This window comes from Malania oleifera, chromosome 2, assembly GCF_029873635.1.
Source record: "Malania oleifera isolate guangnan ecotype guangnan chromosome 2, ASM2987363v1, whole genome shotgun sequence".
NCBI lineage: Eukaryota > Viridiplantae > Streptophyta > Magnoliopsida > Santalales > Ximeniaceae > Malania > Malania oleifera.
In genome coordinates this window covers 98,389,059-98,533,237 of record NC_080418.1, presented here as the reverse complement: position 1 = coordinate 98,533,237, position 144,179 = coordinate 98,389,059, and the positions used below count along the sequence as shown (strand labels likewise).

The 144,179-nt window shown below is 35.4% G+C and overlaps 2 protein-coding genes across 12 annotated transcripts; both read right to left on the bottom strand.

Annotated features, from left to right (window-relative positions):
• Positions 1–68,529: 68,529 nt before the first annotated feature.
• LOC131149597 (putative pentatricopeptide repeat-containing protein At5g09950) lies at positions 68,530–106,805 on the bottom strand. 11 transcript variants are annotated; one of them, XM_058100187.1, is made up of 7 exons: positions 103,326–106,805; positions 94,889–95,018; positions 80,935–81,021; positions 80,736–80,838; positions 72,376–72,486; positions 70,934–72,107; positions 68,530–68,850 (listed from the first exon to the last, which is right to left on the bottom strand). In XM_058100187.1, the coding sequence occupies exon 1, from the start codon at positions 106,791–106,793 to the stop codon at positions 103,548–103,550; it is 3,246 nt and encodes a 1,081-aa protein (XP_057956170.1). In that variant the 5' UTR covers positions 106,794–106,805; the 3' UTR covers positions 68,530–68,850; positions 70,934–72,107; positions 72,376–72,486; positions 80,736–80,838; positions 80,935–81,021; positions 94,889–95,018; positions 103,326–103,547. The 11 variants fall into 11 exon arrangements, with proteins under 11 accessions (XP_057956170.1, XP_057956168.1, XP_057956169.1 ...); XM_058100185.1 differs by lacking the exon at positions 94,889–95,018 and having other exon boundaries at positions 72,376–72,529; positions 103,326–106,802; XM_058100193.1 differs by lacking the exon at positions 68,530–68,850 and having other exon boundaries at positions 70,940–71,090; positions 72,376–72,529; positions 103,326–106,802.
• An 11,697-nt stretch (positions 106,806–118,502) lies between these two features.
• On the bottom strand, positions 118,503–120,932 carry LOC131149168 (alpha-1,6-mannosyl-glycoprotein 2-beta-N-acetylglucosaminyltransferase). Its single transcript, XM_058099343.1, has one exon. The coding sequence runs from the start codon at positions 120,056–120,058 to the stop codon at positions 118,784–118,786; it is 1,275 nt and encodes a 424-aa protein (XP_057955326.1). The 5' UTR covers positions 120,059–120,932; the 3' UTR covers positions 118,503–118,783.
• Between the last annotated feature and the right edge of the window lie 23,247 nt (positions 120,933–144,179).

Here is a 144,179-nt window from a genome sequence, read left to right as displayed (position 1 = left end):
ACAATCCATATCTATTCATAGACCTTTAAGCACTGGATATGATGTTCAAGATTTTCCGAAAAGCCTCAATATTGAAGAATGTGAATTGAATATTCAATTATTTTAGGATGAAATTTAATATTCACTTATTTTCACTCATCCTTTCAAAAATATTTTAACATTAATTTAATCATATTCATCTATGTAAAAGGTTTTACTTTTGGGAAAATTCCTATCGAAATTTCAGCAGCATGCTGTTTATAAATCAGACATTTTTTCATAAAACCTGTACTTGATATCTGGTTGTTTTCAATAGAATATTCATATAAATCATGCAACAACCTAAAATCCACTACTAGTATGCAATTCACATCAACAACATCCGTCATGCAGGAGGCATTCTAGGCTACACATACAATCAAGTAGTAATCAATGGTTCATATAAAAATAAGTTATCCAAAAAAAAATATTTAACTAATCAGTATATCATGAACAACAACTTTCAACGCTATTCATAAAGGCATACAAACATGTAGTATAATTATGAGAGCATTTTAGTTAATATAGCAATCAAAGAAAGATGCTCCCCCTGAGTTATGCACTTAATCATTTTATGTCTTTTCTTATTATTCAAGTTCTTTAGCCAAGTACCCTATGATTTTTCAATGATATTGACTTGGCTTTACATATTTAGGCTTAGAGGACCAAAAAGTCACAATGAAGGTTTCTTTCAATGTCATAAGCCTAAAATGCCTCTTCTCTTATGAATTTCAATATGTAAGAGGCTCAAGTTCAAATGGCATTTCAAATTTAAAAATAATTCATAGGTTTCTCAGTCATTTGCGTTTCCATATATGTTGAAACCTATAGCAATTATATTAGCCATTTAACTTAGTTCACAAAGATGAAGCTCTAAATTATTTGATTTAAAGTTTAAGAGCTTGTGAAGATGATTTAAATATTCTCAGAAAATAAAATTATTATTTGGTTCAGGAGAGTATTTATTATGAGTGGACATGATTCAAAATATTTTAATGCAAGTGAATATGTCCAAACCACTTAGGCAAAGAACATTAAGGAGTATGTGAATATATTGACCAATGCTCTTATGTGAATATATTGACCAATGCTCTTTGGAGGATGGAAGCTATCCTTTAAATGTGATCATGATTTGTAGCAAGGATACAAAATGATGGATAGGTATAATATTTACCAAATATGATCATGGTTTGGTAAAGAGTCCTATGGATGGGATGGTGAACCAAAATAGAGGATTTCTATATTTTAAGCTCAGGGAATATTTTGATTTACTTTGACGAGGAGCTTGATTCTCTTAGTGGATGCCTCTAATTTTGATTACAAGGAGGATGACTTTTAATTTGCACTTGTATTATAGGCATTTATGATCATTAGAGCTTAAACCTGGAATGATGACTGAATTTTGATCAAGGCTTTTATGACAATTAAGTGAGTTTAGGATTAAATGATATATTGTGAGAGGTGGATCCCCTAAACTGCAAACTTGTGTGATGGACAAAATGTGCTTAACTTAAGATATCCTTATTTAGATATTGGTTAATCATTAAGAGTTATTCACCTAACAAAGATGTTGTGTCCATTTAGAAGTGGATGTGTATACTAAGTTTTTACATTTTAAACCTGAACCACTTCCTACGCCTTTTAATCACCACAAACCCCAACCCCAAGAACTAAGGAAGAATTTAAAAACATTTATTAAATTCCTACAGAGATTCGATCTTTCTTTGCTTCTACGAGATTCGCCATCATGACAACCTACATCATTTCTTTATCTAAACCTCTAACTATTCTAGATAGATAAGTGAATTGGATGTGCCACATCAATTTACAAAATAAGCAAATTTTGTATATACGTGAAGGGTTTTGCTTATTCGTTATATTTTTACAAAAAGAGGAAGATGAATGACTATGAGATTTATGAATCAAGCCTGAACCCTTTTTGAAAAGAATTTTCTTTTTGATTCCAAAGGGTTTATTATGATTATTCTTTTTATTTTCAATTTTGAATATAGTTCTAGAATAATCATCTATTTCCTCCTCTAAGCATATAATTTTCAATATCTTTTTAATCTTTCCCTTTTCTAGTTTGGCATGATGATCTTTTAGATTGCCTAATTGTGTTGCTACCCTTTTATTTTCTTTCGTCATGATTGTTTTCTGCTTAGACATCCAAACTAGAAGCTTATGCATTTTAAGTAAATCCTTTTCTAGTTCTTCATAAAATGGCATGCTTTCATTTATCAAATTAGCACATGATTCAACATAGGAATTATTACAATCATTATCATATGAATCATTGCATGCATCATTCATAGTACAATTACTAGGATTAACAGGATTTCCACATGAGGCATTAGATGATTCATCACATGATATACTACAAAAATTAGCACAAGAATCATTAATAGATATAAAGTTGGACTCATATACCTCAACTTCTATTAATGCAATCACCTCGTGATTTAGCACTTCTAGTTCCTTTGAGCTTGACATTTCCGAAGGGGTGGTCTTCTTTTCCTAGGTCTCTCCATACTTCTTTTCGAGTTCAACCCAGATCTCTCTCGCATTTTTACATGTCATAATTTTATGAAAAATATGAGAATCTAAAGCACAATATAATAAATCCATGGCATATGAATTTGCATGCATTAAACTATTATCATTTTCAACTGGCATACAAATTTCTTTATCAATCACCTACTAGGCCCTCTAGTCCATAGATTTTATAAAAATTCTCATTCGAATTTTACAGTGGGTGTAGTTAACACCACAAAACAATGGAGGACTGGGAGGTGATCATCCCTCGTCGAATGGTGATACACCAATGAGAGTCATCCCGACCTTTAGCAAAAACATTTAACTTAATGCTATGAGGCTCTGATACCGATTATTGTCCTTGGTGTATTCCCAAAAGGGGGGATGAATTGAATTAAAAGATTTCTTCCTAGGTTAAACCAGATTAGCAGTATTACGCAACCTAGGGTCTGTCTATGCAATTATAAACCCAATCATTCACAATAAAACATACATGTGCAGTAAATAAATTGTGGAAATGTAAAGTACACACACGATATGTTATCGAGGTTCGGCTAATACTGCCTACATCCCAGCCTCTAGATTGCACACTCGAGGATTTCACTAATGCTCACTTAATGGGTGGAGCGACACCGATTACAATGAGGTCAATTAACTGGGCAAACCTCAACCTACAATCGCATCTTACCAGGTTGGTGCACCTAGCTTTCCTAACTGGGTCTAAGCCAATCCGGAGCTATTCAACAGGGTTAGTCTCCTCGTCAAGTCCACGCCTAGAATACAATGAATATAAAATTTTACATACAAACAAATGCTTCTTACCCAAACAGATATGTACCAACATAATCAACACACTACCGAATAACAGAATATGATAAGCTCGGTGTAGTCTTAATGTCTACTCTTAAAGATTAATGTAAATATGACAATCAGTTCGTGAGAGTGTATGTGAAAAGATCTTTGTGTCAAAATAAAAGTATCAATCACAATGCAACAACAAAGATCTCAAGCACACTTCAAATATCCTTAAAAAATATTTTTCTCAAAATAAATCACAAGAGATATTTGAAATTGGTTTGTGAAATAGTATTTATCTTCAAGCACACTTCAAATACCTTCAACAAATATTTTTCTCAAAATAAACGACACAAGATATTTGAAATCGGTTTGTAAAATAGTATTTCACAAACAAAAAGCAATATGAAGTCTCGAGTATTGCAATGAATATGCAAAACTCAAAAGCTCTAAGAAGTTTTCCTACAAAAGGCTTATTTACGAAGCCCCCTAGAAAATCTTGAAGTGTACTCTCAAAGAAAAAATTAATCTCAATTAAAACGATTAAGTGAGAGTTTAAGCTTCATGAGATGAACACAAGAGCACTTTTACTAAGTGGTATTTGCAAAATGGATGAGTAAGAATGGGAGTATGAAGCTTGAATATGAGAAATAGGTTTTTTGAAGTTCATAGAGTATTTGCTAATTATGTTTGCTAATCTCCCACTAATCTTTGCAAATGAGGGGGTATATAAAGAAACCCCTGAAATTATAATTGTTTGGGACCTATATGTCATTTTTGAAAAAGTTTAATTAAGGTTAATAATATTTAACATCATTTTAACCTCGGTAAATTCTAAGCAACTCGAGAAGGTCGGTTGACCATCTTGATGGTACGGTCGACCGTGGAGCTCAATTTGGTCGACCAGGGACAATTTGAACTGAGTGTTTGGTCGATCGTATTAGGTTTGGTTGACCAAACTTTACAAACTTCAGTCGACCAGCATGAGAATGAACTGGTTTGGTCAATCGACCAAAGCATTGAGATTTCCCACGTAGGGATTCGGTCGACCAGGGTGTTGCTTTATTTTCTGGTTGGTCGGCCGAAGGGTCAAAATGTTGACCTGGTGGAGGTTTGGTCAACCGAAGGTCCCTATGCATTAAAATTTGGTTGACCGAACATGCCCTTTTAGTGCATTTCGGTCCTATTCTTTTTATAACATTGTCCCTATACAAATAATGATTAATTTGAAAATAATAGGGTACATTTTTATGCAAACATTAGGGTCCTAAGGTCAATCTAAGACCTTTAAGCTTATCTACCCTATCATGCATGTAATGCATTAATTATTATAGACTATTGAGCTTTAATTATTACATATCCGGATAACAACTTAATTAAATTACAATGAATAAACATTCTAGGTCTTTGTCTTCTTTAAGTCTATGTGCACCAAAAATTAAACCTCTATTTGATCCTGCACACAAACTTATCAAACATTAAAATAACACAGTATTTGTCATTATCAAAACTGGGTATGACCTATAAGGTCAACAGTGAAATACAATGAAGTTCAAGTAATAATTCACCAAATTCTTTCTATATGAGAATTAGCAACTCAGAACTCAATAGTAGGATGTTCAGTACTTTGGTTGCACAAAGAGTTTAGCAAGAGAGAGCAGCAAGATAGCAAGATGTGCTTTCAGCTTTTCAAATAGATTTTTCAATTCTTTTTATTCTATTTTTTATTTGATTTGCAAAACCATGTATTTATAAGCTTAGAAAAGTAATTTTGTGTTGCCCAAGATTACTTGCAGTATCTCCCAAGTTTTCATTAATTTTGGGGCACAAGAAACCTTTGTTTGAAATTAAAAACATTTAAAATTGTTTAGCCATTAACAGTGTTTAGACGACTGAAGTATCTTCTGATGCTCCTTAATACACTGAAATATATAAAATGGACACAAGGTCAGACGACTAAACTATAGGTTCAGATTTCGGAAGTCCCAGCTCAGAAAACTAAACTGAGGGGTCAGTCTTCTAAGGGTGTACTGCCTTTTCAGGATTTCTCCAAAAAATTCTTCAGTAGACTGAACTTATTCTTTAGTCTTCTAAGTAATTCTTCAGTAGACTGAATGAAATCTTCAGTCTTCTGAGGGTGCACCTTAGTCATCTAGGTAGTCACTTTTCAAATTTTTCATTTTAGTTTTCAAAAATTCTTTTTGCTCTCATGCTTTGATTTCTTATAAAACATTTTTCAGGGTTTTAAATGTGGTCTCTAAGTCCATAATTACCCCTAGAAGAGCTTTCAACGTATTTTACAAGATATTTAAATACGAAGTACTTACATAAAGACTTCTTAAGACTTTTGACACTCTAAGCACTTAAGTCTTCATGCTTGTCTTTCTTTATCTCCATCTTGTCTTCAAGCTTCAATATACTTTAAGCTTTTAGAAAATCCTTTTTAACATTCATGCTCTCATGATCTTCAAGTTTTATTAGATCATCTTTGAATTCATGTCTTGACTTTTTAAGTTTCATTTGCTCATCTTTCTTTGGAATATAAGCTTTGCATGATCTTTATGAGCGCTTGACCTTGTATCCTCTGTCTTAAAGTACTGTCACAGCATAACTTAACAAAATATGTTAAGTTCATCTGATTTTTATCATCAAAACAAGATTTTAAGTCTTGTAAGGCCAACAATCTCCCCCTTTTTTATGATGACAAAGAAGAAGTAAAAAATTGAGGAAGTCTTTAAAAACTCCCCCTTACAATAAGCATTAACTTAACAATATTTGCAATATCAAGATCAAGTTCAATATCATGCTCATATATCAAAATATCATCATTCACGCACATCATTCAAGATCAAGATACCAATATATCAACTTAAGTATGCAGTATTATACTCAAATTTTGCCCAAAATTTCTCCCCCTTTTGACATCAATCAAAAAGAGTTAGATATTAAGAAAAATGTATAAATACTAAGGCATTGAGCAACCATAAGCAAAAATTTTCATTCATCATGCATAAAAAGATAGATAACATGTTCCAAAGTAACATAGGAAAATACAAAAGATTTATCATAATTTTGAATGATTTCCATAAATCATGATATCATTATTTATTAAGTCAAACTCCCCTTGAATGAAATGTATTTCATATTCAATAAATTCAGACTTTCATTTGAAGTATTATGAAGATACAAATTATGCTTTTGAATTTTATCATGCCATGCTTCAAATATTAATTATTTCAAGTAAGTGCTCATGGATACCAATATCAAGAATAATACCAATATTATATCATTATCATAACAAGCTCATGGATACAAGTATGTTGTCATGCTCCAAGTATCAATAAACATACACATGGATACCAATATATTTAGAGGTTGTGCCTTGGTGCAATGGCAAGTGCCTCCGCCTCAGTACGAGTGGTCTCAAGTTCGAGACTTGGGAGCAGCCTCTCCAAAAATAAGGGTAAGTTAAGCATGTCAATTATTAGAACACATTTATAATTATCACTTTATTTCTTTTAGGATTGGCTAACTTAAATTCTATAGGCTGTTGAGTCATTACTAATCCATTTCATTTCAACATCATTTTAGCTTTCGTAACTCCTAATAAGAGAATACTTATACCTAAAATCTATGGTTTATGAACTAGTCTTTTATCTTGGTACCCATATTTTCTTAGGTCCAGATGGTTTAACAAGAGATATTTCTTTTACTTTCCAAACTTGTCTAATTTTCATATCTTTGCTCTTTAATGGACATTCAAACTTTATATGCCCCTTCTTTTTACATAGGAAGCATGTAGTGTGAGTATATGCACTAGATAAGGTGCTAGCATAGTTTTTGAAGGCCTTTGTAAAGTACCCCATATGGAGGTTCTTTTTCTTTGTTTTTTCAATTCCATTGAACCCTATGCCCTCTTTATTTAAAGTCATTCTTTGTGCACCAACCATTCTATCAAAGTTCACTTTTCCTCTTGTGAAATTTTAGATTATTTTAGCTTGATCTTCAATTTTTCCTTTAAGAACACTAATTTCTATGTCTTAAGTATTTTTATCCTTTTCTTGCACCTTTTCTTGGTTTTGAGACACCGTACTGATTTTACTTTCTAATTCAGAAATATATGTCTTTCTTATGATTTTGAGATCTTAGGTCTTCTAGTTCTTTTATCACCTTTTCATTCTTGCTTTCTAGTTTATTGATTTTGAATCCTTTTCTCTTTCAGCAAGTTTTAAAGATTATAATTCTTTTATTACACCTTCATTCTTGTTTTTCAATGATGTGTATCTTTTAGTCACATTAACTAAGATCTTATGCACCTTGAATGATTCATTTGAAGTTCTTAATAAGAAGACATACTTTCCATCATCGAAATCATTAGATGAATTACTACAAGACTTATTAATTGATTTGGATGAGGAGATTTCCTCATCGTCCCATGTCATATAGCAAATAACCTCTTGGTCACTTGATTCGTTATCGAAACTACTTGTACTCATATTGCCCCAAGTAGTAGCTTTCATTGCCTTTTTCTTTTTCTTTTTGGAATCTTTCTTAAGTTTTGTACAATCTGATTTTAGGTGTCCAACATTCTTGCAATTATAACATGTAGGGATTTTATTCCTTGATTCCTTTTTATTGTTTTCTTCTTCATCTGATTCTGAGTCCCTAAATTTTATAGTAAATTTATTCTTTTTCCTAAGAATTTTTGCAAGTCTTTTCAATATGAAGGCTACTTCATCTTCATCCATCTCTTCTTCACTACTAGAGTTTTTGTTTGAGGCTTTAAATGCAATCGATTGTTGGGCTTTAGTTTTTCCACTTCTTTCATTCATCGCCATCTCATAGTTGAGAAGAGATCCTATGAGTTCATCTACGGATGTATTTTTAAGATTTCTTCCTTCCGTAATTGCTGTACCTTTAGGTTCCCATATTGGAGGAAGTCCTCTCAGTATTTTCCGGATTATTTCATAAGTTGAGTATGTTTTTCCTAAAACATTGAGGGAATTTATTATGTAAGTGAACCTAGTATACATATTTGTTATAGTTTCATCCGAATTCATCTTGAAAGCTTCACACTCGCTTGTGAGCATGTCTATTCTATTATCTCTAACATCTATGGTGCCTTCATAAGTTACTTCTAGTTTGTCCAAAATTTCTTTAACTGATTTACATGTCATGACCCTATTAAATTCATTAACATCTAAGGCACAATATAGTGCATTCATGGCACTAGAGTTTACTTGCATCATCTTTTAATTAACTCACTCGAAAAATGAGCAACTCGGAAGCTACCCCAAATATAGAAGTTCTGTCATGTAATATTCAACCCAAAGGCCAGATCGTCTCCTTAGGGATTGCACTTTAATCTCAAATTTTATGTAATTCTGTTGACTTAACTGGACTTTTCAATCCTGTTTTGATAATAACAAAATGAAGAGCACTTTAACATATAATGTTAAGCGATGCGTTTTAGGTAAAAGAACTCTCAAGGTTGATAAATTGAAACTCAATGTTAATCTAGTGAAAGCGCATCAGAATATTGAAGGCAATGAATAACAAATGAAGAAGCTTAAGGGCAAGCAAACTCAAAGTCAAAAGTGAACCTCAAAAGGCTGAAGGAGGCTGAGGATTTAAGAAGACCATAATTAGAAGAACTGTTGTAAGTACTTCAAAACCAAATGTCATTTAGATATGTGAAGCTCTTATAAAAACAAAAGAAACTAAGAAACACTTTGTTTTTAAAGAGCTTAAAACATGTTTTTGAAATTAAAGTAACAAAGGTCTTAAAGGAAGGAAAGTGTTCAAAATAAAAATTGAATTTCTGATAAGCAGTGCACCTGACAGATGACTGTCTGTCTATGGACAGACGACTGGCAAGTTAAAGGGTTTAATAAAAGTATTTTGGGTTTAAATTTTAACTATGACAGATGACTGCCATGTCAATAAAAGTATTTTAGGTTTAAATTTTAACTATGACAGATGACTGCCATGTCATGACAGACGACTGCCACGTGGAGCAAATTTTAAATCTCAAAGGGAAGCTTCTTTTAAAATTTTGAATTTCAAAATTTAATCAACAATTTAATGTTTTTTCAAAGTTTACCTAATTTGAAAGATGTTGTCCATATCAAATTAGGTAAACTTTGAAAAAACATTAAATTGTTGATTAAATTTTGAAATTCAAAATTTTAAAAGAAGCTTTCCTTTGAGATTTAAAATTTGCTCCACGTGGCAGTCGTCTGCCATGACATGGCAGTCATCTGTCATAGTTAAAATTTAAACCCAAAATACTTTTATTGACATGGCAGTCATCTGTCATAGTTAAAATTTAAACCCAAAATACTTTTATTAAACCCTTTAACTTGCCAGTCGTCTGTCCATAGACAGACAGTCATCTGTCAGGTGCACTGCTTATCAGAAATTCAATTTTTATTTTGAACACTTTCCTTCCTTTAAGACCTTTGTTACTTTAATTTCAAAAACATGTTTTAAGCTCTTTAAAAACAAAGTGTTTCTTAGTTTCTTTTGTTTTTATAAGAGCTTCACATATCTAAATGACATTTGGTTTTGAAGTACTTACAACAGTTCTTCTAATTATGGTCTTCTTAAATCCTTCAGCCTTTTGAGGTTCACTTTTGACTTTGAGTTTGCTTGCCCTTAAGCTTCTTCATTTGTTATTCATTGCCTTCAATATTCTGATGCGCTTTCACTAGATTAACATTGAGCTTCAATTTATCAACCTTGAGAGTTCTTTTACCTAAAACGCATCACTTAACATTATATGTTAAAGTGCTCTTTATTTTGTTATCATCAAAACAGGAATTCCAATCAGAAAGTAAAAACCAAGAAGGCACTAAACTTAGTTTAGATTCGGTTTTTCTAGATTATTTGAGATTTCTTTTGATCAATTAAATAAACATGCAATTTAAATCCTAATCCCTAACACGCACTGAATTTAATAATGAGAACGAAAAACCTACATTAACTACCGAGTAAGAATTGAAACATGTGTTTGAACGTCGGAATAGAAACTAAAGACGATAACTTTCCTACGTAAATTAAAACATGCAATTCTAAAAAAAAACTCAATTGAACACAAAAATAAATAAGCTTTAACACTATCACAAAAATTTAACTTCCTTAAGAACTTAAGCAATAAACAAAAAATAAAAAATAAATAAGAACTCAAACTTTAATTAAATTGAAATTAAAATAATTAGATCCCAACAAAATTAAATCCTAAAGAATTAACTTCTAACAATAAATGAGAAAAGAAAGTAAATAAATAAAATTTAGCAATAATAATCCAACAAAAAAAATTAAAAGTTCAAAACTTGAATAGAAAATTTACTGAAAATCAACAATAAACATTTAAATATTTAAGAGCAACAATAGAGAGAGAGAAAGAGAGAGAAAGAGAGAAAAGGTCATAGGATGGTGGTCTGGAACAGAGCAGCAGCTACGACATAGCGGAAGGGGAGCTGGGAGCTCGGCTGGCTTCTCGGGTTGGTGGTCTGGAGCAGCAGGAGAGTTCTCGGCAAGAAGCAATAGAGGTTTCGTTAGGCTAGCCTTCTCCAGCACAGTAGCAGCGGCGGCAAAGAGCAGCAGATGGGCTCGGGTCTCTCGGTTGGGGTGTTCCACGGCAGCAAGAGTTAGCAGGGACCTTTGGGTTATGGCTTCCAGTAGCAGCAGCAGAGCAAGGAGGATAAGGGAGATAAGGGGGAGAGAGAGAAGGAGAAGGAGAAGAAAGATAAAGGGAAGGAGAGGGCGGCTGGTAGTTTGGGTTGAAGGAGCCGCAGCCAGACTACTATGAGCTTCTCAGCTACTGGCTCACAACAGCAAGGAAAAGGAAGAGCAAGGGAGAGAAGAGGGAATAGGGATGAAAGAAAATAAGAGAGCCGAGATTGAAAGAGAGAGAAGAGAAGGGAAGGAAAAGGAGAGGAGGAAGAAGGGTTGCTGGAGTGTGAGGTCGAGAGAAGGAAGAGGGAAAGAAGAGAAGAGGAGGGTTGGGGTTGCCATCTGGAAGGAAAGAAAAAAAACTATATAAGGAGAGAATCCCTTTATCCCTACGCCCAGCACACCAAGATCCAGACCCGGCTGCATGGCCGAGTCACATCATTTTTTTTTTTAATTTTTTTTTCTTTACGCTTCCCTTTCTTTTTTCCTCATCGTTTTATCCTTAGCGAATGAGGATGATTTTGGCCATTCTAGAGCATGTTTCTCTTGAAATTCAAAACACGGAAGTTGTAAATAATCTTCTCATTTTTCTCCAAGATTTTGAATCATCTTGATCAGAGCTCGGATGGGAAAATTATGTGCAAATTACGAACTGGTACTAGTTTTAGCTCCCGATAATTTTCCTGCAATAAAAAATGCCAAAAATTCATAAATTACTCAATAAAACAAAAATATTATAAATAGGACATCGTGTTAAAATATTGAGAGTAATTAGGTATTTAATTAAAAATATAAATCCCAATGCATGAATTAAACTACCTAATTACGAAGTCTAAACGCGTAATCACACCCCCCCCCCCCAACTAACATTTTGCTAGTCTCTAACAAATAACGTGAATGAATTTCAAGGCTGTATCCATAATTACTAATTCCAAAAAAATGAATGCACATGCGACACAATCATACCGTTTCACATACAGGAATATAACCAAATTTCACACCAGCTCGTTCATATTCAATGCACACAACTCTAAAGCACGTCACTCATGCAAGTTTCATCATTATATAATAATTAAGATTAGTATGCTCACCTAGAGTTAACCAGTGGTACAATTCAGAGCTAATGCAGTTATATAAGTTCGAGTATAAACAGGTGAAATCTCGATGAATGTGTGATGTGTGTGACTCATTATACCTAGGATACCAGTGGACACCTACAGAACATTCGTTTTGACTCGGCCTAACTGGTATACTCTCAAAAACACTCAAAAATAATAAGTTCACTCATCATATGTGAGGAGTGTCGCAATCAAATATCTCACATATTGCAAGGAACAACACTAAATGTATGGAGTGGACTAGTCTGAAAAGGATCCAGCCTATTTGTGAGGTGTCGGGTCCTTCACCCTAGCATCTTCTCACCTACTCGCCATATCCAACCAAGACCACCTTAGATCAACTTATTCACAAACTTGGCGTGAATACATCTGAGGCATTAAGCGGTAGAAGAATCTTCATATGTGAAGAGCATATGTCGTGTCCTTGACTTTTTGTGGTATTTATGTAGAGTATGCATTAGCATTTCATTTCATATGCATTTCTATTTTTCTTATTCTTTCTTCTGCTCATTCTTCCATTTCTGTCTTTTCTTGGTCAATTAGGACAATCATTACACTTCGTTTATTGTCTTCATACCACCAATAGGAATTAAGCTCGAATAGTAGTCCATAAACTAAGTATATTTCTAGGGGTGCTCAGCCTTCACATCTTGAGTAGGCTACAAGACCTAGGTTTCTATCTCCCCACAAGATGTCACTTCTTGGCTAGCAACTCAAAAACAGAGACTAGTGTACAAAGAATTGTCTAGAAGAAAGAAGAATCGAGTTTCATGAACTTTGATTTGATGTTAACACTCAAAAGGACGATAAATAGTTCAAGGATACCTCACAAGGTGTCATAGTTGTCACGGGTGTTCTCTCAGTGCTCACAAGGAACCCTAAGTGCAATGAATCACGTGAATGTATCTATTCAGTCTTATGAGATACCATGTAAATACAAGAGTTTATATAGCCAAATTAACACGAGTGTACTACCAATCAATTTGTTCATGGAGTTATAAAATCATATAAAGAGAAACTACACATAAATGACTCAAGTGTGTAATTCTTAGGTTATATGCAAATATATGAAGGGTATAAGTCAGTGTTCATCATGACATAAATCATCTTTATTTCTTCTTCTTCCTTTTTTTTTAATTATATAAAACCCAGGAAGTATACATACACAATGTCACATGCAAGTTCTCACCCCCCCCCCCCAACTAAAGTGGAACATTGTTCTCAATATGAAAGCATAGGGGAAATAGAAAAACTATGCATGCGTGAACAACTAATAGAAAAAATACAGAAAATCACTACCAACTAATGCGACAAAAAAAGAAAATAAGATGCAAACAAAAACAAATAACATGAAAAGAAAAAAAAATGAAAAAGAAAAACAGTAAGATAGAAAGGTCAGAGGACTCCCTTAGGGTCTTGCAAAAACAAGACCTCTTTATTTGGATCGAATGGAGTCATGAAGGGTTTTAGACGCTGTCCATTGACTGTGAAGTGATTGCCACTCTTTGGATCTACAATCTCTACTATGCCATGAGAATGAACTTTTTCAATGACATATAGGCCACCCCATTGGGACTTCAGTTTCCCAAGAAACAAATGCAATCTGGAGTCATAGAGAAGCACTTGCTAAGAAGACAAAAGTTGTTTGTCTTTGATTTTCCTATCATGTTGCAACTTCATCCACTCCTTGGTTTAGTGGGCATTGTCATAAGCTTCCCTTCTAGATTCTTTAAGTTTACATACCTGCAATTTCCTTAAACCCTTGGCATCATCAAGTGAAAAGTCAATCTATTTTATAGCCCATAAAGCACGATGTTGAATTTTAATAGGTAAATGACATGCCTTACCATAAACTAACCTATAGGGAGACATCCATAAGTTTGTCTTGAAATCAGTTCGATAGGCTCAGAGTGCATCAACAAGTTTTTCTGGCCAAACTTTTCGATTAGGACGCATTGTTTTCTCAAGTATGATTTTTATCTCTCTTTTAGCCAACTCAGCTTGACCATTAGTTTGAGGGTGGTATGGAGTAGAGACATTATGGGTCATGCCATACTTTTGCATGAGTTTTTCAAAAGGTTTGTTACAAAAAGGCAACCCTCCATGACTATGATCGCCTTGGACATGCCAAAACGTGCAAATAACTCCTTGAGAAAACGGATAACAACCATGTAGTCATTAGTTCTACAAGGTATAGCTTCCACCCATTTTGAAACATAATCTACAACAACTAAAATGTAATAATGCCCAAAAGAGTTTGGGAATGGTCCCACAAATTCAATGCCCCAATAGTCAAAAATTTCAAGAGTTAAAATGTGAGACATAGGCATTTCATTCTTTGATGTAATTTTCTCTAAATTCTAACAAGTCTCACAGGTTTTACAAAAATTTTCAATATCTTTGAACATAGTAGGCTAGTAAAGTCATTTTTGCAAAATTTTTGAAACAATTTTCTTTGCAGCAAAGTGACCTTCATATGCTCCACTATGAAAAAATTGCATCACAAAAATGAATTCATCATCGGGCACACATCTATAAACCAACTAGTCAGAGTAGTATTTAAACAGATATGGATTGTCAAAATAATAATGTCGCACCTTCGCAAGAAACTTATGCTTATCCTAAGTTAACCAATATTCTGGCATTCGGTCGGTGACAAGGTAATTCACAATATCGGCAAACCATGGAGTGCGTCACACTGCAAAAATACGTTCATCGGGAAAATCATCATTTAAGGGAGAGGGAGATATAGACACATTAGGTAGCTGCAAACGAGAGAGATGGTTAGCTAAAACATTTTCCACACTCTTTTTATCTCGAAAAGTGATGTCAAATTCCTAGAGAAGTAGAATCTATCTGATAAACCTAGGTTTAGCATCCTTCTTTGCTAACAAATATTTCAAAGCCGAGTGATCAGTAAAAATAATAACAGGCGATCCAATGACATAAGAGCGAAATTTTTTTAAGGCAAATACAACAACTAACAATTCCTTCTTAGTGGTGGTATAATTTTTCTAAGCATCATTCAAAGTTCGACTCACATAATAAATGACAGATGACTTGTTATCAATTCTTTGACCCAGAACGGCACCAAAGGCGTAATCCCTAGCATCAGTCATGATTTCAAATGGCAAGTCCCACCAAGGAGGTTGCATGATGGGCACAATAGTCAAATGTTTCTTTAGCGTTTCAAAAGCCCATTTGCTGTTGAAGATCGAGTAGATGATATCAACAGCTAATAATTTCAGTACTTTGTTCTCTACCACCTCCTTCATGGTTTGATTCAGTCTTCGTTGTGCATCTCAAACTGGTTTAGCGTCTCCTTCAAGGAAGATGTTGTGAGTGCAAATTGAAGGGTCGATACCCCTAATGTCTACAATGGTCCATCTTATTGCTCTGAGATGCTTCCTTAGTAGCTACAATAACTCAGCTTCTTGTTTAAGAGTATGGTGAGAAGAAATTATCACAGGGAATGTGTCGTCTGCTGGACCCAGGAAAACATATTTCAGCTCTTCAAGAAATGGTTTCAGCTCAAGTGACGTAAATTCTTCTTCTTATGACTTCATAATTTCAAGCAGGTCAATAGCCTCAAATGTTGGCCAACGCCAACTACTTGTGCAACTTGCATCCAATAGGTGAGGGGAACCATATATCTTTAGAAACCGCCCCTCCAATCCTGGAAATTTTTCATCAAATACCTCAAACTATTCAGAAAAGTCATTTTCAAATGCACCATCAACATCGAGTACTGACAATAGCTCTAAAATATCCAAATTATCTGTTGCATCAATTGCATGTGTTTATACGTCATCGCACCCACTTGACATCTTGTGAGCATTGAACACATTCATTTCCAATGTCATGTTTCCAAACGTGAGCTTAAGTACTTTGCTTCAACAATTAATTAGGGCATTAGAAGTAGCAAGGAACGGTCACCCAAAAATAACTGGGACCCGATATATGGTGGAGACATGCTGCTGCATGTCTAAAACAACGAAGTCCACGGGGTAGTAAAATTTGTCAACTTGAACCAATACATCCTCAACAACACCTTGTGGAGCTTTTACAGATATGTCTGCCAATTGTAGCATCATAGTAGTTTGCTTAACTCACCTAAACTTAGCTGCTCATATATCGAATATGAGAGCAAGTTCACACTCCTCCCCAAATCAAGTAAAGCTCTCTCAATACAACATTCACCAATCATGATAGAAATAGTGAGAGAACCAAGATCTCTAACTTTTTGCGGAGTCTGACTTAGTATCAATGCACAAATTTGCTCAATCAAGAAGGTTTTTTTCTTCACGTTCAATTTCCTTTTCACTCTGCATAGATCTTTTAGAAATTTTGCATATATAAGGATTTTCTGTATGGCCTCCAAAAGTGGAATGTTGATCTTTACTTCTTTGAATATTTTTTGAATCTCAGTGTGATACTCATTTTTTTGACCAAGTGTCAATCGCTGAGGATAGGGTACCAAAGGTTGATACTCCTTAATCGGCTCATCCTCCTTATTATCTGACTTTTTTGAACTTGAGCTTGCTTCATCTGATTTTTCTTTCCCTCATCTATCTCAGTTGTCACTTCAGGAGTTGGAGTAAATGTTTGTTGAATAGTGGGCATTTCAGGACAGGCAGCTCCTTTTCCGCTTCTTAAGGTAATAACCGCCTTTGCCATTTCAATAGAATCCCCTGAAATAGTATGCACTGGTTGTGATTGTTGTCAATATACCTAGGGATTAAGCTGAGGTTGCGTAGGAAATTTCCATTTTTCCAGGGTATTCAGTTGTGCACTTATCTTATTCATGGTATCTCTCAATTCTCCAGTGGTCATGGCATGAAGTTGTATGAATTTCTAGAACTTGTTATCCATTTGCGTCATGCTATCATTAGGAGATTTCTTTACTGGAATAGGATCTAGAGTTGGTTGGAATCCCGGTGGTGCATAGCTCTGAGAAATTTGTTGCACTTGATACTGCTGTTGAGGAGCTGCAACTAGGTGATATATCGGTTGCAAAGGTGGTGCATAAGATTGAGGGACTTACTAATACCGTGAGGTTGATGGACTGAGCTTATCGATCCTCCATTAGAGGTTTGAAAGATTCCTTCATCCTAGATTATAAGTGTTCGAGAACGACTGATTCTGAGTTTTGTTGACCCAATTCGCTGATGGCACCCGATCAGATCTACTCTCCTACCGTACTCGTAGTAAATGACAATCCTAAAGTCTACGGTATGAGGTCTCACAGATAGAGCAATCCTTAGCTTTCACTTTTTCTGATTCCATAACCTCCAGTTTCTTAGACAATGCAACAACAAGAGCCTATAAACTAGGGTCCTCTTTGACCTTGTATCTACCGTCACTACTGATCGCTTTAAGAGGTTGTGCTGCTATTGGTGCCCATTTATGATGTGTGTTCCATTGTTGGGCACTCTCAGCTAAATAATAGAAGAAAGATAGAGTCTTATCTGGTTCCTTTCTAAAGAACTTCTCGTTACACATAGTCTGGACAAATTGTTTACATGCACGGGTTAAAGTAGTATTAAAATAATTCACTAACCTCCATAATTTGAATATGTGGTGTGGGCATATATTCATCGGATCCTTGAATCTCTCCCAGCAAGCTTGGAATGTCTCATCACCTCTCTGCTTGAACTGACTGATCTGCTCCTACAGGTACCGAGATCTCTGAAAAGGAAAGAACTTATGTAAGAACTCACACTACATTTCAGCCCAGCTAGTAATAGAGTTAGGCCACAAAGAATTAAACTAGATTTTTGTCTTATCATTCAAAGAAAAGGGAAACAAGCAAAGTTTGATATATTCATCAGTTCTAGCCCTATTAATGAAAGTGGTGCAGACCAACTCAAAATCTGTCAAGTGTTAGAATGGACTCTCGGAATCCATCCCGTGAAACTGGGGTATCACAGAAAATATGTCATGCTTAATGTTGAAGTTTGGTGCAGCTTGTGGTAAAAAAATACAGGAAGGTGTAGATGTGCATGTAGGCTGTAGAAAATCCTGAAGTGTATGTGGTGCAAGTGCAGCCATGACTTCCTTAAAGAATTCTTCAAACAGATTGCTCAAATCAATTTAGGAATCACTTATAAAATTAATAGGGGAACAGTTAGATTCTGTACTTTGTGTGTCCCTACTGATGTTAGGTGAAATTTTAGATAGTTTATTCGAATTATCTAAGACCCAGGGCATCAAACAAAATTTAAATTTTGTTTGTTGAAATTCGAATTAGTGTGTTGATACTAAGTCAGACTCTGTAGAAACTTAGAGATCCTAGTTCTCCCACTATTTCTATCATGATTGGTAAATCTCGTATCGGGAGAGCTTTACTTGATTTAGGGAGCAGTGTGAACTTGCTCCCATATTCAATATATGAGCAGCTGGGTTTAGGTGAGTTGAAGCAAACTACTATGATGCTACAGTTGGCAGACATATTTGTAAAAGCCTCGCGATGCGTTGTTGAGGATGTATTAGTTCAAGTTGACAAATTTTACTACCTCACGGATTTTATTGTTCTAGACATGCAGTAGCCTGTCTCCACCATATATTAGGCCCCAGTTATTCTTGGATGACCATTCTTTGCTACTTCTAATGCCCTAATTAATTGTCAAAATGGAGCACTTAAGCTCACGTTTGGAAACATGACATTGGAAATGATCGTGTTCAACGTGTTCAATGCTCACAAGATATCAAGTGGGTGCGATGACATAGAAACACATGCAGTTGATGTAATAGAAAATATAGATATTTCAAAGCTACTATCAATACTTGATGTTGATGGTGCATTTGAAAATGACTCTTCTTAACAGCTTGAGGTATTTGATGAAAATTTTCCAAGATCGGAGGGGCAGTTACCAGAGATAGATGGTTCCCCTCACCTATTGGATCCAAGTTACACGAGTAGTTGGCATAAGCCAACGTTTAAGGCTATTGACCTGCCCGAAATTATGAAGTCATCAGAAGAAGAAATTTCGACACTTAAGCTGAAACCATTGCCTGAAGAGTTGAAATATGTTTTCCTGAGTCTAGCAGAAGGCACATTCTCTATGGTAATTTCTTCTCACCTTACTCTTAAATAAGACACTGAGTTATTGCAAGTACTAAGGAAGTATCGCAGAGCGATAGGATGGACTATTGCAGACATCAAGGTATCAACCCTTTGATTTGCACTCACAACATCTTCCTGAAGGAGATACTAAACCAGTTCGATATGCACAGTGGAGGCTAAAACCAACCATGAAGGAGGTGGTAAAGAACGAAGTGCTAAAATTATTAGCTGCCGATATCATCTACCTAATCTCCAACAGCAAATGGGCCTTTGAAACGCTAAAGAAACATTTGACTATTGCGCCCATCATGCAACCTCCTCGGTGGGACTTGCTATTTGAAATCATGACTGTTGCTAGTGATTACGCCCTTGGTGCCGTTCTGGGTCAAAGAATTGATAACAAGCCATTTTTCATTTATTATGCAAGTCAAACTTTGAATGATGCTCAAAAAGATTATACCACCACTAAGAAGGAATAGTTAGCTAATGTATTTGCCTAAGAAAAATTTCGCTTTTATGTCATTGGATCGTCTGTTATTATTTTTACTGATCACTCTGCTCTAAAAAATTTGTTAGTAAAGAAGGATGTTAAACTCAAGTTGATCAGATGGATTCTACTTCTCCAGGAATTTAACATCACTATTCGAGATAAAAGGGGCATGGAAAATGTTGTAACTGACTATCTCTCTCGTTTACAGCAACCTGATGTGTCTATATCTCCCTTTCCCTTAAATGATGATTTTCCTTATGAGCGTCTTTTGGCAATGTCACGTGCTCGTGGTTTGCCGATATTATGAATTACCTTGTCACCGACCGAATGCCAGAACATTGGTTAACTTAGGATAATCATAAGATTCTTGCGGAGGTACGACATTATTATTTTAACAATCCATATATGTTTAAATACTGCTCTAACTATTTGGTTAGTAGATGTGTGTTTGATGATGAATTTACTTATGTGATGCAATTTTTTCATAGTGGAGCATGAGGAGGTCACTTTGCTACAAAGAAAACCATTTCAAAAATTTTACGAAGTGGAGTCTACTGGCGTATTATGTTCAAAGATGTTGAGAATTTTTGTAAAACCTATGAGGCTTGTCAAAAACTAGGGAAAATTACAGCATAGGATGAAATACCTATGTCTCCCATTTGACTCTTGAAATTTTTTACTATTGGGGAATTGACTTTATGGGACCATTCCGAAATTCGTTTGGTCACTCTTTCATTTTAGTTGTTATGGACTATGTTTCAAAATGGGTGGAAGTTATACCTTCTAGAACAAATTACCATAGGGTTGTCATCCATTTTCTCAAAGAGTTATTTGCACGTTTTGGCATGCCCAATGCGATCATTAGTGATGGAGGGTTGCATTTTTGTAAAAAACCATTTAAAAAACTCATGCAAAAGTATGGTGTGACCCATAAGATCTCTGCTCCATATCACCCTTAGACTAATGGTCAAGCTGAGTTGGCCAATAGAGAGATCAAAATCATACTTGAGAAAATTGTGTGTCCTAATCGAAAGAACTGGTCAGACAAACTTGTTGATGCACTCTGGGCCTACCGAATGGCTTTCAAGACAAACTTAGGGATTTCTCCCTACGGGTTAGTTTACGGTAAGACATGTCATTTACTTATTGAAATTCAGCATCATATTTTATGGGCTATAAAACTAATTAACTTTTCACTTGATGATGCCAAAGGTTTAAGGAAATTGCAGGTTTGTGAGCTTAAAAAGTCTAGGACGAAAGCTTACGACAATGCCCACTTAGCCAACAAGCGGATGAAGTTGCTACATGACAGGAAAATCAAAGACAAACAACTTTTCCCTTCTCGACAAGTGCTTCTCTATGACTCTAGATTGCATTTGTTTTCAGGTAAATTGAAGTCCCGATGGGGTGACCCATACGTCATTGAAAAAGTTCATTCTCATGGCGCAGTAGAGATTGTAGATCCAAAAGAGTGGCAACTGCTTCACAATCAATGGACAGTGTCTAAAGCCCTTCATGACTCCATTCAATCCAAACAAAGAGGTCTTACTTCTGCAAGACCCTATGGGAGTCCTCTGACCTTTCTATCTTACTGTTTTTATTTTTCATTTTTTTTTTCTTTTCGTGTTATTTGTTTTTATTTGCATCTTTCTTTTTTTTTTTTTCTATTGCATTAGTTGGTAGTGATTTTCTATTAGTTTGTTCATCCATGCACAATTTTTCTAATTACCCTATGGTTTCACATTAAGGACAATGTTCCACTTTAGCTAGGGGGTGGGGGGGGTGAGAATTTGCATCTAACACTTTGCACGTATACTTACTGGATTTTATATATTAATTTGAAAAAAAAAAGAAAAAAAAAAAAGAAGAAAGAAAGAAAGAGTATTGAGGAATTACACGATTATGCCATGATGAACATTGACTTATACCCTTCACATACTTGCATATAACCTAAGAATTACCCGCTCGAGTCATTTATACGTAGTTTCTCTTTATATGATTTTGTAACTCCATGAAGAATTTGAAAACTAAGGTGTAGTCTCAAGAGGGAGGGGGTGAATTGGATTTAAAAATTTATTTTACTTCTTTTTAATGTATTCTTTACTTCTTGTTTGATTTACCAAATGCACAAGAACTTAGTTCTTTTCAAACAATCAACAACACTATTGCTTAACCAAACAAGTAATCAATTATTCAACCAAACCAATCAATCAAGCACAATATCCAAACCAATCAATCATAAAACATTCAATCAAAATATATTGTAACGACCTCAAATTTTAATCTTTTTTTTTTACACATATGCACTACTCTCATACCCCTGCTATGAAATCTCAGGCCTCAAGGGCACTGGGGTATTCCTATATGCAATAAACATACCTACGCAGCAAAAACATAAATCATGCAACCACAAATACCATATAATACCAGAAATCAGTATTTCCAGACCATGGTTATATAATACCTCTCTCACGAGTCCCATCTACCCCAAAATACAACTCTCTGTACAAACTTACCCTATAAACAGGACAACATCGTAATCACGCTATCTGCGAGCCTGGTTTACTCGCCTAGATGGCTCACCTAAAAAATGTTAAAGTAATGAGGTGAGTCGATGCCTAGTAAGTGGAAATATGCTATTACTAGTGTGTGATTACTAAGTTGCATACTATTTTAATAACATCTGAACTGTATGAAACAATAAATTTATCAAGCATATCGTACATTTTCACAATTTAAAATATAAATGTATCATCTGTATTTTCTACTTTTTATATTATTAGTATCATACTATATTTATCAAATACTGTAAAATTGTATACATATACATAACTGTTTTTTATCCCTGGAACTTTGTTTGTCATGATTTGACCCCTCATGATAAGGTTGTGCGGCCCATATGTGGAACTTAACGCTGGTCGGCCCTCTAGGTAAGTCACTATACTCTACGCTACCTCAACTCGGTAAAACTGCATCCACTCCTAGGCACGGAACTAGACTGCTGCCTCGTCAAACCGACCCCCTCAACCCAATGAACTGGGGAGCTGCATCCTCTCCGAGCACGGTTTGAAGGTACCCACACACTGTCTAAGATATGTGGTTGCACTCTATCTGTATTAGCAATGGTACCGTGCTCTGTATTCTGTATCTATCTGAAGTCTTTTCACAGGGATCTAATATCATATTTATATATATATATATATATATATATATATATATATATAATACTAGAATCTTTCTACTATTTTCATCATGTTTCCAAAATAACCATAACACTGTAATTTTGTACTATAAATACTGTAATATCTTAATAATTCAACTGTAGCATCTTGATGCTATATCTGTATATCTAACTTTATAATCTGTCTGTATAATCTATATGTATAATCTGTTTGTATACTCTGAGTGTTATGGTATTAGGAAACATGTCATACTGTAAATATTGTATATGCTAATCTATATAAAAACTGTAACATATTGATTCTGAATAAAACTATAATATACTAATATGAATAAACATTTGTTTATGTATACTGATCTAGATAATTATATATATAAGTTGTATAACATGATATGCGGGTGAAAAACTATATAAGTTCTGTATCAAATAAATATCTACTCAGGCCACACAAATATTAAAACTCTTATTCTGTAAAAACTATATAATAAACTGGTATATATATATATATCTATGAAATCTCTATTAACATTTTTAAAACTCCTAGCATAGCATATTTCCCTTACTTGAATTCTGAAAAGCCCTTATTGTACTCTGACCCTATACTCGCAAGGTTCCCCGCTTAACATCCTGAAATCAACATCCTCCAGAACAAAATATCATTATTTCTTTGTATACTATGTTTTGTATAACTGTAGGGAAAGCAAATTCTGAATAAAATGTCTTACCCTAAGATTGGGATGAAATTCGAACCACTCCCACCAACGATCACTCCGGCAAACTTGTAGAGAACTTTCCCAGAAGCGTCGTGGTGGTCTCAAATCGTCGATCCGGTAAGAAATGGGGTCAGGATCGAAGAGAGAAGGAGAATGAGACATTTAGAGAGAGAGAGAGAGAGAGAGCGAGTCTTGCGCCAAAATACACTGAAAAATCCGAGTTTTAACTATTTATAGCCCTGGGTTCGTTAACGAGACACGTCATCTCGTCGACGAGTCCCTAAAGAATTTCGTCGACGAACCTTCATTTCTCGTCAACGAATTTCAGACTGCCTTAAAACCCCCCTTGGTATTTTCTCGCCAACAAGACGTTTCTTCGTCGACAAGACCCTTATGTACCCTCATCGATGAATCCCCAATGTTCGTCGATGAGACCCTGATTAATTTCTTGGGTTATTACATATACGTTACAACTTAATAAAAATTCTCAACTTTTTAACTTTGTGTGTAGCCCCGTTGTTAATTCAATCCCTTTGATAATGAATTAGCTTTCTCAATCCATACAATATTCACACTCTTCCCAAAATTAAGAATTCAAATAAACTCTTAGTTAATTTATCTTTGGGCGTTTAACCAAGTAACGTACTCCCATATGGTTTCCGCAAATATGGTTTAACCAATGTACTCCCTTTTTGTTTCCGCAATCCCAAATCAAAAATGAACCTTAAGTTTATTTAACTTCCAAATTACGTAGTTTGTATGATTACCAATTAAACCATCCACGCAGTTTAAATGTGCTAAAAATAAAGAGTAAGGGAAAGAGAGAGTGAGACCAGGATTTTTATGAGGTTCGGCTTATATCCAGCCTACGTCCTCGTCTTTGGAAAACCACCAAAGGATTCACTAGAACAGTTCCTTTACCGGGCGGAACAACACCTTTACACACTCCTTCAGTAGGCTAGAGCCCGCCTCTCCAAATCATGTACCCTCCTTTGGTCACTCCTTCAAATAGGTTAGAGTCTGCCTCTCTAAGCAATATCCCCTTACTTAACCAACGATCCAAAAAATCCTTGGAATCGTCAATCTACAAGATACAAATCAAATAGATGTACAAAGAATAAGTGTTGATTAGTACAGTTCAAAACTATATACTTCAATAAAATTCACAATATGAAATTCATATTGAAACTCTAGAAATTTTTCATTGTATGATTATTTCAATGGATGAAAGAGTTGATAATTGAAGCACAATATCAATGAGAAAATCACCAAGACTTCAGTATATTTCGTGCAAGATGTGACCAATAGAGAGCTTTTAGAATTTCAGGATGCTTGAGAGAGATTTTGAATGGTGAATTGAATTCTTGGTATTGAATCAATGTAACTTGGGTGTATTTATAGATGTAGAAGTGTATCTAACTTGTTCCCCAAATTTACTTGGAGTAGGGTCCAAGTTTTAAATAAATTCGAGTCTCAAGCAATTTTAAAATTTAAAAATATGACCCTTGGTTCTTCAAAGTTACTGCGTGACAAACGACTGGGATAACTCTGGCAGTCGGCTGACAATGTTTTTCACGTTTAAAATGCATAACCAGAAAGGTGGCAGTTGCCTGTCACCAACCAGTTAGGCGTCCATCATTGATCAACTCGGTTTTTTAAAACATACAGAAAGGTGGCAGACGACTGGAAAAACACACACAGTCGTATCAGTTTAACTTGACAGTCGCCTATCAACATTAGACGGTGGACTATCATGCTTCTGTCTTCTTTCTTAAAGCTCTTTAATATGGTAGATGACTGTCCAATGGCATTCAGTCGCCTATCAATCAGTTGTTTCTTCTTTAAAAAACATTTTTGATTTCTCACTTCTTTGCTTAATTTATCTTGGAATATTAACTTGTTTAACTTTGAAAAATATGTTCCAAGACTTTAAAACTAAGGTCTCTAAGTCCCTTTGCCTAATGAGCTTCAAAATGAAAAAATCGTACTTGAATCATATTTGAAGTACTTACAAAGTTTGTCCTAAAAACTGATTTGACTCCTCTTTGCTTTGAGTTCACTTTGTGACAAATGTTTGATCTTTCAACCTTCTTTGATGTTTTCAATATGAATCACTTTCTTTTATGTAAGGCCTTTCATGTTCCTTGATCCTTGTGAGCTTTCAAGATATGTCATTTGAAGTCTATACTGAATGAGCTTTTTGGAATTTTCCCTTTTTATCATCTGAAATCATCTTTGCCTTCAATAACTAAAATAGCATCACTTGGAAGCAAATTAGATATCCTTACTTTGTTATCATCAAAATCAAGAGTCGTAAGCCTAGTTAGGCCAACAGAATTGTTTGGTAGTACACTCGTGTTAATTTGGCTATATAAACTCTTGTATTTACATGGTATCTCATAAAGCTGAAAATGCACGTTCACATGACTTGTAGCACTTAGGGTTCCTTATAAGCACTGAGAGAGTGCTTGTGGCGACTATGACACCTTGTGAGGTATTATTGATCCTTTTATCGTTCTTTTGAGTTTTTGACGTCAACTTAGAGTTCATGAAACTCAACTTTCCTTTTTTTATGGATATTCTTTGTACACTAGTCTCAGTTTTTGACTTGCTAGCCTAGAGGTGACATCTAGTGGGGAGATAGAAACCTAGGTCTTGTAGCCTACTCAAGATGTGAAGGCTAAACCACCCCTAGAGATAGACTTAGTTCATGGACGACTTAGTTCATGGACTACTGTTTGAGCTTATTTCCCATTGGTGGTATGAAGACAACAAAAGAAATGTAATGATTATCCTAATTGACCAAGAAAAGACAAAAATTGAAGAATGAACAAAAGTGTCACGCCCCGAACCCGCAGATGGGTCCTAGGTGTGAATATAGTAACCTAACCTGTATCTATATCAATTAAAACGTACATGATACAATCCCAAATGAGGGTTTGACCCCGTGGGGTATACGGATGCCCTTAAAACATAAACATACGCATCCATACTCATCAAATACATAATAAAATATGGTCCTTCTATACATGTACAGTACCATACCAAAGTCTATACAAAGTTAGGATATACATTCCCATAATTACAAAACATACCCCTGATGTCTACAAAAACCATCACGACAACCCAGTTAAAAAAACTTTTACCTAAACAGGCACTAACAGCAGCTAACGACACCCCCGCTTCCGAATGTTAGGATGCTAATTACGGCTACCTGAAGGACCTGAAAACATTTGTACGTACATTTGGGGTGAGACACCTCTCAGTAAAGAAGAAAACAGGTTATATCAGTGTGTGGCATACTAGTGTTGTTTTACGTAAAACATAACACCATACAATATGATACAGTTCGAAAACATTTCCATACAGTTCTGGTATTTTCACAAATCCATTTCAGTACATACGATACCCAAACGTACGGTCAGTGCCGTCACACTAATATGCAACTACTCTATGAAACCTGAAGCTTCACAGTGATTATGTTGCCAATACAACCACCTAATACCATATGGAAACCGAAGCCCCACAGCGATATCGTTGCCACTACAGTGTAGTGCACACCCATCGGTGACTAGTTGGAACACACAGGCCATATTTCACACTCTCTGATATAGAGTCGGACACTCTCGCCCACTGTTTTGACACCGGTACATGGCGCAGCGTATGGTAATTAGCTGCCACATAGCTGTTTCAACGTACGGTATTTAGCTGCCACTAGCTGATTTCACAAAACCTAGAATCATTTTGGAACTCACGTTCCTGTACTCATCAGCGTACGATAATTAGCCGCCACATAAATGTTTTACAAAATACCTGGAACAATTACATACAACCATACATTCCACACTTATTTGGTTTATGGAAAATCATATCGTTTTCCAATTCAAGCATACAATTTTATACAAATATGGATAATAGTCATCTCAATAATACAGTTTAAACAAAACAAACGGTTTTACAAACAAAGCAGAGATGATACCCAAAATCCCCAAATTTTCCAAAAACTATAACCCAAAAATCCCGTATTTTACTCGATAAATTTCCCTAACTAAGTTACCAAAACATACATACGATCGTAACCTATAGGTTTACCAATCCTGATTTCAAAAAGTAACTGATATAAATTGAATCCCCTTACCTTAACTCGAATTCCAATTACAAACTCTACGGTCCCCAAAATTACGTACCAACACTCCAAAACCTATAAACCACAGTACAATACATGCTTACAACTCATACTACTACACATATTTTGAATCTGAAAAGAAAACTGTGCGTTACCTCGATTTTGGCCCGAAACCCAAAACTACTCGAAAGAAGATTCCGATCTGCTAAAAATGTAGAGAATCCTCCCCTGATCTACGCGGTAACGTCGGATTTACAAATCAGACGATGAACAATGAAGAAACCTAGAGACAGAGAGTTCTTCAAGTTCTAGAGAGAGAGGGAGAGGATATTTTGAGATTACTTAGCTCCAAAGTAATGGAAACTGATTTTTATAGCCCTTGACTTGACCACCCTCGTTGACGAAATAGCACCCTCATCGACGAGCCACTGAAGACTCCTCGTCGACGAGATGGTGATCTCATCGACGAGCTTGAGATTCCCAATTTCCCAAAATCTCTTGGCTTCTCCTCATCGATGAGCCTCTCAATTTCATCATCGAGAATAGAAGGGACTTCGTCAACGAACTCTGACCTCATCGAAGAACTCAACTTAATTACCAATTTACCCTTCTTTCACATAATTAATCCATATACTACGGTTCGGTTTCTTGCAACCTCCCCTCCTTACAAAAATTTCATCCTCGAAATTTGCAATCTCTTATTACAAACTATATTATACTACTGAATACATACATACTCTAAGAAGAACTGACGGCCATTTATACGCAGCCCCATTACAATACATACATACATACATACATACATTTCCTCACTTATGGCAAAGGAATACCGTGGTCACATACATACACGGCCTCGGGAACTCACAATGAAAACAAGACTCTCCCAGAGACTTACCACACAATACTAATACAATAACAGAGTACTACATACATAGACTTTGGCGTATTTCCATTTTTAACTCCCAAGAAGCTTCCTCAACCACGTGATTCCGCCACAAAACCTTTACTAACGATATTTCCTTGGTACACAACTTCTGAACCTTCTAGTCTAGAATCTGAACAGGTACCTCCTCATATGCCAAAGTATCCCCAATCACCAAAGACTCGTAATTAATAACATGCAATGGATCCGACACGTAGCTCCTCAACATGGATACGTGAAATACATCATGGATCCTTAAGAGCGCAGGGGGAAGTGCAATCTGGTAGGCTACTAGACCTACTTGTTCAAGAATATCAAACAGTCTGATATACCTCGGGTTCATCTTGCCCTTCTTCCTGAATCTCATCACTCCCTTCATAGGAGCGATTCTAAGGAATACCTTACCCCCCACCTCAAACTCCAACTCATGGTGGCAAACATCTGCATAACTCTTCTGCCGACTCTGAGCTGATTTAATCCTATCCCAGATCAAACCCACCTTCTCAGATGCCTGCTGTACGAGTTCAGGTCCTAACACCTAACGTTCACCAACCTCATCCCAATACAAAGGAGATCGACACCTCCGACCATACAGAACCTTGAATGGTGCCATCCAAATACTAGCTTGGAAGCTATTGTTATAGGCAAACTCCACCAATGGTAGAAACTGAATCCAACTACCACCGAAGTCTAGTACACAAGCCTGTAACATATCCTCCAAGATCTGTATCGTCCTCTCTAACTATCCATCAGTCTGGGGGTAGAATGTTGTACTAAACATAAGCTTCGTACCCAATGCTTCCTGCAAGCTCTTCCAAAATTGAGAAGTAAACCTCGGATCTCAATCTAAAACAATGGACACTGGTACTCCGTGCATTCTCACTATCTCATGCACACACAGGTCTGCTAGCCTACTCAAAGGGTAGCTAACCTTCATTGGTACAAAGTGAGCAGATTTCATCAACCTGTCCATGATTACCCAAATGGCATTCTGCCTATGAAGCACTGGCGGCAATCCGGTAACAAAGTCCATGGAAATGTGCTCCCATTTCCACACCAGAATAGGTAAAGGCAGCAAGGGCCCTGTCGGTCTCTGATGTTCAGCTTTCACCTGCTGACACGTCAGACACTGCTTCACGAACTGGACAATGTCCCTCTTCATACCACTCCACCAAAAAGACCCACGCAAATCCTGATACATCTTCGTACTTCCTGGATGTACCATATACAAAGAACGGTGCGCTTCCTCTAGAATCATCCTTCTGATCTCATCGTCATTTGGAACACACAGCCTTGTCCCAAACCTCAACACACCTCCCTTGGAGATGTTAAAATCCACAGCCAATCCCTGCTGCACTTTCTCCACAATCTCAGCTAACTCCGCATCACTAGCTTGAGTGGCTTTAATATACTTAAACAGAGTCGGCTGGATTTCCAAGTTAGCAATGAGAGCTTGATGATCACCAAACACTAACTCTATGCCAAGGCTTTCCAGATCCCGTATGACATGATGCTGAGCTACAATTGCAGATACTGGTGCATGCTCTGACCTTCGACTCAATGCATCTGCTACCACATTAGCCTTCCCCGGGTGATAACTGATTGTGCAATCGTAGTCCTTGATTAACTCTAGCCACCACCTTTGCCCCATATTCAGCTTCTTCTGCATGAAAAAGTACCCGAGGCTTTTGTGGTCAGTGTAAATCTCACACTAAACACCGTACAGGTAGCATCTCCAGATCTTCAGGGCATAAACAACCGCAGCTAACTCGAGATCGTGCGTAAGGTAATTCTTCTCATACTCCTTAAGTTACCGAGAAGCATAGGCTACTACCTTACTCTGTTGCATAAGCACACATCCTAAACCCTTCAAAGATGCGTCGCTATAGATCACAAAACCACCATCCCCCAAAGGAATGGTCAATACTGGAGCAATAACCAACTGATGCTTCAACTCAAGAAAGCACTGCTCGCAATCACTAGTCCAATCAAACTTCACCCCCTTCCTGGTCAATCGTTTCAGAGGTCCAGACAATTTAGAGAAACCCTCCACGAACCAACGATAGTAACCCGCCCGTCCTAGAAAACTCCGAACCTCCTACACACTCTTCGATTTTGTCCAGTCAACCACATCTTCAATCTTGCTAGGATCAACTAAAATACTGCCCTTAGACACCACATGACCTAAGAATGCAACCTGATTTAACCAAAAGTCACACTTCTTCAGCTTGGCATACAGCTTCCTCTCTCACAGAATCTATAGTACCAACCTCAAATGGTTTTCATGCTTTTCCGGACTCCTTGAGTATACCAGAATGTCATCGATGAACACCACTATGAACTAATCCAGGTACTCATGGAAAACCTTGTTCATCAAATCCATGAACACTATCGGCGCATTGGTCAAACCAAACGACATAACCAAGAACTCAGAGTGGTCGTATCTGGTTCGGAAAGAAGACTTCGCTACATCCTCATATCTAACCCTCACCTGATGATACCCTGACTGTACGTCGATCTTACAAAAGACCTGTGTTCCTTGCAACGGGTCAAAGAGATCATCAATACAAGGCAACGGGTAACGGTTCTGCACAGTCACCTCGTTAATCTCACGGTAATCAATGCACGTATGCATCGACTTGTCCTTCTTATTTACAAACAAAACTGGAGCTCCCCAGGGAAAAACACTCGGTCGAATAAAACCCTGGTCCAGTAATTCCTGAAAATGCTCCTTTAACTCTCGAAGTTCTGCTGGATCCATCCGATAAAGAGCTTTAGAGATCAGTGCCTTTCCAGGCAGCAACTCTATCGCAAACTCCACCTCATAATCTGGAGGTAAACCGGGTAAATATTTAGGAAACACATCTGGAAATTCATTGACCACTCGAATATCCTCGAGCCTCAACTCCTCTCACGGCATTTCTTTCATGCAAGCTAGGTATCCTTGACATTCGTCCAAAAGTAGCCTCCTCTCCTGTAATGCTGATAGAACCTGTGGCGTCGAACGCACACACGATCCTACGAACTCGTACTCCTGGTCCCCAGGAGGTCTAAACACTACTACCTTCCTACGACAATCAATCACCGCAAAACTGGAGAATAGCCGATCCATCCCAAGTATGACGTCAAAACCATACATGTCGTATACTACAAGATTCACTGGTAGCAGTCTCTCCTGAATTACAACTTGGCAGTTTCCTAACATCTTACTACATATCATTACACTCCCAATTGGCATAGCCACAAACAACCTCTCATCCATCGCTCGGGTTTCAACCCCGCACAACTTCACAAAATTAGTAGATATAAACGAATGGGTTGCTCCTGAATCAAATAAAGCAATAGCTCTATTCGAAAGCAATAACGTGGTACCTGTCACTACATTCCCAACGTGTTCTGCATCTACTGGAGTAAGTGAATATACTCTCATCGGAGCCGTGTTTTCTTGGTAATTCCCCCGAGGCATCTGATTACTCCCATGGTTCTAACTCTATGCAGGCATACCTCTCCTCGGTGCCTAATAGTTTCGAGACAGGTGGCTTAATTTGCCATAGTTGTAGCAGTTACCCCAGAATGGCTGACATTCGCCATCGTGCCATTTACGAAACTTGGAACACAGTGCAGAGGATGGATCCCCCTAATAACTCTGTCGCTTGGTGTTCTACCGATAACCTGAGTTGTAGTTCTTCTTCTTCTTCCACTGTCCCTGCTGAGGACCACTCTGAGAACTAGAAGATACCGACCCCTTCCTTTGATCCTACACCACCTCATCTCTCTAAAAGTCGGTCTTAATTATGGTGGATTTATCCACCAAAACAGAGAACTCGTGGATCTACACCATCCCCACAAGTCGACAGATGTCTTTCCTCAGACCCCTCTCAAACCTCCGAGCCTTCTCATACACGTTCGGGACCAAGTACGGTGCAAAATCTAGACAATTCGATGAACCTAGCTGCATATCGCTGCACCATCAGGGTGCCCTGCATCAGGCTCGAGAACTCATCGACCTTCGTATCACGAGTGGAAACTGAAAAGTATCTCTCGAAGAATACCTCCTTGAAGAGGCCCCACGTCATACCCGATGGACCAGCTCTCTGCTTCTTAAGCAGGCTCACCGCAGTGCACCAACGCCCGGCCTCTCCTGACTACTAGAAAGTAACGTAAAGGACTCTCTGCCTATCAGTGAGGTGGAGGACTTCCAGAATCCTCTCAGTCTTCTCGACCCAGTCGTCCGCTATAATCTGATAGGGTCCTCCAGTGAATGTCGGAGGGTGCATGCGTGTGAACCTCTTGATGGTACACCCCGTATCCGTAGGAGAGCTCTCGCGTCTCCTAACACTCTGCTCGATCTCTCGCATAACCTGTCATGTCAACCCACAAGGTATAAAAGGAGTCTCATCACTCGCAGTTCCCTCGGAACCCCTTTCCAAGTTATTATCCTTGGGCTCTATTTTGAAAATACAATAGGAATCGGTTAGAATTCTTATATCATACACAGTTAACACAATCAATCACCTAATCATGTTAACTACCAATCCCATGGGTCTAGGCATGTCCTGCCACACTGACACAAATCCATCAATGGTTTGCTGTGATCTTTCTGAAATCGTCATTCCAGGAAGGACGCAGAACATCGCCAATGAGTCCCTGTCTAGCAACAACACAATCCTCGACCTACACTACCTATTTCCTACATCCTATACTCTGTTATGTACACATCAATACACCTAACCAAGTCTATAAGACCTAACAACTTGGTTAGCTCTGATACCAAGCTGTCACGCCCCGAACCCGCAGATGGGTCCCAAGTGTGAATATTGTAACCTAACCCGTCTCTGTATCAATTAAAACATACATGATACAATACCAAATAATGGTCCGACCCCGTCGGGTACACGGATGCCCTTAAAACATAAACATACATATCCATACTCATCAAATACATAGCGAAATATGATCTTTCTATACATGTATAGTACCATACCAGAGTCTATGCAAAGTTAGGATATACATTCCCATAATTACAAAACATACCTCGGGTGTCTACAAAAACCATCACGACAACTCGGTTACAAAAACTCATACTTTAACAGGCACGAACAGCAGCTAACGACACCCCGCTTCCCAATGCTAGGATGCTAATTACGGCTACCTGAAGGACTTGAAAAAATTTGTACGTATATTCGGGGTGAGACACCTCTCAGTATGGAAGAAAATAGGTTATATCAGTGTGTGGCATACCTGTGTTATTTTACATAAAACATAACACCATACAATACGATACAGTTCGAAAACATTTCCATATAGTTCCACACAGTTCTAGTATTTTCACAAATCCATTCCAGTACATATGATACCCAAAAGTACGGTCAGTGTCATCACACTAATACGCAACTACTCTATGAAACCCAAAGCTTCACAGCGATTACGTTGCCAATACGAGCACCCAATACCCTATGGAAACCGAAGTCCCACAGCGATACCATTGTCACTACAGTGTAGCGCACACCCATCGATGATCAGCCAGAACACACAGGCAATATTTCACACCCTCGGATATATAGTCGAACACTTTCGCCCACGGTTTTGACACTAGTACATGGCGCAGCGTATGGTAATTAGTCGCCATATAGCTATTTCAGCGTATGGTATTTAGCCGTCACTAACTAATTTCACAAAACCTGGAATCATTTTGAAACTCACGTTCCTATACTCATCAGCATATGGTAATTAGCTGCCACATAGCGATTTTACAAAATACCTAGAACAATTACAGACAACCATACATTCCACACTTATATTTGGTTTACGGAAAATCATATTATTTTCCAATTCAAGCATACAATTTTATACAAATATGGATAACATTCATCTCAATAATACAATTTAAACAAAATAAATAGTTTTCCAAACAAAGCAGAGATGATACCCGAAATCCCCAAATTTTCTCGAAAACTATAACTCAAAAAGTCCGTATTTTACCTGATAGATTTCCCCAAATAAGTTACCAAAATATACATATGATCGTAACCTATAGGTTTACCGATCTCGATTTCAAAAAGTAACTGATATAAGCTAAATCCCCTTACCTTAACACGAATTTCAACTATGAACTCTACAGTCCTCAAAATTATGCAGCAAGACTCCAAAACCTATAAACTACAGTACAATACATGCTTACAACTCATACTACCACACATATTTTGAATCAGAAAAGAAAACCGAGCCTTACCTCGATTTTGGCCTGAAACCCGAAACTACTCAAGACGAGATTTCGATCCACTAAAAACGTAGAGAATCCTCCCCTGATCTATGCAGTAACATCGGATTTACGAATCAGGCAACGAACGGCAAATAAACCTAGAGAGAGAGAGTTCTTCAAGTTCTAGAGAGAGAGGGAGAGGATATTTTGAGATTACTTAGCTCCAAAGTAATGGAAACTGATATTTATAGCCTTTGACTCAGCCGCCCTCATCAAGGAAATGGCACCCTCGTCAATGAGCCACTGAAGACACCTCATCAACGAGACGGTGATCTCGTTGACGAGCCTGAGATTCCTGATTTTTTGAAATCTCTCGGCTTCTCCTCATCGACGAGCCTCTGAATTTCATCATCGAGAATAGAAAGGACTTCATCAATGAACTCTGGCCTCGTCGATGAAGTCTACTCAATTACCAATTTACCCTTATTTTACATAATTAATCCATATACCACGGTTTGGGTTCTTGCAAGAATAAAGAATAAGAAAATTAGAAATGCACATGAAATGAAACATTAATACCTGCTCCATAGAAATGCATAAAAAGTCATGGACACGACACATGTTCTCCACATATGAAGACTCTTCAATCGCTTAATGCTTCAAATGTATTCATGCCTAGTTTGTGAATAAATTGATCTAGGGTGGTCTCGGTTGGATATGACGAGTAGGTAAGAAGATTTTAGGGTGAAGGACCTGACACCTCATAAATAGGCTGGATCCTTTTCAGACTAGTCCACTCCATACATTTAGTGTTTGTTCCTTGAAATATGTGGGATATTTGATCGCGACACTCCTCCTCACATATGATGAGAGAACCCATTCCTTTTGAGTGTTTTTTAGGGTATACCAGTTAGACCGAGTCAAAATGACCATTCTATAGGTGTTCACTGGTATCCTAGGTATAACGAGTCACACACATCACACATTCCTTGAGATTTCACCTGTTTATACTCGAACTTATATGACCGCATTAATTCTGAATTATACCACTAGCTAACTTCATAAGAGTATATTGTTCTTAATTGCTATATAATGATGAAACTTGCATGAGTGACGTGCTTCGTAGTTGTATGCATTGAATATGAACAAGTTGGTGTGAAATTTGGTTATATTCCTATATGTGACATGATATAGTTGTGTCGCATGTGCATTCTTTTTTGTTGGAGTTAGTATTTGTGGATACCGTCCTAGAATTCATTCACATTATTTTCTAGAGACTAGAAAAACATTAGTTAGGGGTGTGATTATGCGCTTAAACTGCGTAATTAAGTGGTTTAATTCATGCATTGGGGTTTATATTTTTAATTAAATAACTAATTACTCTCAATATTTTAACACGGTGTCATATTTGTAATATTTGCATTTTATTGAGCAATTTATGAATTTTTGGTATTTTTTATTGCAGGGAAATTATCAGAAGCTAAAACTGACACCAGTTTGTAATTCGCACATAATATTTCCGTCTGACCTTCGATTGAGATGATTCAAAATTCTAGAAAAAAAAAAAAGATGAGAAGATTATCTACAACTTATGTGCTTTAAGCTTCGAGCAATACAGGCTTTAAGACAGTCAAACTCGAGCTTGTTTGCCAGGAAACAAAAAAAAAAAAAAAATTAAACCTCACCTTCATGTGACTTGGCCATGCAGCCAGGTCCAGATCCTAGGTCTTTACTGGGTTGGCACTGTATGGCTTTCTATCCCTTCCCCTATATATGTTCTTCTTTCTTTCTCTTTGAGTGTTGGAGCCCCCTCTCTTCTCCTTCCTTTCCCTTTCTTTTCTTCTCCTTACTCTCCCTCTTCTCCCTTTCTCTTGTTTGTTCCTTTGTCTTTCTCTTCACTCTCCTCTCTTCTCTCCCTTATCCAAACTCCCCTATCTCTCTTTCCCCCTTCTGTGGCTTCAGCTCCCTCTCTCCTTACTTCTCTCCCTCTTCTTTCTCCCTTCTTTCTTCCCTTTCTCCTGTTCCCTTTCTCTCCCTGCTGCCTCTAGTCATCCCAGCCGAGCAACCTGCCCCTGTTGCATCTCCTGCTGCCAGTGAGCCAACCTACAACAGTTCCCTATTGCCTCAACAGCTGCTGCTCAAAGTCCCATGGTGCTGCTGTGCTCCACCTGAAGCATCCCGTTGCTATCGTTGTAGTGAAGGAACAAAAGACTTGAGAGCCTTGTTGTTCCCCTACCGTAGCTAAGTCCAAGAACCACCACCGTTGTTGCATGAGGTCCCTGATGTTGCTGTCATTTGCTGAACCCTAGCCAACTTCTCCTGCTGAACTGCAGCCACAACCAGCTCCTACTAGCTGCTGCTGCAACCTGTGAACCCAAAGCCCTTGTGTGCTAGAGTTGTCCTCAACTCTCTCTCTCTCTCTCTCTCTCTCTCTATCTCTCTCTCTCTCTCTCTCTCTCTCTCTCTCTCTCTCTTTTTCTTTCCTTTCCTTTTTCCTTAGTTTTGTTTTATTCTTCTTTTGAATATTTAAATGAGTATTGTTATTTTTAAATTGAGTTTAGTTAAAGTTTTTAAATTTGTGAATTTTTGTTTGGGTTTTACAATTATTAAAGCTTATTTATTTTTTCTCTTAATTAAATTTAGCATTAGATTTAAATATTACTCGAATTATTTAGTTAATTGATTAAAGTCTGATTTGGTTCTTGAAAAAAAAAAAGAATAAAATAAAAAAATAAAATAAAATAATTTTTTAGAAGTTAAATTAGTAGTTTTCCTTAAAATTTAAATTTTGTTTGTTGAAATTCGATATAGTTTAGGGTTAATCTTATTAAAGTTCCCATTTTTATCATGTTTAGTTATTGTTTAAGTTGTTAAAGCTTTAATTTTTTTTCAAGTTCTTGTTTGCATTTAAATTTTGATCGTGATTCAAGTTCTTGATTTTAGTAAAAGTTCGGTTTTGCTTGATCACATTTGTGTTGGATTGAGTTTTTTTAAATTGCATGTTTTAATTTATGTAGGAAAATTAGCGTCTTTAATTTTTGTTCCGAAGTTCAACACGTGTTTCAATTTTTCCCTGGTTAATTATAGGATTCTTGTTCTCGTTATTAAATTTAGTGCATGTTAGGAATTAGGACTTAAATTGCATGTTCGTTAAATTTATCAAAAAAATTCTCAAATATCTCAAAAAACCCGAATCTGAACTGTGTTCAATACCTTTTATTTCTTATTTTTTGATTGGAATCATGTAAAATTTGTGATTAAACTGCATTCCCTAAGGAGTCGATCTGGCCTTTGGGCTAAATATTACACGACACAACTCCTATACTTGGGATAGCTTCCGAGCTACTCATTTGTTAAGTGAGTCAAGTTTTTTTTTTTAGATTTCTTTTGATCAATTATATGAACATGCAATTTAAATCTTAATCCCTAACATGCACTGAATTTAATAATGAGAACGGAAAACCTACGTTAACTACTGAGCAAGAATTGAAACACGCGTTTGAACGTCAGAATAGAAACTAAAGATGATAACTTTCCTACATATATTAAAACACGCAATTCTAAAAAAAAAATAACTTCCTTAAGAACTTAAGCAATAAACAAAAAAAAACACAAAATAAGAACTCAAACTTTAATTAAATTGAAATTAAATAATTAGATACCAAAAAAATTAAATCCTAAAGAATTAACTTCTAACAATAAATGAGAAAAGAAAGTAAATAAATAAACTTTAGCAGTAATAATCCAACAAAAAAAATTAAAGTTCAAAACTTGAATAGAAAATTTACTGAAAATCAACAATAAACATTTAAATACTTAAGAGCAACAATAAAAAGAGAGAGAGAGAGAGAGAGAGAGAGAGAGAGAGAGAGAGAGAGAGAGAGAAATGGTCGTAGGGTGGTGGTATGGAATAGAGTAGTAGTTGCGGCACAATGGAAGGGGAGAGTTCTCAGCAAGCAGAAGCAGAGGTTTCCCCAGGCTGGCCTTCTCCAGCACAGTAGAAGCAACGGCAAAGAGCAGTAGATGGGCTCAGGTCTAGAGAGAGAGAGAGAGAGAGAGAGAGAGAGGGAGTAGGAGAAGAAAGAGAAAGGGAAGGAGAGGGTGGCTGGTAGTTTGGGTTGAAGGAGCAGCAGCTAGACTGCTATGAGCTTCTCAACTACTGGTTCACGGAAGCAAGGAAAAGGAAGAGCAAAGGGGAGAAGAGGTAAGAGGGAAGAAAGAAAAGAAGAGAGCCGAGATTGAAAGAGAGAGAAGAGAAGGGAAGGAAAAGGAGAGGAGGAAAAAGGGTTGCTAGAGTGTGAGGCCAAGAGAAGGAAGAAAGAAAGAAAAGAAGAGGAGGGTTGGGGCTGCCGTCTGGAAGGAAAGAAAAAAAAATTATATAAGGAGAGAGTCCCCTTAGCCCTACGCTCAGTGCACCAAGAGTCATCCAAACTCGACTACATGGCCGGCTCACATCAAATTTTTATTTTATTTTTTTTCTTTTTGCTTCCCTTTCTTCTTTCCTCTTCATTTTATCCTTAGCGAACGAGGATAATTTTGGCCATCTTAGAGCACATTTCTCTCAAAACTCAAAACATAGAAGTCGTAAATAATCTTCTCGTTTTTCTCTTGAATTTCAAATCGCCTCAATTGGAGCTCAGATAGAAAAATTATGTGCAAATTACGAACTAGTACCGATTTTAGTTCCTAATAATTTTCCTACAATAAAAAATGCCAAAAATTCATAAATTGCTCAATAAAACCCAAATATTATAAATAGGACACCGTGTTAAACTATTGAAAGTAATTAGGTATTTAATTAAAAATATAAACTTCAATGCATGAATTAAACCACCTAATTACGCAGTTTAAGCGCGTAATCAGAAATCAATGTCGGTTAAGTCCTTTTCTTCTTTAGGAATTTCTTTGCTTTCTACTAGTTTTGTAGTAATGTAGTCATAATGTGTGACAACCTTCCATGATTTCCAATCCATGGTTTGAATATAAATTCTCATCCTTTGTTTTCAAAATGTATAATTTAAACCACAAAAGATGGGAGGCCTTATTGAGGATTGACCCTCTCCAAAGGGAGCTACTCCTAAGTGTGCCATATAGATCTTTATGTAGCTACTAGTTAGGATTTTCTACAACCCCACTCTGATACCAATTGAAAGTTAAGGAGTTGTCCCAATAGGGGGGTGAATTGGATTATTAAAATTTCTTTTAATTCCTTTTGTGAATTCTTAACCTCTTGTTAATCTATCAATCACACAACCAAACCTTATTTGGACAATCAATCCACAAACCAATACTTCAACACAACACAAACAAAATTGGTTTATAATCACAAATTCAGTAGAAAATTAATTAAGTTATAAATCTTTATAAATAAGTGTAAGTATGGTAACTTGAATACTTTGTAGATTTTCAGATATTCTTCTAACAATTCAATTCAACCAAAATGATCAAAACAAGATACACAAGTTAGATTGATTCCAGCAATGCTTTCAAGATTCAGCACTTTAATAACTCAAAGTAATCAATCACAAAATACAATATGCAACACTTTGGCAATTTTCAGCTTTGTTTGTAGCCCTGTGTATATGATTGATTTATGCCCTGTATTGATGGATTTAATTTCTCAATATGATGCTCAATATGTAATCCAACACTCTTTCCAAAAACTTAGAATTTAAATAAACTTTTAGTTTATAAGTCTTGGGTGTTGAACTAATCAATGTACTCCCTTATGGTTTCCATAATTTGTATTGATCAACTAAAGTACTTCCTTTCGGTTTCCACAAATTCCCAAAAACAAATTAAGCTTTAGTTTATTTAATTTCTAATCCACGTAGTGTATATGATTAGAAATTAAAACACAACCATGTAGTTAATATTTGCAGGAAATTAAAGAGAATAAGGAAAGAGAGTGACACCACGTTTTTTACAAGGTTTGGCTTATCCTTAGACTACGTCCTCGCCTTTGGCCAATACCACCAAAGGATTCCACTATACTATTTCTTTCCATGCGGAACAGACCTTTTACAAGTGATACCCCATGCTTAAACACTTCTTAAGTAGGCTAGAGCAATGCCTCTCCAAGTGATATGGTAAATGCAATCGTGTTTCCCACGAAAGAGGAGGTAGCTAGTAATTTGTTTATATTTTGTAGGTTTTTCTTTACCTGAGGACTAGCAGAGTGTAAGTTGGGGCTTGTGATGTGTTCCTAAAATGTGTTATTTTAGTCCCCCATTTACCTATACTTTTTTTTCATTTTCATTGTAATTATCCTTTTTTATCCTTGTTTAGAGTTACTCGTGGTTTATTTCAAGTTTCAATAAATTGGAGCTTAAGCTGAGGAGTTAAGCAATGCATGAAGCCAAGGAACCAATTGGGTAGCACAAGTCTCAACCAAGCGCTCGACCGGGTCTCTAAGGCCTCATTCCATCCAAAGTAACATGACCCTACTCAACTATGTGGTGCGACCAGGTAATCACAAAGGGTGACTAGGCCATGAAATAAAGACTCCAAAGTGCTGACTAGAGCAGAAATACTGAGAGCTTCGACCAAAGGAGCGACTAAGAGGCCTTGTGTGTGCGACTAGGTCAAGGAATCCTTCAACTGAAACCTAGATTTTCCAGAGTATATCAACCAAGGCGACACCAAGGGAAGACTAGGGTGCAACTAGGTTGACGACTATTGTGTTCAAAAATCTGGTGAGATTTTGGGTGAAAGTTTCCTAATTTGAAATTGATCATGTGTAAACCCTAATTTTTATAAAATCAAGCTTTGAACTATTGATTTGTGGTCTCCTGTAGTTCCTCTTTGGTTAGTGACAACCTAGAGTGCTGCTAAATTTCCAAGTAGATTAGATTGGTTCCCTTTGGCTCCTCCTTTGTTAGTGATAGACCTTGAGTTTCGATTGGAGCCATTTAGATTAGTTTTATTGCTTTCTTCAATTTCAAGTTGTAATCTACAAAGGTGGTTGCCTATAGTTCTTCTTTGGTTCGTGACAAACCCCAAAATGTTGTTGGGTTGCTATTAAAGTAGTGGCAGTGTAGTTTGGTTTTCCTTTGATTTCTCTTTGGTTAGTGATGGACCTTGAGGGTCGTTGGATGCCATTAACATAGATTTACTGCTTTGTTTACATTCAATTGCAATTTCAATAAAAGTCATGTTTGTAATTATGTCTTTCAATACCCTATTTTTACTTTCATGCACCATGAGTGGCTAATTTAGTTTGATTCGTTGGTTGTGATGAAACCCTAGGCTAAGAACGGCATAGCAAGGATTCAAAAAATAGTGCATAATAGGTTTGGTGCTATAAAGTAATCGATTCTCACTGGATAGCGTATATTCCGTCTCTCGATCGTGCTCCAGACGATTGGTGTGACCTTACTACCCTATGCCACTTAAGTGGATTACACTAGAAAGGAATTCATGTTCACTAGACAGGGTATACTCCATTCTCCCGATCACGCTCCGAACGATTGGTAAGAACCTTGCTACCATATGCCACTCAAGTGAATGACTTATGTTTGACACCCTATTAAAAAATAATTCATCAAACCTAGTTATAGCTCAATAAAGACTAGGGTGGATTCATAACCAAGGAATCACTTTTCCATAAGTACTTTAATTCATTTTCATTGCTTTCATATTTTAACGAACAAACCAAAATCTCATCTTTCCATTCTTGTTCAAAGTGTGGTTAATTATATTAGAATTGGTGCACCGCTGCACTAGAGTCCCTGAGATCGACACTCGATTTACTCATTGTTCTACTGAACTTGGGGTTAGTTAGGTTCTATAAATTTTATCTTTTCTAGTTAAGGACCCCAAGCCTTGGAAAACCTGCCAATTGGCTAGCTCCTGGCTTTGCTCAAAAATGAAAGAAGGGGGGATCAAAGAGGAAACAAGTTTAGATTTATTTCATATTCCAATTTCCGATTCAATAAGATCTTTTCTATAAAAACCATTTTGTTTCAATTTTTAAATGATTGTTAAGTCTTTCAATAAGATTCCAAACTTTGTTTCTTTCAAATTGAATTAGCTCCTCTTGTATAGCATTACCCAACTTTTATCAATTATAGCATCATTTACACGTTTTAGTTTAATTTGAGATTAAAAAGTCATGTTATTCACAAGGTCATGCAAGTTTGATCTAGATTTAATTGCTAATGATGGATGTCCAATTATTTGATCTTTAGGGTGATTTGAGGCATATTTCCAAGCTTTTAAACAATCAATTTAAGTTGAAGTTTCATTAGATGGTTCATTACTATTCTTCGAAGGTTCATTGGAGTTTGCTTGTTCTCTTTCAATTCCTTCTTTATCATCAAAATTAGTAGAAATTATGGGTGAATTTTCATCATTGTCAACACATATTGATTCTTTAACTAATAAGGTCCTTTTGTTAAACATTGTATGTTTTACTCGTTGATGAATAGCCTAGGAAGACTCATTCATCCAGCTCCATATCAAACTTACCAAGATTGTCTTTAGTATTTAGGATAAAACATTTGCATCTAAATACTATAGAGTATTTTATGGTGGGCTTTGTATCATATCAAAGTTCATTAGGTGTTTTATTTTTATTTTTATGATTGGTGTAATTAGCACTTTGTTCAAGATATGAAGAGACGTGTTAACAATTTCATCTAAAAATACTAATCTAAATTATACTCATTTAGCATTAATTCTTGTCATTTCTTGAAGTGTTATATTTTTATTTTCAACTACTCTATTTTGTTGAGGTGATCTAGGTGCTATTTTATTACAAAAATCTTCGAACTCAATATTATCAAATTTACCTCATAATCACTTCTTATATTAATAATTTGAAGACTTTGTTTTTTTTTTTTTTTTTCATTTTAAACAAATTTACAAAATTTCTTAAAAACCAATATTTCCCTAACCAAATTCCCTAAGTGTTTCTTTGATGTGCTAATGTGTTCCTAAAATGCACTATTTTAGGCCCCCTCTCATTTATCTTGTATTTACCCTTTCTTATCATAGTTTGGAGTTATGCGTGATTTGTTCATGTTTCAAGAAAAATGAATTCAATGTCGAGAAGCTAAGCAATGCAAGAAGCCAAGGGAGAAAGTGGGAAGCACAAGGCTCAACCAAGTCCCCAAAGCCTTAGTTCATCAAGGAAAACAACACCTTGTTCGACCATGTGGTGCAACCAGCAAACACAAGGGGCAACCAAGTCAAAAAATGAAGACTCTAGAGTGTGGACTGAAGTGGAGATGCCAAGAGGTTTGACCAATGGCACAACCAATAGACCATAAGGGGTGACCAGGTCGGCTGAACATTAGTCTGATTGAAGCAAAGATCCCAAGAGTCTCCACCAGAGCACGACCAGGAGATCCAAAAGGCATGACCAAGTCGAGGAAGCTTGCAGATTGAACCTTAGAATTCTTGAGAGTCTCGACCAGGGCGTGACTAGGAGAAGACTAGGGTGCGACCTGGTTGACTATGTTCGAACTCAAAACCTATTTCACGAGATTTCTGCCAAAGCTTTCCTGATTTGAATTCAAACGCTTGTAAACCTTTTGGGTATAAAACCAAACTTTGAATATGTGATTAGGGTTCCCCTTTGGCCCCTCTTTGGTTAGTGACAAACTTAGAGTGTCTTTGGGTTCCACTTAGATTATATTTACATCTTTCTTTCAATTCCATGTCTGGTTTGTATCCAGATTCTTCGAAGGCCTATGACAACCTTCGAGTTATGAGTACTACCACGTAGATTAGTTGGTTCTTGATTGTAATCCTGATTGCTAGTCATAGGCCTTCAAGCTACAATTGATGGCTCACTTGACCGTCTAACCTAGTATAGAGAGCTTACCAGACATAGTTATCGCGAATGACGATCTAAGTTGGATTCATAATTTGAGACTTACTTTCTAGGATTAGCTTTAATTACAATTTACTTTCATTACTTGTGTAGTTTATAAAACAACCCAAAAATCTCATCTTTTTCCTTTTATGCAAAGTGTAGTAAACTAAGCTAAAATTGGTAAACAACTGCACTGAGTCGCTAAAGATCGACACCCGACTCACTCCTTGTTCTACTGAACTTGGGCTTAGTTTTGTTATAAATATTATTTTTGGTAGTTAAGGACCCAAGCCTTAGAGAACCTACCACGTGCCTATATCGCACACGTTCCCCACTATCATTTTTGTCCTCATAAATTAAGTCTTGCACGATGGGTAATAGCCTGTTAGGACTGCCTCACTCCATTACTAGAAGATTCTAACAATGGAACTATGGGTTAAGATAAATTACCTTCCGAATAATAGATGTAACAACTCGAAAAAGATTGGTATTTGAATAATAAAGAGAGAAAAAAATGGAAACAGGAACAAAACAACGCAGTAGGCTTCGTCGACGAACGCAACATTGCATTTTAAGGATTATAACCCGAGATTTTTGCATAGGGTCTCGTCAATGAGAAAATACCGAGAGAGGTTTTGGGACAACCTGAAATTTGTCCACAAGGGAGGAAGTTCGTCGACGAAATTATTGAAGAACTCATCGACGAGGTGACATGTCTCGTCAACGAATCTGACCCTATATATAGTGAAAAACTCAAATTTTTATCTAATTTCAGGGTTTCTCTCTCTCTCCTCTCTCACTCATACAGTCTCTCTCACTTCTCTCTTCGTTTCCAGGCCTATTTCGTACTGGATCGAAGATTTGAGGCTACCACGACGCTCCCGGCAAAGTTCTCTGCAAGTCTGCCGAAGTAGATCGTGGGGAGAGTCGATTTGAAATTCATCCCAAATCTAGGGTAAGGTATTTTATTCAGATTATGCCTTCCTTGTCGTTGTAAGAAATTTTGTAGGTAAAGAAATACTGATATTTTGTTCTGGGGGATATTGTTTTTAGGATGTTGAGCTAGGGACCTTGCGGGTATAGGGCCAGAATTTAATAGGGGTTTTTCAGAATTAAGGTAAAGGAAATATGCTATGCTAGCAATTTTTATTATGTATACAGAAGATTATGAATGAGTGTTTCAAGCATGTATATTAGATTATTTTGTAGAGAATTATGAATATTATTTTATAGCAGAAATGATAGAAATTGAGCATGAGACTACGTTTGTTCAAATGTGTGGCATGAGTTGTATAGTACCCTACATATATAGATTTTACAGTATTTCAAATATATAGATATTCAGATATTTTAGAATATTAGAAATGAATGAGACTTACAGTATTTTCAGAGAAAAACATGATTTCTAGACCATAACACTTGGACAAATTACACAGTAATAGCATCAAGATGCTACAGCAGATATACAAAGTATAGAGATTATATACAGAGCATACAGATATTATATATAGAGCACACATATATCATACACAAAATATTCAAATATTATATACAGATATTTTATACAAATATTACAGATAGTTCAGATAGAAAGCACAAATGATACAGATAGAAATTATATATATATTATATATTTTAGTCAGATATCTCACACAATGTAGCTCAGAAATATAATGTTATGGTTGTTTTTGAAATCATGTTAAAAGCAGCAGGATGAGTATATATTATATATATGTATACTACTCACATGATATCAGATCCCCATGGAAATTACAGACAGATATAATTACAACAGAGAGCAATACCGTTGCTAGTTTCAGACACGTGCAACCACATGACTCAGATAGCATGTGGATTTCGTCTAACTGTGCTAGGAGAGATTTGCAGTCTCCTCAGCATGCTGGGTTGAGGTAGCCGGTTAGACGATGACAGAGGTTTGAGATAGCCCGGAGTGATTGCAGTGGGCCAGGATCTACATAAATCATCACAGATTGGTGGATGTTAGAGATTGACTCACTTGGAGGGCCGACCAGAGTAAGTCCAGCCTATGGGCCGTACAACCCTATCATGAGGGGATATATCATGATATATAGATCCCAGGGTATAGCAAAAGTTCCTATGTATATATATATATCATATAACAGCAACTTATATTATTATAATATTAGTAGTATCTTCAAATAGTAAACTCGGATACTCAGTCATATTTTAAAGATTACATGGTAGATAGATATATTATGTTTAGTTTATCAATTTTCTCATATTACAATATTATTTCAGTATTTTAATTATTTAACTCAGCCGCCACACACTAGTAATAGCATATTTCCACTTACTAAACGTTGTCTCATCCTAGTGACTTACCATTTTTTAGGAGATCCAGTTAGGTGAGCAGATCAGGCTCGCGAGTAAAGATTGACTCAAGCTGCCCTTGTGGGAAGGGTAGGTACTTTTGAGGTATCCTTGTTATGGGATAGTTATCATATTTTAGCGACATCACTGGGTATTTTGTATTGTAAATATATGCAGAGTAGTATAGTTTTCTGGTATATTGTATTGTATTTAGCAGTTCCCAGTTTTATGTACCGCTAATTAGGTATATATAACAAACGGAGTTTCCTTAGCGCTCTTTGGACCTGAGATGTTATTATCAGTATTCATACAGCTAACATTTATTATATTCAGAAAAAAAAAATTGTTGAATTAATAGCAGGTCGTTACAATAGCCATTATTAGAAGTCAAACCATGTAATTTGCTCTCATTCTCATGCGCCAACTGAAATTATTCTAGATCCAACCCCGTATTAGCAACCACTAATTGGTTTTCCTATTCTAGAATTTCATACACCAAGTTTAACTAATTACTTATGTTATCTCGGGGTAGAATCAACTCCTTATCATACCACCAAATAGCCTCCTCTTGACATGGTAAAACATTAGAGACAAGATCTCGTAAGTCAAAAGAAGGTTCAAATATCTCCCCTTCCTCTATCACTATGTTCTTTCCAAGTGATCTAGATTAAAAAAGCACCTCTTCACCCTACACTCTTCCACTTGATTGATGCACAAAATAATCTTCAACCACTTCTGGACTTTCTTTTCCTCCCTTATTACCTACATCCACCACCAAGGCAATACACTCTCTTTGCACTTCAAGTTGTACCATCTCGCTAATTTCAATTGCCTGAGAATTATTTCTAGACCCACCCGTATGCAGTCTCTCATCAATAAAGACCGAGTGAGGACTACCCTTCTCTGAAATCTATGTCCTTTATCCATGACTAACATTACCTCCTATCCAAGCTCCTTATTATCATACATGATAAAAGGATCCATCTCCACATTTTCACTTGTACCTTCATTTAAATTCTTATCCTTCCTTCCCACCTCCTTCCAAGCTTTTACATCACCTTTCTTCCCCTCAATCAGTAGCCTATTCTTATTAACTGGTTTCACCTTGATATGATTACCCAACCTATAAACAACCTCTGTATGGCCCTGACGGAAACACTTTTTACAATAAAAACCTTGCTTCTCATACACCACTTTCTGCCAAACATGATGTTTTTGACCTATCACCAATGGGACTTCACAAACTGGCTCCTCCTGCAAATCCACTTCCATACAAATTCTCGCCCCCACAACATGAGTTCTATACAACGTGACATTATCCATTGCAATAAACTTTCCAAACGTTGTAGCAAGAATTTGAAGACAATCCAACCGATACAATAGCAATGGAAATTCTGGTAGGAAGATCCATTAAAAAAGCAATGGATGGTTCTTTTTCGACATCAAAATCAACCGTCCGGTTGAACAAGTGGAACTAGCAACCAGCCCACGACCCATCCCTCCCTTGCCTATGCATGTAAATAATATTTCTCATTAGCTAGGTGTAGCAACATGTGATATTCATCCATAAAGCTAATCATCAGAACCTCACTGAAACCCCACATCTTAATAATCTTAAGCTGCAACATATAAACTAACGGCCTTGTCGATAAAAATTTCAAAACAAGTGCAAACTTCAGATCCTTAGCCATCCTATCCATCCCAGCATTCGAAAAGACAAAGCCTAATTCCCCATTGATGATATCAGATTTCCTCAATGGTAGCCGAAATTTGGTTTGAGGCAAAGGCTGTTGAAGGGTTTGCGCAAAAGAACGTCGATCACCCAAAGCACTCTTTTCCTACTCAACCATCTTTCCATCCCGTAAATTTGCTCCTCATGGTTCTTATAGGACTTTTAGGAATTATTAAAAGAGGAGTTACAAGATCTTCATTTCTTTATAAAGCACCAGTTTAGAGAAGGTAATCAGGTGGCGGAGTTCTTGGCTCGTCCAAGCAAGGGAGGCAATATGAGAAGATATTTTGTAGGTGATGTGCTGTCAAGTAAAATGAGAGGTCTCATTCGTATGAAGAAGCTGAGTTTTCTAAACCTTCGTCTTTAATTGACATTATTTGGTTTTCCTCTAGGTTTTTTTTTTGTTTATGTTTGGTTTTGATTCCATATAGGCATGTTTAGATTGGTTATTTAGATTATTGTATTGGTATTTTTTTTAATGGTTTTGATGCCTGAGATAGTTTTTATAGTTTATATGTAAATCCCATGTGTCCTGCTTGTTACCATGGTATTCCTCCGCCATAAGCGAGTGCTATCAATAAAATTGGGGTTTCGCTGAAAAAAAAAAAAAAAAAACCAGGATTCATCATTTACAAAAGAGAGACATCTAACATTTTGATCAAACAAGTCATTTATGTCAAACACCTAAACATTTTCTTCCCTTTTAGCCACAAATATGGTTTGATCTATTTTATTCATAATTTTTCAACAATACAAATCAAAGACATCAAGATTACCTTTATCTACAACAACTGACTAATACTCCACAAGTTATACTTTAATTCTCTAACAAGTAACATACCATTATTAACAAAAATATCGTTCTTACCAATGGTATCAATGCTAACAATGATGCTTTTTCCATTATCTCCAAAAGTGACACTTTAATTTAGAAGTCCAAACCTTTAGAGTATGGTTTTGAATGGGTTTAGTTCCCTTAGGAACCCAATTTTTTTTATTTTTTATTTTTGCACCATATTTTTTATTTTTCTAAATTAAGCACTTCTACAAAAATTATATTTAATAAAAGGGCTTGTTGATTAAGTCAATTGAAGAAAATTGTTTTTGTAAAATTTTTGTTTTGAATTATATTTGTATCTAATCCCGACTTTGTCAAAAACGTATCTTTGACTAGCCGAAGTGTTATCTTGATTCTCCTTTCCTTTAGTGAATTTTTCAAGAATTAGGATGACATCTTCAACCTACTTTTTCAAACTTTTATTTTTCTTTTTTAAAATCATTTGTAGGGGAGCCATTTGAAATTTAACTTTCAAATCTTCATTTTATTTTATAAGGATTTCATTTTCATCAGACAAAAGGGTAAATTTTTTCTTAAGCTCCTTATATTTGTTGTCTAGGGATTATAAATCATCATGCATTTCATTGAGGGCATAAAATAGTTCATCATATGAAGGTTGATCAATAAAAATAGAATTTAACTCCTTTTTGTCCTCAATGGCCATGAGGCAAAATTTTATAACTTTAGAGTCGAAGTATGAATTGGAGTCATTATACTCCCATATTTCTTTGAAGGCCTTCTTTTTTTAACGTTCTCTCTTTTTTAAGAGTTGGGCAATCATGTTGATTACAACACAATTATTTGCACTTGTAGCAATTGATTTGATCCTACTTGCTAGCTTCTACCTTCCTTTCATCCTTCTTCTTTTTTATGAACCTCTTGAAGTTCCTATTGATGAGTGCAATGTCTTTATGACTTTCATAATTTTCCTCTTTGTTTTGTATAAGGCCAAGTGCAAGTGTCTTCATTGTGTCCTTTACTTCCATCATCCTCTTGTCCTCCATCTCATGTGCCAAAAGAGACCTAAGCAACTCTTCTAGTAGAAGTTCTTCTAAGTCTCTTGATTCTTGGATGATAGTCTTCTTAGCCTCTCATTACTTTGGCAAGCACCTAACAATCCTTTGCACAAGTTCAAAGTTAGTGTAATACTTACCAAGAGATTTCAAGGCATTTATGATATTTGTAAACAATATACCATTGATGTTCTCATCATGTTTTATTTCAAACATATCATATTCAGATACAAGATTATTAATTCTACAGAACTTTACTTCATATGTTCCTTCATGAGTCACATGGAATATGTGTGAAATTTGTTTTACAAAAGTGCATTGTATAATGTGATTAAATTCACTACAATCAAGTGCACAACGAAGTATGTTCGTGGCTTTGGCAGTTACTAGATGCATGTGTTTCTCATCTTCATCCTATATATTTCAAGTTTTTGGTTTGACTTCTCCATTATCCATAAATGTTTGGGGAAGTGTACCCCCTTTAGTCAACTTCCCAAATTTCAAATTCAAAGGAGTTTATAAAAATGCTTATCCCATTTTTCTAATAAGCAAAATCAATTCCATTGAAAAATATTGGTTTAATGGTGGAAAACCCCTTAACACCAATATTGACGGTTAACATTAACTAACTCTAAAAGACGGTTAAGTTCATAAAAATAGAGTGCTTGCTTTGATACCAATTGTTGTCCCAAAGACAACCCAAGAGGGGGATGACTTGGGTTACTTAAAAAATTAACTTTAATGGCAAAAAATAAATACACACAAAAAATTAATGCAAATACAAAAAAGTAAATGTGAGAGGGAGAAGGGCACAAACAATTTATGATGATTTGACTTCCTGAAGCCTACTTCCACTCTCTCAAAGAACAAACTGCCATAAGGTTCCATTAACAACGTTCACTTTTAAATCCCCTTGCTTCACCTGGTGGCAAGGACACCAATTACAATACGATTTAATGATAAAGAAAATAATTTCTCAGTACGAAAGATTTACAAATGTAATTGTAAAAGGAAAACTCTTCAAGCAATGAATGAACGAACTTATGGCATAAGTGTTTATGAGAGATTTTCAAAAGTCAGCAGATTAGGGCACAATAGAGTTTTTGAGAGGGGAAATCTTTGAGACTTTCAAATATCAATATATAATGCTTAGTAAACATAGTGGGCATATATGTGTGTGTGTGTGTGTGTGTGTGTGTGTGTGTGTGTGTGTGTATATGAAAATAAGAAAAATAATGCTTTATTCCTGTTGGAATTTTTTATAGGTCATATTATGTATATATATCTATATATATCTCTATATATATGAAAATGAGAAAAATAGTGATTTATGCTTGTTGGGATTTTTTATAGGTCATGTTGGTCAACCATGCACTAGCTGTTAAAGAAAAAATTAGACCATTAAGACAATGACAGAGTGTACAGATTGATTGCCCGCTAGGGTCAATCGCTCCAAGCTATTGCCTAGGTTGGTTTACCAGCCCAAGATAGCTAGGCGATAGATCACTAGGCCTATACTTCCCAAGCTAGACGACCACCACAAATTGCAGGCCTAGAACAATTTCTTTTCAACTTCTTTTTCATGTTTTAGTTACTTTTGTGCCATGATCATTCAATTTCACAAGAGATTAAACACAATATAGCTTAGAAAATACAATCAAATACAAAATGAAAGAGTCTTGACTATTCTTCAAGCTTTGTCAATTTCTAAGTCCTTAAACATATTCTTGAAGCTTGAATTCATTTATAATCTATGCATCACACTTGAGCTCAAAGTAATTAGTTCTTAAGTAGTTTGTTATCATCAAAATTAGGCCATGAAACCTTACTACTAACAAAATCTATTATTATCAAAGTAATTTTTTTCCACCTATACTTAGGATTTGCATAGGACCAAATAAATTAAGATGTAAAAGCTAAAGTGGTCTCTTAGTATATGTAATATTTTTTGATTTGAATGATACCTTTGTGTGTTTCCCTTTAACACATACATCATGTGATATACGTTTAGCCTTATCGCAAAATTGATTGATACTTAGAAAATTGTGTTTTAGTCCTTCAACTAACAAAATATTGTCAATCATCATACATGATTTATTACTAGCAATACCTTCTCCAATGAAATTACCTTTATTGTTGTCAACGAAGATCACATACCTATATAGTCTCTAGGTTGAACTAACAGAAACTTGGACTTCTCTCTAGTCATGTGCCTCAAACATGCACTATCTAAAAGCCATTTTTCATTACTCTTTTTACTTTACAAAAAAAGACAAAGAAAGAACTATCTAACTTGGTACCCAGTGAAGGTTAGGTCTATATTCATTAGAGTATTAATACTTATGAACCTATTTTTTTTTTCCTTTGACAAACACATACTATTTGTCAAAATAATTCTTTTGAAGATGTCCAATTCTTTTACAAAATTATACTAGTAGGTGACGAGTGTTTTCTTGAAAAATATCTCCTTTTGGGGAATTTGGTAACCAGATGTTTAAAGGATAAACTAATTTTTTGGATTTTTAGAGGTCTTGTTGTATATGGTTTAATAAACAAATTTCCAAGACTATATTTGTTGTGTCGAGTTACCCACTTGTGCCAAACACCAATACTACAACTATTGCTATTGAATATATAAGAAAATTAAAGCAATGCAGAAACTAATACTAAAACAATAAAAAGAACAAGACAAGAAATTTAAGAGGTTCGGTATAGAATTACCTACGTCCTCAGGCGCCGATGATCAATCAACTACTTCTTGACAAAGTACAACTTTGAGGTGTGTTTTACAAATGAAGAGTTGAGCTCTTTATATAGTTTCAACCTCAAGTCTAAAAAACACTTTTCTCCAATGTGAGACAAATAATATAAAAAATTCAAAACAACCTTTTATACTAATGTGGAAGTATTCTACCAATGTGGGACAAAAAACAACAAATCTCCACCTTGACGATAAATTCAACAAATTTTTCAGTCACCAACATTTTCTAGAGTTCCACATCATCGGCGCCTTCCAAAAATATTTAGATTTGCAGGATATTGATCAAGTTCAAACAACAATGTTTGAACTTGATTGTTGTCACAATCTTGGTCAACATATCTGCGGGATTTTCAGTTGTAGCAATCTTATGAAGAAGTATCTTGCCTCCATCAATACTATCCCGCATAAAATGAAACCGAACATCAATATGCTTCATCCGTACATGGTAGACTTGGTTCTTTGCCAAATGAATAGCACTTTGGCTATCACAGAACACAACAATGTGCTTCTGAACAACTCCCAAATTTTCAAGTACACCCTACAACCAAATAGCTTCCTTAACAGCCTCTGAAGCTACCATGTACTCTGCTTCTATTGTAGACAAGGTAATGGTAGACTATAAGGTAGACCTCCAACTCATTGGACTATTAGCAAAGGTAAAAATATATCCAGTAGTTGATCGACGTTTATCCAAATCACCTGCAAAATCCGAATCCACATATCTAACAACACGTTGATCAATAGTATTATTTTTCTCAAATACTATACCAATATCAATCGTATTCATAATATATCTCAAAATATATTTCACAGCTTGCCAATGTCCTTTACCCGGATCATGCATATACCTGCTCACCATACTAACAGCTTGTGAAATATCAGGTATAGTACAAACCACTGCATACATCAGACTACCAATAGCACTTGCATAAGGAACCTGTGACATATACTTACGTTCCTCATCTGATTTAGGAGATAAAGTCGCACTAAGTTTGAAATGAGGAGCAAGAGGAGTGCTTACTGGTTTTGACTACTCAGACATTCCAAAACTTTGTACTACCTTCTTCAAATACTGTTTCTGAGACAAACTAACTATTCCTCTCATTCTATCTCTTCGAATCTCCATGCCAAGTATCTTCTTTGCTTCACCAAAATCTTTCATCTCAAACTCTTGATTTAACTAAGTTTTCAACTTGTTAATTTCTTCCCTATTCTTTGAAGCTATCAACATATCATCAACATACAAGAGTAAATATATAAAAGATCTATTTTGTAGTCTGCGAAAATAAACACAATGATCATGTTTATTTCTGATGTACTTCTGACCCATCATAAACTGATGAAATCGTTTGTACCACTGTCTTGGAGACTATTTTAAACCATACAACGATTTACCCAATTTACATACCCAATTTTCTTTTCTAGCAACCTGAAATCCATCTGACTGAGTCATATAGATTTCCTCTTCCAAATCACCACGTAAAAATGCAATTTTTACATCAAGTTGAACTAGTTTAAGATCAAATTGTGCTACCAAAACCAACAAAATTTGAATGGAAGAATGTTTAACAAATGGAGAAAATACCTCGTTATAATCAATACCTTCCTTCTGTGCATAGCCCTTAGCTACCAATCTAACTTTGAAGCGAACATTATTTGCATATGGAAATCCTTCTTTTTTTACATAAACCCATTTACAACCAATTGCTTTCTTACCCTTAGGCAGCTGGGCTAGCTCCCAAGTCTGATTCTGATGAAGAGACTGCATTTCTTCATCCATTGCTTTTTTCCACTTGTCTTATTTAGAGTTCCTCATTGCTTCTTTGAAAGTATAAGGAACATTATCATCCACAACTGGAAGTGCATAGGCCACCATATTAGTATACCGAGCAGGTTTTTGAATTTCTCATCTTGGCCTTTGAGAAACAATTGATTCTTATTGCTGTGAAGATTCTCGAATTGAAATATCCTCTTCTTGTACACTATTCCCCACCGTAACTGGAGAGTTACCTTGTGTAGTCTCATTTCTCACTAGGTTTCCCAAAATTGTCTCAACCTCGACCTGTTGTTGAGTACCACTGGTCTTCTCTTCAACTTGTGACTCCTTGCGTATTGTTTTCTTCATCATCGCAAGTTCATCAAAAGTTACATCTCTACTGAAAATCATTTTTTTCATCTCTAGACACCAAAGACGGTATCCTTTAACTCCTGCAGTTATACCCAAGAATATTGCTTTCTTGGATCTTGGATCTAACTTAGATTCTTTTACATGATAATAAGTCATAGTACCAAATACATGTAAAGAATCATAATCACTAGTAGGCTTTCCAGACCATACCTCATAGGGTGTTTTTCCCCCTATTGTAGATGATGGTAGACGATTGATGAGATGACACGCATATCAAACAGCCTCAGCCCAAAACCTTTTGTCTAACCCAGCATTAGACAACATACATCGAACTTTCTCTAGCAAAGTCCAATTCATGTGCTCTGCCACCCCATTCTGCTGTGGTATATTTTAAACTGTGAAGTGTCGCGCAATACCTTCATCCTGACATACCTTCATAAACGGGTCACTCGTGTATTCACCACCATTATCTGATTTGAGCCGTTTAATCTTTTTGTCAGTTTGAGTTTCAACTAATTTTTTCCACTTAAGGAAAATATCACACACTTCATTTTTATGCTTCATAGAATACACCCAAACTCTTCTAGAAAAATCATCAACAAAAGTAACAAAATAATGCATACCACCCAACGAAGCCGTTTTTGTGGGTCCCCATACATCTGTATGGATGTAATCTAAAATACCTTCAGTGGATTGCTGTGCCAAATTTCACTCTAGCTTGTTTTCCCAGAATCCAATGCTCACAAAATTCAAGTTTGCACACCTTTACACCTTTTAACAAACCTCGCTTAGCTGATTGTTGCAAAGATTTTTCTCCTGCATGTGCTAACCGCATATGCCATAACTTGGTTGTATCTGAACCTGCATCTTTCTCAGAAACAACAGCTGCTGAGCCAATAACTGTACTACCTTGTAAATAATACAAGTTATTTTTCCTTATTCCTTTCATCACCACCAGCGCACTTGATTTAATCTTTAAGGTTCCATCTTTCAAAGTGATAGTGAACCCTTTAGATTCTAAGGCACCCAATGAAATCAAATTCTTCTTTAGGCTTGGAACATACCTTACATCAGTCAAGGTCTTAATAGTTCCATCTTGACATTTCAACTGTATTGATCCTATTTCAATTGTTTTACAAGTATTATCATTTCCCATAAAAACAACCCCACCATCTAATTCTTCAAAATTAGAAAACCATTCCCTATTGGGACACATGTGATAGGAACAACCAGAATCCAAAATTCACTCACCAAAATAATGTGACGAAGATGTTCCAACAAGAGAAAAATCTTACTCACTTCCATCATCATTGGCTATATTGGCATTAGAATGTGCTTTGCCCCTATTCTTCTGCTGTAATTTAGGGCAATCTTTCTTCCAATGTCCTCTCTCACAACAAAAGGTGCATTCATCTTTAGTAGGTCTCCCACGAGATTTACTCCTCCCATGAGATTTTCTCTTCCTTCCAAGCATACGACTCTAAGAACGTCCCCTTATTGTTAGTGCTTCTACTGTTTCCTTATGGACCCTCTAATCCTTTTTTCTGCATTCAGTACTAATCAATGCAGTACAAATAGTATCATAAGTAACTTTATCTTTCCCATACAATAAAGTGGTGGTCGAATGTTCATACTCATTAGGGAGAGAATTCAGTAACAATATGGCTTTATCCTCATCTTTCACCTTTTCATCCAAATTTAACAAATCGGCCAAAATTTTATTGAAAGCATTTATGTGGTCATTAATCGAAATACCTGGTTGATATTGGAAGCGAAACAATTTCTTTTTCAAATAAAGTCGATTTTCCAGACTCTTTGTCATAAATGTATCTTCCAATGTCTTCCATAATTTTTTTGCAGATGTCTCCCTCATAACACAATATTTCTGATTTTTGGTGAGACACAGACGAATCGTACCACATGCCTGACGATTGATCTTTTCCCAATCTCTGTCACGCATATCTACCAGTTTATCATCCAAAGTAATATCTAGTTCTTGTTGATACTAGATATCCATCACCTCACATTGCCACATACCAAAATTATTGGTACCATCAAATTTCTCCACCTCAAACCGAGCATTACCTATCGTCTTCAATGATGATGTCGAAGCCAAAGGGGTTGGAGTTCGTGTGGACAGAGTTTCTTCTACTGCTGCACTAGTTTCTGCCATCTTCTATATATTCAATAGCAACCAACCAAGCAAAAGGCCTAGGATGAATAGTACGTACCAATTGTGTCTACTCTGTTTTATCCTATGAAATTCCACTTTGACCAGGCCGACCTCCAGCGAGCGACTGAGCCACAGTAGTCTCTGAGCACTCGCTTAGACAAGGTCTTTCTTAGGCATCAAATGTGGAATCAAAGATCCTAACAGAGGAACACCTCCGTATCAACACTATTCAACCTAGCTCTGATACCAATTGTTGTGCTGAGCACCCCACTTGTGCCAAACACCAATACTACAACTATTGTTATTGAATATATAAGAAAATTAAAGCAAATGCAGAAACTAATAATAAAACAATAAAAAGAACAAGACAAGAAATTTACGAGGTTCAGTATAGAATTACCTACGTCCTCGGGCGCCGATGATCAATCCACTACTTCTTAAGAAAGTACAACTTTGAGGTGTGTTTTACAAATGAAGAATTGAGCTCTTTATATAGCTTCAACCTCAAGTCTAAAAAACACTTTTCTCCAATGTAGGACAAATAATATAAAAAATTCAAAACAACATTTTATACTAATGTGGAAGTATTCTACCAATGTGGGACAAAAAACAACAATATTGAAAACTGATAACATAATTGTATAGCTCATCACTTTTATCACCTTAAATCTCAATCTTCTTTTTTAATGTATCCTTTTCATTTTCAAACTCCTTTACTTGAGATTCATACTTTATTTTTAGAAAATTAGTTTTTCCTCAAAAGCAATTTGCTTTCAAATTTTAGTTTTTCAATTTGATTTTCACAATCTTACAATCTATTTTTCAACATTTGATCTTCAACTTGGAGTTGAGCTTTCTAATTTTTAAAGCTTTCAAATTCCTCTTAATTGTTTTATTTTGATTTAAGATAGATAAGAGTTATTGATTACACCTTGATTTTCTCTTACATCTACTGTTAAGCATAGATTTGTGTTCTTCTATGACTCCTCTGTCATCGAAGTTTAAGACTTCTAAGTCACTCAAGGTGGCTACAATAACACTTTTCTTCTTTTCTTTACTCCGTCTTTTCTTGTGCAATGGACACTCGAATCTAAAATGCAGTTGCTTTTTACATTCATAACATGTACTTTCCTATCTTTTTTCTTATTATCATCCTTATAAGACTTGTTAAGGAATTTTCCTTTGATCCCCTTACATTTGAAGCATCTTTCCTTGTTTTCTATAAGCTCTTCATCACTCTCATCTTCACGATTTAACTACTTTGAGAGCTATGCCCTTTTCTTTTCCCGCACAAGTGAAGCATTAGTAATATTCCTAACTATCTTACGTGTAGTCATTGAACCAATTAATTCATCTATAGGTCTATAGATAAAGAGTTTTAAGTCCTTTGCTTTAGTAATAATGGCAATTTTTGCTTCCTATTTCTTTAGTAAAGATCTCATGATCTTTTTAACCATATCACTAATAGGAAAGGTTTTACCGAGCCCATTCATTAGATTGATGATATTTGTAAAGTGATTGTACATGTTAGCTATAGATTGTTTATCTTTCATTCTAAACATATCATACTCACTCATGAGCATGTTCACTCTTGACTTCTTAACCTGGTTGGTTCCTTCATGTAACACTTCAAACATGTTCTAGATTTATTTTACAGAATCACAACCTAAGACTTTATTATACTCATCTTGAGTTATGGCACAACATAAAATACAAAAATTTTGCATTTAATTGAATGTCTCTCATCAATCTAATTCCATTCATCCTCAGAATTAGGAATTAGGCCACGAATCTCCATTTTTATGGGAATCATTGGTCCACTCAGGATGTTTTTTCCAAACTCCTACATTGATGGACTAGATATGGGTTTTCATCCATACCTTCCAATAGGTGTAACAGGGCCTATCAAATAAGAGTGACCGGTTTGTTGATTCTCCTTCAATAAGTCCTTCACTTGCCATAGATGCCTATAGACCTTACTATGGTACATGTAAATAGTTCGTACAAGAGCTCTACTCTGATACCGAATGTTGGTTTTGTTAGGCATCCAAGGGGGGTGAGTTAGGTGATTTCAGAACTTTTAATTTGATTACAAATTACATGAGGTATGCAAAACTTAACTTTTCCTTTCATATAAAATGTATCCAATAAAGAATTCAATTAAATATTCAACTTAAGAAATCATTGAGTTGGTTGTTTAAACCAATGAGAATGAAATACATAACCAAAGCATAAAGTTAAGAAGAGATAAGAGTGGCACACAAGATTTTATAGTGGTTCGGTTGCCTGGGCCATGCCCACTCCTTAAACTAACTAGTTTAAGCTTTTCCACTAATACAGTATTGAAATAACCAAAACATAGGTCTTACCATGTTAGACAACCACCAACAGCTCATGTCATCGTACTAGGGACAACACACCCGTTCAGGGTCGACATAGCCCCAATCACACAACCCTTTGGCCAACCTTAGTGCTATAGCACTTCAAGACACATCAATTCCATTGGGATTACACCTAACAAACTCAATGTCTATTAGTAAAGAAGAGATAATAATGTCACACAAGATTTTATAGTGGTTTAGTCACCTGAGCTAGGTCAACTCCTTAAACTAACTAGTTTAAGATTTTCCACAAGTACATTCAGTATTACAATCACCAGGAGATATATTTTACCATCTTAGACAACCACCAACAACTCATATCGTAGCACTAGGGACAACACACGTCTTTGGGATCAACATAGCCCCATTCACACAACCCTTTGGCCAACCTTAGTGCTATAGCACTTCGAGACACATTAGTTCCATATGGATTACACCTAAACAACTTAGTGTTGTATAAGTTTTGGACATACCAGTCCCACCGGGATTACACCCAAACAACTTAGTGTTGTAGCACTCTAAGATGCACTAGTCCCACCACAATTACACCTGATAAAAGAACAAAAACAAGACAAGCCTCTACGATCTTTTCTAGCTCACACATATAGTCTGAGTTTTAGAATTTATAACCCTAGAGAGTCTTTGTAAAGAACTCAACCTGTTTGGTAGAATACTTTGTTAAAATCTACATAATTAGAATTACAAATAAACAACAAAATATAAGAGTGGAAACCTGATCTTAAGTTTATGTAATTCAATCCTCATGTATTCACTTTTTTTGGGCCATGCTAATTTTTATAGATGTGGTTGAGTGGTTCTTTTTAGCTCAGCACTTCTAGACACACTAGTAAATGGTTGATCATCCATGAGAACTCATACACTGGAGTGATCATATGTTCTTCTAAAAATAGGAGTTTCTAGTTGTTTAAGAAAACCTTCTTGATTCTTCAATTTGAATTTTAAATGTTTGGAAGCTTTGTCAAGAAGAATCAATCATCTATTTAAGATATCAATCAATTTAGATAAAATAAGATATAATTTAAACTTCATTAGTTTAAAGAGTTGACCTAAAGACATCTTGAATTGGACGATAATTTGAAATGAATTTGTAAATGCATATGCAATTGCAAAACGTAAAGGCAATAAACTTAAAGCATAGAAAATTTTCATCAAATGTAATCACATTCATCAACCAATTTTTGTCATGCATCAAAACTTAACTTTATCAAATAGCTATTGTAAACATTTTTGGCCTACTTGCTCACTCACTAAACACCTCACAAGTCACATTAATAAGTTGACTAACAACATCTCAACCTTTAACGACCACAGCATTGTAAATATTAAGCATCTTGCCTAGATGAAAAGCTACATTCAATACTAGACCAAAAATTTAAGCGATATGCCCTAAATTTTTTCTTTCACATGTGAAAACCCAAGGCTAAAAGTAGTAGGATTCATTTTGATAATAAAATAAAGTAACATAAGTAGAATTTTTTTTTTCCAAAAATTATCAAATCCAAAATAAATTTCCAATAGCAAGCTGATCAATTTCCTACAAATGTGTAGTAAATCAATTTTATTTCTTTACTGTTTACTACATAACTCATGTTTTAATTTCATGGTTGCTCACTATTTTTGCTTAGTTTGTATTTGATTCTTGTGAACTTGTTCATGTGATGAATATGCAATTACTTTCAACTAATTAGTTAAGCTTGTGTGCTAAAACTTGTGCCGCATGACTCTCTACGCAATGTGAAGTAACTGGCACATGAAAGCCAGTATTGGAGCTTAGCTAATTGATTTGTGATTCGGTTGCCTTTGAATGTGGAATTGCGTTAAGCATCAAGGGGAGAACTATGTCATATATTAATACCAAGATAATTGATGCGATAGAGACACAAGTTGGGACCGTTAACTTTGAGGCAATGGAGATGACCCAACCAATGAAATTTGTTGATTTATTTTAGGGATCCGCAAAACAACAAACATGGATGTATTGATGAATTGTCAAAAGATTTATGTAGTATAGTGGAAACACTAGATGGGTGAGCTTACTACCAAGATGAACTTGAAGGTTCATGCTCTTCAAAATTCCAATTCTATAAAGGTAAAATATTGTAGAGCAAGGGTGTTAAAACCAAGATTATATAATGGTGTCCATAATGCTAAGGAGTTGACATGGAACAATATTTTCATGCAATTATAGATTACTTAAAGGAGGCAAAAGTATCCATGGCTGCAATTATATGAATGGGTGCTAAGCTATGATGGCTTAATAAGTGTGATGAGATTCAAACTTGGACAAGCTTGAAGAGAGAGTTTGAGACCTAATTCTTTCTTGAGAACATTCAGTATAACACTAGGTGCAAACTGTGATATGTTAAGCACAACTAGGTAGCAGGAGATTACGTCAAATAATTCTCAACTTTGATGTTCAATAAATTAGATGTCAAAGAAAGAAAAACTGTTTTTATGTCCTTGAAAGATTGAAACAATGGACAAGGTTGAACTTCATCAAAAAATATTTCAAGAATTCCTTACCACAAGATGCTATAAGATGCTTAATTGAACACAGCGGACATAATTCTCTACACCCAAAAACACTAGCTCATTAGGTGGAAACAATAGAATGTCTTTCAAGAGGGGAAAACCCAATATTGTGGGTGTTGATGTGAAGTCATGAACTTCAAAGGAAATAACCTCATCTTAGGCTTCCAACAGATATGGTGGTAAGTGTAAGATTATATGCTTTTTACGCCAAATCTTTCATTTTTCGGTTTCCCTCGTAACTCATCATTCAATGTTTAACAAACTTCCATGGCAAAGAGGTTATGAGGACATGTTAAGGATGAGAAGGACACCTCAAGGATACTATGGTTACTAAATGCATTGGAGAGGTAGATGAAAAACCTAAGACCGCCTAAGCTAAACGTTTATATTTGTGGATCTATAGATAAATAGGAAGAGCACTTGTGCTATAGTGGATATCTAGGCTACTTATAACTTTATCTTTTAAGGTAAAGTGTTGAGAGTCGACTAAAGTTAGATAAGAACCCAAGATGCATGAAAGTAGCTAATTCCATATCCTAGACAACAATAGAAGTAGCCAAACAAGTGTATGTGAAGCTTGGACAGTGGGTAGGACATGAAAATTTCATTGTCGTTTTGATGGATGATTTCCAAACAATACTTGGAATGGAATTCATATGAGGCACGAGAGCAGTGCTAATGCCATATCTGGGTTCCCTTTTCCTAGTGGGAGATCACCTTTACATGGTTCAAGCTTTGGCAAAAAAAAAATGAGATTACAAAAATTTCTCCTCCATACAGCTCAAAAAAGGATTGAAAGGGGTGAACTAACTTATATTGCAACATTGCTAGGGGATGAAGTCATAAGACAAGAGCTAGTGTCTATGGCTATCTAAGATGTGTTGGAGGAGTATCAAGTTGTAATGTTGAATAGACTACCACACAACTTGCCTTCAGAATGAGGTAGAGAGCATGATATTGAGTTGCTACTAGGGTTGAAGTCACATGAGGGAAAACCATTTCTGAATTTGAACTTCAAAAAATTCTAGATTGAAAATAACTACAAATAATTGCACCTATTAACTGCTTATATAGGTGATTGATATGTGACATTAATGAGATATGTGGTTGGTCAAGAATCTACGACTAATCCCATGAGGACACATAAAAAAAAAATCAAATTTGTTGTAGGCCGATTGACTGCCTTGAGGGGCCAATCAATTGCTTGAAGATTCTAGCCAATGACTAGCTTAAAGGAGGGTCAGTCAACTTATCCCTCATGGCTAGTCGACTGCCCTAAGGGACTAGTTGACCACCTAGTGTAATTTTGTTCTTAACTCTTTATTTTTCTTGATTTTTTGCATCTTCATTTAAATTAAACAAGTTTTTTTCAAAAATTGACTATCAACAAATATGCACTTAAATGATATTAATTATAAATACTTTTTAAAACTTGTATGATTTTAGAAAATGATTCTTAGGATAATAATTAGTTGTTGGTGCTACATGGCTTAAAAGTATAAAATTGTTCACGATATAATTTAACAATTCTACTAATAATGAATCATGGTAGTCAATGAATTATTTATCAACAAGCAATCAACCTAACCACTAACAAATATGGTAGGTGGAGTTCAATATCTAGAACCTTTTATATGATTAATTAGTGTTAGTATAAATTTGGTCTACTTTGTGGTTTCAACAAGAAACCTCTTTATGTTCGACAACAAAAGCAACTCATATCCCCCAATGACTATAGATATCCATGACATAATTTTTTTACTACATCTGCTATGCTTTGAGATAGACATCAATATGTCAAGATTTAATCATACATATCACAATATTATGCACACCAATTTTATTTTGTTTGCAAATGCAAGAACAAATATAAATATAGTAAAAAGAAATATTTTATTCAATTTGGTTGTACCTAAACTGTCCATGGGTTGCCTATGTATCCCTTCAAAAGGACCAAGCCATCACTCTTTTTTTTTTTTTTTTCACAAATGGAATACTCCCACTAACCTAGGACACCAAAGGAACATAAAATGACCATGTTTTCAACATGAACCTTAAAAATGTTAGTCATAATTCCCTAGGTTCATGGATCTTTGCCATTGCCTTCGTGGCAATATTCTTGATAACCTCTTCTTTCTTTTACAACTTCTTCGACCACTAAGTATTTAATATCCAAATGGTTCAAGTCGCTTGAACTCTTATTATTCTTAAAAAAATTATTATGTTGCACTACTATCATAAAATATCTTCCTCAACCAAGAAATGGTATTTGCAATTTGAAGTGATGAAATGAAATTTCCTAGCCAACCAACATCAATATTGGCTTTATAGCATGCCGCAAATTTGACATGCATAGACGAGTCTACATATCCTTTGATTACAGGAACTCTACCAAGAGAAGAATTTTGCATACCAAGTCTAACTAGGCATGTAATCAATGTATACTTCCTATAATGGTCCTAATTGTCCATAAGATCTATCTTTATGGATTGCAACATGATGCACAAAAGAAGCCTCTCCAAGATCCTTTATCTCAAATGTCAAAGACAAAGGTGCTTGGTTTCATGTAGACCACAGCTAGTAAGAAGGATATCTTCAATATAAAAGAAAAGTAATATGAATTTCCTCCACTTAACTTAAGATACACACATGGATCCACTATGTTATCAGCAAACCAAGGGTGATTATCATCAAATTTTATGGATCATTGTCACAATGCATGTTAAAGGCTATAAATAGATTTTTCCAATTTGCACACATATTTACTTTTCCTTTCACCACTAAACACTTGAGTTGTGCCATCTAGATTTTTTTTTTTTTTTTGGTGCAAATCCCATTAGAAAAGTAGTCTCAACATCCATTTAATCAATTTCCTAATCAAAATGAGGAACTAAAGCCATAAGGATTCTAAACGAATTTTAGAAAAGATAATATAAAGAACATATTATGACAGTCTTACCCTTTGGTTTGAAACTTTTAACAACTAACCTAACCTAACCTTAAGTCTCTCGACATTTCCTTTTGAGCCCTTCTTAGTCTTGAACATCAAATATAGCCAATGCATTTAAAACCCTTTGGAAGGTCAACTAGTGTCCAAACATTCTTATGTTGCATGCACTCTAACTTATCCTCTATAGCATCAATTCATTTATCAAATATAGTATTGTCTACAACCTGATTGAAAGAAATAGGATCATCAACACTACTTTCATCAAAACTATTTTCTAATGCACATAATAACTGCCTGTTATTTCGTAGGTACAACCTTTTCATTAGTGCTAGGGGATTAGAATAACATAATTTCTAGCAGTGATGAAGCTGAATTGAGAGCAATGATGAAACGAATAAAGCTTTATAAACAATTGGGTCATACCAGTATTGACATTGAATGTGATTCGAATATTATAATAAATTGGATAAGATCCAATAAATGCTATGTATGGTATTTGTGGGATTTTTGGGAGTAGCTTATTGGTGTATTTGAGGGAGTAGATTTTTTTATAAATCATTTATATAGAGGATTAAATAAAGTGGCAGATGCATTGGCTCGACAAGGTGTCATGAAGAGGAATAGTTTGTTTACAAATATTAGTCAATTTCTTAGAATTATCAAAGGTTTATATAGATTGGATAAGATAGGTATGGTGTTAGCTTTACCATGATCCCAAGAGGGGAGGTGAATTGGTAATTTTAAGATTTAAACCCTAAGTCAATCTCCTAACACCAGTATATTCACAACCCTATGGTCAATCTAGTGCAGGTAATGTAAATGTATACCAGAAAGTAAATAAGGCAATTTAATCAAACATACATGCACTAGAAAGCAGTAAAGTAAGGGTGACACGCAAAAATGTTATCGAAGTTCGACCAATTGCCTACGTCCCCGCCTTGGCTAACAAGCACAAAGATTATCACTATAACTTGCTCACTTAAACGAGTGGAGCGACACCTATACAAATGAAGTCAATTCAAGGGACTGACCTCAATTGTTACATACAATCCTTACCGAGCTAGATTACCGCTCTTTCAGGCCACGCCTAGAAACACTCAAATTTTACAATCAAATGGTGCAGAAATAGTGTTTTCACGTAAAGCAGATTTGTACCCAAATACGCACAATCACATACACATCAAAGGCATGGATACAGTGTAAGCTCAATGATGCAAGTTTTGTTCAATCAATACTCAACACTGTATAATCAATTATGAAGCTCAAGAATATTCAACACAGTATAATCAGTTTGATGCACAAGAGTGTTCAACACAAGCAATGACTTGGAATCCAAGCGAGATATTTTAATAGCACATCAATATTCCAAGTACTCTAAACAGATAATCAAACTAGTTCTAAAATGGTTTTCCTCAATAAAATATACACACAGTAGTTTGAAAAAAATACTTGCTGGTTTGAAAAAAAAAATCTTTAAGCACCAAAAGCAATGCTATTGGACACTTGCAATGCAATGCAAATATCTTAAACTTCCTTGGTTTAATCCCACACAAGATTTATAATGGAGAAGTCTGTGGGATAAACCTAAGCTAAGCTCCCAGAGAAATTAACTCAAGCACACACACAAGTGGGAGTATTAGCATACAACAATAATCACATAAGCACAACAGAATTCCCTACACTCTCAGATTTTATAAAAAAGATGCAAGATATGAGAGTATTTGGGCAAAGGGTGATTTTTCTGTAGAGAGAATTTTTGCTTCATCACTATGCTAATTCTTTTTGTAATCATGCAAATGAATGCATATTTATAATCAAGTGAAAAATTATAACCGTACGGGACAAAATAGGTATAATTAAAAAAGTCTCAAATGATAAAAATTCAATTAGCCCTATTTAACCCAGTTTTACCGCAGTTAATTTAATTTTAACCAGCTGGCGTTCGAGTGGTTGAACCTAGGTTCAGTTGCCCGACAAGACTTGATTCAAAAAATTTTTCAAATAAGTTCGGTCGTCCGGATAAAGGTTCGGCAGCCTGAATCAAACTCAATAGCAAAGCTACGTAACTTTGGGTGCTCGGTTGAATGCTCAGTGGCCCGAATACAGGTGTTTGGTCGCTCGGGTGTCTTTTTGAAATAAAATCATCGGTCGCCCGAGTTGAAGTCCCTTTCAAAGGGTTCGGACGCCCGGGGAAGATGTGTATATTTAAAGTTCGGTCACCCGAGGGCTGATCATCATTTTGACTTTCAAAGTTCGGGCGCCTGAGGAGTTTTGTATTCCAAAGGTTCAGTCACCCGAACCCTCTTAACTTGCTTAGATTTGTTCAATTTTTTAGCACAATTATATAACACACTCATATATTTTATGCTGTGTGTGAGTGTTGGAGCCTAAGGTCTTGCTATGGTCTAATTGAGATTACGCTATATCTTGTATGCATGATGTGCAGGTGATAAACATACAACCACAGCTTAGGTTATTATTACATACTCATATAAATTATTACAGACCGATATGAATTACAATTACAGATTACAAGTCTTCACGTTCTTCTTGTTTCTTCAAGTGTCCTTCCTTGGGAGATTTATTTGAGTCTACACAAGCACTTGACAATCATCAAATATCAGCATTTGTCATTATCAAAACCGGGTGCGACCTATAAGGTCAACATACGGCTTATATGAGGTATTTTTAGTTTGTTTCCTTTTGGTATTGGTATAAGTTTGTTTTCTTCTTTTATTTGGTTTGATGCATGAGATATTTTTTTTATTTGGTTATTATGTAAGTCTCAAGTGTTCTTTTGTTTTCACGATATTCTTCCGCCATAAGTGAGTGTTATTAATAAAATTAAGAAAGGAGGTGTCGCCCTATTTTACTAGAGAAAAAAAAAAGAACTGTCCCTTTGTTCAAGGGCACTAGGTAGTATATTGTGTTCGAACCCCATATTTTTGGAAGCATTTTAGCAAATAGTAGAGGAATCGGACCAAATTTTATAATTGTTTTCCTACTCATTGAATAACTATTTCATAATTTCTCTGTTGAATACAAATTCTTTTGAGCCATAAAGAAAGGAAGATTGTTTTGGTCCTATTTTGCGATAAAGAAAAAATAAGTCATCTCATGCTCTCCTGTTCTCAATCATCTAAGATTTCACTGCACAGCCACTCTAATTGGCTATTCTGGCGTCCCCCCTTCTTTTTCTCCTTCGTTCAAGCCTGTAATCAATTGTGGACACTACTTTTGCAATTTGGCTTGGCTGCACTTGCAACAAAGAATGAAACCTTTGTATATACTTGTTAAATGTTGCCCCTGCTACACAAATAGTCCATATAAGCTTCAGTAAAACAATTGAAATTTATATGCACAAATTATAATAAAATTATTTTAAATAACAAGGAATAAGAAATAATTGCATTAACATTCATGAAGACACACATAATGATCACAAATTTGCAAAAGCTTTTTATTGTATGAATATATCAAGATATACAAGTCAAATATAAAAAAAAATTATATTATATTTGAGAATAAAATCATAATAACACAGTATTATAATATTTACGATATTAACTAATGTTTAAGTAGCATATGCACACATGCACATGAATATGCATCAAACACAATCCGGCTTCTCACATACATAAAGAATAAATTTTATAGATGTATACTCGTGGCATCATTCTTCTTGTAACTTCTCTAAATGTAATAAACAAACTTTGAGGTAAGAGCTATAAACAAATGGAGGCTATTTGTTGCGATAAATAAGAACTATGAATTCTTGTAACAAAAATTACCAATTAAATAAATAACTAAGAAAACTAAACAAAATAAATTTTATACACAATAGTATAAAGTAGCAAAAAGGTTTTTATGGTTATTGATGAATAATCAAATCAAGACATTCAATTCAAAAGTAAAAAAATGGTGTTATACCTTCAAAACTAATATATGATGTCTTACCCTTTTAAAAAAAAATAGTAAAATGACACTGCATTATTTACGATATTATATACAGTTTACAATTTACGTAGCGTATGTATACAAACATAAAGAAAATATGTATAGTAAATATACATTAAATATTACAATATGGTAAATGTCATAAATTTTAAAATATGAATTTGAAATATATGTACTTAAAAATTCATTGTTTGGATACCTTAAGAATCAATGAATTTGAATTTAAAATTGTAACATAAAAATATCCTCAAATTTTAAAAATTAAAGAAAATCAAGATATCAAATTAAATTCTTTTTCCTGTGTGTGTGTGTGTGTGTGTGTGAGAGAGAGAGAGAGAGAGAGAGAGAGAGAGAGTTATACATTCATCAAAACAACTAAGCAAAAAGAATTACATTATAATTCATTAGAAAGTTTAAAAAACAAAAGGTTTACAATACTAAACAAGAAAAATAAAAATAAAATCAAGTAACAAAATTTGATAACCAGCGACAATGTTCATCTTTCATTACAATTTTGACCTATAAGAAAACCACCTTCCAATGTCCATTGCCTAAATTAGTCCAGATGCTCACCCAAAAAATAAAAAATAAAATTTTGAAAGACATTATAGATTGAACTCCAGACTTGAGTTTTGGGCACTGGATTTTAACCTGGAGGATAAAAGTTGCTTGCATTAGTGAAAATTCCATGTTTCCAAATTGAAGAACTTCTACTTGATTGACAGCTATCAAATTTATACTGTAGAGAATTAAAAAGGAGCAAATGGATGGGATATTGGTGTTTCTAAAACTTTTAATTATGAACTTTAAAAGCAGAAGCTTCTGTAGTAAAACGCTGCTTCCAAAAGTGATGGAACTTCAAGTTTGAATCAAGAATTGTTTCGGAAAAGAAAAGAAAAATTAGAAGGAAATTCATTTTTCTTTTTTATTTTCTCCCTATATTAAATATCAATAAAAATGAAAATTTGTTCCAATATGATTCAAAATTAAGAAAAATCAAATGTTAAGAATATATAAAATCAAAATTTCGTTCATTGAATTGGTATATTTTTTATTTTCCTTCTCACTTTTCTTCATTACGAAACATGAAAAAGTAAAATCCTCCATAATTTCCCTTCCTTTCCCCAATATTTTCCAAATTCCAAATGGACCATAAGTTTCCATAGAAAATCTTTGGAAAAACTGGATTTCCATCTCAAAGAAGTTGAGAACCACAATCTCATATCTTAAAATATTAATGTGGACAAACAAACTGCGAGATTTTAGTCAGCATTATGGAAAGAGAGAATTGCAGCACATTTTTTGCTGATGAACAACATTAATTAACAAGAATGTTTAGTTCTACTGGGAAATCAATCAACACACAGTAGAATGATAATTCTTCTTTTTCACTAAAATGGCAAAAAATAAATAAATAAATAAATAACCTTGCCTTTGTATAGCAGTCAATTGCAGCTTTGAAATCTTTATACTGTAATTCTGTAAAGCAGCATCACCCTTTTGCTTGGGATTTAGTGTATCCAGCATCTGGCTGGTTCACACTTGGACTGACAGCTGCAAGCCTGTAAGCTAGAAAAACAACGGAAATGCTATACATGGCTCCAACAGGCCAGCATGCACACCACAAATCAATGAAATATGTGAGATGCACGATAACTATAGGATAAAAGCATCCATCAAGATAAAAGGACTTGAGAATAATGCACATGGAGCAAAAAAAGATGATGTATGCATATAAACTTAAGAGATGCACAATACCAGTTCAATAAAAGCATTCACTAAGATAAAAAGAAGGGAACTTGGATTTTGAGTTTTGGATTTGAATTTGTGACAATAAGGACAAAATGCAGTACAAACTTGCATTGAATTTTGTCCCGAAAAAAATCCATATGAATCCAAATTCAAGACCCAAAATCCATGCTCCCAAACACAATATGTGAGTTCAAGAAATACATACATGCACATGAAGGCAAATGGCATAAATGTGCATATTTGCAGCTCAGAAAGCAAAAACTAGGCTATGAACATACCTATATGCAAGAAAGCAATAAAAATAGTGACTGGATATGTGGATATATAGCTCACTGGTGTATCTCTGCAATTTAACAGCGTGAACATGGATTTTTATCCCTACTTAACCAACAGTACTTATAAGAAAGTACATAAAATCAACTATATGACAACGGAGATCCAGAGGTCGACTTGCTAGGTGAACCACCTGAAAAGTTTGACTACTATGTCAAATACAAGGGGAAAAGCACAAAAGATGATAAGCTTCAGTCACAAGGGGATGAATCCAGAGCACTATTCTCTGGCGCAGAATGGTCATGGCATATTCCCTCGCTCCTCGTCTATTTAAAGGAGGCTCCAGCCTCTAGCTAGGCAGAGCAAGTTTACAGACTTCATAACCATTCCTTTGACCTAGTTTCCCCTCGGGAAAATCAAGATGCTCTTCTTGTCAATTACGGCACGAGAAAGAATTAAAGGATCATCGATCCTATATCTGCAATCAAAAGGGGCATTATGCAAAAAGATGGATCGCTTGATTCCCCAAATTTATGCTTGTCTTTCTTCTTCTGAGCAGTGGAGATTGCCGATGATTAGACCTAAAGACACATGCAAAATTGCACCAAATTCACACGACCATCCCAGGCCCCAAATATATGCAGAATGATGGTAACGAAGTGGAATGCTTGAAGCGATGTCATATCATTTGCAAATAAATTAATAGTACTCATATAACAAACATGAGCATCATTAAAATTACAACAAAAGCTTAGCCAAGTGTCCCAAGTACAATAAATGATGGATTCATGGAAATATTTACGGTATAATGAATAATAAAACCATTTTTGGAAAATTAAAAAAAAAAACCTCAGTTGTTGCTCCTCCATCATCTTTCATAACAACTCTGCTCCAAGATCTCACGAGTGGCAGTTAAATCAGCTCTTAAGCAAGCCTCACCAAAGGAAGGTAGAGGCAAAGCTGCAACACCATATGGCATTCCCATTAATACATGAGAACGAACCTGGAGAATAGATCGTTACAAACTCATTCTGCCAAACAGCGAGGCATTATCTACTATTCGGCATACCAAATTACCAAATCAAAGAACTAATTAAAATGGAAAATGGTTACCTAGCCAAAAAACAAAAAACAAAACAACAGATGGAGAATAGTTAAAATGATTAAGGGTATATACATATAATAATATTATATATATATATATATATATATATATATCATTCCTATATTTTTTCCTAACAATATTAATTCATATACCTTGCCATAGAACTTTTCAAAAGAGGGAGAATTTTTTTTTTTTTCCCATTTTTAAGAACAAGAAGAAGAAGAAGAATAAATGGGGGAGGGGAGTGGGAGTAGTGGTTTCAAAGTTTCAATAGCATGTTGTGATAAAATCATGGAGTCTAAAGATACTATAGGTGTCCATGGACACCATATCATGCATTTGGAAAAGTCAAGAGTGTTGGCCTTACAAGGCTTAACATCTTATTTTGATGCTAACAAACAAGTAGAACTTAACATGTTTTGTTTAAGTGATGTATTTTCAGGACTCAATGATAAATGCAAGGTTAAAGAATTCATGAAAGCTTATATTTCAAAGAAGGATGATCAATATGAAGCTTAAAGCATGGATTCAAAAATGGATTTAAAGATAAAGCTTGAACATCATGAGAGCATGAGGATTAAAGAGAACTTGATGACAGCTTAAACAAAGATGAAGCAAGCATAAAGACCTCAAGGAATTCAAGAATTGAAAATTTGAAAGAGTTTATAGAAAATTTTATGTAAGTATTTCAAACAATTTCAATATGAATGCATGAAATTCTTAAGTAAATTTATTGGACCTAGATACCTTTGAACATACTTGGAAAATATTTTTATAAGGTCAAAAATTATTTCAAAAAGGTTAGAATCATTTTTGGAATGAAAAACACCAAAAAGAGGATTTTTCAAATGCTGTTAATTTTTCTACATCCGCATTAAGGTGCATTTTTCTCTATCAAAAAATTTTTATTTTAAAAAGTGTTCAACATGAAAGTTGTAGGATTTTCTCATAGCTTTCATTTGACACCAAGATCATCAAATTTGGAGTTACACAGAAAAAGTTATGACCGAAAGACTGAAGGATGCTCAAAGCTGACAGCAGCATTGTGTTCCACCAATAGACTACCTGAACCATGACAGGCGCCTAGGTGGTGAAGCCAGGCGACTAGCTGTGTCCTGGCAGGCGACTGCCACCCTACTGCCCCTATTGCCCCTTTAAAAATAACATGGCAGGCAACTGCCATGAACAGAATTTTAAAAAAAAAAACCTCAATGGAAACATTTTTTAAATGGTTTGCTTGGGGCCCAAACTTTGTGAAAACTTGGAAAATACTCCAAATCACTTGGGGACCAAGTTACATACCTTTTAAAGTCTATAAATAAGCCTCAAAGATCATTAAATCAATAAACCAAGAATTCAAATTCAGCGAAAATTCAAAATCTCTCTCAATTGCTCTCAAATTCTCAAGGCTCTCTCTTGCTCTCAACTTGCACAAATTCAAATAAGTTTTTGCTGATCTTCTTCCATCGGAATTGTGCTACAAATTCTAAATCTTTCAATCATTGAAAGAATTAATCGGTGATATACTTCATTGAGCTTCAAGTTAATTTCCATATTGTTATTTACTTTGAAGTATATTATAGTTCTAAATTATTGTACTAATCAACTCTTTGTGTGAGCAAGTTCTTGTACACATCTATTTGATTTATTTCTTGTAGATTGACGATTCCAAGGATTGTTTCGATCGATGGCTAAGCAAGGGGATATTGCTTAGAGAGGCGGGCTCTATCCTAGTTAAGGAGTGACCGGACGAAGGGATATCGTTTAGAGAAGGTGGGCTCTAACCTTAACCAAAGAGTGTTGTAAAGGTTTGTTCCGCCCGTCAAAGGAACAGGTTTAGTGAATCCTTTGGTGGTTTACGAAAGACGGGGACGTAGGCTAGGTATAAGTCAAACCTCGTAAAAATCTCCGTCTCTCTCTCTCTTTCCCTTACTCTTTATTTTCAGCATATTTAAATTTCGTTGATGGTTTAATTGATAATCATATATACTACGTAATATAGAAATCAAGTAAACTTGAAGTTTAATTTTGATTTGGGTTGCGGAAACCAAAAGGAAATACGTTGGTTATACCATACCTTGCAGAAACCATATGGGAGTACATTATTTGGTTAACAGCCCAAGGATAAATAAACTGAGAGTTTAGTTGAGTTTTGAATATTGAGAAGAGTGTAGATATTGTGTTGATTGGATGTTGTATTGCACATCATATTGAAGAAGCAAAACAATCAATACAGGGCTTTATATCAGCAAGTATAAATTTTATATATACAAGGCTTATATAAACAATCAATCTAAATTGTGCTGCAGGTAACTTGTGCTTGGCAAATCATTTGGTTGTTTGTTTTCAAATTGTGGATGATTGGCTTGGTTACTTGAATGATTGATTACTTGTTTGGCTAAGCAATAGTGTTGTTGATTGATTCAAAGAACTAAGTTCTTGTATGATTAGTAAATCAAACAAACAAGTCAAGAATTGGTTAAAAGAAATAAAAGAAGTTTAAGGATTCTTAAAAAGAATTAAAAGAAATTTTTATAATCCAATTCACCCCCCCTCTTGGGACTACACCTTACTTTTCAAAGAGGATGACAATATGCATGCATATTGTCGATGCCGGATTTTGTCCACAGGTGCCAACAAGGGGGTTTGAGTTGCACTCTCTAAGGAAAAGGAAAAAGACTAACTGAAAGAAACACAAAAACAAGAAAGAAAAATCGCCACCTCATTTATTATTATTTTTAAATAAATAAATAAATAAAAATCCTGAAAGATCTACGAAGTGAAGAATGGATTTAGGAGTACAATTGTGGGTAGAGAAAGTGGTTCACTAACCATACCAAGGGAAATTAGTCAAGCAACACCTATCGACACTGGTTCCAAGAATGGTTACTGCTGTGTTGTATGTGTACCTTGAGCAAGAAAAAAAATAATAGAAACAAATCCCCTTTCGACCATTCAATGATAACATTACTGCCAAAGAGTACACAAGATAGGGTTCTTAGGATCCAAAACCCAAATATAACCCTTCAAGAAAAAAATTTAGAAAGATGAAAGATGAAAGGCATAGTTTGTTAGAAAATGATGAATTTGAATACCGTTTTGAATAAAGACATATTTGAAAAAGATGAAGTTTTGAAAGAAGACAATGGGTTTGCATATCAATTTCAATGAAAATGTGTTTGAAAGAAAGAAGCTTTTGAAACAAATCTAGGGCATATCATCAGCCAGTAAAGAAAGAAAGCTTTTGAAAACATTTGTCTTCAAGATTATGTTGAAAAGAAAAGTTCAAACAAACAAAGGGAGACTTTCATGTTAGCCTCTAATGACCCATTCTCCTTGATAAGAGCACCTAGATACCCTCATCGTGCTTAGGGAGGGATGAGAGAAAGCACGATATGGTAGAATTCTCTCAACCATCCCATCATTAGTCGAGATGAGATTACAAGAGACCAACATGGACCCAAAACATCATAGATAAGGAAACTGCAGCTCAGAGCCTCAAACAAAAGCCTAAAATACTAAGAACAAGCATACAAAACAAGAATAAAGAAAAACACTAAGTATCATCAACAAATGAAATGCATGGAATCAAGGCTAAACGAGACTCGAATGGGGTTTCTTTTTAATTTGAAGCTTTTTCTGCCTTTTTTATTTCTTTCAAGGCTTTCCCTATTCTTGGATTTTTCTTGATTGTTTGGGATTTTAATGACCTTTTATGGAGTTTTTGGGTTTTTAGATGATAAATAATGCACCTAATAATAAAAGAGCTAGATAAAAGCCTAATTAACTAAAAATATTTTTTCTATATATTTTTTTATTTTTTAGGATTTTTATAATTTTTTATGGATTTTTTGGGTTTTTTAGATGATGAATAATGCACCTTATAATAAAAGAGCTACATAAAATCCTAATTAGCTAAAAATAGTAATCTAATCACTAATAGAAATAATGATAGTAGCAATAGTAGTAGTAGTAGTAGTAGTAGTAGTAGTAGTAGTATTGCAACACTAATAATAATTATAATTATAACCCTAAAAGTTTAATAATAACCCTAAAATAAAATGAAATTAAACCCTCCATTAAAAATAAAAAATAAAAAAAAAGGATTTTATTTTTTGAATTTTTTTTTAATTTTACTAGTTTACAATTTTCTTCTTTTTTTGGATTTTATTTGATTTTTTAAAACAGTCAACTATGATAAAATAATTAAATAAATAAATAAAAATGTACATGACTTGCAAGTTGGGTGGCCCTTCCTCCCTTTCTTTGCCTTCTACATTCCATCTGGAGTTCCATTCAGAACACGTCCATGCATCATGCAACACCATCTACAAGCCAACACCGCCTGGTCCGGGTAACCTCCAGACCTGCTGCCATCTGCCATCATAACCAGTCATCATCGGCCCCTATTCTTGCCAGAAAGCGGGTTTCCAAAGTCTCCTTCCCCTTCTGTTTTCCCTTCTTGTATGAATCTGTGTCTCAGCTTTTCAAGCGGCTGATGCCAACGTTCTTGGCCCAGCCAACCATACCAGGCTCCCTATGGCTCCTATAACCAGCCACTCGCCAGAAAACACCATAGCCACCCCCCCCCCCCCTTTTCTTTCTCCCTCTGACTGTGCTGTTGTATGGGCAGCTGCAGCTGCAGCTGCAAAGGGCTACTACAGTAGCACCAAATTTCCAGCTAGCTTGGTTTTTTGGTGAGGGGGGCTCCCTCTTCAAACTTTCTTGCTCTCCTCACTTCTCTCATCTTCTTTCTCTCTCCTTTGTTACCATGAGTTGTTCTCTCTCACTCATTCCCTTTCATCCCTTGTGGTGGTTTTAAATTTTCATACATATAACAAGAATGATCAAGACAGAGAACAAGACAAATACAGAAGAGGAGCCATGATTTTGATGTAGAGGTGATTATTCTATGGAACATGATAACCCTATTTCTTTCAACCTACACAACAAGCTATCAAAACACATCAATGAAAAAACATTAAATTACACATCAATGAACACATGCCACTCAAAAGAAAGAACTCAAAGGAAGCCAACAATACTTTGTTAAGATGCTCAAAAACAAGAAGTAACAACTCCCAAGCCTTACCAAACTTTCTCACTCTGGCTTCCCTTTTAAATCTCCAATCTCGAATCCCTCTTAATGACTCTCCTTGTGGGTGCCTCTCTCCTCTCTTCCTTCTTCTAGATTCCTTCTTGAAGTGCACCCCTAACCTCTATTTATAGAAAAATATGGCCAGAGTTTGCCCTAATGCTCCTCTTTCCAAGAATACCCTTTAAAACAATTTGGCTTCCCACCTTGGTCTAAAGGGTTGCTTGGATCCAAACCTAGCCCTATTCTAAGCGAGGAAAGCTTAGAATAGGTTAAGGATATCCTACTATTCTTACAAATGGCCCCCTAAATCCATAAAACATGGAATTGGACCCCATAATCAGCATAATTAGGTTTAGGTTTCATGAGTACCAAAGTTGTCAAATCAAGATTCGGATCATGAATCAAAATTCCAATTTAGTGAATCATGAATCGAGTATTAAATTGAATCGGAAGATTCGGTACAAAATTTGAAAAATTGATTCCAAATGGCATGCACTTATGTACAACAAAATAAAATAGCAAAACACATTGAAATTTCAACAAATATGGATCAATCATGTTGTTAATTGGAACGATGCTTGCCGTTGAAGCAAGTTCTGTAGATCTAAATCCTATCATGATCTATTTAACTCTACATATATTTATATAAAGGAAAAACTAGTCATATACAAAAAGATATTCTATGATCTATCCATTCATCTCTATCAAGTATCAAGTTACAGTATTTTGCGACAAAATTGTATGTCTAACAAGTGTTATGAGACGTCATCTTCATAAACAAAAAAGATATCTAGAAGCCCAAATCTCATATTCATAAAACAAAGCAAACAAAACTCTAAATCACCTACGATAGAATATAGACTACTACTGTGCGATGTAGTGCATCGTCATTCATCATCCCATTCCTGTAATGCAAGGACATTGTCATCATCGCCATCATCATCATCTTCATCATCTACCACAATCATCTCTTCTTGTTCCTCTTCTTCTTCATCTCCTTCCTCTTCATCAATCAACTCAATGTCATCTTCTTCAACATTTTTTTCCTTTTCCTCTACGATCAAATCTTAGGTTCCTTGGTCCTACATTATCATATGACATTATAAAATTATTAAAGCATGTCAATTATTTTTAAAGCTCCATCCTCCATTCATAAACTAATTACCTATAGAGCAACAAATATAAAGTCATACAACTCATACCTCTCTTTCTTTTCTTGTTATTTCCAACTCCTCCATTATCTTCAAAGCACTCATTGGCATTCATCCATGAAATTTCTTTCAGTAGACAAGGGCATTCCTTTTCAATAATCTATTCATCATCTGATTCCATGTCCAATAAACAAATTGGATCAAATGTCTTAACATTTTGTTGCCTCCTCGTTTGCTTAGCTCTAGTTGAATATTGTACTTAACAAAGACAAAAGCATTTAGTCTTTGTTGTTCCAATCGGTTCCTTTTTTTGGAGCGGACATGATCAAATGTGCTCCAATTTTTTCCACATCCCATGGCACTACATTTGAGGCTACGGACTTATGTTTCAAGTCTTTGAAGCTCCTTGCACTCCTCTCCATAACTCTCCCACCATAAAGCTATGCATATGATAAAAATAATTGAATAAACATCATATCATATTTTTGGTTATGAACCAAAAACTAAAAACTAAACAATAAAAAAATTCTTGTAAAGATAAGTAGGCAACTATTGGATTGATATGATACCGGGTTGTTTCTCGTCGCTTTTTAAAGTAGCCATGCTTAAGCCAAACATCCCTTCAGCTTTTTTGAACTTTTCCAATTGCTGATCAATCTTTATCCTTGTTTCAACGTCCAGGAATAGTTTTTCAATAGTGTTATATAGACCAATTTTGACTTCTATGTCCACATTAAAGTGATCACTATATTGGAACCTACCAAAGAAGTGATAAAGATAAATGCATAGGTACTAGGCTTACCGCTCACATAACATGTCATCAAATTGATTTAGTTTTTAGACAATGCAACTTACCTCGTATTAAGGAAATGTTCATGAAGGACCTATGGAGTTGCAAATCCCATCTCATATCAATGATGCCCCAAATACAATCATACTTGGTCTTTTAATGATTAAAGTTTTGGGCAATTTGTACTTTTTGCCTATCCATGGCTTCATATATATACCCTATTGCCTGTTTCGCATCACCACCAACAAGCCTCAGAACTTTCACAAGTGGGCTCACACACTTCAGGCAATACTTTATTGTTTTTTCAAAACTTATCACACACAATAATATGGCCCCCACTTTCTTAGCTTTCAACCTCAAAGCATATTGACACATGGTCCACTCCTTTGATGCAAACATGACTTGAAGAGCAAGTTTGTTTTCATCAAAACTCTTCAATGCAAGAAAATATGTAGCAAACCTTGTAACCCCAGCTCCCTTCAATTCTTTTTTTTTTTTTCTTTTTTTCTAGAAAACTCTCTAAACATGTTAAGCACCCATTGTGTCAGTAAATGAAGACACTCACCTCCTTAGCCTTTTGAATTGTATTATGAAAAATAGGCAAATCTCCAATATCATAAAAAATTAAGTCAATGCAATGGGCTGCACATGGAGACCAAAATATATGTTCCTCTTCCCCATTAGCAACTCATTGGCACCTACATAAGCGAAGACACTATCCACCACCGCTTGAACCACATTTTCTCCTCTAATCTCTTCCACTAACTATTCAAACAATTCATACAATTTATAAGCATCCTTCACAACACTTGAAGTGTCTATTGATTTGAGAAAGGCTACGTATCCACTCCCAAGACCATTCAACCAACCCCCCGCTCGATGCCCAAGCACCTGATCGCAGATCTCATCATCTGTGGGTGGCTGACTACCCTCAGGAACGGGTGCATCCCTCATCTCGAAAATCTTCTCCAATTTTCAGTCATAAAAATGTAGAAAATGAATAAATAACAATACAACTTTGACGTTTTGAATTCAATAATGAACTCAATACTATAACTGACTTACATGTTTCCTCTAAGCCCCCTCGCACCACTTCCCCCGATGGCCTTTGATGTGTTCTCTAATAAAGGGAAGACCTCAGCTCCAGTTCTCCAGTGACGGGATCACACTACATTATCATATAAAACGTCATATTAACAACTTCAGAAGTGTAAACATAAATAACACTTGTAATGCAATGCTCGGATAGTTTTATAGCAATTACCTTTCGATGATTTACAAATAACTTCGACCCACCACGATGCATCGCATCTAATTTGCTACAGTTCTCAGCATTTTGTTTACAGATAGCCTACAGAAAAAATGTAATGAGATAATAATCCACATCGATACCAAAAAGTAGTTATAGTACGATGAACACGTCACCTAATAGTGAGGGTCACGAAAATGGCGACACACCACCTCCCAATCCTCATGGGAGATCTTATCGTACGGGTTGACTAGGTGATCTGGGATAGTTTGAAATAGTTAGGTGGAGTTAGTGTTTTTGACCTCATGAAGGAAAATCAAAGCAAAACTCCTGTCGTTTCTAGCTTTTTGCTCTCCTTTTACAATTTTGATTGCATTGGGTGATCCAAAATAGTCCAAATTGGTGAGGGGTTTAGTAATGTTTTTTTATCTCGTGCACAAAAATCAATGTAGAATCCTATGTCAAAGGATTTTCATAAACTGTTGTCATCGTATGAGCCAAAAAGTGTTTAAGTAAAACACAACCCAAGATAATCCTTGTTTTCAAATCAACACTAGAGTACTTTGGAAATCTTGATAGATTTGAAATCTTCATATTGTGATCCGAGTGGAAAACAAAACCATCTAGGTACTTTAGAAAGAATGCAATTTTGTGTCACACACACATCAAACTAATTTCAGATCCCTTCGCTGCACCACATTGACCTTTTTCTATTGGCTAACCAAATCATAAAATAACAAAATCACAAATTTGACTCACTGGAATGTGCTTTTCTAATAGAAAACCCCTTTTTTTTCTGAGCAAAGTTATGATTGTACACTAATCATCATCAAGATTTCTGTATATTTACCTTTATATGGTGTGAAGTCCGATGACAATAATATAGATCAGATTTAACTCATTATAAGTTGCAAGCTCACTATTTTCTGATTTTCTAATAAAATCTTGGACCATTTTGGTGTCACATGTCAAAGACATGACATGTCAGGGCAACATTCTAAGTCTCCATGTAGTTCAAGTCTTTCTTATCGTCTAGATCATCCTAATTTGCAAGTGTATGCACGACAACAACTCCAACGAAGAGAGTCTCCTCTAGCTTCTACTACCACACCTTTGGTTTCCTCGTCTAATGATCATACTTCCCATGATGTTGATCCTCCTATTGTTGTTCGGAAAGGTAAACACACATGTACTCAACGTCCCATTTCCAACTATGTTTCTTATGACTCCTTATCGCCCTCCTATTATTGTTTTGTTACTACTATATCATCAACTACCCTTCCTAAATCTATTTCAGAAGCCTTAGCCCATTCTAGGTGGAGGGATGCTATGGTTGAAGAGATGAACGCTTTACATGACAATGGTACTTAAGACTTGGTACCTCTTCCTCCTGAAAAGTCTGTGGTTGGTTGTCGCAGGGTTTACACTATGAAAGTCAACCGTGATGGTTTTGTGGCTCATCTAAAGGCCCATCTTGTTGCTAAGGGATACACTCAGGTGTATGGTCTGGATTATTCTAATACTTTTTCTCCGGTTGCCAAACTTACATCAGTTCATATGTTCATCTCCTTGGCTACTACTTATCATTGGCCTCTACATCAGTTAGATGTGAAAAATGCCTTCTTGCATGGTGACCTTGAGCAGGAGGTTTATATGGAGCAAACACCTCGGTTTGTTGCTCACAGGGAGTCAGGCATAGTGTGTCTACTCAAGAAGGCTTTATATGGTTTAAAACAGTCTCTCAAAGCATGGTTTGGTTGTTTCAGTGCTATAATACTTGAGTTTGGTCTTCAACAATGTGCTATGGATTATTCCATGTTTTGTCGTCATACTTCATCAGGTAGGATCCTTCTTGTTGTTTATGTGATGATATTGTTATTACAAGTGATGATGATAAAGGTATTCAGAGTCTCAAACTTTTTCTACGAACTAAACTTCACACCAAAGATTTAGGATTGTTGAAATACTTCTTGGGTAGAAGTATCTAGATCTCATATCGGAACTATTTTGTCACAGAGGAAGTATATTCTTGATCTGTTGGATGAAACTGGCTTATTGAGATCTAAACCGGTTGATACACCTATGGATCTTAAGTCCTAACAGCAAGTTAATGTCGAATATGGGTGATTTGCTACCTAATCCTGGACAATATCAGAGATTTGTTGGAAAGTTGAATTATCTCACAATCACTTGGCCGGATATATCTTTTGCAACAAGTGTTGTGAGTCAATTTCTAGATTCTCCAAGGACAAGTCATTGGGACCTAGTAATTTGCATCTTGAGATATCTCAAAGGTGCACCTGGGAGAGGTCTTTTATATCGTGATCATGGTCACACTTATATCCATGGATATAATCTAGATCTCGTATCAAAACTGTTTTGTCACAAAGGAAGTATATTCTTGATCTGTTGGATGAAACTGGCTTATTGAGATCTAAACTGGTTGATACACCCATGGATCCTAATAGCAAGTTAATGTCGAATATGGGTGATTTGCTACCTAATCCTGGACAATATCAAAGACTTGTTGGAAAGTTGAATTATCTCACAATCACTCGGCCGGATATATCTTTTGTAACAAGTGTTGTGAGTCAATTTCTAGATTCTCCAAGGACAAGTCATTGGGACCTAGTAATTTGCATCTTGAGATATCTCAAAGGTGCACCAGGGAGAGGTCTTTTATATCATGATCATGGTCACACTTATATCAATGGATATACAGATGCAGATTGGGCTGGATCGCCTTCCAATCGGAAATCCACCACCAAGTATTGTATCTTGGTGGTAATTTGGTTACTTGGAAGAGTAGGAAACAAATTGTGGTGACAAGGTCAAGTGCTAAGTCATAATATAGAGCTATGACTCACACTGCTTGTGAACTTGTCTGGTTGAAGAATATGTTGGAAGAATTCGGTTTTTCGCATTCTCAGTCTATGAAGTTAATGTGTGACAATCAAGTTGCGCTTCATATTGCGTTCATCCTAGTGTTTCATGAACGGACGAAGCACATTGAAGTTGATTGCCACTTTGTTCAAGAGAAACTTGCGCAGAAGCTCATTACAACCGCTTATGTGAAGTTTGACATGCAGCTTACGGATTTGTTGACCAAAGCGTTGGGGGCTGCTCGTGTTAAATTCATTTGTAACAAGCTAGGCGCATATGACATTTATGCACCAGCTTGAGGGGGAGTGTTAGAGGTTATTTATGTCCTTTAGTATTATTATTATTGAGTGTGTTAGTATGTTGATTAATGAGAGTTAGTAAGGGTATTGTTGTCATTAGAATGTATTTAATTTGTAATATAAATAGAGGGAAAGACCTATCTTCAAGTTTGGTCATACATTTTAATCAAATCTTAACAAGTACCAAAACTCGATGAAATTCATGGTCATTATGCCTCCATTATGGTCTTTTAATCGCTGTTACAGTTCTGTTATGGGCTGTAACAGTCTGTTATATACCATTATTCCACTTTTAGCTTCCGACAATCATTTTTGGCTCATATCTATCCAATTCTCGCAAGTTTCACATGATTCCCTTCCTTCTCCCTCTCCCAACCACTTGTCTACACTAGATCTACCAGTCTTAAGCTTCAAAACAAAGAAATTTACCTTTGGTTTGCTGTTTGAAGCTAAAGGGTAAGAAGAACCTTCGATTTTCCAGCAAGGCCAGCACTTTACTTCTGTTTCCCCAATTTTCTTGCAAATCTCCAGCCATGTTCTTCTTATTTTTGGAAGGATTCAAGTTAGGCAGCTTGGATCCTGCAATTTGAGCACTTGTTGAAGTTTGATCCTCCTCTCTAGTCTCTTCGGCAGTACAGCAGCTCGGGACCCCTGTGGTCTTCGAATCCTCCTCCCTCTTTAGGTATGCTTTTTTTCCTTTTTCTTTTTCTTTTCTTTTATTGTTTAGTATTTATTTAGGCTCAAGTGCTGATTGCTGAACCTTGAAATAACTAAATGACTAATTACCATTCTGTCTTGTTTTATTAATAGATTTAAATTTTCAATTATTCAAAGATTTTGAATCCTTTATTTTTTTTAAAGCAAATTAAAAATATTAAATATTTAACTACCAAGTAGTATTCTAGTTGTAAACTATTTATTCTCTTTAACCAAAGATAATATAATTGTATTTTTACATCTTATGTAAAAACATATTAAAAATTTTAAGGTATTTAACTTTAGTCTTTATCTATTTATTTAGCGAGTAACTTGCTTTATTTTATTTAAGCAAGTTTATAAAAATAACATGAGTAATTGAGTACTATTTTATTTAAGCATGTTAAAAAATATTAAAAATTTAAATACCAAGTAGTATTCTAGTTCTAACTATTAATTCTCTTTAAGCAAAGATTATATTTTATATCTTATGTAAAAAATATTTAAAATTATAAGATATTTTAACTATAGCTATTTATTTAGTTAGTAAGTTGCTTTAAATTATTTAAGCAAGTTAAAAATACCATGAATGATCGAGTACTACTATACTATTTATTATTTTTAACCAAAGATTATACTTTTTTCTATGTATAAAATATTTAAAATTATAATGATATTTGACTAAATCTAATTCTAGTTATCTACTATCTAGTTACTACTTACTATTTACCATGTAATTATAGTACAATAGTATTTATTTATCGTGATTTAACTATTTTTTATTTAATTACTAGTACTAGTACTGCTAATTAGTATTTACTAACTATGATATATGTTCATTCTTCCACAAGGACCATAACTTTGTATTTCGTATGTGTTTTGTGTAGAGATCATCAAATCAAGCTTATCAAGATGCCACGTGACAAGAAAGGAACTAAGGAGGTACTTAGTGGGGAAATTGGTTTGCATTTTGCTACTCCAATGGAAGGCAACAGATATGTTATTATGTGTAGATTGTGTAGGAAGACTATAAAAAAAGTATTACATGCTTGAAACACCACTTGGCACATAAAAAAGGTCAAGTGGCTGGATGCCCAAATGTAACCACACAAATAAGAGAATAAATGATAGAACACCTGCAATGATATGCTTAGAATAAGTGAGATAAACAAAAAACACAAGAAGTGGAAGCTCAAATTAGAGGATAATTTTAGAATGTGAGCAATGAGGAAGACTCGAAAGAAGAAAGAATGAGATTTGCTCGAAAATGGTCATAGTAACAATGGAGAGAGAGAGAGAGAGAGAGAGAGAGAGAGAGAGAGAGATTCCAGTCAAGAATTACTGGAGGGGTTAATATTTATGAAGAGGGGGGTGGCTTTGGTAGTGGTAGTGCTAGTGGTTTCACTAAAGCTTGGTCACATAGTGTTCAAGAAGCTAGAGGAAATGAACGGTAATGGATCAATCCCAATTTCCTTGAAGCTAGACTAAGGGCAATGGATCCTATTTTAGAAAAATGCAAGTGTGCGAAGCAACCAAAAACAAACGTGCTTGCATTAAAGCACTATTATTGATTAATATGTTTATGAATTTAATTTTAAGATATTTTTTGAATCCCCAATTTCTTTATGGTGCCCGATCCTCTCCTAAAGTTGCCAATGAAGTCAAGTATGGGGTTGAAAATGTGATAACCAAGTTGGTGTTCGATATAGATACTTAAATTTGGGCGATTAATCAAGTCAATATTGAGCCTATTGAATAATGAAGTATTTGAACATTCAGTAATAATTTCTATAATATATATCTACTAATAATTATACTTCACAATCATCCATTTCCAACTATTGCTATATTAGTTTAGGCAAGAGACATTTGGAACCCCTTTGGCTCAAAGGGCAGTCATACAAATCCTAGTTAATGTAGCTAAATAGTGGATGAGTGGATCTATTCTATCATTTTTATGTTGAAATTTGACTTTTCAAATATACACTATATTGACATATGTTTTCTTCAATTACTCAATGTAGCCAAATGGTGGATCCACTATGGCATGTGTCTAAGCTTCAGAGAACAACAATTAGAGCTCTTAGCTAGACCACGTCAATTTCAAACTGTAAGGGTAATTAGAGCACCTTTAGCTTTATCCACACAGGAAAAAAAAATAGATTGAAGTACATGAGGCAACAAAAACTTTTTTTTGTGTATTACAACATAAGGCTAAAGTTAAGACATAATATGGAGAAGCCAACAAGAAATTGAAGATAGTTTTTAATGCCATCAACTTGGACTATGTTTTCAAAGAAGATGATCCTTTGATTCCATGGCTAGGGGAGAAAGAGGCACCATTACTCGATGGTTAGGACAATTCAAAGATGGTTAGATGAAGAGGTTGGTGGTACTACAAGAGGTGATCAACCACCTATAAATGTGCACAATTCAAGTTCAAGTCTTAAACATACACAAAGTGATGATAATCTTGGTTTGAGCCCACCAAGTGATGATGATGGTGGTGGTGATATGGTGCTGGGGCTGGGGGTGGTAGTGCTGGTGGTGGTGGTGGTGGAGGTGCAGAACATGATTATGGGTATGACACGGGGACATCATTTTTGAGAGACACATATACTCCTAGTCGTTATGGATTATATAATATACCTGAAAATTATGATTTGGATATTCCTCCTAAGTATGAATCTTTACAACCCAGGAGGAGTGCTAATAGCAGTGGCCCTAGTGGGAGTCATGGACCACGGCCTAGAAGAAGCCACCGGTACCAAGATCATGACTTTGCTAAAGATTATATGGTGTGGTTCGTCGTTTTTGGAGACTTTAGTTTAGATGATTCACCATCACGATCATATAGATCTCGTGATGGTAGTTATCATCCAACGTATCCACCACCTTAGTACTATGATCCATATCATGCATATCATCCTTATCCTAGTGGGTCAGCGTCTAGTAAGTCTTCTCCCAATCACAACCTTAGCACTATGATCCATATCATGTGTATGGTCCATATCATCCTTACAACTAGAATACTACTTGGTACATAAATATTTAATATTTTTTAACTTGCTTAAATAAAATAAAGGATTCAAAATCTTCGAATAATTAAAAATTTAAAATGTCAGATCTATTAATAAAATAAGATAAAATTTTAATGAATTATTTATTTCAAGGTTTAACCATCAGCACTTCAGCCTAAAATAAAGACAAAACAATAAAAGAATAAAAAAAGAAGAAAGGAAAGAAACTTACCATAGGAGGGTAGGAGTTGAAGACCACAGAAGTCCCGAGCTGCTGTACTATCGAAGTGACTAGAGAGGAGGATCAAACTTCAAACAAGTGCTCAAATTACAAATCTAAGCTGCCTAACTCGAATTCTTCCCAAAATAAAAATGAAAATGGCTGGAGATTTGCAAGGAAATTGGGGAAACAGAGGGAAAGTGCTGGCCCTGCTAGAAAACTTAAGGTTCTTTTTCCCCTTCAACTTCAAACAGCAAATCAAAGGTTAATTTCTTTGTTTTGAAGCTTAATACTGGTAGATCTAGTGTAAATGTGTTGTTGGAAAAGGGAGAAAGGAGGGAATCATGAGAAAAATGGGAGAATTGGACACTTATGAGTCAAAAACAACTGTCAGCAGCGTAAAGTGGAATAACGGTGCAAAACGGCTGTTACCACCATGAATTTCATCCTCCTCACAATATCGGTATGTATCGGTTTCGGCACTCCAAAATTCCGTTACATAATAGCCATTATGCTATGTAACAACCGTTATTTCAATTAGACTGGATCAAACTAAATCAATTTGGGATCTGAACCAACCAATCAAACTAGGTGTTAGGCACGAGGCAAAGGTGTGTGCCACACAAATGTGAGGTGCACAATTAGTAAAATTGTGTATGCAGTGCCTATATAATGCATTCATGATTTGTGAAAACTTTGTCACCAATATTTAAATTTAAAATACTAAAATATTCAATACTAAAATTAAATACATTGAAATTACTCACTACATAGAAATTATTCAAACTAAGCACACAAGAGTGCAAAGAAAATGAAATTGACATACTGAAAGCATAAACTTCATTGTTCAATATCAAATGATGAATATTCTAAAGTCTAAAATCTAATAGTTCTCATCATCAATTAAGATATCTTCTTCTTCTTCTTCATCAAACTGATCATTGAAAATATTTTCTTCCTCTTAGTTGCCTCTGCATTAGCCTCTTGGCTCTCATACTCATTTATGAGGTCCAATGTGGCAGCGCCAGCAGTGGTAGATGAAGCTCTTCTTCTACTGTGCAATAGTTGAGCTCATTTACTCCAGAAACTCAAGCAACAACACCCCATGTTGAAGAATCATTTTCTCAAATTTACCATCCTCATCAAAATCTCCATTCATTCTTCCAATGAAGCACTCATAACTATTATCAATATCCTCTAGAAGGATGGGATGACTCATATCACACTTGTTGCATCGACAGCTTAAGGTTTGATTATATTTAAACGCCAAATCATGCAAACCTTGTTGGGCTAGCCTATTTCTCCTTTTTCTATGATTTTGTAGGAAGTTTTTAAAAAAAATAAAAAACAAAAGCAGAAATGAAAACACAAAAACAAAAAATAAAAAACAAAAAAAAAAAAGACAATGATTCATCAACATGCTTGTGTACATACAAGGCTAAGACTTTCATAACGAATTTTTGCAAGTTTGGCGTTGATGATCTGAGTGAGCTCCACCACCACCAATAACAACAACAACCTTAAGTCCCGCTAGGTGAGGACAATTACATGAATCCTTTTCTGCCAATTCACTCAATCAAGAGCATTTTCCTCCTCTAAGTTAGGAGTCATTAAATCCTTCCTCACCAAGGTCTTAAATTTCGATTTCCACTCAAATTTCGAAGCTTCAAAAGTACGGAAATTTCGATTTTGATGTCAATTTCGATTTGATTTTGTAAAAATAATGGAAATCAGTAGTAAAGCATGGAATCTTTGTGAAACTTTAGAAATGGTTAACAAACATAATAATGTAAGTTTTAGGACTAATATATTATTGTTGGGCCTTTGTGGAGCCTAGTTATGTTTTGATTTGGATGACGACCCGACCTCTATTTAATTGGAGCCCATTCGGAACGGAACCCTAGGCGCAACATATAAAAGGGTGCTTTCGGGTGATTAGGGTTTCTGTGGTTGTATCCGCGAGAGAGAACGAGAGCGAGAGAATTGTATCGCCACACTCTCTGTGCTTTCTTCCTGATAATATTGAAATCCCTGCAACTCCGTGGACGTAGGCAAAATTGCCGAACCACGTAAATATTGTCTTGTGCGTGTGATTGAATTTTTCTTTGGCGTTATTCTTTCTCTATTTGTTTCTCACAGGTTTCGGGAATTTGTTCGTATATTCCTAACAATATATTACAAGTTAAATATATCTATGTTGCGTACGAGGTGGAAAAGTTGTAATATAGTATGTGTATCAAACATATTTGTAAGATAATGTATAGTAAACATATTCAACTAATACAAAAGAAATTCATAAATCACTTAAATATTATTTATTATACAAATAATGATAATTTAAACAAATGGTTAAATAAAATGCTACAATAAGTTTATTTTTTCATATAATTTCAAAAGCATTTGTAATAATATTTTTTTTCCAATAAAAATATATAAATAAATTAAGAGAGAAATTTCACTTCACTCCTAAATCTCTTATTTGAATTTCAAGGAAATTCATTGTATATTTAAAATTTCGACAAGTTATGTTGAAATTTCGAGATTTCAATAAATTTCGGGATGATTTGTTGAGATTTCGATGGAAATTATGCAAAACGGAAATCAACTACCATTTCGATTCTGAGGGTGACGGAAACCAAAGATTTCAACAGATTTTTTGACAATTTCGTGGAAATTTAAGACCATGTTCCTCACTACCTCACTCTAGGTTATTTTAGGTCTATCCCTACCGCTTTTAATACCAAAAACAATAACCCACTCCTCACAGATGCGCTACTAGGCTTGCTTTTCAAATGCTTAAACCACCTAAGCCGCCATCTTGTCTTTGATTGATGCTATGCCTAGTTTATTGTGTATATGTTTGTTCCTTACTTTATCCTTTAATGTTATATCACTCATCCACCTTAACTTTCATATTTTGGAAACTTCTACCTTTTGCACATATTTCTTAGTTGTCCAACATTTTGATCCATAAAGCATGGCTGGCCTTATAGCTACTTAAAGGGTATTCTACAATCACACAACATGCTTAACACACTCCTCCACTTTAACCAACTAGAGTTAACTCTATTTATTATATCCTCTTCAATTTCCCCTTCTGCTTACATAATAGATCCAAGATATTGAAATTTACTAGTGCTGTTAGTTTATGAATTATCAAGTTTAATCTTGTTGCCAATACTCCCCCTTACGTTACTAAAATTAAATTTCATATACTTTGTCTTATGACTCTTATTCCTATTTATCCTAAAATTTTTAGACTAAAATAGTTCTCCGAAATTCTAACTTAGTTTCCACACTACTACTTTCATCAATCAAGACAATATCATCTGCAAAGAACACACACCAAGGGATCTCATTTTGGATATTCCTAGTGAGTTCATCAATCACTAAAGCAAAAATATAAGGACTCAAAAGTAGAACCTTGATGTTCTCTAGATTCCCTTTCTATAGTCATAATGCTAAAACCTACCAAAAAACTTCCTAGGTACTTTATCATAGCCTTTCTCTAAGTCAATAAAAACCATATGCAAGTCCCTCTTCATTTCCCTAAAGTTTCCATCAATCGTCTTAAAAGTTAAATGGATTTTGTTGTCGATCTCCCAAGCACAAAAACCAAATTGATTCTCTAAAACTCTCGTTTCTAGTCTTATTCTTTCTTCACTTACACTTTCTCACAGTTTCATCTTATGGCTCATAATCTTAATTCCACAATAATTATTACAATTTTGAATATCGCCTTTGTTTTTGTATAAACGTATTAACATGCTTTTCCTCCATTCCTTAGGCATTTTCTTAGTTTTTATAATGGTGTTATCTTAATTCCATAAGAGTTATTACAATTTTGAATATCACTTGGTTTTTGTATAAAGGAATTAATGTGCTTTTCTACCATTCGTCCGAAATTTTAGTGTTGAATAGATTAGTTAACTATATACTTCCTTTATCTCTAAACATTTCCAAACTTCAAATGGCATGTCATCTGGTCGTATAGATTTCCCACTTTTCATCTTTTTTAAAGTCATCTAACTTCAAGGACTCAAATTTTGCAAGTAAATCCCCTATTTTTAGTCTTTGCCTCATTTGTCACTTCCAAGCTCAACACTTTAGGCACTTCCAAGCTCAACACTTTAGGCATTCTTTTACACATGATCTTAAATTTCCACAAAATTCTCGAAATTTCCGTTGAAATTTCCAGTTTTCGTCACCCTCGAAATTGAAATGGCAGTCAATTTTTGTCGTACATAATTTCCATCAAAATCTCAACGAATCATCTGAAATTTATCGAAATCTCCAAATTTTAGCGGAACTTATTGAAATTTTAACTATAGGATGAAATTTCCTCAGAATTCAAATAAGAGATTTCGGAGTGAAGCGTAATTTCTCTCTTAATTTATTTTATTCTTTTTTTATCGAAACAAAAGATTATTACGACAGATTTTCAAATAATATGGAAAAATAAACCTACAACAACATTTTATTTAACCATTCATGTTTAAATTGTCATCACTTGTATAATGAATAATATTTAAATTCTTATAAACTTATAACAACATTTTATTTACCCATTCATGTCTAAATTATCATTATTTGTATAGTAAATAAATTTTAAATGATATAGACTTTCATTTGTATCAATTGAATATGTTTAACACACATTATCTTACAAATATATTTGATACACATATTATATTACAACTTTTCCACCTCATACACAACATAGATGTATTTAACTTGTAACATATTAGTCCTAAAACTTACGTTATTTTATCTATTAACCATTTCTAAAGTCACAAAAGAATTCCCAGCTTTACTATTTATTCCGCTGTTTTTTCAAATTGAAATCAAAATTGACATCGAAATTAAAATTTCCATACTTTTAGAGCTTGGAAATTTGAGTCAAAATCGAAATTTAAGGCCTTGCTTTTACATTCAAAATTCTCCAACAATATGTTGCTTTGCCTAGGAAAAAATTTCAAGTAACATTATTTCTACTTTTGGATCAGCCAAATGTGCGTACTTCCGTCAAATATCCTTTTTGGTGTTGGCTTTGGAATCTATTTAAATCCCTAAATGCTGGGAATATTTGACATGAAAACTATATTAGAAACTTTCAATAATGTGGAATGTTCATGCATAAATTCCGAAAAAAAACAAAACAAATTGCAGCATAAATAAGCAGCAGGATCCAAATACAACAGGCATCTGGGCTTATGATTTTTTGCAACCAAAACTAAAAAGCAGCAGAAAAGGGGGGTAAGCAGGAAAAAAAAAAAAGGGTGGCATAATTTTATGCTATAAATTCTCCGAAAGAGAAAAACCGACAAATGCCAAGCCAAATAAATGCAGCATCAATTACCAAAATAAAAAAATAACTAAAACAATAAAACAAACAGACAAAAGGAAGCATGAAAAGGGGGCTCAGAGCCTCAGAGTCAAAGCTGCCTTGACCAAGAGAAGTAGACCGGGTCACTAGGCCAAAAATAGAATGAAAGAAGATGACCCTGAGAAAGAAGAAGAAAGAAGTAGCTGTGAGCTTGTGACCTGTGGTTGAGAAGAAGGCAGCGAAAGGAGAAGACAAAAGAAGAAGAAGAAGAAGAAAAAAGTAGCTCTGGAGTCTGACCAGGTCGAGATTCTTGAAATAGAATAAGAAGAAAGATACTTACCTGGTTGGGAAGGTGTGCCTTCAAAGAAAAGATGCTCCTCACAGCTCTCTCTTTGATCAAGTCTATCTTCAAAAAAGAAGCTGAGAGCAGCTTTTGCCTCGGGTTGGCCTTTGACTCCATGCAGCTGTCTTGTCAGCTTTTTCCTTTTGGTTAGATGCAAATTTCCCACAAATTTTTATTTACCGCTTCTCACTCATTTCAAGGCAATATACAAAAATCAAATCGCATGGTTTTTTTTTTTTTTTTTTTTTGTGGTAGGGGGTGGGGGAGGGGACAAAGTTTAGGATAAATATGCATAAAGCATGCCCCACTGCACCTCTTTCCTCACTGCGCCTCTCAAATCTCGCACCTCACTTCAGCCCTTGTAAGGCACCGGTTGTCTCACCTCTGTGCACCTCATGCCTAGGCACGCCCCTTTGACTATTATGACGGGAAGGAATGACCAGAAAAGTCTCATGTAGCTTCTCTCAATTCTCAAATTGTTACTTTTCTAATTCAATTTAATTGAAGTTCAATGAAAAATTTGATGTGCATTAAGATTTCTAATTTTCTACTCTCCTAACCAGTATTGATCTTGATTGAAACAAAGGGAGTTATGGACACTGATGTTCCTTCTAGCAGCCTGAATATTGTTTGACAAAAGTTTCTAACAAGGACTATGGAGTCGGGGACACTGCCTGAGTTCACAAAAGCGGAAGATTCAGACATATTTGACCGGTTCAATTAAATCAAAAATATATTTACTTGTTGAGATGTGTGATCAATTCCACTTGATTCAAAATGGTTTGTACACTTGTTGATTGACTACTATAATCGTGGGCAAAAAGAAATTCTCTTTCGAAATTGCCCTATGAAGACTTGCATCATCGTATGGAGACTGCTGAAATGAACCTATGACTAATAAGTGTTATAGTGATGATCAAATTGTAATTATGGTCAGTTATTGCAGGACTTGTGGCATGCAAACTAGAAGTAGTCAAAGATCTGTGACATATTGACATAACACATGAGGATAATATACAAAGCAGTAAGTAAGCATCTGTTTGGAAAATCAACAGGGGGAAAGCAAAGAAACATAGTTCATTTTATTATAGATTCGTGGTCAACATGTATTTAGCAAAGGAGGCCAGTAGGATAAACACGAATGCAATGCTAGTGTATTATACAAGATTGATCAAGACTAACCTTCTCAAAAATAGCTTTCTATATTTTTCTCAAGTTGCCACGAGGAAACATCAATATGTCAGAAGAGTTATACTCCCTTTATTTACCAAAGTGCCACCGAGATCCTTTTTTTTTTTATACTAACAAAGATCTGTATTAAAGGATGAAAAGATTACAATCAAGAAAAAAATAAAATTAAAAAACTAAAAAATAAAAAAACCAGGGAGAATACAAGATATCCTCCCTTTACTATAGGAAAGCAACAAAAGAAAAAGTAAATACAAGCCAAATGACAAAAATGGAATGCCAGTCAATCCCGCTGCATGTTTTCCAAAGAAACATACTGGAAGAATCCATTTGCCAAACACCAAAGGAACGCCAAGAAACCAATCTGTTCCAAAGAATATTACTAGAAGTGGCAACATCTATAAAGATTTTAGCATTTCTTTCCAACCAGATGCAGCTAATAAAATCCAGAACAGTACACCACCATAAAACTTTCTTTCCTTTCTCTTACCAAAACCTCCAAACATAATAATATAAAAGAGCTCCAGAGAAGCTGGGCACACCCAATTTTCTGCAAATATCTCAAAACATATTATTCCGAAGTCCCAAGAGAATGGAGAATTTAAAAACAAGTGAAAGTAAACTTCCCCATTCCTGAAGTAGAGGACACAAGTGTCAGGAGATGGGGCCTTTTTAGGAAATTGGTTCTGAAGTAGATCATTAGCATTGATTTTCTGAAGAATGGTAGTCCAAGAAAAGGCCTTGATCTTTGAAGGAACATTAGCTTTCCAGATTAGAGAATAAAAGCCAGATGGACTGACACTAGGGTTATGGATTAAATGATAGAAAAAAAAAAATTAGCATTAGAAATCCCCAAAAGAATCAAGATTCTAAACGTGTTTATCACTCCCCATCCGGACATGAAAGGAATCAAGCACAGCAGTTAAAGAAGCAATCTCATTAGTTTCTCTCTCATTGAGATTCCTCCCAAAATGAAAGACTCAAGATAGGACACCTTCTTGCAAAATGAGGAAGGCAACTATAGGAGACTCAAAAAGATTAGATAGATAAAACAAATGAGGGAAACCAATAGCCAAAGGCACTCCCAATTTAATGGTCCTCCCCAAAACAGATCCTCTCCCCATTACTTGAAAGAAAGATAGATAGATTTGAGACACAAATTTCCAAGGGCTTAAGTAATTTGAATTCTACAACAGCATCCTATTTTGTGAACACCAATTTTACTACAACTAACGTTGTGCCAAATAGAGTTAGATTTTGAAGGAAAAATCCATAATCACTTCCCTACCAGATTACCTATCCTTGTTACACCTCTCCCACTCACCATGGCTTGGCTTCAAGAAATTCCTCATCAACTTCTTAAATCTCTAGGCAACTCTCACTGGAATACTGAAAAGGGATAAGAGTAATGCAACCCCTGACACCTTCTCAAAAACCTATAGAATGGTTAGCACATTAGAGAAGTTGTTCCCATCCTCCAAAAGAAAGAATGGTATCATCCGCAAATTGAAGGTTAGAAATGGGCAGATTGTCATCACCCACCTTAATCCTTCCACCAAGCCTCTTTCAACACCTTTATCAGTCAACTTGCTTAAAGCATCAGAGCGAAAAGGAAGGGGCTAAAGGGGTTCAACGTGACTCAGACCCCTATAAGCTCAAAATAATTAGCACCCCCGCTCACTAAGACAGAAAATACCATAGAGGAGAGACATCATGAATCCACTTCCTCCATCTTCCTCCAGAACTTTTTCTATCCATATCTCTATCCAACTAACCTAGTCATAGGCTTTCTCAAAGTCCAATTTCAAATCAAGCCCCTCTTCTTTCTTCTAACTGTCTCCTCAAGCATCTCATTGGCCACCAATGCAGCATCTAAGATGTGTCTTTCACCAATAGAAGCACTTCAATAGTGGAGATGGTATCCACCAAGACTATTGCTACCCTCTTATATAAGGCTTCAATTAAAATCTTATAGACACAACCAAGCTAATTGGTCTAAAGTCATTAACTTTAATAGCATAGTTTTTTTTTTTTGGGAACCAGGGCAATAAATGTGGAATTAAGATTTCTACCAACCACCCCATTGTTAAAAGAAAATTCATGAAAGACTCTGAAAAGATCAACCTTCAAAAAAGTCCCAACAATCCTGAAAAAAGGCCATTGCATCCAGCCCAGGAGCTATCACTTTATCCATTTCAAACACATGACCTCTAATCTCTTCCTCCTCAAAAAGCCTCTCAAGACACTCCTCTTTTTCACTCAAGATAGGACACCAATCCAGCCTTCAACCATAGCTCTTCCTACATCCTTCTCAGAAAATATTCCTGCACAAGTATATTATCATATCTGCAGTGTGAACGGGATCCAAACCACTATCATTCGCAAGTTCTTCAGAAATTCCTTACCACTCACCACACTATGAAACAAACTTGGTTTACAATCCCCATCCTTAACCCACTTCATCCTAGAGTTCCACCTCCAATGCCTATCTTCATTTAAAAGAAGTGGTTCCAATATTGAACTCATTAATTAACTGAATTCTTCTACTAACATTTTCTTCTGAGAGATGCCCCCCCGTCTGCCAGACCATCTAACAGAACAAGCTTCTGAAGAATGCCTTTTTTCCTAGGCTGAACATCCCCAAAATCTTCCACGTGCTAGATTTTAAGTTTAATTTTCAAATAATTCAATCTCCTCACAAAACAAAATCCCTCCTAACCTTCCACAGTGCACTCCCCCCCCACTCTCTAGTCAACCTCCGAAAATCAGAGTTAGCCACATATTCTCAAATCTAAATGGAATTGGCCCTCATTTTAGAGGATTAGATTTAGGAAATAAGGTACAATAATAAGAGATCACTCTAGGGCGCACCTCTTGACTCAAATTGGGAAATGCATCCTCCCACACTATAGAAAACAGAAACATGTCAATCCTAGTAGCAATAGGCCTAGCACAGTAGCACCATATGCAAACCAGGCATTAGAGAGAGGAATACACTGCAAGTCACACTCCCTGATAAAGTTATCAAACCCCCTCATGCTGGAAAAACCCTAGACCGACCCATCTTCTCATCAATGATAATGTTTAAATCCCCTCTTAAACACAGGACAAGCCATAAGTTGTAGTTAGCTCATCCCAAAAAAACAACCCTCAAATGGGAATAATTGGAGCCATAAACAGAGGGAACTACCATTGCCCCTTACATCTAATAGAATAAGGACAGAGAAGGAACCCCCAACACAACATCAACTTTGCAAGCAACTCTAGTGTCCCAACAACCACTATACTCCCTGAGGAACCAGTAGAAACTAGGAAAACTCAATCCTTAAATCTGAAATCCTGAATACTCCTAATAAGATAGGCATCCACCACCTCTAAATTAGTCTCTAACAGAAAAACAATATCAAGGGAATTCTGCCCTAAAATCTTTGTTGGCCTTGCAAGGCTTAAAATATTGTTATCTTATTTTGATGCTAACAAACAAGTGAAATTTAATGTATTTGTGTAAGTAATGATATTTCAGGGCTCATATATGAGAAAGTAAGGTCAAAGTGCTCACAAGGATCAAATGAAACTTAAATGAGTCAAAGCATGAAAGATGATATATTAAACCTTGAAGAATATGAGGTCATGCATGATTTGTTGAAAGCCAAGGAATGTTTAAAGTCAAAAGAGCCAAAGAAAAGCAAAGTGAGAGAGAAGAGCCAAAGCAAGCATGAAGACTTGAGCGTTTAGAATGTTAATGTCTTAGAAGTCTCATGAAATATGGATCAAGTATGGATCAAGTGAAGATTAAGTATGGATCAAGTGAAGATCAAGTATGGATCAAGTGTGGGTCATCAAGGAAGATAAACTAACAAATGATCCAAAGAGAAACCAAGGCATTTGCAGAAAAAGCTAGCTTAAACAAATATCCAAAGAACTTCAAAAGCAAAGAATGAGAATGATCTCAAGCATGGCATATAAAGTCCGAGGAAACATATTGTAAGTATTTCAAACCTAAATATCGTTTGAAATATGTTTCGAAGCTTTTCCAAGAGATTATGAGGACCTAAAGACCTATTTAAGATTATTGAAACAAGTTTTGTAAAAATTAGAATAAGAGAGCAAATCATTTTTAATGAAAAATATTTTTTAAAACAGCTTTTTGTCTGTTCAGATGATTGAACTCACTTCAGACGTCTAAAGAATAAGCTCAGATGTCTGAAGATTTTCTGGGACAAAACTGAAACAGGCAGTAGCTATTCAGACGTCTGAACTTGACACTTCAGACATCTGAACCCGACACTTCAGACGTCTGAACCCACTCTTCAGTCATCTGACCCTATGTCCAATTCATTTTTTAAAGGGTTTCAGGAACTTCAGATGACTAAACACGACTCTTCAGTCATCTGAACACTGTTCAACAGCAAATTTTTTAAAATCTAATATTTTAAATAATAGCCGTTTTGAGCTCCAAATTTTCTAACAACTTGGGAAACTCTCTAAGGAAACTTTTGCAACGAGGAAACTTGTTTGAAAGCCTATAAATACATGGTTTTTGTAAATCAAAATATACCAAGCATTGAAAATCTCTCATAAGCTCTCTTGCTCTCAAAGCCTCATCTTGATCATCTCTTGCAAATTGAAAGTGTAGTGATTCTGAGATTCTAGCTCATCAATTCCTAAAGTTAGATTACTGATTTCTCATTTGGAGAAAAGGAATTTGGTGAAATCCTTGTTAAGCTTCAAAAGTGTATTTCTTTCATGATATTTATCTTTTGAAGTACATAGTTTCAATTTGTACTAACCTGCTCTTTGTGTGAGCATCTCTTGTACACCAGCTTCTTGTTATTTTTCTTATAGATTGACGATTCCAAGGATTGTTTGGATCGTTGGCTAAGCAAGGGGATATTGCTTAGAGAGGTGGGCTCTAACCTAGCAAAGAAGTGACCGAACGAGGAGACATCGTTTGGAGAGGCGGGCTCTAACCTAGTGAAGGAGTATTTGAGCGTGGGGGATCGCTTGTAAAGGTTTTGTTCCACCCGTCAACGGAACAAATTTAGTGAATCCTTTGGTGGTTTTGCCAAGGGCGAGGACGTAGGCTGGTATAAGTTGAACCTCGTAAAAATCTCTGTCTCACTCTCTCTTTCCTTATTCTTTATTTTCAGTGTATATTTAAATTGCGTTGATGGTTTAAATTTAAAAATCATATAAACTACGTATATTTGGAAATCAAACAAACTTAAGGTTTAATTTTGATTTGGGTTGCAGAAACCGAAAGGGAGTACGTTGGTTGAACCATTCTTTGCGGAAACCATACGGGAGTACGTTACTTGGTTAAACACCCAAAGATAAATTAACTGAGAGTTTATTTGGATTCTGAATATTTGGAAAGAGTGATTGGATGACGCATTGAATATTATATTGAAGGAATAAATTCATATATACAGGGCTTGGTTCAAATTCAAATTAACAAAAGGGCTACACACAAGCTGAGAATTATTATGATTGTTTGGTTTAATCATCATAGTAAATTGATTGGTTTGGTTGAAAAGTTGATTACTTGTTTGGTTAAGCAATAAGTGTTGTGGTTGAAGATTGAATGTTTACTTAGTTCTTGTTTGATTGACAAAATAGATAAACAAGTCAAAGAATTGGTTAAATATTAAAAGAAGTAAAGGACTTTAAAAAAGAACTAAAAAGAAAGTTTTAAAAGCCAATTCCCCCCCCCCCCCTCTTGGGAAGCTATTCCTAATTTCAATCTCCTTAACCCTATGACACATGACCAAAGTACCTAATCCTCTAATGTTCCAACTCAAAATCTTCATTTGAAAACCTAAGGACCCTACCACTCTTCCCCTTTTCCCCCCATAGTTGATAGAAGAAGCCAATTTTTGTAATTCCTTTTCAACTTTCTTGTTTATCTGCTCAAAGGCCAATTTCTGTCCTAGTGAAAAAAATAAATTACACTCCAATTATCTTGCAATTCCTGCAGGTCTCATCTGTCTCTCCCATCCCCCAGTGGTTCTAGAATCTAAGGTCAAAGATATACCTTCAAAATCTAACTCTCTTTGGCAAAGCAAGTCATTCTTTTCAAAAGAAACTTTTAAAGGCAAAGGTAGAATATCTTTTTTTCAGAATTAATACTCACTAGTACCTGGGAGCTCGTGCATGGAAGGGGAGGCCAAATGAGAAGGTGAAGAACTACCACCAGCTGCAGTTCATTCAACCTCAAAGCTACCTAAAACTGTAGGAATCCCAAGAAAAATTTGTACCATGATTATCAGAAGGGGAAGAACCAATAAGAGTGCTTACACCCTGTTGTGAATCTACTTGCTTTGATTCCCCTACTTCAGTGTTAGACAAACAAGCCATATCCTCTGCATAGAGCTGTGAATCCTCCAGACCTATCACATGGGGTGATTGATTGCAGATAGTTTTCCACAAATTCAAAAAGAATCTCTTCTAGTAAGTGATCTACCTCATCATACATCTTACCAAACTCATGACCTTGATTAGAAGTGAAATCCCCTTCAGATATACCTCCTTTCCTGGTATGACTCTTTTGGAACTTAATGGAGCTCCTAAGAGTCTAAGACAAATCCCGTTTTTAGCCCAAAATCAATGCAACCTGAGGTTTCTTCAGGTTGCATCAAATCCACGATCTTAGGGCTTGAATCTTAACCTCTCTGACCACACTCTTCCCTTCTCTGTACATCTTGAATTTATGTACCATCCTTTCTTGAGTCATCATTCACTAAAAGAGTCTTGTGCACAGCCTCTTCTAGTTGATTCCATAGAGAGAGGCATCTATCGTCTCCAATTGGCAAGGTGCCCATCTGCCCCATGTTCCCCCTTCTGCTAGAGGAAGGAACTTATGTATCCTTGTTCCCATTAATTTCAACAATAGGAGTGTCACCACCTTCACAACAGGCCTAGCCATAATTTGTAAAGGGTTTTTGACTTTCAAACAAACCCAGCCATATAAGTTTTCTTAACAACCCATTTCTAGTTCTGTTTGGTAGTAGGCCCAAAAGAATTCTGATGACTAATTCTGCTAAGATTATTTTCCTCCCCAAAACTTTACATGTTTACATGAGGACGCAAAAACATAAAGCCTAATCTATTATTTACTCGATGGATGCAAAGTGAATGGGCATGAGATATGCAACTAGAAGGCAAGCATGGGGCCCTGGACAAGCTTGACTTGTCACATGGTCTTAAATTTCCACAAAATTGTCTTAATGTATCTGCTTGCCATGCCCCCTTGAAATTAAAATGCAACCAATATTCATCTTCTTATATATTCATTGAAATTTCCATGAGTCAACCAAAATTCATCAATATCATAAATTTTCAAAAATATTTTTCAAAAATTATACAATGGAATGAAATTCCACTAAATTGAAATTTGAAATTCAAAACTCAAAATTGAAATTTCTCTGTCAATAAAATTGTCTATTTTACTGAAAATAAGAAATATTACAAGAAGGATAAGAATAATAACTTTTAAGCTTTTGAAATTCTATGCAAATCGAACTAGATATATCCAAAAACATTTTATTTTATAAGTCAAAAGTAGGTGCATTTGCATAGTAACTAACATTTAATTTATTTATAAATTTCATTTATGTTAACTGAATATGTTAAATTAATACAATTGTTGTATTATAGATTTCCACCTTGTACACTGCATGGTCATTTGATACATTCTATTTACAATATTTTAGTTTTAGATCTTGCATTATTATATCTATTGACAATTCGAAGTTTCAAAAAAAAAAAATTCCCATGTGCATTTTACTACTAAGTTCCATCAATTTTAAAATCAAAATAGAAATTAGCATCGACATTGAAATTCCCATTAGAATTTATTTATTTCAAAGCTTGAAATTTTAGTCCAAATCAGAATAATTTGAGTTAAAATGGTGAACCTATCAAAGACACTAACCACCATATTGGGTCAAAGAGTCCACTATAAGACCACTTGATGCAGGACCAAGGCCTAACTAATTTAAGTTTTAATTCAACTTTGTATAAAGTGAATATATAGGAGACCATTTATGGGCTTACAGTGCTTGGAGAGCAAGAAATTAATTTAAGAAACCTAAATAAACCTTTATGTTTCTTAATTAAATAGAAATATCCTAAAATGTAAAAGATATGATCCCACAATTGAATTCCCTAAATAAAAAACTGAAGTTCAATTTAATTCCCCATGCCGAATACATCAATAACATTCGACATTTTATCTTATTCTACATTTCCTAGCTTTCCTAGCAGCCAAAGGAAGAACAATTTGAATGATGTTTGACAACAGAATGGCAAATAATACAAAGCATGACATACCCAGTTTAAAACAGAGATTGAATGACAGTAGGAGAAAAAGATTTTGGAAAAAATAGTTCAACTACAAAATATTGACATTTATGATTGAAGAGCCACGTACCAGTAGGGCAAACTTGAAAGAAGAGTGGTTCTAAATGTAATTGTAACACTTGGTGCACAAGCCTTCCACACCATCATGGATATGGGGAAGGTATTATATATGCAGTCCTACCTTCACACCTGGATGGACTGTTTCTGTGATTTGAACCTCTAATCTTCAGCCATTTCTACCTAGCATTTAGATGGTTCAAAATGCTTTCCAAGATTGGCAATGACTGCTTAGTCACCAATAATCCCCACATGAGCAGTCACCATTAACAAAATGATGAAATCTGTTTGAATCTCGCAATACTATTTGACGACCAATGATTCTTGATATATATTTGAAGGCAGAGTGACAGTCGCCACAAATCCGTAAATTTTTCATAATCCTTATAGGCATCCCAGATTTACGAGAGAGAACAAAAGCAACTGCAAGTCTCTCACTGTGATAGCTCAACAGTTCTTCTTTATTTTCCAGGTCAAGATCATAAAGAGCAAATTTTGTCTGTGGCACATAACCAGCATCCTTTATTTTCTGATGCAGTTCGCGGAGTTTTTCATAGATCAAGTAATTATCAGGATGTGATTTGTCTCCAGCTACAAAGACATGAACACCATCTTTCATGGTGACCCAGCTACAACCAGCTTCCTTCTTCACTGCTGCTTCCCTCATTAATGTCCTAGCCTTTGCCACATCTTCCCATTTACCTCCAGAGGCATACATATTGGAAAGAAGCACATAGTTTGCAGCATTTTGAGGTTCCAACTCCAGAAGCATTTCAGCAGCTCTCTTACCTAATTCTGTGCAGCGACCATTTGCTCGACAGCAGGATCCCAAAACTGTCCTCCAAATAAGAACATTAGGCCTGACTGGCATCCTATTGATAAAGTTTTCTACCTTATTAAGCTCACCTGCTCGTGCAAGGAGATCCACCATACAAGAAAAATGCTCCAACCGTGGAGCTAAACCATATACCTTGCTCATAGATTCAAAATGCTCAAATCCTTCCTCGACCAATCCCACATGGCTACAAGCCGACAAGACCCCAACAAATGTGACATGATCAGGTGGTTGACCACCTAGCTTCATTTGCCTAAAAAGATTTAAAGCTCTCTCCCCAAGTCCATGTCGTGCATAGCCTGATATCATTGAATTCCAAGAATATACATTCTTAATGGGCATCGACCAAAAGAATCTTGAAGCGTAATCTATTCTTCCACATTTGGAGTACATGTCAACAAGTGCACTGCCAACTACAACATCAGATTCCAAACTAGCTCTTATTTCACACGCATGAACTTCCATGCCACGTTCCAAAGTTGCAACTGAAGCACATGCACTAAGAACAGTGGCAAAGGTGAAACAATCTAATCTCTGTCCATTCTGCATCATAAACCAGGCCAAATCCATGGCCTTGTTCAAGAGCTCATTATGTATGTAACCAGAAATCATTGAATTCCAACTTACTTCATCCCTCCTTTCATACATCCTAGCAAAGATCTTCTCACAGACTTCCATCTGTCCACACTTCCCATAGCACGAGAGAAGTGCATTCTCAATGGCAGTGTCATCCGCAACACAGTATTTTAGTGCTAGAGCATGAATTTGAAAGCCCAGTTTGTGAAGTGAAAGAGATGACACTGCAGCAAGAATGTTCATGAAGGTTACTTTATTAAGATTCCATCCTGCTCGCATCATTTCCAAGAAGTATGTAACAGATTCAAAAACAGATGCCTCTGAATCAGCAAATGCTCCAATCATAGAATTCCATGAAACTTGATCATACTCCGGCATCAAAGCAAATAGTTTCTGGCCTGCAGCAAGAAATCCAGTCCCTGCATATAATGCAAGAAGAGCATTTGAAACTGAAACATCCAAATCAAGTCCCAGTTTCAGCCCTTCACAATGTATTTGTGCTCCCAGCATGATCCAGCCCAAGCTTGCACATGAACTCAAACTGCTTATCAGTGTAAACTTCGAAGGCATCAAGCCAGTTTGTCTCATTCTGCAGAAGCTCGTGACTGCATCTCCAAAACGCCCACTTTGGTCAAGACCTGAGATCATTGAGTTCCATGAGACTGAATCTTTGGCAATCATGAGCCCGAAAACTGAACAAGCATCATCAATTGCACCACATTTAGCATACATATTAACAAGCCCATTCCCAATTGCAACCTTAACATCAACTAACCCAGTTCGAATTGCATACGCGTGAACCTCTCTACCCCTTTTTCTCCCTTCTTCCACATCAGTAAATTCAGAAAAAGCACTTAGAAGAACAACATAAGAATCAAAATTAATTCCAATTGGGTCTTTCATATCCCCGAAAACCTCAGCTGCTGCCTCTCCTTGCCTTTGCTTCACCAATCCAACCATCAAGCCATTCAGGGAGACTGCATTCCTGTTACTCATCTGCTCAAAAATCTTCTTGGCACTATCAATCAGCCCTAACCTTGCAAATCCACTTACTAAAGCACTTCCCACATAGAGATCTAGCATGAATCCAGCTTTCTTGACTCTGGCAAGAATCTGCTCTACTAAGCATAATCCACCCTCAACAGAAGAACAGGCAGCTGTTATTAAGCTACCAAAGGTATACTCATTAGATTTGAAACCAAGTCTCAAGCCCTCAAGTTGCATGTCTGAAAATAGCTCAAAAGAAGAAACTGCATCTCCTCTCTGAGAATACAGTGAAATAATAGAATTCCATGATATTGAATTCTTAGTTCCAATATCCTCAAAAACACAACGGGCACAAGTAGTGGAATTCAAACAACTTCCATACATTGATATCAGCCCATTACACACCACCACATCCCATGCATACCGAGTTTTCAAAATTAAACCATGAACTTGCATCCCGAGTTTAAGCCCGCAAGATTTCATGTCCCGGCAAGCTCGGAGAACACTACCAAGAGCATACTGGTTCGGGACAAAACCCGCACAAATCATTCCCCGGAAATGTTTACACGCCTCAACAGGCATGTCATTTTGAGTATGGCCAGAGATCAAGCAGGACCAGGTAACAGAGTTCTTGTCGGGCATTTCATCAAACAGCTTCTGCGCAGAGACCAAATCACCAACTCTGATGTAGGCATTAATGAGAGTATTAGACAAGAACAAATCACCGGAGAACCCACATTTATAAATCTGCAGATGAAACTGTTCAGCATCTTCAGAGGAACAAGAGCTTTGGCATCCGCAAACAAGACGCTCGAACGTCTCAGAACCAGAGGACTGAACATAACTGTGTTCCGCGGATTGATTTAGGTGGAATTGAGATAGAGGGTAGTTATCGACCAAGTTCTGTGGCGGGATCGGATAGTGAGGCGACGGTCGGATAGGGGGAAGAGGCCTTTGAGGGTTGAAGAGAAGGCTGTTGTCTCGTGGTCGTGGGAGAACAAGTGGGGCAGCGGACGTGCTGAAAGCGGGGGTTGAACTGTAGTGGTTTCGCCTGCGTGAAGAAAGTAGGAACCCGCGAAACATAACTCGCTGGAGAGGGGCATTTGAAGCGGCACCTTCTATTTCAATTTATGGAGCCCCCCTGTCTGAAAGAATTAAAAACAGAAAATTAAAATATTAAATATTAAATATTATTTCTACTATTAACCAACAGAAATTTGAATAATTTTTTATGATTTTTTTAAATCATCTTTTAATCATTAGAAAGCACCTCATATTTATAAGTTTTTTTTTTATATATTTACAATATTTATATTTTAAAAATTCTTTTTTTGGTTCAATATTTTTTAAACTTTCCCATTATTCTCCAAAAATAATAAAGCACGTTACCACATTTAAAATTCAAATAAATAAATATTTTTAACTTTCCATTATCTATTAAAAATAATAAATTTAAAAAAATTAATTGTCAGTGACTAGTTAATTACTAATTAAGCCAACCTCTCTCTACAATGTTTCTTACATACATATTGTAATTGAAAATTAATGGGTTAAACCAACCAAACATCCCAATGATATTATATCTGAAAAAAGCAAATAAAAATCCATTAATTTGAACTGAACTTGAATCGTTTAATTTGACTCATAATTAATGCGAACGTTGAATAAGTCAGATATGGTTTAAAAATATGTTATCCTAGTTAGTGGATATCAAGTTTTATATGATGGATACTCACCAATATGTTAATTATAGAGCATACTATGTTAGTATGTGGACTTATACAAGTGAAATACATGCTTTAAGGTGATCCATATGATGGGTCACAGGTCACTTATGTGGCCCCAAACATGATATGACATGATGTAATTGGTGAGTTTCAAAAAACATTTCTTAAAATTTTTTCTTAAATTTTGATTCAAAGACAAAGTTACTAAAATTAGGGTGTAAACTTTATTTTTTCAATTAGAGGTCGGCCTTAGGTTTGATTTGTACAAGCAAGTGATAGCTTACTTCCCAACATTTATCAATTCCCACCTCCTCCTAATATTTAGACTAAACACCCCAAATGAAAGTTCCAAGCTCTAACAAATATTTTTTTTTAGGGAAAATTATATAAACCACTCCTCCATTTCATCAAAAAGTAATTTGATACCTTATGATTATATTATGATCTCATTAAAGCCCCTATGGTTTGCAAAACTATCAAATATATATCAAAACTATGGAGCCCCTATGGCTCCACCAATATTTTTTTGACAAAGATCAATATATTAGATGCATGTTCTATTTCTTCTTCTTCTTCTTCTTCTTCTTTTTCTTTGACAAAAATATCTTTAAATGATATCACCCTTTTTGTTTAAACCTCCAAAAGACCATCAACTCTTTACTATAGTCCCGTTATTATTGAACAACCTAAATAATAAATTTGATCCAAAAAGAGTGCAAGTAATGCATATCATTTCCCATTTAGTTTAATATGTGGATATAGTATAATGTTATCAAACATTTAAGTTAATATAGCTTAAGAGAATTATAACTTTCCATAGCATAGCAACAAGAATGTAAGGACTTATTGGGAGGTCCAATGATGGAAAGAAAAGGAAATAAAAGAGGTTTTCTTTTCTTTTTCAAGAGATAAGACTCTAGGACTAGAAGGATACAATGCCAAGTTCTATAAATTCTAGTGGAATATAGTAGGAAAAAAAGTGATAGAAGCACTACAATCATTTTTTAAGGATTACAATTTGTCAAAACTAAACAATGCAACATTTACTCTTTATCCGAAAAATAAAGCATGGGAGTTATGGTGCATTCCAAGAGGGGAGTGAATTGGGTATTTAAAATTCTTTCTAAGTCAATTTATCCCTATTTTAATTTCATAATCAGTATAACACAACCTACAGTTTTTCTAAACAAGCATGAATCCCACAAATAATAATGTATACAAATATTTAAAATAATTATAACATTCAGCATAAATTGAACATAAGCATACAAGTGCGGAAAGTAAAGTATGAAAATTAAATAAAGTAGGGAAGAGGGAGAGCGCAAACACAAAGTTTTTAACGAGGTTTGACAACTCCCGCCTACATCCTCGCTTTGGGCAAACCACCCAAGGATTCCACTATCTACTCCTTAAAACTAGGACGGAGCTTCCCGTTACAATCCGCTGATTGCACAAGGCGTAACTACCTCTTTACAATTCGTTGCTTACACAAGGTGTAACTACCTCTTTACAATCCGTTGCTTCCATACGAGGCATAACTACCTCACCACGGTTCACAATCTGAACCGTAAATACAAATGATATAAGGAATGAATTTTTCATACAATGAAATGTTTCTCAATAAGTTGAGTTGTACAATGTAAAAACCTTAATGCACTCTCGACTGATTTATAAAATTTGAAGTTTGGTAGAGTAAGGATATTCCTCTCAAAAATATTTTTCAAGTAAAAATGAGAAAGTGGAATGATTAAGTCAAAAGTTACCTTGTAAAATTCAAAATATTTTCTCCAAAGGATTTTTCAAATTGAAGAGTAGGAGAAGAATATTTTTTCAAGACTGACCTTTAAAAACAAATAGCAAGAAGACTCTCAAGCAAAATATATGGAAGAGAATATATGCTCAAGCCTTACTTGTATAACCCAAAAGAATTTCCCCAAAAAGATTTTCAAAAAGAAAGAGTAGGAGAAAATAAATGGATGTTCTTGATATCAATAGAAAGCTAAGAGAAAATCCCACAATTTTTATGTTGAACACTTTTTAAGATAAGGAGTTTTTGATTGATAAAATCACTCATCAATGAGTCGGAAGAAACAAGAAGGGAATTTTCCTACTACGTACACCCCTAAGTATTTTGCACATAACTTTTATTATATAACTCCAAATTTGGACGTACTTGTATCAACAGAAATCTAAGGAAAAATTTCACAACTTTTATGTTGGATACTTTTTAAGATAAGGAGTTATTGATAGAGAAATGTGCTCATCAATGCGATAGAAGAAACGTGAAGGGGTTTAACAACAAAAAAAAAACTTGTTTTGGAAAAATTGTTTTCATAAAAAGTTTATGCCTCTAAAGTCAATCTAAGATCTTGGTCATTTTGTGAGAGCTTCAATTCAAATCATATGATTATGCATGCACAAATTGAAACCTAATTACTATTACAACTTAAAGAATAAATAAAATCTTCATGCATCTGCTCTTTAGTATTCCATGGAATACACCATAATTTGTGCTTGATTAGGTACTCCTTGGCTTCCATTTTACATCCCTCATTTGCATCTTCTGCATTATAAATCTATTCAAAGAGTAAACGCACAAAATGAGATGTTGTGGTTTGTCATAATCAAAATAGAGACCGGACTCAAAAGGTCAACAAAGCATCCTATGCAAACTAAAGACTTCAGACCAATATCTTGTTGCAAAATAACATATAAAGGAATAATGAAGATCCTTGCAAACATGCTTAAAGTCTGTATTGGGACTTTATGGATAAGAATCAATTAGCTTTTATTCAGGGTAGGTATAATCAAGATAATTTCTTGATGGCTCACATAGTAACCCGAACCCGGTAAATAAAATAAAAATGAATATAGAAAAAAGGGAGAATAAAAGAAAGGGAAAAGAAAATTTGAAAAGGACATCAAGCAAAGACTCGCCAACGAACTAGTTCTCTTCATCAACGAGCGTCCTTTTGGATTTCGTTGACGAGTTTACGTGTCTCGTCGATGAAGATTTACCGAGAGAGGTTTCAGATATTTCTAAAATTCGTTGACGAACTCGCGACTTCATCGACAAACGGTCTTCTTGGACTCGTTGACGAATCCACGTGTCTCATCGACAAAGTCCTGCATATAAATAGTGTTGCTTTCATTTTAAGCAACGTTTTCTCTCTCCTCGCGCCTATCTCTCTCTCTCTACCCTACAGTTCCCTTACTCTCTCTCTCTTCGATTCCGATTCCATTAAAGATCGGATTAACGATCAAGAACCACCACGAGATTCCTAGAAGATTCTCTGCAACTTAAGTGGAGTAGATTTTCAGTTTAGGATTCCGGGGCACCAAGTGAGATATTTTAGGGTTTATATGTGTATTTGGAGTATGCTAACCTAGGAAAGGTGCTAAATGATTTTTATACTGGGTTTGAGTTGATTTTATTGGGGATAATGTAATTTAAGGGTTTTGAATTTTAAACGCCTCGGGTGTGGTTAGGATTTTAGTAGACTTTTCAGGAAGCAGGTAAGGGGAATTAATTATAGTAGATTTTACTAAGTTTGAACCGGTTAAATTCGATTATACAAATTAATATACTTAGGTATAATTTATTTGAACAGTTAGACATATGAAAAATAATGTTTTTTGATATATATATTATATGAAAAAAAATTATGTGGCATGAATATAACTTTCATAACTTAACTAATTGCGATTACTGGCTGTTGTGAATCTTGTTTAGTAATAAATACTGATTGTTTGTGAGTATCGGCTGGTTGTGGATACAGTTTATTTGTGATTATAGATTGGTTGTGAATACTGGCTATTTGTGAGTACTATGTGGTGATTAAATTTGATGTGTGTAAATGTGTCATTTGTGTGGTTATCTGTGTATATCACAATATAACGTTGACATATCTGAGGAGTTCGTTATATTGCCTAGATATAATCACGATATAACGTTGGCAGGTCTGAGAAGTTCGTTATATTGTCATTATATATTGGGGTAGAACATTGGCAGGTCTGAGGAGGTTGTTCTACTGATATACTACGAGTAGGTCATAGGGATGAGATACTGGTGAATAGTGGTGTCTGTGTGAGCCACGAGTCACGGAAGCCGGGTATTTACCTTCTTTAAATTTTCATTTTCCTCTTTATTTAATTACTATTATTTTTCGGGTCTTTACAGTTTATCTTGAATTATACCCATTTTATTTTCTTGTGAAGGATCGGAGCATGGAAGCGACTCTTCTTCGCGGCAAATGTCAAGATTGTGTCTATCCAATGTCAATGGCTTCTTCTACTAATGAGTCTTTTGTTTTAGCACTTGTTGGTGAATGAACAACATCTACAACTTGGCATGGACGACTTGGGCATCCCTCAAATAAAGTAGTTGATTTTGTTATTCGTACTTTTTCCCTTCCAGTTGTAGAATCTCGCGTCTTTTCATCATCTATTTGTAATGCTTGTCAAATTAATAAAAGTCACAAGTTGTCTTTCTCTTCCACTTCTCTTGTTAGCACTCATCCACTTGAATACATATATATTGATGTTTGGGGGCTTGCGACTTCCACTTCACTTGATGGGTTTCAATTTTATGTCTTATTTGTTGATCACTTTACTAAATATTGTTGGTTGTTTCCCATCCGACGAAAAAGTTTGCTCCATTTTCTGTCAGTTGAAATGGCTAATTGAAAAACAGTTTGGTTTTCACATCAAACACTTGTACTCCGATAATGAGGGTGAATATCAAGCTCTCCATCATTTTCTCTCCTCAAACTCCATTAGCTAGCTTACCACTACTCCCATGCACCTTAGCAAAATGGTACAAGTGAACGTCGGCATCGACACATTATTGAAACTGGTCTCACTCTATTGAGTCAAGCGAGTCTTCCCCCATCTTATTGGTCTTATGTGTTTCAGGTAGCAGTTTATTTGATAAACGTATGTCTACTCCTCTTTTAAAAAATAAAAGTCCTTTTGAATGTTTTTTTGGTTGTTGTCCCGATTACAAAAATTTGCACATCTTGTCTCTTTCTCGGTTACTCAAGCTCCCAGAGTGCCTATAGGTGTATGGACCTTGTTACCTCTCACATTTACGTGTCTAAGCATGTGGTTTTTGATGAATGTGTTTTTTTCTTTTCTTCCTCTACCCATGTCGTTGTGTCTTCTTTGTTAGTTTCAGGCGCTAACACAAAGGATCTTGTCATACCAGCGGTGCCTTCCATTGGACTAATACCCTCCTCTTTTGCTACTGTGACGAACAATGCTCCTGCAATTCCGGCTTCTCCTTCCAGATCTTCATCATCCTCCCTTGCACATTCTCCACCAGAGGTAATTCCTTCATCCACCACACCTGCATCTCCGGCCTGATCCAGCCGTACTCATGCTATGACTACCCGGTCTATGAATAAAATTCATAGACCCAAACATCTTTACCTTGCTACACTAGACACCCTCTTCTTCAACCTATTGAGCCCACATGTGTGTCTCAGGCCTTGAAAGATCTCAAGTGGTGACATACTATGTACGAAGAGTTCACTGTGTTGGTTAAACATAGCACATAGGAGCTGGTTCCACTGCGCTCTACAATCAAACCCGTTGGCTACAAATGGAATTTCCATATCAAACGACATCCTGATGGTAGTATTTCTTGTTATAAAGCACGGTTAGTGGCAAAAGGTTTTCATCAACAACTTGGTTTTGATCATAATGATACGTTCAACCCTATTATGAAACCGGTGACTATTTGAGTTGTCCTCTCCCTTGCTGTTCAGAAAAATTGGCCCTTTGCCAATTGGATATTAATAATGCATTTCTGCATGACCTCCTTTAGAAGGATGTATTAATGGTTCAACCTCCGGGTTTTGTTGATCCTAATTTGCCTTCTCATGTTTGCAGGTTAAAGAGGTATTTGTATGGCTTGAAACAAGCACCTCGTGCTTGGTATCAAGAACTGAGTGCTTGTCTTATTCAACTCAATTTTTAGCAGTCTAAATCTGATTCCTCTCTATTTATCTACACTTGTGATGATATTACTTTCTATTTTTGGTATATGTGGATGATCTCTTACTCACTAGAAGTAATTCTGCTGTTATCTCAAAGGTTGTTCAGCAGCTCGGTCATTGGTTTTATCTTAAGAATCTTAGTCCCTTACATAATTTTCTTGGTGTCGAGGTGATTTCAGTTACTCGTGGGCTGTTCCTCTCCCAACAAAAGTATATTCAGGATCTTCTTTCTCACACCAAGATGGATAGTGCTAAGGCAGTGATGACTCCACTTGCCATAAAGGATCTTCCACTCTTCTCCTACTCATGATCCAACTAAGTACCGCTGAGTTATAGGAGCTCTACAATATCTCTCTCTTACTTAGCCCGAAATTGCCTTCCCGATCAATAAGTTGGCTCAGTTCATGCATAAACCATCTCAGATTCATTAGACCACTGCCAAACGTGTTCTGCGATACTTGAAGGGCACTTTCGTCATGGCACCCTCCTCAAGCGCATTGAGAATCTCACTCTTCAAGGGTTCTCTAATGTTGATTGGGTCGGTGATAGGGATACCAGAACCCCCACCTCTGCCTATTTCATTTTTCTAGGTGATTATCCCATTTCCTAGAGCACGCATAAGCAGCATGCTATGGCTCGTTCCTCCATTGAGGCGGAATTTCTGGCTCTTCCTTCAGCCACCTCTGAGCTTGTTTGGATTCGCTCATTATTTCACAAACTAGGTGCTTCGATTACTAAGCCCCCACATTTGTTTTGAGATAATATTGGTGCTAATTAGTTGAGTCTTAATCTTGTTATGCATTCACGGATGAAGCATATTGCTATTGATCTTCATTTTGTGCGTGATCTGGTCACCAAATTAAGGTTTGCTGCAAGTCTCTCCTATTAGCATTCTTGATCAACTTGCATACCTCTTGACTAAGACTCTATCTCGTCAGAAATTTCACTCTCTGTGCTCCAAGATTGGTGTAACTGATGGCACGCTTATCTTGAGGGGGCGTATAAAGGAAATTGTATAGTTTTCCAGCAAACCATCGATTGTTTTTATATACCCTTTGACAGTTGCTTCGTCAGTTCAAGATAGATAGAATGTTTTTCAGGAGAAAATCGGTGACGAATTATTGCAAACCGTTGACGGTTACGTCTGTTGCTGAATTGTCGAGAATCCTAACAATTGAAGATTTGCTAATATCTGATAGTTTGCGCCAATTTGGGATTCCTCAATTGTACTACTTGAACATTTGTTTGTATTTGATAATTTATGATCTTCTTGATTTAGTATTCAAATACTTTTGAATTTGTAACAACTATAACATGTACAAGTGTCCCCTGTATATAGAACATCTCTACATTAATGAAAGTGTCTCATTTTCTATAACATTTAAGATAGTAAGAAATCTAAAAAATAAAAAAAAAATGACAAAGAAGTCGCAAAATTTCCAAATAATTTTAAAAGATTGATTTCTAGGAATTATAAGGACCATAATATTACATTTAAGAGATTATTTGTGTATTGATTTTTTGGTTTTCCATATTTGAATACAAAATTACTAAAGGAAATCATAAAAATAAAATATTATTTCTTTGCGTAAATAAAATATTTCCTATTTGGAAAGATCAAATCTTGCCTCTATTTTTCTTTTTCTTTTTTCTTTTATTTCCCCCCTTTGAACTTACAAATCTTGAGATCTTATGAAAAAGAAAGTTACAGAAATTTCAAAAAACATTCTTGAAATGATGCACACAAATTTGAATATTTTTCTTGCATAACAGTGTAGGTATGATTGCAAATTTGATTTCTTTAATTATTTTATCGAATAATATCTTCTAAAATACGTCATCAGCATGCATTGCAATAGTGACAGTTACCATTGATCTGAATAACAAAAAAAAAAAAAAAAGGTTTTGCAGATAGGAAGGAAGTGCACCCGAAGAAGGTGCACTAACACTCCTTCAGGATTTCTTGAAGTGTTCCACGCTTGAATGGACTACTATGAGTGACGCGAAGAGCCAAGCAATTCAATATTCAAAAAGATGTTTGTGAAGCAATTGAGCAGTTAAAAAGTCATTGTTCGTCAAATTTAAGACAATTTAGTTTTACAACTTATGTTTGGCTTATCATTTCATAAATTAAAAGTTAGATGATTTAGCCCTACCTTTTCTAATGACTACTTAAAGAAACTGTGAATTCTATTCACAAATTATTTGTCTCGACATCGGTTCGACGCCTAATCCTCGAATCCACACATGTTGGCATGCATTTGGGGATAATTAATAGCCATCCCTATTGGGATTTTAAGGTCTTAATAGGCCTACTTAATTCCAACACCTTGCATTGAAAATTAAATGCAAAACTTCCATTCTCCTAGACAAAGACTTTAGACAAATGCAAGAGTTTATATAGGAGACTTTATCCTCCACGCACCCGTGTGTCTGCTTTCTTAATTATACATTTACCAAAAATGAATCCCTCTTTGATAATTAATGAATGTAAGACCAATTTATCACATACCTAACATTAAGGAAACAGACACACGACCACGTGGAGGAGGAGATCCCCTATATAATTTCTCAACAAATGTTCATGCCATCATGACAATTTCAACCAGCACTAATCATGAACTAAAATTAAGTTGGAAGTTATTTGTTTCTTGAAATATAATTGTATCGTAAGTTTTCTATGTTCATTTCTGCATAATCAAGACAAATTATAAAAATTCGCTTGTTTGAGTTATTAGTTTTATTATTATTGTTGTTGATTTTCAACTATTTGCAAAAAAATAAAAAGTAAATTTTATGATTTTTAATTTTTTTTAATTAAATCATTCATTTTATCTACGCTTTTAAATTAAAAAATAAAATAATCATATGAATTTAAATATAATAAAAAAAAATCCATAAAATTAAAAACAAATAAAATAGAAACTATTTACAAAATGCTTTTATCAATTTTCAATTGTCATGTACAAAAGATTATTCTTGTAAAATGTATTTTGAAATATAATAATTAAGTACAATAATTATAATAATTTTTATTTTTATTGTAGTAATTTTTTTCATTATTTTATACTTGTATTATTTTAAGCATATTTTTATTTAATTTAAGGAAAAAAAATGAGCATTGAATTGCTTAGGAGACAATGAGGGGCGGCCCTGCCTTTAGGCAATTGAGGCAGGCGCCTAGGGCTTCCAAATTTTTGGGGCCCCTCAATTTTTTTTAATATAATAATATTATTTTTGCGTTCCAAAATTTTTTTAATTAAATAATATTAATATTATTTATTATGCTCTATTCCCATAATTGACTTCCTAACTAATTAATAAATAATAAAATTATATTTTAAAATATAAAATAAATACAATTTAATTCTTTTTTTTCAAGTTTTATATTTCCCAACTAACAACTTTATTGTATTTCAAATTATCTATTACTCCCATCTCTCTCTCTTAGTTTCTCTAAAATTTTTTTTTCATCTCTCACACTCTCATCTCTTGGTTTCTCTATGATTTTTGCTAAAACTATTGTGTTCATCATCTTCGGGCCTCCGATTCTATGTAATTTTCATCACCTCTAATTTTTATTTCAATGTTTGTATATTATTTTTCTATTATTTTCACTCTGAATTTTTTTTTTCTATTTTTTCTTAGATTTTGAAAGCTTTGAGATTATAGCGTTGTATCCGGCAAGAATCCGATATATCTAAAGTCTTGCTCGCCGATCGATTTGCAATAATAATAATAATCAGGTTATATTATTTCAATCTACTATTTCTATAAATTTATTAAATTTATTTTTATTTGTTTACATAATTTGTCAATTTATAGTTAGTGTTAATTTTAAAATTTAATTATATCAACAAGAAAATATGACTCCGGATATGAAAAACGAAAAAAGAAAAAAAAAATAGACAAATTAGTGTCATCTCAAAAGGAAGTTTTTGATAAATTTATTTTTAGTTCTAAGCAAAATATAAATGAGCAAGATTAAAATCCTCCAAAAAGCGAGCAATCAATTCCAGAGATGGAATTAAAATCTAATAATAATAATAATAATAATAATAATAATAATTATAGTGATAAAGATAACATTAATATACAAGAAATGTTCACTAATGATATTTCTTTTAAAAGACATTTTAACAATATAGAAGAAAAAAAAAAAATAATGATGATAATATTTATGATCTAAAATATTGGGAAAATATAGATACAAATTACGAAATTTACTACTTAAAAAAGGTCCTATAAGGATAATGATTTAATTTTTTCAAAAAATAAAAATTCAAGACATTTTTCAAATATATATTATATTCGAAAATTATCAAATGGAGAGAAACATAATAGAAAATGACTTATATATTCTAAAGATTTAGATAGAGTATTTTATTTTTGTTGTAAGTTATTTGACCAAAAATTAAATAACCAACAACTAGCTAATACTTGAAAATCTTGAATATAAAACTTTAATTAGTGATTTTGCATCTCAAAAAGTTAGAAAAATTAATTTTAAATAAAAATTAAAATTAAACAAAATATTAAGGGTCCTTGAATAAATTATTCGCCTAGGGGCCATATTGTCAAGAGCCGGCCTTGGGGACAACCTTGCGCAAAAACACAGGAATGGGATTTCCACCTTGCCAAGCGGAGAACTGCTACTGTACTCGGTCACTATAGATCACTATACAGCATGAACATGAAAAGTTTTGACTAGTTATTGCTTAGTGCCAAAAAATATAAACGGAGTTCAACTATTAATCAACTGATGTCCTCATATTATAGTTTTCAGGAAAAAGGAAACTTTATAACAGAAACTTTACCAAGCAGAAGCACTAGATGGGCAAGAATAATAGAACTAAAGCAAGACAGTGCAAACACACTCAGAAAGGAGATACCTGAAATTGCACCAACTGTCATGGTATCAGGGTTAAATCATGCTAAAAATTTCAGGAGATTAAACATTGACTAAGAAGTAGAGGATGGAAAAATTAGATTAAATACTGCAGCTCATGCCAACAATATAAACCATTAGGGAGACAAAATTATGTCCGGAAACAAGAAAATAGTAAAAAAATATTGCCCAGTATGATCAAGAATTTTCAAGTCTTAAGATGATTAACAGAGAAGATTCACAAAAAAGAAATAGTAAAATTTAACAAAAATATGGCTTTTGTTAATGCGATATTGTGAACAAGCACTATGAACACAATACCTGAGATTAAACAAAGCAGTGCAGTGTGGAAACAGTTTACGCTGTTTAAATTACAACACAATCCAGATATGGTGCCTGGGGGTGGATGGACTCTGAATCCCAAAAAACTTGAACCCTCAGAACAAAGATGGAGTATATCTAGTGATACATGGAAGCAAAATTCAAACACAACTGGTGATCCCTTGAATCACCCCAGCCTCCCCAACCCCTGAACCCAGCTTGATATCCTGCCACCTGCTTATGCACATGCACACCCCACTCTGGTTTGATGTTGGCAACCTTATCAGTCTCTGCAGGTTCAATGTTCACTGCACCATTAATAATGCAAGCTTTGTCCTCCCCTTGGCCTTGATGCAGACCACATTTTCCAAAGTGAACTGCACTAGTCCTTGGCCCTCGCAATGTGTAAACGTGGCCTCCGAATGATGGAAAAACTGTAGCCCACATTGTTATGTCCCAGTTGTAATCATCAAAGAAGCAAAATTCCTTTGCCTTCCTATGGATTTTCCTCCAAACAGTTCGATTAAAAGAATAACCTACATTCCCCATTGTCTCAGCAATTAGACTGTCCCAACCTTCCCCTTTTGACTTCACATCAGACGGTGCTAGATTTGCAGCATAGCAATCAGGACATTTTTCAGGTTTCAGTGATGCAAGTAGCTGTAAGTTGCGATACGCATTCGGAAAAATGAAGTGATCCTCCTCTATGAAAAGAATATGGCCTGAGTGTTTCTGGGTTTCCTTCAATCCGTCCCACACTGTGTTCATCATCCACCACCAATGATGCTTCAGTGACACAATCTTTGGTGATCGGTGGTTTCCATACTGATCTGACTTCCCCTCACAGTGTTTCTCTGTTGGGTCATCCTTATTCTGACAGTCCTTCGGTGAGACACCAGGAAAGCTGTTGGGGAATATATGGGGCGAGTAAGGGGCAAAAATCTGTTTCACTTGACAGAACTTAATACTTTCCACAATCTTGTTCATTTCCTCGAAGTACCCATCATGGCTAACTATCAATAAAGTTTCACTGATCCCCACTACCTGAGACAGGCTCTGGGCAACCACTTGGAGATATTGGGGTCGATTGTGTACATATAAAACTATTACTATATGATCCTTGCCTAGATTTGGATACAAATCTATGTTTCTAGGAAGCAACTGATTTCTCTTTTCCAATGAAATTGACAGTTCATTTTGCTTGGGGAGGTTGAGTTCTTTATATCGGGAATAACTTGAATTAGGCAGGAAAATTTCACCAACTTTCTCCCCAACCTCAGTCGTAAGATTTGAAATTGAATTTTTCCTAATAAGGAAAATCAACAGCAAAACCCCTAACAAAGTAATTAGAGCAAGAGACAGGAAACGGCGAAAAGCTACGCCCAGAAGGCGGGTTTTCTTCTTTGAAGCCATGAAACTTAGAACTTGCAAAGCATCACCAAAATTTCAATATAATTTTACATTTACCGCATCCACAGCTTCAGCGTACAGATAACAAAGCAGCCATTTTTCCCCAAATAATAAAATTTAGAACATGATATTTAAACAATGTTAAATAACCATAAAGAACAACAACACATTTGAGAAGAGAAGATGAGTAAGCGTACAAAAAGGGTAAAGTATTAAAAACCTCCAAAAAGGTCTTCACAGTGAGATTGAAACAACCAAGGCTTCATCAGATAAACACCCATGACCCGAACCTCAAGCTCCCTTTTACTGTAAACCAAACAAGCACCAGCAGTCGAGGTTCTGCAGGCAGAAACCACAAAATCCATCCAGCAAAAACACTAGGGTTTCTGCGGGTATCCCATGTGGGGATGGAGATCAAAGACTCAGAAAACGCACTCAACAGATTAAACAAGACACACCCAAAATGAAACACATCAAATGTCGAGATGGGTAGTAAAACGATCTACAATTTGAGGATTATAAATCCTTTAGGATCTCTGGCATGTATTACACGGTTGACTCACTCTGGAAAACAGAGAAGACTTAAGGAAGGGAAGTTTTCTCCGCACGACCTTTCTCATATGGCTTTGAATAGTGAAGATCCGGCTATGCATCTTTTATTTAGGGCAACACTGATAATTAGGAACTAGGAACAAATCGGAAGTGGGAAGCTTCACTTCAACGGATGCTTTGAGCATACACAAAAAGAAAAAAATCGGTTGAGGAGTTCATAATCTTTGGTGGGGAAGCGACCGGTGACCCGTCAACGAACGAGGGTTTGTCTTAGGGCGGAAAAGATGAAGTCAACGCCTGGTCTCCGTTATTTTTCGCCCAATGAGAGCTTGGCATGTATCAATGGGGGGTGAACTTTATTGCTTTCTTGTCGATTATTCACCAATAACTGCTAAGAAATTACTAGAAACCAGAACCTTCACGGTTCACACCGGCATTGCACGGCAATGTTTCAGCCACAGGTAGTTTTTTTACGTTTTATTATTAATTTAAAATAAAATATTAAATAATATTTTGTTTAGAATTTTCCATATTAATGCTTGCGTAATATCGTAACTTGATGCTCCAAGATTTAATAAATCTTGTAAGACCAAATTACTAGATTTAAAGTGTTTTGTACAGAATCAATTGATGTGTGGCAGAAAATCTTGCAGGATGGTCCTGTGAAATTTGCGTGGGAAATGAGACGGTGTATGATGCGTGGCAAATCTCGCAGGACCATCTTGCGAGATTTTCTTGATCTGGTGTTTTCCCCTTCCTTTCACTCACGAACGGAAAGCAGAGAGTCGTGTTTGCGGAGCGTTAGTTGGAGGCAGACGACCGCATCGTTCGCTGGATAGGCGATGTAGGGTTTTATAATATTTATTGGATTGCCCATGTCCAACTGGATTGATATCTCGTGTCAGTTTTGGTGGAATGATGGAGCCCTGAAATGCACATGTTCCACCTATCTCACGGGGAGGTGACCGTCACACTCTAGGACGTCGCCGTTTTGTTTGGGCTACTGATTGATGGGCGCCCCATCACTGGTCGTAATGTGTTGACCTCATTGGTTACATCCAGTTTTGATTATGACAAATACTCTTGGTACTGATGGTTGTACTAAAAAATGCATGCAGGTTCACCTTGTGTGCGCTTTAGGACTGAAAGACATATCATGATGGCGTGCAGTGTTCGTGCCGAAGAATGAAGATCTATGTGTTGTATTTTGCATTTATTTATTTATTTCTTCATTTTGGGATGTGATTTATTATGAACTGTGCGCGTGTATGACTTGTAATAATTTACATCATGCATGGTAGGTAGGTATGCTCAAAATGACCATAGTTGGATTTTAAGTACCTACACAGACCTTAGGGATCGGTCGATTGACACCAGATTTTTTTTGGTAGGATAGAAAGTCCTTAGGTCTCTAAACAAATGCACAAAAGTCTCCATTATCATCTTTATATCAAGAGAATTAAAATTAGCTAAAATTGGACTCAAAATTAAAAAGGTTGAGAGGGTTCAATCGACCGAACCTATGCCGTGTAAAGCGGCTCGAGTGACCGAACAAAGTCAATATGTTGACTTGGTTTCTGGCGACTGAACCTATTTTGAACGTATTTTTCTCGGGCACCCGAAGGCTTTTCAAAGCAATTTTCAACTATTCAGGCGACCAAATATTTACGTTCAAAAGAGGCTCGGGTGACCGAACTGCCTAGTTCGGTTAACCGAACTCTGAGCCAGGCACCTGAAATGTCGAACAAAAGCTACTGACTTTTGTTCGGCCAACCGAGTCATAATTCGGGCACCCGAAGCTCTTAAAGTTGGATTTTTGGTTGTGTCTGTTTGGGCACCCAATCTTATGACCAGGCGACCGAACCTCGCGGGTTAAAAATATTTTTACTGATTTTTAAATGGGGTAAAATGGGTTAATTTTCTTAATGGTCTTTTAGACAATTCTAATTATACCCATTGTGTCCCAACGGTAAAAAGTCCTCCTTGCCTATATATATACCAATTCATTTGTCTTAATTAGTAAGGATTAGCAAACTTGATTAGGACAAAAATTCTCTTAACTCTCAAAATCCTAAAAACCCTATATTAGTCAAATATTTCTTGAAAACACTCACATACTCCTCATTCTTTTTCTCTACGCACTGTGAGTATTTCTATAAGGCTATTGTGCTTAAAGCTCTTTAGCTTACTCTCTCTTGGTATATTGATTAATTGATTTTATTTGAGAGCATAGCCTAAATTTTTTCCACTGATTTCATTTGATAAATCTAGTGTGGAAAGACTTTAAGGGTTTTGGTTCTTGCATTATTGTTGCAAGTTACGTAAACCTAGATTTTGTGTGCAAAAATCTTTTCTCAAAAAGTTAGTCTTTCAAACAACTCCATTGTGTTTTATACAATGAAATATACTATTGAGTTTGTTCAATTTATCTTGCTTAGCATATTTGAAACTTTGATCTGTTTTTGTGATATTCAAATAGTGTGTTTCAAATCTTGCTTAAATACACACTCTAGATGTGACAACTCGAATAAAAAATGGAATTTAAATAATAAAGAGGAAGGGAAATAAAAACAGTAACAGAAGGAGGAAGTCAACTTCGTCGACGAATATAGGGGATTCGTCGACGAGGGCTTAACAAAATTCGTCGAAGAAGACTAAATTTCGTCGACGAAGAAAAACTGAGAGAGGTTTTAAACCGACTGAATTTCGTCGACGAGGACTAAATTTCATCGATGAAATTAATGAAGGATTCGTCGACGAATGACGTGGCTCGTCGACGAATCCGGTTATATATATATACGAAAATCCGGATTTTTACTTCAAGATTAAGCTAACTCTCTCCTCTCTCTTTTCCCTTCGGCCCTCTCTCTCTCTCTCTCTCTCTCAATTTTGGGCCAGATTTACGCTGGATCGACAATCCAAAGTCACCACGATGTTCTTGGGGAAGTTCTCTCCAAATCTGCCGGAGCGGATCGTTGGTGCAAGCGAGTTGGAAATCATCCCTAAGTTGAGGTAAGGTTTTTTAAGCCAAATTTGGTCTTGTGGTAGTTATAGGAAATGATGTATACGTAGAAATACTGAAATTTAGTATTGAAAATTTTCAGTTTCAGGGTATTGATCAGGAAGTTCTACGAGGGTTAGACCAGGATATTTTAGGGGCTTTCTTAGTAGTCAGGTAAGGGAATAAACTAAAACAGTTATTTTTTATGCAAATTACTATTATTTATGAGCCAGTTGATTTTCTGAAAAATATTTACGATATTCGAATATTATGGAATAAATACATATTTGGGAAATACTACTATTATGTTGAAATGTATATGTATGTATGAGATGCCAGAAGACTATGGTTTTAGAAATGGGAAGTATGGTTTTATACAGTACATATGTGACATGAATATTATTTTACGTGAAATGTATTATGATATGAAAGATTTTACGAGCAAAGCATGTTTTTAGGTATTATGAAAAGATACGTTATGTTATGATGATTTTGATAAATACATGATAAAATGATTATTTTCAAAATGATGTAATTATGATATGTTCGGCACGAGGCCGTAATTATGATATGTTTGGCATAAGGCCATAATTATGATATGTTCGGCACGAGGCCGTGATTATGATATGTTCGGCACGAGGCCGTGATTATGATATGTTCGACACGAGGCCCTAATTATGATATGTTCGGCACGAGGCCGTAATTACAATATGTTTGGCACGAGGCCGTAATTATGAAAGATGCTATATAATCATGTACTATATGTTATCAGAACCCGGATGTTAGTTTAGTTTAGTTCAGGAGCACGGTACCATAGCTATATGTAGATCATACATCTACGTTCAGATTAGTGCTAACCATCCCACGAGGGGGTGGGAGATGGATAGTCGATGTGACTTTCAGTAGAGTGTGGACGTCCACCTGCTAGTCTGGACCAGGATGTGGCGGGCTCATCGTACTTATAGACATATTTGACTCGATAGTGGTCGGTCAGCCATTGTCGGGTCCCGCCTTCGGATTGCACAACCCGTTATTGGGGCTAATACATGACATTAGCTAACTATTCATCTTGGGTATGTTTTCAGTATTATCAGTTATAACAGATGTTTTATGTACGTTATGATTTATAAGCAAATATGAAAGTATATGATGATTCAGTATATTATGATAAATGCCTACAGATATACGAAATGTACTGTATTTATATAACTGCATTAAATATTCATATTACCACACAACTGTATTTAGTTTATTTTCCCTTACTGAGAAGTGTCTCACCCTCGAACTAAATATATTTTTCAGGAGACCCTGAGTGACCGGCAGGTCGTAGCCGCTGTGGAGTTAGTGTATTACCCTGCTAAGAGGGTGAGATTTTGTACTAGGGTCAGAATTATTTTGTGTTTGATCCTAGAATTATTTTGATGTTTTATGAGGATGTATATAAAATACAGTATCATGATGTTGTAGTCAACTCTGGTATTATGTTTTATGGATGAATGAATTAGATTTTATGCTTGCCACTACTTAGGTTTCCGCTGTGATTGACAGGTGTCCCTGTTACCCACGGGGTCGGGTTGACCATTTTATTTGTTATGTTACATTTTATGTTAAGGAATTTGAGGACGTTACACTAGATCTTGATTGATTATCATACTTGATTGAGTGGTTAGCACACATTAGAGCACTGAACATATTTACATATCATTCGTGCTTGCATTATTAACTGAGCTATATTGGTGCACACATCTGCTTGTGTTGAAGTGCATTTCCGTGTACAAATATTCTTATACACATTGGTTGTATTCCAGGCACGGGTCTGAAAAGGGAGACTAGCCTTGTGGAATAGTCCCCGATTGGCTTAGACCTGGTTAGGAAAGTTAGGTGCGTCATCCTATTAAGGTGTGTCAGTTATGGTCAGCCCCTTGAATTGACCTGATTGTATTAGGTGCCGCTCCATCCGTTTAAGTGAGCATTCTAGTGGTAATCCTTGTGCTGGTGTGGTCAAGGCGGGGATGTAGGCATAGTTGGCCGAACCTCGATAACATATCGTGCGTGTTCTTTACATTTCTGCACTTTACTTTTATCGCACGTGTATGCTTGTTTATTGATTGCATAGGTTGACCCTAGGTTGTGTAATACTGTTGATTAACCAATTGACCTAGGCGATAATTTTTAAATACCAATTCACCCCCCCTTTTGGGATTGCATCAAAGCTAACATACTGCAAGACCAATAGAGGGACCTACAAATCATCAGGGACGACTTGCCCTGCGTACTCTGTGCGAGCGTTTGTTAGGAGTCGTGCCACCTGACAGCGAGTTAGTTGGTGCACGCATCCGTATGCAGTTCCTCGAGGGGGATGTGTTTCGTCAGCTCCCGACAGATGCAGATGCACTAACTATAGCATGCCACGCACTAGCCACTTGTTGCGTTTGATATGTAGGGTGCTATTTTGTGACATTTTAGGTAGCTATGCACATATGATGTTCCTTCCACTCTTTGCAGACCTAGGAGCGCTATGATCATACAGTTGGGGGTCCGCTACTTTGGTGTGGCTTTACAAGGAGATGTGCCACACCGCTCACCGCTCGAAGACACATATTGCTGGTCCACTTCGCCTACTACGGATTTGGGCCTGAGAGAGATTTTCATCCTTAGCTCCACGTAGCGAGGTTTCCTACATATTCAAAGGGGTCAGGACGGTCGTTGGGTTGACCCACTCCCACTCGTATACCGGTTAGTACCAGCATCATTTATCCCTCCTTATTCATTTTATAAGTACTATGGATACTAATTTGTAGTATTAGTTGTTACATTTGTAAACTTACATTTCATCTTATACAGATGGAGGGACGACTTGAGGGCGCCGTCGGTTGCGCTACACACATTGTCCTGGTACAGGTTCGAGTTGGACATGCACTGGGAGCATGAGGTATAGTCCAATTAAAGTGTAGCACATAGTACTCTCTTTCTTTCTTTCAGTTACGTATAGTTCGTTTAACTTTTACTTATGTTTAAGTGTAGTTCCTATGGAGGCCCTACACGATTGAGATTCTAACCGACTTACCTCCCTATTATGTAGTCAAGAGTGACCTCTAGGTAGCCCGAGTGCCACTTATATGCTTTCATATTATCAAGCGGTATCTCCCTGACCAAGTCATGTGGCAGTTCGGCTATCTACAGGGCATTCCCGACCATTTTCTAACGTTAGGGGTAGATGTAGTTAGGGATGACCTCCATGATATGGAAGGATGCGGTCGAGGGGTCACAGACTGTATGACTATATACGCCATATTCGTGACTGCGTAGGAGTATCGACAAGAGTACATCGTACCAGGAGTGGCGGAGGACGGTCTGATGCGTCCGGATGACCCATACTTCACTTGGTATAGGTCCATCACACGTCGCTTCATCGACAGAACCGCTGTTGTATATTTGAGTCTCGTAAGAAGACTTTAACCCACACTTCCTTTTATTATGTGTACGTTACGATCTGCATGGGTTAACCGAAATTTTTCGTATCTTGCAGGCTGACATACTTCATGAGGTAGATCAGATCTCGCCAGATCTCACCATCCATCGATTGATGAGTGCTGCATTGGACCTTGTCCATGAGGATGGCCAACGGATCCCAGTTGCTCGACCTGATGTACCAGCACGAGGAGGTCGACTAGCTCTGGTACGAGGAGGACGACATGCCTCCTCTAGTCATCCAGTGAGTCCCATCTCCTCGCCACCGGTTGTACAGGTGGAGTACGTGTTTGGTCCGTCAACACCGTATGTGCCTTCCAGTGCAGCTGATATTGTGGATCGTCCAGTAGACCAGCTGACACCCCATCTGATTCTGCTGCCACCCCGTCGATGTCATTTTTTATTGAACGACATTTTCAGTGGGGAGGAGGTCGATGCACCCGTTAGGCCGTCTCGTTCTCATCCAGAGACATCATATCAGTTCTCTCCGCGTGCGCTTTGCATGGATGATGATTATGCAGTACCTCTTGGCGGAGAATATCCACATACAAGACGACGAGATAGGACACCTGATGCAGATGACCAGCAAGGAGAGGGCAGACGCAGACTGTAGCCACCACGACCCCGGAGACGACCTCGTTGTGGCACCGAGTAGTATAACATTATTTTTATTTCATTTGTATATTATTGATTATTTTTATTTCATTTGTATATCATTGATTATTTTCATTTCATTTGTATAACATTTGATTATTTTCATTTCATTTGTATAACCATGTGTCTTGTGCACACTTCATATAATATTATTAAGAATGACATTTTTAAGAAATGTAAACTTTGAAAAAAACAAAAAAAAAACTTATATGATTTTATCCAACATAAGCACTATGTTTTCATTATGAAATTTAAAAAGTTGTTTGTTATTTATTTCATGTTGAAATTTATAGAAAAAAAAGTATTCGTACCATCATATGTTCTATGATGCCTACTTATATTTATCTTAAGTTACCAATCCTTACATTGTGATGCAATTCAAATGTACTTATGGTTTGAAGTTATCTGTATAAATGGAATGTTATGAACTCTTGTTTATAAGATATTTTCGCACTTTCACGTGTAAAGTATGTATGTGAGATGTAAAATGTACACAAAAAGTGAGAGAGAGAACATGGCTAATCCAAGACCTTAGATCTCCGAATAAAATTTGGTGTCTACAATATATATGTGTACTCTCATAAAAAATAAAATTTTTAAATTTGACTATTGCAATGAATAGCATTTAATCCGTTCATCTTGTTTTAAGAAACATTATAAGTAAAGAAAAAAAAACCTAAAGCATAATAATTGTTAATATATACTGTACCTTCATATATACTGTTGCTGCGCGTTTAAATCTCGCAGGACGAAGCTGCGAGATTTGCTTGACTAGGGCTTCTACGTTTGTGACGCGTGTTAAATCTCGCAGCATCAAGCTGTGAGATTACATAAGCATTAAACTAGGAAAATTTTTCCTAAATAGAGTATTATTTAATATTTTATTTAAATTAATAATAAAACGGGAAAAAACCCAGATATCGGGCGCCTATGGCCCACGTGGCAATCAGAGATTGCAGGAGAGACTTGCTCCCCCCACCTTTTTTTGGTCCTTCTAATATAACATTACTCGTATTTGGTACTATTGTTAAAAATTATAAAAATAATATCAAAAACAAAAACTAAAAATTTAAAAATAAGTTTTAAAATAGAAACTAGCAACTTATTTTATTAATATTTGAAAAAAAATTAAAATAAATTTTAATTAAAAATGCTCATTTTTGTTTTTAAATCAAATAATATTTATAAAAAAAGTTGAGATAATAATAATAATAAAAATACAAAATAATACAAATTAAAAATAATATAGTAAAAATAAAAGTATTATAATTATTTTACTTAGTTTTTATATTTTTAAAGTTCACTTTACGTGACAATTTTATTGTACATGACAATTAAAAGTAGTAAAAATATTTTATAATCAAATATTTTATTTCATATTATTTTTGAAAACTTATGGATATTTGATTTTAATTTTATTTAAATTCATATGCTACTTAATTTTAATTTTAATTAAAAATGATTTATAAAATGAATATTTTAATCTAAGTGAACTATTTCTAGATATTATAATTTTCTGAAAATAAGCTGCTAAAATTAAAAATCATAAAATCCAATTTTTAAATTTTTAACGAATAATTAAAAACTGACAATAGAAATAGAAAAATTAGCAATTTAAACAAATATGATTTTATAAAAGGTTCTTTATTATACGGAAATGAAATTAAAAAATAGAAAAGAATAATGATGTCATTAAGTTTTTTTTTTTTTTTAAAAAAATTAAGATTTCATACTTGAATTATTTAAATTGTGATTTCCTACTTGGATATCTCTAATTGGGCTAACTTTCATTTGGTGGGCTAAGATGATTGATTTGCCATTATTGTTCTGAGTCAAATGAAATGATGCACTTTTATTTTAGGTAAGCATTCGCCTTTAATGGAATGAAGAAGTACAACTCATTTTGTATTACTACTCATTTTTGGCTTCTATATATACAATTGACTATCATATGTGCTTACCTATAAAATAAAATTACAATTTTTTGGAAGTTTAAAGAATTAAATGTTATGATTAATGTGCAATGTAATAAAACTTTGAACGCTATATATGTAATTTTTTTTTTAGAAGGATAAAATTCACCAACACCTGTGTTTTATTGAAATGACACTCCATTGTTCTGAATTTTTAAAAACTATCAAAATCCCCCTTAATATTTAATCTCATTGACAAAGAATACCTTCTATTGGTCTACTGTCAAGCCTAGACAAAGGAAAATGGTAGACTGACATTTTAACTTTTTTATTCAATTATAAAGCTGAAGTTGCTTTTAAATTTTATCATTCATAGTTCAGAAAACTAATAATTAAACTTCTAACTTGAAAGTTAAACTGATCCGTACGTTTGGTACCGCACCAAGGTGTTCGAAAGGCTTATTGGTGAGTGGAGTTCCTATGTAATAAAAAAAAAAAAAAAAGGAAATACATTTGCTGGTTGCACTTGTAACTCCCACTTGGTTTGCAAAATTTTTCCAAAGAGTTATGCTTCTTTAGATCTTACCAAATCAATTATACAATTTGAAGATAAAAGTATAAAACTTTCACACAAGCAACATCTTGAAAAAGCCATAGGACTGTCATGATTCTTGGATATCTCACACAATCAGTAAGCTAATATATGGGATATCAAGTCATATTTAGTCTAGGAAAAGACTACTCGGGCCTTCTAAGAGGGCATGTATTTTGCTAACAAATTTTAATGAGATGAATGCATGAACGATAATACTGATATCACTATAGAGTACTCCCAACATCGAACTTGGATTAATTGTTTAAGTTGCCAACATTTTAGTGACGGTTTACAAAACAAACAAGTATTCACAATCAAGTCATTGATTCCCTAACTTGCCTATTTATTCTAGAAAATAGAGTCACCATTTTATTTTAGTTTTGAAAAAGGAAAAATAAAGGCAAACCTTTTTTTAAAAGAGATTAGGTCTGAGAGTATTATTGTGAATAGTAAAGATAATTCTTTCAATTCATTTTTGAATGGAATTCAAAGTACTGGCACTATATTGCACCTATTTTATTAATGGTTACTACTGCGTGTGTGTGTGTGTGCGTGTGCGTGTGCGTGTGCGAATGTGTATCTCTCCTTTTTCAAAAAATATTTCTTTGAAAAAAATGGTTAAAACATGAAAAATTAACTTAAAGGATCAGGCGATCGACCGCATGGGTGCCGATCGACCGCTTTGCTACAAAATATTTTTTCTTTTAATTAAATTTTTTTTTATAGAAATCTTCCAATCCTTAACTCCTTTTGAAAAGACTTTTGTAGAGTCTATATAGATGATTTAACCCCATGAAAACCCTACTACTTAATGCCTCTTTAAAATGAATATACAAATATACAAACTTGAAAAATAAATAAAGAAAAGAAGAAAGAGAAAGACTTTGTTGGTTTTTGCTTTGTATGATTGAATCTACAAAGCAGACTGTCAACATATCCTCTAAAAAGAAATCAAACCATCTATAATTCTCAAAAAATATTTTTAATGTTAATTTTAAAAATATTTTTTGGGTGGTTTTATGAAACTCTTGAATTTTAGAATGATTTTTTTTTCTTTGGGAGGAAAATTATAAAATCCAATTTGAAAAACTTTGACTTTTCTTTTTAGAAAAGAGACTTTTTAATCCATTCAATAGCCACAATATGAATGGTTTATTAAAAAGTTAATTTTTCTAAAATAATGCTTTAATTTCTTTGGAACAAAGACCATAAAATCAAAGAAAACTTTGATTTTGTTTTTAGGAAATAAGTTTTTCAATCCATCAAACAATCGCATTTTGGATGGTTCATTATTTTCCAAAAAAAAAAAAAAAAAAACAATTTGACTTCTTAAAGAAGAAAATCATGAAACTTTGAAAATGAGGATTATTGATATTTTTAAGAGAAAAACCATTAAACTGGTGTCATTCATTACCAAAAGACTCAACCAATATCGTCACATATTATATAAATATTGTAACATTCCAAAAAAAAAAAAAAAAATCAAAAGAAAGCATGAAAATGATGCATATTCAAAAATTTTGCCAGGTTGGTCAATCGGCTTAGAGAGGTGGCCAACCGCCAACCTAATGATTATATTTTCATACTATTAAAGGGGTGGTCGCTTGTATAAAAAAATTAAGGATATGTTTGGTATTGTTATTGTTTTCTATTTTATGTTTATATTTCTGCACAATGAAGAAACATATTATAAAAGTATGTTTATTTATATTATTAGTTCTTAGTTTCTATTGTCAATTTTCAGTTGTTTGCAAAAAAAAATGAAAATTAGATTTTATGGTTTTTAGTTATTTTTGGTAATCTGTTGTTAAAAATTTTAATATCCAAAGTTAGGTTTTTTTTTTTGGATTAAATCATTCATTCTATACACTTTGAAATAAAAAAAATGTTCATGTCAAATTTAAATATAATTAAAATAAAAATATTCATAAAATTCAAAAAATAATAGTAAAGTTATTTAAAAAAATATTTTTACTATTTTTTAGTTGTCATGCCTAATAAATTTTTTATTTTAAAGTAAAATTTGAAAGTATAATAATTAAGTAAAATAATTATAATAATTTTTTATTTTTATTGCAGTATTTTTTAATGTGTATTATATGTAGTTTTATTATTTAATCATATTTTATAGTATTTGATTTAATACTGAAAATATACATTTTAATTAATTTTATAAAATTATATTAATTTTATAAATACTAACCAATAGGTTGTTGATTTCTAGTTTTTAGTTTCTATTCCTAATTTTTGATTTTTGATTTTTAATTTTTGAAAATGATACCAAATCACTCCTAATAAAACATGTAATTTTTGACTTCTAAACATACTTTTTTGTATGCAATCAAAGTAAAAATATGTTCTAGCATCTCTAGCATGCATAATTGATTCAAGTAAATGGAGAAATCATGAAGAATCAAACTTGTATATTCCAAATTACATCAACATGCTCTCTATACAAAACTTGCATAGACATTGGAAAATGAATAGAATGAAAGGTAGGCACTAACCTTGTAGAAAAATTCACTTTTGCAGATCAAGTGGATGACACCCTCCCTTATGTACACAACCAAATGTTTAAACAAAGGTGAATGAGAGATATGGATTTCTTTCTTCAAACCTTCAATAAAATTCCCTATTTTAACCCCAAGGATAGTGCACAAAACACTTAAAATTTCTCTTCTTCCCCCCTCCCCTCACTTGGATGTGCTCTCATCTTTCTCCTTAGTGGTCTCTTTATAAAACCTCCAACGAGATGGATGGAAAAGATTTTTTGAACTTAAATTTTAAAAATTCAAATTCAAATTAATAACCACCAACTATCAATCACCAACTGCCACTGTCTTTACTTGACATGTGACAACCCCAGGACACATGGCATGCTCAAATCTCCTAACTAATCACAAACAAATAATAAGAAAATTCAAAATTTTCCTAGACCGATCATTTGTCAGAATGGGTTAGTTGATTACCTATTGGTGGTGCTAGGCAAAAGAGAGAGGGAAAGGGGCTAATTGACCACCCAAAAGTGGATGATCAACCTCCTAATAGAAAATTTTTCTTTCTCTTTATTTTCATTTTAATTTCAAAATTTTTATTTTGAGTTAAGATTTATTTGGTCAAAAAATGACTATCCACAAGCAAAGATCATGAACTAATATCTGATACTATCATTAAATACCAACACTATATTTAAATAAAATATGCATGCATAAAATTGTCAATAAAATACAACTTAAAGTCTCCTAATATCTCTATGTGAAACTCAAGTAACCATCACTTCTTTACATATAATATTCTCCCCCAAAACACATTTTTTAGACAATATAGATTGGTATGACCAACCCCTTTAAACCAAAATAATAATAATAAAAAAACTAATCTAAGTCCACACGCATCATCTACAATACTAACCCAAAAATCCCCTATGAGTGATTGTTTATCATTTACAAGATAATTCTCAAGGCTCCAAACACACTTCCTAGATGAAATGTTTGAGCATGTGTTGGAGATATGGCTCATATTGAGTGGAATGCATGCATCGGAAAAACATGGTGAAGCAAAAAACAAGAAAGCTAGTTGCAAGAAAAAACCATTGACTATTTGATCAATAATGTGAGCGGCGGTTTGGTTTCGGGACATAACCATTGACGGTTTTAGTCTGTAGGAAACAACTCTCGATATTAAACCATTGATGGCTTGCTGAAACTGTCGACGATTTCGTTCGGCGCAGATCATGGTTTTTTGAATTGGGAGATTAGTAGATTAGGGGATTTGGAGGATTTTCCTTCAAGATTTGATACATAAGTGTTTTAGATGCATTTTAAGTCTTCTGTATGCATAGGGTTAGAATATAAACTATATTTTAAACCCTTGATGTAACCTTTGACGATTGATAGTGAAAATTAGTCGCTTGCTCCCATGGACGTAGGCACATTGCCGAACCACGTAATTTCTTGTGTCATGTGTTCTTATTACTTTATTTTATTCTCTTTGTAATTGATTGTTTCTATATATTCATCATTGATTACTTGCATTACTTGTTCCAAATTCAATTTGTGTTTTTCTATTGTGCATTGACATTCAACCACTCTGCATAACGAATCAGTATCAGATCTATTGGTTGCAATGATTGGGATTTCTTTGGCAAAGTTTAATATTGGTAAGTTCGATGAAATGACAAATTTCAAACTTTGGCAGAGGAGGGTTAAGGACGTGTTGGTGCAGCAAGGTATGGTGAAGGCACTATACGGAAGGAAGCCGAAAGAGATGGATGACACGAGTTGGAAGGAGTTGGAAGTGAAGACTGTGGCTACTATCAAGCTTCGTCTGGCTGATGACATGATGTATCATGTCATGGATAAGGAATCATTGGCAAAAATTTGGCTAAAATTGGAGAGTCAGTATATGTCCAAGTCTTTGACGATTAAGCATAAAATTTACAGGATTAAGATGGTAGAGGGTTCGAATCTAAATCAACATATTCAATTAGATCATCAGTGATATGAAGCATGTTGATGTGAAGTTTGAGGATGAAGACAAATCATTGATGCTGCTGAATTCCCTACCTACGTCTCTTATGTTTGAGAATCTAGTTATGACTCTAACATGGGGGAAAGAAACCCTGGAGTTGGAAGATATCATGAGTGCATTGCTGAGCTTCCATAAGAGGAAGAAGGTCAATGATGATAGTTCACAAGGTGAAGGCTTGTGGTGAAGGGGAATTGGGATTGTGGGAGAAGCAAGTTCTGGGGTGGATTGAGTAACAATAGGGCTCAGTCCAATTCCAGGAAGAGGAAGGATGTGTGGTGTTTTAAGTGTGGGAAAAAAAGGGGCACATAAAACCTGATTATCTGGAGGGGAAGAAGGGGAATGCTGAAAGTAAAGAAGATTAATCAAACATGGTGAACGTAGTAGAAGAAAGAGACTTTGGGAACGGTGATGGTGATATGCTCTTGGTTTCATCCAGTTTATACGGTCTCATGAATTCTTGGTTCTTAAACTCGGCGTGCTCTTCTTCTCATATGACGCTTAACAAAGACCAGTTCTCCACTTACAAATTGGTGAATTCTGGTTCTGTTTTAATGGGAAACGATGCTGAATGCAAAGTTGTCGGAATAGGGAACATCAGAATCAAGATGTATGATGGTGTGGTGAGGACGTTATGTGAGGTAAGACATATACCACAATTGAGAAAGAATTTGATTTCATTAGGCACTTTAGATTGTAACAGACTCAGTTACAAGTCTGAAAGTGGGGTAATGAAGGTGAGTAAGGGTGTTTTGAGTGTGATAAAGGGGTAGAGAGTATCGGGGAATATATAGATACTGTTGGGTACTACAATTGTAGGTGGAGCTGTAGTTGTAGAGTTAGAGTTAGATGATACGGTTTTATGGCATATGCAGTTAGGGCATATGAGTGAGCATGGAATGAAGGAGCTTAAAAAAAGAAATCTGTTATAGGGAGTCAAATCATGCAAACTAGATTTCTGCAGGTATTGTATGCTTGGGAAACATATTAGGGTCCAGTTCATAGCATCCATGCATAAGACGAAGGGAATCCTCGATTACGTTCATTCAGATGTTTGGGGACCGATGAGGGTAGTATCATGAGGTGGACATATGTACTATATGAGTTTTATTGATGATTACTCATAGAAGGTTTGGGTGTACTTTATGTGACACAAGTTAGAGACATTTGCCAAGTTTAAATTGTGGAAAGTTAAGGTGGAAAACCAGATCGAGAGAAAGATTAAGTGCCTCAGGACAGACAATGGAACTGAGTACACAAATTCGAGCTTCAAAGAGTTTTGTGAGTAGCATGGCATAAGGAGACATTTTACAGTATGACAGACACTACAACAAAATGGTGTAGTGGAAAGGATGAACCAAATCCTAACTGAAAAGGCTCAGTGTCTCATGTTGAATGCTGAGCTCACCAATAATTTCTAGGTCAATGTGATGAGTATGACTTGTTTCTTGGTTAACATATCACCAAGGGCATCACACTATGAGAAAGTTGCTGAGGAGGTGTGGATAGGTAATAAGGTAGACTACTCTAGTTTGAGAGTATTTGAGTGTCTAGCCTATGCACACATTCTTGGTGAGGAGAGATCAAAGCTTAAAGCGAAGTCTAGAAGGTGCATCTTTTTGGGATATTAGAAAGGTGTAAAAGGGTTCAAGCTGTGGGATCTAGTGGCAAACAAGGTGGTGATTAATAGAGACATGATTTTCAATGAGAAATCCATGTTACAGCGTACTTAGGAAGAAGAAGAGAAACATGTGCCAGAAAACTGCATCAACAACGAGGATGTTGTGCAGGTGGAGTTGGAGACTCAGGGTAGAAATATAGGGAGTTCTAGCTCGAGAGATCAGTAGGCAGTGCAGGTGGAGTTGGAGACTCAGGATAGAGATGATGATGTTCAAAATGCAGAGAGTGTTAGCCGTAGTGGCTACATAATCCTAATTATCGTATTTTGATGATAACAACTCATTATTGATTCTAAGTTAAACTAATCTTTGCATACCAAACTGTTACAGGTATAAGTGATGATATCATATAGATACAAGGTTAAGTGCAAAGATCAAGCAAATACTCTCATAGGAAAAGATTAAGCGGAAACTCAAATAGGCAAATATCAAAAGGACACTCACTTGGGAGATCTCAAGCACGTCCAATGAAGCAAGTATAAAATCATATGTAATGGGGAGTGTTTGGGGTAGTATTTGTTGTAACTCTTGTAGTTCTAATTCACTCATGTTTATTAAGCAAGATTTGAGCAATTGCATATGCATACTAGTATATAGGATATCACCAAATCATAAGGTTCATACTTATGAGTTTTCAAAGACAAAAAATAAGTTTTATAAAAATATCCTATACTCAAATATATTTCAATATAGGACAAATTTTAAATGATCTTTGTGTTGTAAACTTTTATATACTTGGTCCTGGTTGGATTGAAACCATGATTATGCACCTAAATATCAAGTTTGTGAAGAAATAGGGCAAACCATCGATGGTTTGGCTCAGGTGCATCAATAGTTTCTGGCAGAGAGTTAATTGGAATTTGGCCCGGAGGAAACCATCCACGGTTTGAGGAGAAACCATCCACAGTTTATGGAATCCATCGACGATTTGTGTTGGGATTCCAAACCCAACGACTATAAATGGCTAGTTTTCAAAATATTAAATTATTTTCTAAGCCCAACGACCATAAAACGACTAGTACTCCAAATGACCTAAGAATATAAGGCTAAATACTTGTTCAAAGCACCGATTTTAGTTATTTACATTTAGTGAAAATAATTTGCAAGAGCTTTGCATTTCTTAGTTCATCACTCAAGTGCTCACTACCTCTCTTGCTCTTAAATATTTGTTGTGATTCATTACTTTGAGAGATTAGTGTAAGGTTATCATTGTAATTGATATCATCTCAAATTAAGGACCATTGTTTGCTACTACTTCTTCGTAATTCATCTTCAAGTTGTAAAGGGTTCTTGGTGAACCGAGTTGTAAAGGGTTCTTGGTGAATCGAGTTTTAATGGTTCTTGCTGAACCGAGTTTTAAGGGTTCTTAGTGAACCTTATTTGAAGGCTCTGTGCGAGCGTGAAAGGATTTGTTAACTTGTTGTTTAAAAGCTTCTCCATCCTGGAAGGAGATCGTATAGTGGATTTTGGAATCCTTGAGTGTGTCTTAAGGCGTAGAGGTAGGCAAGGGGCTGAACCATGTTAATATTGTTTATCAAGCTTTTCTTCTTATTCTTTTAAATTTATATCTTGTGCATGATTTACATTGTATATTCTGTGATATAATCATTTGTATCTTACCACGATTTTGCTATTTTGTAGAAAAGAATAAAAATATGCAAAAGAGTCTATTCACCCCCCTTTAGACTTGACTATAGGGCTAACAGGGAGCTCTAACTCGAGCGATCAGCAACATCGCAGTATAGTTGTAGACAGACCTAGACACATCTTCAAGCCACTACCCAGGTACCTCTTTAATGATCTGGTATCTTATGCAGTTAACACTAGTAGCAGGGATCCTACTACATTTTAGGAGGCAGTGCACAATCAGGAGAAAAATAGTTGGATATGCACTATACTGGAGGAGATGGAATCACTGCATAAGAACTAGACGTAGGATTTGGTGGAACTTCCAGCTAGGAAGAGGACGATTGGATGCAAGTTGGTGTACATAAAGAAAGAAGTAGTTTTAGAAAAATAAAGAGAGAAGCTCGTTGCTCGATTGGTAGCAAAGGGATACTCATAAAGGAAATGAGTTGATTATAATGAGATCTTCTCCCCTGTGGTTAGACACACTTCCATTAGGATAATGCTGGGATTTGTGGCACAATACGACATGCATCTGGAGGAAATGGATGTAAAGACCGTGTTTCTCCATGGTGATTTGGAGGAGTTGATTTACATGATACAACTAGAAGGGTTTTGTTAACCTAGACAGAAGCACTTGGTTTGTAAACTAAAGAAGTCACTTTACGGGCTGAAGTAATCTCTGAGGTAATGGTACAAACAGATTGATGCCTATATGATCCATATTGTCTACTAGAGGTGTGAGTATAATTGTTGTATCTATATGATAAGTCTTAAGGATAGTTCTATCATATTTCTGTTGCTTTATACCGATGACATGCTGATTGTTGTGAAATATATGACTGACGTGAATCATTTGAAGACTCTATTAAGTAAATAGTTTGATATAAAAGACTTAGGTGTAGCCAAAAGGATACTTGGGATGGAGATTCATAGGGATAGGGTTATAGAGAGATTGTGGTTATCTCAGGGCAGCTATGTGGAGAAGGTGTTGGAGAGGTTTAACATGGCTAATGCTAAATCGGTGAGTACACCGCTAGCGAGTCATTTTAGGATATCTAACACCTAGTACCCAAATATGAATGATGAGGTTTGTGACACATCGAAGGTCCCCTATGCCAGTGCAGTGGGATGTCTGATGTATGCCATGGTATGTACAAGGTTGGACATGGCACATGCTATCAGCGTGGTGAGCAAGTTCTTTTCGAATCCGGGTCAACAACATTGGGATGCAGTCAAGTGGATTCTCATGTACTTGAGGGGTACAATTGGATATGACATTATAATCAGTAGACAACAGAGTGATCTATCAGTGGTATGCTATGTGGATGCTGACTATGCAGAAGATTTGGATTATAGGAGGTTTACCATAAGGTACGTATTCTTCCTTGTGGGAGTACCTATTTTTTTAGAGCTTTATAGTGCAGTCACTCGTTGCTTTATCTACGACTGAATCAGAGAATATGGGAGTGGCTGAGGCTGCCAAGGAAGAGTTGTGGCTTACATGATTGGTCAAGGAGCTGGGTGTCCAGCAAGGTGGAGTTTGGCTGCAGTGTGATAGTTAGAGTGCCATCTTTTTGGTAAAGAACCAGGTGTATCATGCGAAGACAAAGCACATTAACTTGTGGTTTCACAGGATTAGGGATCTGGTTACTTCAAGTGAACATCTACTTGAGAAGGTTCACACTTCTAAGAATGCAACTGATATGTTGACAAAGCTTGTTAGAACAGACAAGTTCAAGCATTGCTTGGACTTGATTAACGTTTTCAGGTGCTAGACGGGAGGCGGTCCCAATCTACTATCCCAGGTGAAGCAGCATGTTATGCTTTCATATTTCTCCTAAGAGGTAAATATTCGTCAAGGTGAAAATTATTGGAGATGTGGCTCATAATGAGTGGAACGCATGCTTCAAAAAAGCATGGTGAAGCACAAACTTCATTCAATCTCTTCAAACACTCGAACTTGATCTTATGAAGACATTTGAGCCCTGAAACTTTACTTAAACAAACATGTTAACTATCCTTGATTTGTTATCATCAAAATGAGATTAAGCCTTATTAGGCCAACATCCTTTCCAAGTATCACTGGAAATCATCAATCGAAATGGTTGTGAAATTCATTTACAACCTAAACTTCACAATCACTTGCTTGGCTACTCCCAAAGTAGGTTGGCCTGTGGAGTTAATTAATTTCATATGTCCTAAATTTGTCTTTGATTTTAAGTTGAGTTTATATACTTCCACTGTGAGATAAAGTTATAAGTAGCCCTAGTACCAACCATAGCATGAGTGCTCTTCACATTGATTTGTATGACCAAAAAACCTAATCCTTTTTCCTAGATAACATTTTTGTTCTTCTATCAACCTCCTAACGCATTAAGTAACCATATTGCACACATCCTTGAGTCTCTTTATTTGAGTTTTGTGTTTCTTTGGTAATAGAAGCTTGAAAAATGTCGACATACATTTTTTCCATTCCAAAACAAAGGTATTTTGAATATAAGAAAGATTGAAGCAAATAAAAAAAAAAGGAAAATTTTCTTCACTTAAAAGTTATGTTTGGCGCCACCCACAAGCAGTCAACCGACCTCTATAGGTGGTCGACCGATCTAGCCAAATTTTGAAATTTTGAGTTGTCAAACTCTAATTTTGTGTGGGTTTCAAGCATGCCATGTGCCCCTTTGATGCCACCTATCAACTGCCGACAATGGTAGTTGGTAATTATTGGTGGTAACTATTGAATTTGAATTTTCAAAATTCAAATTGAAAGATGGTTTTCCTCCATTGAACAAAAAGTTTATAAAAGAACCCAATTTAGGGAGAGTTTTGGGCACATCCAAGTGAGGGCAAGGTAAGGAATTTGATAAGGAAAAAGGGTTCAAAAAAGGGTTCTTTTGTTTGAAAGAAATAAGAAGGAAATCCTCATACTTTCAATCTCTTAAAGTGTTTTTAGTGACTGTCATAAATAAAAAGTGGTCCTCACTTGATCTATAGATTTCATAAGCATCACAAGGTTAGTGCCCAACCCTTCCTTTTGCTAGATTTCACTACTCCATGTAAATTTGGTATGCATATTCCTTAGAAGCATGTATTAGATTTTTGATGTGATCTACTTCATTTTCCCTATGTTTTCAAGTTGTAAGTTATTTCATTTTTGTTGGAATTGGTGTATTCCCAAGAGGGGGGAGGGGTGAATTGGAATTTTAAAACTTTCCTAGGTTTAATTCGAGCCCACAAGCTGTGTATTGCAACCTCTAAACAGATTCCAATACCCATAATATTCAAAGCATGTATGAAGAACGATCAAAGCAATAAATAATTAAAATACATGTGCATATATCAAAGTGCAGAAATATAAAGAGTATATGGAGAAGAGAGAATGACACACAGTATGATATCGGGGTTGTTGGAATTGGTGTGATCCCAAGAGAGGGGGTGAATTGGGTTTTAAAACATTTTGACTAATTTAAACATTTATGCCGATTTACCACATATCATATCCCATTTTAATTATGGTCGTGTATGTAAAAACTGAATAAGCAATATGTGCAGACATACACATGTATCTCATTTAAAATAAATGTGTGCATGCAAATTGTTATAACTATAAATGAACAAACATACACATGTTGAATTTAAAGTGCATAAATTAAATGAGATAAGGAGAGAGTGACACACAGTATTTGTTATCGAGGTTCAGCCAAACCAGCCTACATCCCCGCCTTGGCATACCCCCCAAGGATTACACTAAACTTGCTTACTTAAATGGGCAGAGCAAAAGCCATTTACATCCTCTTCTTATGGGGCGAGGAAAATCCTAGCTCAATTACAAGGTTGAGCCCAACTTGTCTCACTTACGGGGCTGAGACTCTTTAGTTCAAATTCCAGACTGAACCCAACTGGTTTCACTTACAGGGCTGAGACTCTCTAGTTTAATTAATGGGATGAACCCAATCGGTACAATAAAAATATTTTTGTACATATAATATGCTTCTGAAAATACAAGTAAAGATGTACACGTTTAAGCTCTAACAAATGCACTCTCTAATGATATGAAATATGTTCAGTAGAGTAAATGTGCTTATCTAAATCATTAATGCACAAATAAAACATATGAAAATATCAAAATGATTATTATGTTCTCCAACAAAGATTTTTCCTAATAAAAATGTTTGGAGAATTTGAAGCTTAAGCTCAAGAAAAATATTTGTGCAATAAAGGATTTCTTCCAAAAATGTTTATCAAGAAAATTAATCGGAAGAAATCTTAAGGCTACTCTCAAAAATGATTTTAATAATTGAAGATGCAAATGAGAGTAAATGTGAATGAATATAAAATAAATGCCCAAAATAAATATGCTCTCCTTAAAAATAAATTTTGAAATAAATAAACGGAAAGAGAGTGGAAGATATTTGATAAAAATATGCCCCAAAGAAATGATTTTATCAATAAAAATTGGTTTGGGGAAACTTTAACTAACAAAAGGTTTAGAGAGAATTTGGAGTTAATTAAAGTTGTTAATCTGAGTTATGGAGGGGTTATTTATAGATTTTCTGAAAATTATGACTGTTGGGGATACGCTCGGTATTTTGGAAAAGTTTAATTGAAAGTTAATGAAGTTTTAGTCCTTTAAAATATTTCCAACCCGAGAGGTTCGGTCGACCATATTGAAGGTTCGGTTGATCATATTAATAGGTTCGGTCGACCGTGTCAATTTTGAACTATGGATTTGGTCGATTGTCTTAGGGTGATTTTGAACCCTTCGTAGGTTTGGTCAACCAAGACAAGTTTGGTCGACTACTCAACTAGGTTCAATTGATCGTGGCAAAAATGAACTACACATTTGGTCGGCCGAATAGTTGGGGGTCAGACACGTGTCGGTTCAATCGACTGAGGAAGATACGTTCAAAATAGAACGGTCGATCGAGTGAAGTCAACATGTTGACTTCTGATTTGTTCGGTCGACCGTGGCATTTATACTTCCAAGGATTCGGTTGATCGAGCCTTTAAATTAAGCCCAAAAAATCTGGCATCGATTGATTGAAGACTTTGTTTTTTCCCTAATTTTGGCCCTAAAGCTATTCCAAAAACTTTGTATGATTTTAGTCTTTTTAGAAAAAAGTTTTTGGTGAAATGTGTTGGTCCCTACGGTCTATCTATGGTCGATTTGAGCATTCATCCATATCATGCAAATGCATGCATTATTACAGACCAAAAATAAAAAATTAAATGCAATACAAATATAATAAATGTCTTTGTCTTTTGCTTTTTCTTTTTCATAGGATACGCCAAGCTGTGTGTATGCTTTAAGTCCCGTCTTGGCTTCTATTTTCTGGTATCTTATGTTTGTTCTGAAATGAAAACCTATTCACACAGTAAATGCACACATAAGATACTGGTGGTTTGTCAACATTAAAATAGGGATCGAACTCAAAAAGCCAACAGGGGTTCAGCCAACACTACCTACATCCCCGCCTTAAGCTCACAAGTAGGAGAATTCACTACCTTTGCTCACTTACAGGTGGAGCGACACTGTTTACAACACCCTCTCCTTACTAAGCGAGGAAAATCCCAGGTCAAATTCACAAGGCTAACCCCAATCTTTACAACTTGATCCTTACGGGATAGATTAACACCCCCTCAGGCCTCGCCTGGAATACAATCAGATAATATAAAATTTGTGTACAATTGAGATGCTACTTACACTAAGTAGATATGTACCACAATAAGCACAATACAACAAATGCACTCAAATATGATAAGAGTTAATGCTCAAATGAGTATATCAAATATATCTCTCAATCAAATAAATTATATGATAATGTGAGAGATGCTAATGTGAAGTTATATGTCAACTCTCAAAAATGTGTATATATATATATATATATGTGTGTGTGTGTGTGTGTGTGTGTGTGTGTGTGTGTGTGTGTGTGTGTGTGTGTGTGTGAGAGAGAGAGAGAGAGAGAGAGAGAGAGAGAGAGAGAGAGAGAGACCTTTTATTTAATATAGTATATTCAATAAATGAATAATCAAAGGTACTTTAAAAATCCTAAGCAAATATCTCAAAATAATTTATCAAGTATTAAGTATAAGAGATATTTGGATT

Excerpts from the sequence above, each read along its gene's own strand:
- LOC131149168 (XM_058099343.1), bottom strand. The coding sequence starts at position 120,058 with ATGGCTTCAAAGAAGAAAACCCGCCTTCTGGGCGTAGCTTTTCGCCGT.
- LOC131149597 (XM_058100187.1), bottom strand. The coding sequence starts at position 106,793 with ATGTTTCGCGGGTTCCTACTTTCTTCACGCAGGCGAAACCACTACAGT.